The 127714-nt window shown below is 42.3% G+C and overlaps 1 protein-coding gene across 1 annotated transcript; it reads right to left on the bottom strand.

The window, feature by feature from the left end:
• Positions 1-7554: 7554 nt before the first annotated feature.
• LOC126239201 (phospholipase B1, membrane-associated-like) lies at positions 7555-85889 on the bottom strand. Its single transcript, XM_049947847.1, has 7 exons — positions 85584-85889; positions 77365-77593; positions 62389-62615; positions 43757-43919; positions 32140-32294; positions 24557-24722; positions 7555-8488 (listed from the first exon to the last, which is right to left on the bottom strand). Exons 1-7 carry the CDS (start codon positions 85887-85889, stop codon positions 8331-8333), a joined length of 1404 nt encoding a protein of 467 aa, XP_049803804.1. The 3' UTR covers positions 7555-8330.
• Between the last annotated feature and the right edge of the window lie 41825 nt (positions 85890-127714).

The following is a 127714-nucleotide window of genomic DNA, read 5'->3' on the forward strand; positions in this document are numbered from 1 at the left end:
TTGACATGTTAATGTATTTAAATATTAAGATTTTTTAAAAGATGTTTGTTTACAATTATGTATATACTGGTACAAAACTCTGGACTTGCATTGTATAAAGTGAAAAGCTTCACTACTTCCCACCTGCAATGGAAGTGAGGAAAAAGTGGATGTGGCACTCAATATGGGCCCCAAGTGAGAGAGCACAGTCAGTCGGCAGTTAACTACTGAACAGTCTGGTCTGAGCAGCAAGTGAGGGAACAGCGCAAGTGCCGAGGGTGGCATTCAGTACCTCGATTAATATGGAAAGGCTTCGGATGTGTGTCGGCTCTAAAATAGTGCTCTATTAATGAAAAAGTCTCTAACGTCGGTAGTATCGCCACTAAGAATAAATTAATAGAGCAAATTACATCCAGAAGAAAGACCAGGTAGCCACCATGTACTCGCCACCAATATTACGCCATCACTTCAACTAATCTAAGAGGTCAGATATATGTCAAAGTATGGACCAGTAGTTGTAAGTGTTGATTAATTTGCAATAATATTGCAAATTAAGTTAAACTGGTTGTCTATCCCTTGAATTGTTTCCTCTCACCATACCTCTTACGATCTATTCCACTTAATTACTAACATCCGAGTATCCGGTACGTGAAAATCGATTGAAAATAAGTGATTATTGGTGTTGCTTAATACTGAATGCAGCAAGATATATAGAAATACTGCGGGTTTCACTGAAATCAGGGGAGGTAGTTAGTACTGCATTTATGAGAATCTCCATATTGTTTGATTTGTTTTAATTCAAAGTATTTGTGCTTCAAGGATTAACTGCATTTAATTCTGTCAGTGAAGATTACTCGTTGTGCTAATGACAAAAGGAAGCACGTTGTTTTGAGGTTGGATAGAGTAAAATGCATTTAAAGTCATACTTAAGAACCTGTATAAAAGATCATCAACATTAACAGTTTTAAAAGTCCTGCAAGGTGAGTAAAATTAATTAAAGAATAATACTAAAATTTGCATCTCACAATTTGTCTCAGAATGTGTATTTAGTTTGCTTTATGGTAATGGACAGTTTTAGGGTCCCCACTTTAGTGTTGGCTAATATGAAGAAACATTCTTGAACAATGAGTTTACTAATTGCATTTTGAGGAAATTCTATGATTTTGGGTGCTTTGTGTAGCAAAAATTGGAAAGACAGTTTGAGGGACTCGTCTAAGGCTTTGCCTATGAAAGATAAAGTTACTATAATTGCTTTTATTCATAGAACAGAAATTACCTTACTTACTTGTGAGTGTAAAAATCCAATTGCAAGTGACTTTTAATTATATTTGTACTACATGAAAAGTAACTAGTGAAACATGACTATGGCCATGTCCATTTCGGTTAGTAGTGTAATTCATAACATTTGGCAATATAATAACTTACATATGACAAAATAATTACTGTTGAGAAGAGATAAAGTGTTAATTGTTCCTGTGGCAGCTGGCTCATATTGTTTATAACTGCTAGCATTGACTGCATCTCTCGCCTAGTTATCGGAGACTTCATTGCACTTCTGAGAAAGAAGTAATGAAAGCTTTCCGTTACTAAATTTCTGTAGAGATTTTTTGTAAATATGTTTCACATTACTAATTAGGCTTGCAACCGTATTTTATTTCATTTTAAGTAAACTTGGTTATTTAAAACACTTTCCAAATTTCAATCTTTAGCTTTCTGGTTTTCATCGCTAATCTTGTAATCCAGTGCTATCCGATTCCTTGTCTCTGATTCAGACATTGTGTTGCGTTTATTTGCATTTAAAGAGAGCTTCCTTTCATTAGATCACGTGTAAATTTCATAAAATCTTTCAATCTTTCTTTACGACCGCCAACGACAATACATTCCAATAAACATTCAATTCGTCAGCGAACAGTTTTATTGTGCTCTGATAAATGTAGTAAAGTGTTAAACAAATTATATTAACAAACTGCCTCTTGGCTTCTGTCTCGGGTTCTTCGGCCGACGTTCATCTAATGATTTTTCTGACGTTTCGCCAGCACGAGTGGCTGGAATTGTCAAAGCTTCACCCTCCATTGCCGGTGGTGAACTGGAGCCGAGCTCGCGGCCGCAGACTATATGTACCTGGCGCGCCAACGTCTGAGGGCTTCTCCGCGGTCATTTCCGGTGCGGTTCTCCTCTTGCTACCTGCGACGGTCGTTCGCTGCAGTACGGGAAGCCAGGATCCGTTTACCTTAAGGCTTTCCTCTTTCTTGTTGAAACTGTTCGCGTGTTTTTGTATTTCTACAGCTTCTCTGAACAAGCGCGTGTGATAGTGCTTCTCTACAGCCAGAACTTCCGTGTCGGCGAATATTATTACGTGGTCGGTCTCATTCAGTGCGTGCTCTGCCACGGCCGATTTCTCCACCTGCCCCAACCTGCAATGTCGCTTATGCTCTTTGATCCTGGTGTCAATTGATCGTCCAGTCATTCCGACATAAACTTTTCCGCATGTGCATGGTATACGGTATATTCCCGACATTGAAAGTGGGTCTCTTTTCTCCCTCGCCGATCTAAGACACTCTTTGATCTTCCTTGTCGATTTGAAAATCGTCTTTACGCCATGTTTGCGCAATATACGGCCGATTCTGTCCGTCACTCTGGGAATGTATGGCAGAAAGACCGTACCCGACATTTCTTTTTCTGGTTCCTTACTTCGCCAAGTGTTTGGCGCTGTTACACTTGTAATGTAATTTGTTGAAGGAAGATCAAAGAGTGTCTTAGATCGGCGAAGGAGAAAAGAGACCCACTTGCAATATCGGGAATATACCGTATACCATGCACATGCGGAAAAGTTTATGTCGGAATGACTGGACGATCAATTAACACCAGGATCAAAGAGCATAAGCGACATTGCAGGTTGGGGCAGGTGGAGAAATCGGCCGTGGCAGAGCACGCACTGAATGAGACCGACCACGTAATAATATTCGCCGACACGGAAGTTCTGACTGTAGAGAAGCACTATCACACGCGCTTGTTCAGAGAAGCTGTAGAAATACAAAAACACGCGAACAGTTTCAACAAGAAAGAGGAAAGCCTTAAGGTAAACGGATCCTGGCTTCCCGTACTGCAGCGAACGACCGTCGCAGGTAGCAAGAGGAGAACCGCACCGGAAATGACCGCGGAAAAGCCCTCGGACGTTGGCGCGCCAGGTACATATAGTCTACGGCCACGAGCTCGGCTCCAGTTCACTACCGGCAATGGAGGGTGAAGCTTTGACAATTCCAGCCACTCGTGCTGGCGAAACGTCAGAAAAATCATTAGATAAACGTCGGCCGAAGAACCCGAGACAGAAGTCAATAGGCAGTTTGTCAACAAGTGGCCACGAAAGCCTTAACAATTTTGTAATTATATTAAATTTTATATGCAGTATCATCGTGCATGCTGATGAAAAGGGTGGAAGCGTCATTTGGGTGCTGTTTTCTAATTAATAAAGACATAGCAAGTACTTGTGACTGTTATTGCGACGGACGTTTTGTATGTCATATTGCTGACGACAGTAGATTCGTTTGCCGACAGCAACAGCAGACTTATCAGTGTTCCTGTCAACCAGTTTTAAGTAGAAATACATCAATGCAGTAGACGTTGTCCAGGAGAAATGAATTTCAGTTAGATTTTCAACTTGATTTGCTACCTCTCAGAAATTTACGTTACTGGCCAGACTGTCAAAGAATTTTGTTTGCTGCATATTGATCTCGTTTCTGAGCCACTGACAGCTTCAATATTGGGTAATAAAAGTCAATTTTCCTTCTAGTCTTTCAGGTGTAGTCTTCACAGTTATTCTCAATTTTTCATGGATTTATGACAAATTTCATTAGCGAATATGTGAATGTTCTGTGTCGACGCAGTTGAAATTCCTAGATCCATTGAAGAAGTACCTACATGTCGTCCGTGGTTTAAAACTACATGTCATTCTTGCTGATCGCTTTCGTGCTATCAGGACTTCCTTTCTAGGTGATGAGTTATCCCAGAAAATCATTCCATAAGACATTACTGAGTGAAAATATGCAAAATATGTCAGGAGGATTATTCGCCTGCTTCCAAGGTAAGCAATTTTACAAAAGCAAAAGTTGCTGAACTTAACTGTTTGAGAAGCTCAGTGACAAGCTGTTTCCAGTTCAGGTTTTCATTAATATGTGCACCCAAAAATTTGGAGCATTCTACTCTCTTCACTGATTTCTGCTCATGGGCTACGTCACTTGCTGGTACGACTCTATTTGCTGTACAGAGTTGAATATAGTGTGTTTTTCAAAATTTAGGACTAGTCCATTTTCTCAGAAACTCTTCATTTTTATCTGGAAAATATCATTTACCATCTCGTCTGCTACTTTCTCTCTAGTTGGATTTAATATAACCCCACTATTTCCTGCAAAAAGTGCCAATTCTGCTTGTTGAATGTTAAGTGGAAAGTCATTCACATTTATAGGGAATAGGAGTAGACCCGAAATTTGACCCTCTGGGACTCCCTATGTGATTTCTCAGCAGTTACAAAAATTTTCTAACCTTACGACATTATTTTCACTCTGTTTGTAAGGTATGATTCAAATAAGGTGTGTGTAAAGCCATTTATTCAATAGAGCTTGATTTTTCTAAGAGAGTAATATGATATACACAATCAAACGCCTTGGAAATATCACAGAAAATACAAACTGGCGATATTTTTCTATGTGAGGCTTGTGCTTTTTGATGAGTGAACGTTTTAAGAGCATTGTCTGTCCAGCAACCCTTCTGGAATTCAAACTGTGATATACTCAGTAACTTGTTTTCACTTCAGGTGAGACTACCCTTGAGCATATTACTTTCTGGAATATTCAGGAAAAGATGTCTGTAAGAATTTGGGTGAAAGTACTCGAAGTTTTTGTCGCTACCTTTCCTTTGAAGACGTTTAACGGTTGCTTATTTTAAGCTGTCTGGAAAATTCCCTGTGCTCTTGACGCATTGCATGTATCACTGAGGGCATTAATTATTAAAGTGGAACTAAGTTTCAGCATTCTATCTGAAATTCCATCAACACCAGATGAGGTTTCGTTTTTTAGAATTTTTATGACACTGTTAATTTCAGTAAAGGGTGTTGGTGTTACTTATAGCTGCTTAAAGTTTTATGGAATGACGTTTTTAATATCTTATCTTGCTTCTTCTATTATATGTTATCTTGCTTCTTCTATTTCTGCATGCACTGAGTGGAAAGATGCCAATGTTGTGGTACGAAGGAAGAAAGCACTTTACGATTAGGCCAACAACGTCACACAACTCTGTTGTACTGCCTATACGTCGCTCCTGGGTGCGAGATGCAACTTCGTCAAGTGCGGCTTTCGATACATACGTAGCCCACCATTCGGCGTGTACCTGTATGTACCATGAGGTACAACTCGAGCTTGCAATGACGTTGTTCCATCAGTAAGGCTGATATTTATGTTCTCAGAAGTGAGATGAGATGTGTGTGCTTGTGGGGAGTTGTGGATTCTGTGCGTAATACCAAGGCAGGTCTGAGCCCCTTGGTCTAGAGATGACGTCTTTGACTACTAATCTCAACGTCGTGAATACTGAGTTTCATCCCAAAAATGACTTTAATTTTGAATAAGACTCATCATCAGCGAAAGTCGAAGACTTCCGGCATCAGAATTCACCGTCACTCTCCATTTCAAAGAGGCTGGAGAAGTCGACAGAGGTTCAGGCTACCCTCTTACATTTGGGATGAGAAACAACCAATAAGAAACAGCATTGCAACGACATAAACATGCAGAAGGCAGTGAATTAAAACAAGATCTGTATTCATGGAATAGCACTGCAGCATTGTGAAGCGTCGAACGTCTTGAGCCTAAATGCGATCATCTTCAAATTTGAAAAAAAAAAAAAGAATTACAAAGGCTCTATATAGACATAGCGAGTATCAGTGAAGTGAAGTGGCTATGAGGATTTTTGGTCAGATGAAAATAGGGTAATATCAACAACAGTAGAAAATTTATGACTAATAAGACGTCAGCGCATAGAGTGAGTCACTCTTCAGTGATAATGTATTCTTATTAGAATCTATCCCAAAGCAGCACCAACATCAATCGATTACACAAAAGTCAGTTATATATGTTGATGTTACAAGAAACAGAAGAAGACTATGAGGCTGTGATTCAGTATGTAAAGGAAGATGAAGAGCTAATGATCGTGGGACAATGGAACGCCATACTAGGGATAGGAACGGACGACAAATTTACGGGCGAATAGGAAATAGGTAGAAGGAATGATAGAGGAGAGAAACCCTTTGCGTTCTGCAATAAATTTCACCCAGTAACAGCGAACATGATTTTCAGTATAGAACAAAGGAGGAGTTCTCCTTATAATAGGTCTAGAGAGAGGGAAAAATACCAGCTGGATTACATCAAGGTGAAACAGAAATTTTCAAATAACACCGGATAGTAATGCGTTACCAAGAGCAGATAGATACTTAGATCATAATTTAGTGGTGATGAAAAGTAAGTGGTGCTTTAAGAGAATCATTAGGAAGAAACAATGTCTAAAGAAGCGAGATACTCAGTCACTTGGAATGGTCCTGTAGATATAGATAGCAAGTAAGTAACTCTGCAGCGTACAGCTCTTAGCTGGGCTACTGGTTGAATAAATGAAGCACAGCCTTTCTTCGCCGTAGCACTAGGAGAGGAGACTGCTGGGCCCATCGCCTAAGCGTCCTTTTACTCCAATGAAGGGTCACCAGTACTCAGGTTGACAGAAAGCATTGTGGATCTTCTGCCGTCTCGGACGGACTGGAAAGTGGAAAAGTTCCTGCCCCTATCCGGAAGTGAAAAAATGGTTCAAATGGCTGTAAGCACTGTGGGACTTAACATATGAGGTCATCAGTCCCCTAGGCTTAGAAACCTAACTAACCGTAGGACATCACACACATCCATGCCCGAGGCAGGATTGGAACCTGCGACCGTAGCAGCAGCGTGGTTCCCGACTGAAGCGTCTAGAACCGCTCGGCCACAGCGGCCGGCTATCCGGGAGTGAACCCTGTATCTCGAAGGCCGTATTCCAACGCTACGAGTATATACGCTAGACCATCACAGCCACTGATTATATAGATATTCCCAATAATGAATAGCGTAATAGTTTATCTCACTAGAAATGGACATCTTGAAGAATGGCAGTCACATAAGATGGACAGTCAAGAAGGTAACTGCCAAGAAACATTGGATAACAGAATAAATTCTTCTACTGATCGACGAAGGACGAGAGTAAAAAAAATTCTAGAAAGGACAGTAACACAGCGGTACAAGTCACATATAAATTAAAAAAGGAACAGCGTTTAAGCTAAAATGAAACTCGAGCAGAAAAGTGTAAAGAAATCCATTATAATATGATGGGTAAAATAACAAGTAAAATCTAACGTCATCCGCTCTGGACGTGTATGACGAACGTTATCTTAAGGCACATGAAATATTTCCCAGGTCAATTTCATTATTCCCATCCTGTATAAAATGTTACTATATAGTTCTATTATTTAGTAATGTGATTAATGAAATGAAGAGTTCAATTCATTAAGGCATACAAGATTATTTATAAACTCAACTATAAATAACTATACTAAAAACCATTACACACACCTCCACGCAAAAATCAATATTTCAAATTCAAAAATTACATTCCGCACTCATATGTATATTCGTGAGGTATAATTATTACCACCAAAACAACAATTTTAATAAAAATTCATTCGTACCTTTTTAACAAAAACGCGTCTGTTTTGAATCATACTACTTTGGCATGAGAAATGAGTCAATCTGTGTAACAGATAACATTAACTTCCAAGCTTGACGTTCCGGCAACAATGAATCTGATAGAATCAGGTTTCGATAAAGAGGAATAGAAAAGAACAGATCGTTAATTGTGGTTCAAATGGAGTACTTTACAACAAGTTTTAAGACCGAAGATTGTGAAAATATTACGGAATGACAGAGTAAAATAACGATCATTTCTGAAATGAGCTGACGCTTGCACGGACTGCCCAATATAGATCAGAAACTGTTAGCCTTTGTGTCGTTACATACATAGTGGATAATATGACTGCAATGATCATCTTTTGGTTTTCTATTCTTTACCTGCAGCTTTGATTGCAGAATAAATTATGCTGGTTTCCCGCTACTGTGTCAGCCACGTCTTTTGTCGACTAGAAGAATGTTGTGGTTAGCATCAACATGTGAAAGTGAATCCCACAAGATGTCTGCAGCTGGCAGTAGTAAGAGAAGCAGCCCTATACATCTCAGTTAAACCTCTCAGTGCTTGAGATTTTCCCTCCTTAAGTGATATATGGCCTTTGCAAGGTGCTACTGCCGCCCGGTATCAAAGAACTTGTCGGAGTTGTTGCGGGTGAAGAAGTAGGGCGCCTCCGCAGAGGGGCACAGGAAGCGCTGCATCAGAGGCCGCCAGCCCTCCGTCTTGTTGCCGACGGGCTCCAGCATGTTGTTCCAGAGCGCGTTGGCGACTGCAAACAAAGGATAAACACATCACTATCGGCAGTCCACATCCAAACAGTGTGAAAAATTGAAAGGCGCCAATCTACATCTACATGACTACTCTGCAATTCACATTTAAGTGCTTGGCAGAGGGTTCGTCGAACCACAATCATACTATCTCTCTACCATTCCACTCCCGAACAGCGCGCGGGAAAAACGAACACCTACACCTTTCTGTTCGAGCTCTGATTTCTCTTATTTTATTTTGATGATCATTCCTACCTATGTAGGTTGGGCTCAACAAAATATTTTCGCATTCGGAAGAGAAAGTTGGTGACTGAAATTTCGTAAATAGATCTCGCCGCGACGAAAAACGTCTTTGCTTTAATGACTTCCATTCCAACTCGCGTATCATATTTGCCACACTCTCTCCCCTATTACGTGATAATACAAAACGAGCTGCCCTTTTTTGCACCCTTTCGATGTCCTCCGTCAATCCCACCTGGTAAGGATCCCACACCACGCAGCAATATTCTAACAGAGGACGAACGAGTGTAGTGTAAGCTGTCTCTTTAGTGGACTTGTTGCATCTTCTAAGTGTCCTGCCAATGAAACGCAACCTTTGGCTTGCCTTCCCCACAATATTATCTATGTGATCTTTCCAACTGAAGTTGTTCGTGATTTTAACACCCAGGTACTTAGTTGAATTGACAGCCTTGAGAACTGTACTATTTATCGAGTAATCGAATTCCGACGGATTTCTTTTGGAACTCATGTGGAGCACCTCACACTTTTCGTTATTTAGCGTCAAATAAATGATTCAGATGGCTCTGAGCAGTATGCGACTTAACTTCTGAGGTCATTAGTCGCCTAGAACTTAGAACTAATTAAACCTAGCTAACCTAAGGACATCACACACGTCCAAGCCCGAGGCAGGATTCGAACCTGCGACCGTAGCAGCAGCGCGGTTCCGGACTGAAGCGCCTAGAAACGCACGGCCACTCCGGCCGTCATTTAACGTCAACTGCCACCTGCCACACCATACAGCAATCTTTTCTAAATCGCTTTGCAACTGATACTGGTCTTCGGATGACCTTACTAGACGGTAAATTACAGCATCATCTGCGAACAACCTAATACGTATCATGGTCTGAAAGTCCTGATACGGTCTGCCAAAAATAGGCAGCATGGATACCATGCACGAAGGGTTAATAGCCTCACGTGGCGGACGCCACACATTCACGTGGGCATCCTGGTGGTAGTTCAACACCAACAAATATTAAAAACTAAATTGTCATCCATAATTAATCATAAATGATTTTCTTCATACTCTTTACTGTCTTCAAATCGCTCTGATTTACGCTTGCCATCAGTGTGGTGTCGCCGGCTGGTGTGGCCGTGCGGTTCTAGGCGCTTCAGTCTGGAACCGCGTGACCGCTACGGTCGCAGGTTCGACTCCTGCCTCGGGCATGGATGTGTGTGATGTCCTTAGGTTAGTTAGGTTTAAATGGTTCTAAGTTCTAGGCGACTGATGACCTCAGAAGTTGAGTCGCATAGTGCTCAGAGCCATTTGAGCCATTTGAGTGTGGTGTCCACCGGGGTGATGCTACTGAGCTGTGACCGAACACCCTAAACCCACGGAAGGCAAACGAAAGTTTCACTGTGACTGCGTTGGACATCAGTGAAATTTTCAATATGAACACCAGCATTCAATTACTAAATATAACCTTAACGCTGTAGTATTCATTTCGGGGCAATTAATTCTTTTCATCGTAATTGTATTACGAAATTATTTTCCTTAAGGAAGTGTAGCTCTGTAATTAACATTGGAAGGTAAGACGACAATATATTGCACCGCCAGTGCCACTGGATGTCGCGGTGCTAGTTTTAAAATGATTGTACCGTTATGAGCCGGCTGGATGATCTAGAGACAATATTACGAATTCTGGTTGCTACTCCCAAAAATGCTGTTGTTTTACATTGAATCCAATATCAGGTACTGGATCGTTGACTATATAACACCTTTTCACATAAAACGCCACGTTACGGTAATAAAGCAAAGGTAAAAGATTAATCCTGTTCTCGTTTCATATTTGCCCATTTTTATTGCTAATTCAGCTTCATTCTGATTATAAATACTCTTATATTCGGCGGTCAGTATTCCTATGTAGCATTATGCTTCCCCACTCCACAACTCTTGGCCAACCAAAACGATAACGTCCTACAATGTTCCTTTATACACTACGTGCCCTCATATGGCGAGAGGTGGCAACGTAGGCGTAAGGTTGCAAGAGAGTACTGAGCACAGAATATTTGGACAGGATACACTCATCGGTCAACGCTGTTGGGACACTGTCCTCCCTCACCACGTGCACTTTTCCATGACTTCATTTTTATGGTTGCAAATGCGCGGCAGCGTCGAACCGCGTGGATTGATTAGCTTTTGGAACGAGAGGCTATTTGGCGGTCGGTTTGGCCTACCAGTTACACCGACTTTAATCCCTTCGGGTATATGTGGGATCCATTTGGGAGACGTATTTCAACAATTCCACGCGTACCAACGACCGTTCAGCAGGTTTCAACCACTGTGATCGAGGAATGGAACACCCTTTCACTGTACTTCTTACCAAACTTGTGACCAACATGGGACCATCTTGGAGAACTTGCATTGACATTTCTGGTGCTTACACACCCAACTGAGAATAACGTCCTGCTTTTTCTAATGTCCAGAGCAACTTATGCCATCGTAAATCGCGGAGACTTCGTTGTAATCATTCTTTCAATGAAAGTGTGATTTCTGTTCGTCTCAATACGTTTTTCATTCAGTTACCTTCTGTACTACACTCTGGCAGTATTTTCTACGTATACTCCAAGTTTCATCGAGGTTCGTTACTTGCCAGTGATTTATCATGCGATAATTACTTTCGTCCATAAGCTTTGCACACCACTTTATATGGCCTCAGGGTAATTACTCGCTTTACATAATTTCACTACATTCACATCACCCAAATGTACACCAAGATATATTATGTAGATGAAATGTAAACCACAACCAAATGAAGATGAGTGTTAAAACCTCAAAACATGTAGTACAGAGTTAATGAAGTCACTTGTTCCTGAGAGTGTAACTCAGTTAGTTCTTTACTCATTTTACGTAGTCACTACAGGCCTAACTCGAATGTCTATCAGTACCTAATGATGCGATTGTCCGTCCCCCCGGTAGTTGAGTGGTCAGCGCGACAGAATGTTAATTCTAAGGGCCCGGCTTCGATTCCCAGTGAGGTCGGAGATTTTATCCGCTCAGGGACTGGGTGTTGTGTTGTCCTAGTCATCATCATTTCATCCCCATCGACGCGCACGTCGCCGAAGTGGCGTCCAATCGAAAGACTTGTAGCCGGTGAACGGTCTACCCGACGGGAGGTCCTAGTCTCACGACATTTAGTTTATGCGATAGTCTACATGTCATTTCCTGCACTTATAGCGCTGAATGAACCTGCTTATGAATTAGTGGTGCCGGCCGCGTTGGTCTAGCGGTTCTAGGTGCTCAGTCCGGAACCGCGCGACTGCTACGGTTGCAGGTTCGAATCCTGCCTCGGGCATGGATGTGTGTGATGTCCTTAGGTTAGTTAGGTTTAAGTAGTTCTAAGTTCTAGGGGACTGATGACCACAGATGTTAAGTCCCATAGTGCTCAGAGCCATTTGAACAATTAGTGGTAGGCGCTAGTGTTTAAGTGCTTTCCTTAGGAAAATAGTCGTGGTGGATATGTTGTCGGAATAAGCAGTGTCGCATTAAGTGTCTGGCTGTGTAGGACTACAATCCTACGCACCTAACAGTTGCCGAACGAGACTGTCACCTTAAATGTCTGTCTTTCACTGTTCTCATCAACTGTACCGGCGCATCGTTATTATTGATTATTTATTGTAGTTTTACTTGAATACCACGTAACTCTTTTGGAAGGATAGGTCCCATCGTTATTATACTGTCTTTCATGAAACACTCATTAATCACGTAGTTTTTCCCATCATGTTTATCGCAATCTGCTTATTTGGCCCTATGGGATGGCACAAGTGTTCATCGCGAACATGACATACGAAAAATTTTTGGTTTGTCCATATCTATCTTTGTAAACTCAGTAAAAGATGGCGTTAACACAGTGAAAGATTACATTAACTTTACATTACGCCTGTTACTGCCTAGGAGATAGCAATTAAGAGAAAGAGCAGATAAATAGGGAAAGTGCCGCATATTGCAACAATGAAGGCCAGCTGTGGAGAACTTAAGAAGCTACTCATAACTGGACTCTGTGAATTGGCAGAGATAAACATAGGAGAGCTATTCGTCACATGAATAATTACTACTGAAAATATTCTCCTCTTTAACGTTACGTTTAAGAACCAAAGTTGAGCCATAATTGGATGTAGTGTGAGATTGGTATTTTTAACTAAAGATCAAAGAATGAATTGAAACATCCTCTTACGCCGTTGATTTTTTATATGTTTGAAGACTTCGTACATTAGTGAACTGAAATCGAAAGCAAAAGATTTTGAACAAATTTTACGTCTGAAAACATTTCTTCAAGAGAATTAAGCAATTTGACACATTGCAGATATTACGAATGCAGTATGCGATAATGGTTCAAATGGCTCTGAGCACTATGGGACTTAGCTGCTGTGGTCATCAGTCCCCTAGAACTTAGAACTACTTAAACCTAACTAACCTAAGGACATCACACACATCCATGCCCGAGGCAGGATTCAAACCTGCGACCGTAGCGGTCACGCGGTTCCAGACTGTAGCGCCTAGAACCGCACGGCCACTCCGGCCGGCTATGCGATAATAATCAAAATCGGATTGCTTATAACAATACAAGGTATTTGTACTAGGAGTACCGTTCACAGGTTAAATCCTTGCATTTACGTGTAAAAGGTAGGTACACGTACACAAATGTATCGAACTAGGTGATTTCTTGCCATCAGTCTTTCGACGGGCTTCATCCGGCCTCACGCGTGTCAACCTCTTCATCACGGAGTCGGATTTAGAACAAATGTCCTCGGTAAGAATTTCCGAACTGTTCTTTTCGACGCCAATTCTTCGGAGAACCTACACATTTATCATTTTATCAGCCTATTTCTTTGCTCGTTAGACTATTCCTTCCATTCAATAGAGCCTGTAATACTTTCTCACTTCCACTGCGGATAACAGCGTCATCAGCGGATAAAATCATTGATACCATTCGCACTGTTCTCTTTTTATTTTCGTCAAATAAGACATATTAAAATACGCAAGTCCAATTAGGATAAGCGTGAAAAAAATATCAAATCAAGTTTATAAGCAACGTCTATAAATATATAAGAGGAAAATTTGTCAAAACTCTCTAACAGCAGATGAACTACAGTAGAAGTAAAAGAAATGTAATTTTGACATAGCATTACTGGATCCGTAAAATGAAGTATGTTTTAAATTGATTAAAGGAAGTTCGACAGTACTGGAAAACCAGATCACAGCAGTCTGTTTGCGGGGCACGACACATGACAAATAAGTGGTTATCTTCGAAACTTCCGATATTGGAAGGTTTTTGTGATTTGGGGCTCGGCCAAATTACGACCAGAAATGAAAGTTATTAATTCAGTGGCAACAGAACAAAGAAACAGCACAGAAATAGATACTATTTCTCTCTGCCTTTATCAGGGTTTTTACAGAAAACACAGCATATTAGACTATGAAGATTACCAATGTCCGGAATGTACCTTAAACCGAGCAGAAAAGTGTTGAGTGATATGAAACTTTCTCACAGACCTTTTCCTGGACCAAGACTCAAACCCGGACCATCGCATTTTGCGGCCAATGGTCTCAACACTGAGTAATCACGGTCCACAAACCACCTAACAGCTTCCATCTATCACTAGCTCTGGATACCTCAGTTGGTAATAGTGTAGTAGTTAAGCTCACGGTTTAAGACATGATAGCTAATTTATAATTCAGAATTGAAGAATGATGAAAGCTGCCGAAATACAAATTTAGATAACTTTACAAACTCATCATTAATATGCAGTTCCTAATGAGTTGACATATTATCTACGTACATTTGAATAAATGTAACTTACGTTTTACCATTCTTGTTTCGACTCAGTTTATTAAATTATATTGGATGACCTGGACCTCTTCTGCTACTGTATTTACGTGTTAGAAACAGCTGCACTTTCTTGCTCAGTGTATGTTTTATTTGTTCTAATATGCGTTGGTGTTAATTGTAGGTGTCTGTGCTTTTCTGATTGTGAACCTGGTCTTCTGCGTCCAACACAATAAACACTCGTCAGCACAGCACACGAAGTGTACTCACACTTGTCCTCCATGTAATTATGTTTGCTAAGTGTGGGTAACTGAACTTGATGGTAATACTATAAGGAAAAGATTTGAGAGCAGTGGCATTAAGCCATTAAGGTACAATAAATTACACGAAAACTTAAGTTCTATAGGGAAGGAAGCTCCAAAATTCACACATGATACAAATGAGGAAGAACATGACAGTACTTCCGCATACTAAGTTAATCTTCTTGTTTGTCAAAGAAGTAAGTACTATTTTTTTCTGTCTTTATCAGGATTGTAATTTGGATATGTGATTGTTGATAAGAATTATCAGATGTAGTTATTATGTATTTTAGGACTTACATGCAATTTATTCATTTATTTTATTTAATAAAAATGCAGTCTATTGTGTACTGTATGTAAATAGAAGACATTAATCTTCTTTATAAGATCAACAACCGCTGCTTTAAGCAGGCAATTACATCGTCGCAGGAAGTATGGACTGACAGTGTTTTGCGTCACTTTTACTTGCATGGCGGTTTACAGTTTTTAGTATTACAGAACACTGATTGAATCTGACAACACTTCGTGTCAGTTCTGAGCAGATGATTAGAATAACACTCTTGGATTTCCACTCCTCATTACTTGGATGTTCTGTAGCGAAAAAATATGTTTCCATCTTTATAACGCAACGGTCATTAGAACGGCCTGAACGTTCGACGTTATTGTCATGAATCTGTAAAATGTGTAATTTAAACAAATATTTCTTTGCTATAATCGTACAAATATTTCAAAGACTCTATAACTCGGGTATTTATTTAAAGAAGATTCTCGGCGAACGTGTTATAGAACAACCAAGATAGTTCTATGGGCAAGACTCGTGTTAAGTCGCTCTGATTCAGAAAAGCGAGAAAAGCGACAGTGTTACTAAAATGAGCCCTCAAGGCAGCAAGCAACTCAGCTACTGCATGAAATCGTTGCTCTTTCCACATTAGTACACGCCTGGAAATGGAAAAAAGAACACATTGACACCGGTGTGTCAGACCCACCATACTTGCTCCGGACACTGCGAGAGGGCTGTACAAGCAATGATCACACGCACGGCACAGCGGACACACCAGGAACCGCGGTGTTGGCCGTCGAATGGCGCTAGCTGCGCAGCATTTGTGCACCGCCGCCGTCAGTGTCAGCCAGTTTGCCGTGGCATACGGAGCTCCATCGCAGTCTTTAACACTGGTAGCATGCCGCGACAGCGTGGACGTGAACCGTATGTGCAGTTGACGGACTTTGAGCGAGGGCGTATAGTGGGCATGCGGGAGGCCGGGTGGACGTACCGCCGAATTGCTCAACACGTGGGGCGTGATGTCTCCACAGTACATCGATGTTGTCGCCAGTGGTCGGCGGAAGGTGCACGTGCCCGTCGACCTGGGACCGGACCGCAGCGACGCACGGATGCACGCCTAGACCGTAGGATCCTACGCAGTGCCGTAGGGGACCGCACCGCCACTTCCCAGCAAATTAGGGACACTGTTGCTCCTGGGGTAACGGCGAGGACCATTCGCAACCGTCTCCATGAAGCTGGGCTACGGTCCCGCACACCGTTAGGCCGTCTTCCGCTCACGCCCCAACATCGTGCAGCCCGCCTCCAGTGGTGTCGCGACAGGCGTGAATGGAGGGACGAATGGAGACGTGTCGTCTTCAGCGATGAGAGTCGCTTCTGCCTTGGTGCCAATGATGGTCGTATGCGTGTTTGGCGCCGTGCAGGTGAGCGCCACAATCAGGACTGCATACGACCGAGGCACACAGGGCCAACACCCGGCATCATGGTGTGGGGAGCGATCTCCTACACTGGCCGTACACCACTGGTGATCGTCGAGGGGACACTGAATAGTGCACGGTACATCCAAACCGTCATCGAACCCATCGTTCTACCATTCCTAGACCGGCAAGGGAACTTGCTGTTCCAACAGGACAATGCACGTCCGCATGTATCCCGTGCCACCCAACGTGCTCTAGAAGGTGTAAGTCAACTACCCTGGCCAGCAAGATCTCCGGATCTGTCCCCCATTGAGCATGTTTGGCACTGGATGAAGCGTCGTCTCACGCGGTCTGCACGTCCAGCACGAACGCTGGTCCAACTGAGGCGCCAGGTGGAAATGGCATGGCAAGCCGTTCCACAGGACTACATCCAGCATCTCTACGATCGTCTCCATGGGAGAATAGCAGCCTGCATTGCTGCGAAAGGTGGATATACACTGTACTAGTGCCGACATTGTGCATGCTCTGTTGCCTGTGTCTATGTGCCTGTGGTTCTGTCAGTGTGATCATGTGATGTATCTGACCCCAGGAATATGTCAATAAAGTTTCCCCTTCCTGGGACAATGAATTCACGGTGTTCTTATTTCAATTTCCAGGAGTGTAGAATAGGGCCGAAAACGCCAGCTTCCCCTCACTCAAATGGTAAACGTTTGTTTGGGATTAAGTAGAACATATGTTAAGATGTCAGGGAGTGGCTTACAAGGGACTAGAGGGAGCAGTAGAGGAACAGAGATTTGGATATATCTAAGAAACAGTTAAGGACGCAGGCTGCAAGTGCTACTCAGAGATGTAAAATTTGGCACGAGAGAGAAATGTGTGGCGGGCTGCATCAAACCAGTCAGAAGACTGATGAATGGTTCAAATGGCTCTGAGCACTATGGGACTTAACATCTGTGGTCATCAGTCACCTAGACTTATAACTACTCAAACCTAACCAGCCGAAGGACATCACACATATCCATGCCCGAGGCAGAATTCGAACTTGCGACCGTAGCAGCAGCGCGGTTCCGAACTGAAGCGTCTACAATCGCCCGGCCATAGCGGCCGCAAGACGGATGACTTAAAAAAGTAGCACCACGTAATTGAATATTGCACACGTTGTCTGTAAACTATTCTGTATTATACTTAGAGAAGTCTTCAGTCTTAAAAGGACACTTATACCGTAAATTAATTTGGATTGTCTTCTGCAGACATATTCGTGAGCAATATTAAAAATAAGTTTCGTTAGCAAACTGCTATTTAAGTTTTAAATATTATCTCTGTAACTTCCTTGGCATACAACATACACAGCTCGTGTGGTCAGGACCAAGAGAGTTCGAGTCTCGGTCCGGCAGACAGTTTTAATCTGCCAGGAAGTTTCATATCAGCGCACACTCCGCTGTAGAGCGAAAATTTCAGTCTGATATTTTATTGTATAACATTATTTGTAACATATTCCTAGATATGTGAATGTGTAATACACTCACGTTCAGAAAAAAAGAACAGAATACTTTGAACGACTATAGACAGGAAGATCACATGTACATTAGTATGTTCTGCAGAAATGATCAGCATCTGACACATATCGGCCCGTGGGTTCAGGTCAACATGGATGGCCCTGCGCAAAACCACCTAGTAGTAGAATGTGCCTGCTGCTCTCGTTGTCACTATAAACCGAAGGTAATGGATCAGTGTGACTTGAGCAGATGTGGAGAATGCCTTGCAAACGTATGCGCGAACCGTGCTGTCAAATCAGTGAGTTTGAAAGAGGGCGCGCTATTTGCATGAGAGAATGTGGTGCACCCTTACTGGAAATTGCTGCTCAAGGGGACGAAGAGTTTCAGTAGTGCAACGGGTGTGCGCCGAATGGTTTAAAGGCCGTAGAACACGACGAGATGGGAACAGGTCGCACCATCCAGACCACCCTCATCCCCTCCCCGACAGGATCGACACGTCATGAGAGTGGCATTTCAGGACAGATCTGCGTCCTCCTCGGCTCTGGCGCAACAGTGGAACAGTCTAACACATTGTACACCATCGCAGGTGACAGTCCATCGCCTTGTATTTCGACATGGGTTACGTGCGCGTCGTTCACTACTCCGCCTACCGTTGACGAATGTGCAGAAACGATCTAGACGACAATGGTATGTGGAACGAAGTCACTGGGGACAGGAATGGCATGTTTTCGGACAAGTCCAGGTTCTGTTTCTGTGAAAATGATGGCCGCAGTTTGGTTCACCGCTGACAGGGGGAGCGGGGTCACAGTGACTGCGTTCGCACAAGAGATACAGTGCCAACTCAAGGCCTTATGGTGTGGGGTGGTATTGGGTACAATCACAACTAGAGCATATCCAGGACACTGTGACCCGTGTCACCCACGCGAATGACATCCTGCTACCCGTAGCCATACAATTCCTGCACAATACCCCACATGCCATTTTTCAGCAAGAAAATGCACGACCATGTGCTGATGCACGAACATGTGGCACCTTGGTGTCACAGGATATCAGCCTTTTGCCCTGGCCAGCCAGATCACTAGACGTGTCGCCAATTGAAAATTCGTGGAATTTGGTGAAACGATGGGTGCAGTACTGTGACTCAATAGCAACCACCACTGATGAACTTCGGAACCAGGTGAGTGCAGCATGGACGACTGTAGCATAGGACTTACCAGGGCCGACGGCGGACCCTGTGCCTGCTAGGCAACACGACACGTTCTGTCTACAGTCGTTCAAGGTGTTCTGTTTTTTTTTTTTCTGAACACGATTGTATAATAAGATTGTAATCATAATCTCATTAGTTCGAATCAAGGAAATTTTTAAAAGAGAATAACATCTTTTTTCATCTTGATTTACTATTCGCATTCGCTTGAAAATGTGGAAAACATTAAATTGAAATTTGGTACAAAAATAGAAAACATCAAAACGAAAATACAATATTTTTTTGTATATTTCTATAGACAACAGTATTTATTCATGGATATAGATGTATTTAACAAGAACGCTCTTCGCAGGTCCGTTCAGAATTTATTTTCGTGTGTCCTGTAATGAAAAAAATTTTTGACTTTTATTAAAAACTAATATTCAGTATTTGTCAATTAATATTTCCCATTTTTGATAAATGTGGAGTTTACATAAAACTAAATATTTCTACTAGAGACATTGACATCAGTGATTTCACCATTAGAAAACCTATTATAGCACGTACTGAGCTACTGACAAATACAATAATGAGCTAGAAATCTTCCGCACTTAAGAGCGCTCGTAAATCTTCTAATCTTCAAAGGTGATTCTTTGTTATTAGTTTTATTGTGAATTGTATAGTACTGGCTTTAATATCAGTGCAAATGCAGTATCTGAAGACATTCACATCATTCCAAACATTTTTGATCATATGCGGCAGTCCACTGAATGAAGTTGATAGGTATTCTGTAATGCTTGAGGCAGTCGTTTGGAACATACAATTAGTTTTGTTCGTTTACGTTTAGCGTCAGGTTCGGTAACAGTATTAATTTTTCAAACATGTTTTCCAGGTTTTACGGAATGTAGTAGATATCTTTTAGTTCCTTTTATTTGATGTTCATTTTTATGTTTCATGTCCTATATATTCAGGACAATTTTAAATGCGAACATTTTAGGTTAAGTTAGGGATATCAACTACATGCTTCGGAGGTTTCACCCGCCATCATCAGGTGAATTTATGTCAATTAGTAAGACAAATACGTGTTGGTTTTATAAATACAAAAATACAGAGCATAAAACACTATTACCCAAGAGAAGTTAAAGACAACAGCTGGGATCTTCAAACATGTATGAGCTGGCTCGACATACGTGTGACTAATAAAATGCACTACGTTTATCCTTGTCGGGGAATGTTCAACATAAACCAAAGAAACACCGTGGTTGTACGGAGGAGCATGACAGGATTTCTAATGTTCTCACTGTACATGCAGCTAAGATCAACAGTGTCACCCGGCTGTTCATTCACCACGCTGTTTTCTGCAGGAAAGTATCAACGTTGGACGATCCCAGTGAAATGCAGAAAGATGTAGACAAAATTTCCACTTGATTTAATGAATGGTTGTGCTTGGAGTCCTTATCAAATAGACATGACAGCTCAACAGCAGACACAAAACGATTTAAGAGATGCGCTGCTGGTATAGCCAACACGTAAATAATTTAACGAGTGGAAGAAAAACTACACTGTCCTCGAGACCCCTTATATTTCGCATAGTGACCTCGAGAATAAAATAAGAGAGACTAAGCAGCGTAGAGTCATGTAAACATTTGTCAGTATAAGAATGTAATACAACAGCAAACCGATAATACTGAAATGAAGCGAATACGTTGAAGTAGATGTAAAAACTCAAGTATTAACAACACAACATCAGCAGCAGCGCACAGGACTGCAGCGCTCTGGCAGTGTATGCTTAACGTAAACTGGGTACACTACTGATGCGCCTGCATGGTTTTACGTGGGGGAGGTTCAAATGGCTCTGAGCACTATGGGACTTAACATCTACGGTCATCAGTCCCCTAGAACTTAGAACTACTTAAACCTAACTAACCTAAGGACAGCACACAACACCCAGCCATCACGAGGCAGAGAAAATCCCTGACCCCGCCGGGAATCGAACCCGGGAACCCGGACGTGGGAAGCGAGAACGCTACCGCACGACCATGAGATGCGGGCTTTACGTGGGGGAGCTCAGAGCACTGTTGCCGGAATACACCTGAAGATAGCCAGAAGACTCTGCGCCGAAACGCCCCGGCAGCAAGTTACTTGACATCTGGCAGTTCGCCAGAAATTTCAAGGAAAGACGTAACAACAGTTACTCTCCAACACGACTTAAACTATCAGATCAAAAGTGTCTGGACACGCCTACGTACGGCAGAACGACATTAGATGACACGAGAGGCGGGCCAGTCTGTATAAAAAGGGGGCGGAGAGGACTGTGTTGTAAGTATACAGGGTTTGTATAAAAAAGTAATAAGACTGATTTTGTGTTGATGCGACTGTACTTCGCAGCGCACGCTCGCCCGTGGTGACTGGTGCTGGGGAGGGGGGGGGGGGGGCGCTGGGGGGAGGGGTGTCTGGCCGAAAAATCGCTGCATGCCAGTCGCCTGCAAGCTCTTGTCTCCTCTGGGCACGTCGCAAAGTCGTCGGCCGTGGCGCAACATGCAGCAAACGATCGAGCAACGTTACGCCATCATGTTTTGTGTGACACTAGGTAAATCGGATATAGAAACTTTGGTTATGTGTTGGCAAGCCTATGGCGATGATTGCTTGTCAAAAGCCCACGTTTTCAGGTGGGTGAAGAGCTTTAAAGAGGGGCGGAATAGCGTCGTGGACGAGAACCGCTCCGGACACCCGTCAAACAACAAAACTGACGAAAACATCGACCGTGTGCGCGCTTTATTGAACACGACCGTCGGATGAGTGTCAGGATGATAAGTGACGACCTCGGACTTGATAAAATGACAGTGCACAACATCATCACCAAAGAATTGTCGACGAGGAAGATCTGCGCCAAAATGGCCCCGAAGATTTTGTCAGACATTCAAAGGCATGCACGTGTGGACGCATGCCAAGACAATCTCCAGAGCCTTGAAACTGATCCGGAAGTTTTAGATAACGTTATCACTGGAGACGAAACCTGGGTGTTTCAGTACGACCCGGAGACAAAGCACATGAGTGTCAAACGGCACACCGCAGCGTCCCTACATCCAAGAAAGGCTCGCATGAGCAAATCGAAGGTGAAAGCTATGCTGCTTGTGTTTTTCGACGTCAGGGGCGTGGTTCATCATGAGTTTGTACCCAAAGGCCAATCTATCAACAGTGCTTTTCACTGCGAAGTGCTCAAGAGACTAAAAGCCAGGGTCCATCGCGTGAGGCACCCATCGTCGATGATTGGAAGCTGCATCATGACAACGCGCCGACTCACACATGCTTCATGGTGGCCAGCTACCTGGCCAAAAAAGCGATTCCAACGATTCTCCAGACCCCCTATAGTTAAGATGTGGCCCCGCCAAACTTTTTTTTCCTGAACTAAAAACTTCCCTGAAAGGACACCATCATGAGACCCTGGAGGAAGTCCAAGCCGCCACGAGGCCATCCTGGACTCAGCGTTTGCAGCAGCGTTTGTACCGTGGAAATCTCGCTTGTGGCGGGTTGTTGACTCTCAAGGGCTATACATTGAACAGTACTAAGTGGCTATAGCGACATCTACGATAAATTTTGATTCACAAGCTCAGTCTCATTACCTTTAAACAAACCCTGTAGAGGCAGTAGCAGCGTCAGGAGGACTCGGCGACTTCGAAAGCGGACTAGTCACTTCAGTAAGAAATTCGCCAGTGACATTTGAATCTTTCTAAAGCAGCCCAAGTCGACTTTTGTGATGGTGAAGAGGAAACGTGTGGGAGCAACCGCAACTAAACCAAGACCAGGCAGATCCCATGGGCTAATGGTTAGGGGTCGTCGAACACTGCGGAGAGTCATTGTAAAAAATTGTATGAAATCATGGGAATGAATTACCATTGAGTTCCAAACTGCTGCGAGCAGTCCAGCTATCACAGTGACTCTGAGTAGGAAGTTAAAAAGGATGGGTTACAAAGGTGGAGCACCTTCTTACAAATCACACTTTTCTGTTGTCATTGCAAAGCGTTGCTTGAGGTGGTCTGAAGAGTGATGGCACTGGCCAGAAGATGACTAAAAACAGGTGATCTGGAGTGATGAATCACGCTATACCCTGTTGCAATCCGATGGAAGGGTTTGGGTTTGGCGTAGACCTGGAGAACTTTACCTGCTATCAGGTGTGAGGGCGAAAGTGAAGTACGTAGGAGGCGGTGTTGCCTAGTGGGGACGTTTTTTATCTTTACGAAGTGGTCCCCTTATGTTGCTTAAGAAAACGCTAAATGTGGGATATGAAAACGTTTTACAGCGTTGTGCACTGGTTAACGTAGAGCAGTGGTTCCCAACCTGGGTGTAGCTACCCCTTGAGGGGTAAAATGGAAATGACAGTAGGGGGTCAGTGGCCAGGAGTTCCCAGGTGGGAAGTTCGGCTGCCATGTGCAAGTCTTACTGAGAGCGACGTCACATTGGGCGTCGACAATGGGGATGGAATGATGATGGGGATGGAATGATGATGAGGACAGCACAACACCCACTACCTGAGGGGAGAAAATCCCCCACACCAGCCAGGCCCCTGAGCATGGCATTCCAACGTGCTGACCACTCAGCTAATGGGGTGGACGAGGGGTAAAATGAAAATATCTGATGGATAAAAACAGAAGTGTTCAACTGAGTTTCGGTCACGAAACTAATAACCTTTTAAGCCATGTTATGACTAAATCGTGAGACTTTAATACTGATAGCATAGATTAACACAAGTACATTTTTAAATACTAGCATCAACGTGTGACACATTGTACTGGAGATTATAGCTGGCAGAACGAACTTATGAACACAATTTTACTCTCATAGACCATCCACCACATACACACTTCTTACTATGCGTCTACGACAGTGAAATAGGAGAGCTATACATCATGTGCGCGAGGGTTGCCCGGGAAGTAATGCACCGCTTCAGGAAAGGAGCAATACCTTTCTATGATAGCTTGTTGTTAACACTGGTATGATTCTTGAATTGATAGACCACAAAATATTTTGGAGACAATATTAACCCGTAAGTTCACATGGCTCTGAGTACTATGGGACTTAACATCTGAGGTCATCGGTCCCCTAGAACTTAGAACTACTTAAACGTAACTAACCTAAGGACATCACACACATCCATTCCCGAGGCAGGATTCGAACCTGCGACCGTAGTCGTTACGCGGTTCCAGACAAGTTCCTAGAACCACACGACCGCACGACCACACCGGCCGGATTAACCCGTAAGTACTAAGAGGTAAGATCCCATGTTAGTTCACGAGAGTTCAAGTGTACATATGAAAAGACTTTCTCCTTAAAGCTAGTACTCTTGGGTACTCACTGAGGGCGTGAGCTTTCTGGCTAAAGTGGAAGCAGTCAGGCGCGAAGTAGCTGAGGTCTGGCGCCGCGCCGAACCACGTGTTCACATCGGCGGGACTCTCCACGCCCAGGAAGAACGGCTGCAGCACCACCGCGAACTCTTCGCTCTCGAAGCGATCATCCAGCGCCTGTTCAGAACAGCACAATTGCTGAGTCTCGTGTGCCCGCTTCAACGCTCTCTCTCTCTGTCTCTTACACACAAACACACATACACTCTCTCTCTCTCTCTCTCTCTCTCTCACACACACACACACACACACACACACACACACACATGGTAGCACAAAATATTGTATTAAATATGGCACAGTTCTAACTAAATCCCATTACATGATTCACAAGCAGCATACTTTATAAATTTAACAGAAATGTATATTCAAATAAATCTTAAATTCAATACAATTTTCGTAGTCGTAAGTCGATAAATTTGTGTGATTCTTATACAATGAGTTAAGGAGTCGTTTTCTAAGGAATTTTTGCGCAATAAGTTCTTTGTAAATAATCAAAATACAAATAAATGATATTAGTTTTCATCGTGATTCTATCAATCAGCTGCTAAAACGAAATAATGCTTACTGTACAACCACTTTCAGCTTGAATCGACTATCGCCAGGCTACTTGTATCATGTACAAAATAAAATAAACAAATGCGCACATGGATATTAAAAAGCAACGAAAACAGCTTACATGAAATAGAGTACCGAAACATTGATACAAGTGTCGTTACATACAGATCAGACACAATTAAACAAGCTCGGGTTTTTGTATGAGTTGAAATGGCAAAAGGACAGTTTTATAAAAACTAAGTGTAATGAATATAACATTCGTTTGTCATAACTAGACCAAACGAAAGTTTTAGTTGGTAAGAAACATTCGGACTTATCCGTGAATAGTTAATTCGGTGCTGGAACGAGTAAAGGAATTAAGGAAGATTATGGTTTAATGTCACGTGGCAATGAAGTCATTACAGAGAGAGCACAAGGAAGGAGTAAAGAGGGTTGAGGAAGGAAATCTTCGGTGCCCTTTTATAGGACACATCGTGATATTTGCCTTAAGCTATTTGGATGGCTAGATGGGGAACTGAACCACCGTCCTTGAGAATGAGAGTCCAGAGTGACAACCACTGCACCCCTCTCTGTTTGGTAGTGGGAGGAAGTTTGGGGGGGAGGTAAAAATTTTTGAAGGAGACCAGAGTATGATTGTAGTCAGCAGCTTGGAATGGACGCAGGCTGCAGTAGCTACGCAGAGATGAAGTGGCTTGCACAGGACAGGGTAGCACGGAGTGTTGCATTATAGCTGTCACCCGACTAAAGACCACAACTACAACAGCAACGGCATTATTCAGGTACGTGCAGGTGACAAGCCTACAATTCATTTTTTTCAACGTTATAGCTCTGGCCATACAGTCGAGGCTGTTATTGATACTCAGATAAGTGGATAGAGCTAATACGTTGGGAACAACTGCAGGCTTGTTATAACACTGATATTATAATGACGTTTCAGGTGTTAAATACATAACATATACCTTTTATATGTCAATTCTTGGGACTTTCCGTCTTCAACTAAGAGTAATATGAAACCGGTGGAGCTAAATTATGTTTGCTGGATTCTCATGTAAGGAGACAATCATGAATTTGTTCTTCATTAATTTCGTGTACGCTTTTCTTTATTTTATTTTGCAAATTTATACCGCTAATCTGATGATGGTGAATTTCATACTGAACCCTGTTGCATAATAAAGATCATTTCGTCTACAGCTGAGTAATACCAACATGTCATTCAAAAATCACATAACAGGCTTTAACAACTGACGATTAGAGTTATTCAAATGTATTACACTTCTGTAATGCGGTGTGCTGAGCCCTCGATATCCAACAGCAGAATGTGACAGTGTTACCGCAAGCGAGGAAAGAGCACGAAATTATTGCTCTTTAACACAAGAAATTCCTGGTTTTTAAACTCGTGACCTTAGAACGCTCTAATTAGTTAACTGTGCCTAGAGAAAGAATTAGAACTTTCTAAAGCTCCTTTGTGACAACAAATTTCTGTTATTAATGTTGGAAACCCATCAGCAGCTCTTTCGTCTAGACCGAGCCAGGTGCTACAGAGCGGTAGTAATTTTCACGCTGTACAAATAAAAGTTTCCAATGAACGGGGATATAGAGGGTGGTGGTTGTAGATGAAGTTTTATAGTGCTACAGAAACCACTGATCCCACTCGATGTCAGTAGTCATATTCACGCAACAACGAAGAACAGTGGTATACCAAATAACGTTCTTAGCTCAGACAACTAACCACAGATCAGAAATGTTAAGTGGAACTTGGGGGATGGCGAGTACGTCGAGTGAGTCTGCACCTCCTGGCAGCCCCAGTGGGTCTGTGTGGTCATAGCTATGGTTTCCACAGACCTGTTCTGGAGCGCTGCCCACGTGGTACGTGGTGGGTGCACTATTGCCAGTGCTTTTTGCAGGTGCAGTGCTCTCAGTATCTCTGTTAGTTCTATAGTCTTGGACAGGAAACGCGTTTTAATTCAGTTCAGTTACTTTCATGGCGTTCGTGTGATTGTTCACCGTTTGTTATGACAACTTGGGGCACGTGCAGCCACATGTGTAGATACTCCTGTCTGTGGTGAATCTCTTGTACACAGTTCATGTAATATAACGATACAGTGCCAGTGTGTCGCTGAAGATGGAAGATGACCCCATATATGTCCGGAATAAAAGTAGTTAAGGGTCTCCGGAAAGGCTCAAAATCATGAAAAGTTCAATTTTTACTTTATTGCGTTTTCTGAATCTGCAGACTATTACCTTTTAATAGATATATAATTTATTCAATTCCGAAGACTACAACTATTTTTAAATTTTTTTTGAAATGTGTTCTACATGCGCGTGACCCACTGTGGCGCTGTTAAACTGCTGTCAAATGGTGTTATTATTAACGTCCGTGTTCATCAGGTACATTTTAGTGATGTGAGATAAAGTATGTGTTGTGGCTAACCTGTGATGGTTCAATATATATCGGTGGTGTGATTGTCGATTGTTTCATGTTTATTTACTCTGTCGTTATCTCGAAAATATTCGTAATTAATTCTGTTTCTTGAGTCTCTGTTTTGTTGAAGTATAATAATGAGTAAAAGTAAAGTTATTAGAAATCCTCTGAAGGCTTTTAAGAAAAGGAGAAATGTTGGAAAGCCAAAGGTATTTAGAAATATGGGAATGAAGATAGGTTCTAACATGGTACGAGCGATGCTTGCTTTAGACAAGGAACGCCTTCGGGCTGCAGACAGGGCTGTAAAGAGTCTAGAAATACAAGCAAGAGTAAACAGGAGGAGGAACAAGAGGAAGCTGGAGGAGGAGTTTGCAGAGGATGAAGATAATCCATCCTATGGACCTGGAATGCACTAAAAAGTTAATCCAATCTTTGTCGCTCGATTCCCAAAACTTTTATTTTCTCATACTAATTAAATGTTTTCTAAGGATCTTCCAAACATATTTGTTTCAAACTTTCAGTAAATGTTACACAGTACCTTCTGCATAATTTAACACAGCCTTTTTCCAAAAAACTGTATATTTTTGAATATATAAATAAAAAATTGCAAAAAAATGTTGTGAATTTTCATTACAATTGAAAAAAAATCATCTTTAATAACTGAACTAAAATTTTGTAAAATCCCTGTGTTAAGTTGTAGCCCATATTCCAATAAACAATCTGTAAAAATTTCAACTTCCTACCTCAAATACTTTGTGAGGAAAGATGTAATTTATAAGCGTTATTTTAACATTGCAAGTATAGGGCGTTCCGGAGCCCCTTAAATATAAAACATATGCAGCTGATTTTTGAACTTAGACAACAGAAATGTGAGCTGCAGGGCAACAAGCGTGTAAAACAAAGAAGTAATTGTGTAACTCCAGGACTTCTGCCAGAAAAGTCTGAGCGTCACCATTGGTGAACGTCTGATCTGAAAGTGATCGTTATATATGATCGAAACTACACATCGGTCTTACAACTTAAAATGCTCAGCTTCTGCAATCAGACTGGATGACTGCTTTCATAAGGCTTCTGTAGTGTTCTGCCTCGTCATGGTCATATCCTAACTTTCAATCTTTCTCTAATGTATTTGTCGTCAATGGGCGTAAAACGCTATTCTTCCTTCGATGACATTCATGACGGTTGGATGGAAACAACTTGACTTCAGTATTTTTTCAGCGTAAAAGGTGAGATAAACTTTGTTTGTACATTTTCGTCATTAGCAGGCCATTAGATATTAAGTCTTACGCTGTTCAATCGGACCGTTTCTCATTAGGTGTAAATGGTTGTCGTACTGGGAAATCACTATTGACCTTTGAAAACATGTCGTATCAAAGTGACTTAGTATGCCCGTAGTGATATGTCAGAGTGACCAGCTAACTTCAGATGGCACATCAGTAGTAACGAGAATACTACGATCTCTATGATTTTGGCCACTGGATACTTATCGCATTTGTGGCGTTACATACATACACACTGAGTGAAAAACGATATAAATAGATTGTGCGAGCAATTAGTATTTCAACATGAGCACCACGTCATATGAATTTCATGTAGGCTGCAAACGCAACGCATGGCCAGATAAGTGGGATTCATTTAAAAGAAGATAGCAGTGTACCATACTGTGATTGGTTTTAATAATCATTTTCTTCTCTTTATCAATTTCATGAGATGATTCAAACTTCGTGTTTGATTTTCTTTTTAATGATTACGCTTAACACACGCTTCACTGTATGTTCAATGCAATCCTTAATCATACTGACATAATAAGTATCGCAGGAGGTAGCTTCCTCGAATTACTGTCATCAAACATGATACGAGAATCATGTTCAAGTTCTTTTATTGTTCTTCAAACATAAAAACCTTCTGACGTTACTGAGATTTTTCAGTAGAAGTAGAAGTTCGAATTAGACCAATTCAGGTTACTAGTTTCACCCAAAACCGATTTCAGTCATTTAAAATATAGATAAAAGTACATCGATAACTCTCGATATATTTTGCCTTCACACAGTTCGATTTCAGAGCTGTCATCCTTTAATCAAATCCTATAATCAAAGTTAGTTATTGATATATATACCTGTGAAACTCTATGTTTATTTTGGCATTTTCGTAGTGATTTTGTTTTCGTACATTTTAGCTGTACTACCTTCATGTCAGTCAGGTGCAATCAACATAGTATAAACTTTATTTCAATATTGCTTGAAATTCGCGTTCATCTCAGTTTAAAATTTTGTGAACGATATGAACTTTAAAATTAAAGGTGTGGTCCAGAGCAAGCTTTGAACCTGGGACTTTGCATTTTTCGAGCAGTTGCTCTACTCATTGAGCTAGACAAGCATGAGACAGGACTAGCCCTCAGAGCTCCATTTCCAGCAGTAGCTGAATAGTTAGCGTGCGCCGCGCAGGATTAGCCGAGCGGTCTAGCGCACTGAGGTCATGGACTGTGCGGCTGGTCCCGGCGGAGGTTCGAGTCCTCCCTCGGGCATGGGTGTGTGTGTGTGTTTGTCCGTAGGATAATTTCGGTTAAGGTAGTATGTAAGCTTAGTGACTGATGACCTTATCAGTTAAGTCCCATAAGATTTCACACACATTTGAACATTTGGTTAGCGTGCCCGAAAGTTCAGCATGGCTGGCAGTCATGTGAAGTACTCGTCTTCGATTTCCAGTAATACCAGGCATTTTTCCTGGGTGGGAAGTGTGGGACAGGATAAATTCAATCTCGTGATTAAATTTGAGGATCTACTTGATCGAGTAGTAGCGGTTCAATGTCTGCTAACCCGATAACAGTCGAGAGAGCAGTGTGTTTGTCCCACGCCTTTCCACACCGCATCTCCATGTGGCAATTGGTTGAGGATTAAGCGGTGGTCGGTCGTACCCGACTACGCGATTCTATCGCTAGAACAGCGGAATTTTCCTCTCCTTTTTTGTCGTAAGTTTCAAACTTCATAGGAATTCTGCTGCATACGTGGAAGAAAGGCTATTGCAGAGAAACGACTTAGCTACAGCCTAGGGGAAGCTGTGATGAGGCGTCGTGAGTCATGCTTGAATAGCCTAGTCCATAAAGCACTTGCCAGTGTAAGGCAAAGACCCTAGGTTTGAATGCTAGTTCAGCACGCAATATGCAACGATGTTCCACATCAGTGAAAGTAAAGGGTAGTTTGAGTTAAAGTAAAATTAAAACTACGATAATTTAAATTAGAGTATGTTGCTGTTGTCGTGGTGTTCAGTCCTGACACTGGTTTGATGCAGCTCTCCATGCTGCTCTATCCTGTGCAAGCTTCTTCATCTCCCAGTACTTACAGCAACCTACATCTTTCTGAATCTGCTTAATGTATTCATCTCTTGGTCTCCCTCTACGATTTTTACCCTCCACGCTGCCCTCCAATGCTAAATTTGTGATCCCTTGCTGCCTCAGAACATGTCCTACCAACCGATCCCTTCTTCTAGTCAAGTAGTGCCACAGACTCCTCTTCTCCCCAATTCTATTCAATACCTCCTCATTAGTTATGTGATCTACCCATCTAATCTTCAGCATTCTTCTGTAGCACCACATTTCGAAAGCTTCTGTTCTCTTCTTGTCCAAACTATTTATCGTCCATGTTTCACTTCCATACATGGCTACACTCCATACAAATATTTTCAGAAACGACTTCCTGAGACTTAAATCTATACTCGATGTTAACAAATTTCTCTTCTTCAGAAACGCTTTCCTTGCCATAACCAGTCTACATTTTATATCCTCTCTACTTCTACCAGCATCAGTTATTTTGCTCCCCAAATAGCAAAACTCCTTTACTACTTTAAGTGTCTCATTTCCTAACCCAATTCCCTCAGCATCACCCAACTTAATTCGACTACATTCCATTATCCTCGTTTTGCTTTTGTTGATGTTCATCTTATATCCTCCTTTCAAGACACTATCCATTCCGTTCAACTGCTCTTCCAAGTCCTTTGCTGTCTCTGACAGAATTACAATGTCATCGGCGAAACTCAAAATTTTTATTTCTTCTGCATGGATTTTAATACCTACTCTGAATTTTTCTTTTGTTTCCTTTACTACTTGCTCAATATACATATTGAATAACATTGGGGATAGGCTACAACCCTGTCTCACTCCCTTCCCAACCACTGCTTCCCTTTCATGCCCCTCGACTCTTATAACTGCCATCTGGTTTCTGTACAAATTGTAAATAGCCTATCGCTCCCTGTATTTTACCACTGCCAACTTTAGAATTTGAAAGAGAGTATTCCAGTCAACATTGTCAAAAGCTTTCTCTAAGTCTAGAGATGCTAGAAATGTAGGTTTGTCTTTCCTTAATCTTTCTTCTAAACGACTTAGAGTATGAATGCTATAATTAGGACATGTGTCTTGGTTGTTGTCAAAACAAGCCACAATTACAACATCCTCAGCTGAAGGTAGGCAGTAACAGGCGGTGAGTGATCTGACAGCAGTAGATGGTGCAGCACACGCCGAACGGTGGAGACAGGAGAGGAACTTTGTGGGCTAGCGGGACGGACCAGTTGTCGCTCGGCGTCCCAGTAGCCCTGCAGCAGCGCCCCCACCGACGTCGCCTTGACGCGCTCGGCGCCACCGAACAGGCAGGAGCACAGCACCAGCTGCTTCACGTGGCACACCACCGGCACGTTCTGCATGTCGCGCAGCTGCAGCAGGTCTGCGGGCACCAAAGTGACGTACAGTCGTGAAAGTGGACCGGCTACACCACCGCGCGTAGGCTGTCAACAGTCGCAGTGAATCACACACCTCTACTACCGCTTTGTACTAGCAGTAAAATGATTAAATATGAAAGCCTTAGATACACTGGTACAATGAAACATTATGACAACTTGCTTAACACTGAATGTATCAAATGAATTCGCAATTGCGAATAAGGACTACCACCAGTTGTATAATGGAATGACAATAATGAAACTTTGTGCTGGACCTGGACTACAACCCGGATTACCCTCTTGTCGCGAGCGGTCGCTTTACCATGCATGCATGTCCGATGCGTCGTAATCAGCTCAACACAGGCACTACAAATCGTATTTATCTGCCGATACCTGGCAAGCGAATTTCAAGTACAACGTTTGACTTGTACGGGAATATACATGATGGATGTAGCAGTTCTGGTCATAGACGCTTGGTTCACGACTTATGGAAGTTTGGGTCTGGCCTTGAGTCGTGTATGGATAGTCAGATGGTATGGCGACCGCTCGCGCTAAGCGGAAAATCCAGTTTCGAGCCCCGGTCCGGCACAACTGTTCATTGTCGTCATTCCATTCTACAGCTGAAGGTACTTCTTATTCGCAATTGAGAATTCATTTGATGTGTTTCGAAACGGCTGTGCCTGTTCCTTTGGGCATGCATGCATGTCCAAACGAACTTTGCGTTGTATGAATAACACAGGCACTGCAATATCGTGCTTAACAGTGTGTTGTTCCGCATTTGTACTACAATACAGCAGGGGTTCTGCATTGCACAGATTCGACAAGATCTTCGTGGTCTTCTAGAGATGTGTGGTACCAGAATTCGTTACATGTGCCACGCAATTACGGCAAAATACTGGCCGGAGGTTTCTGACCGCCGAGCTGGCGTCTGATAGCGTCCGAGACGTGTTCTGTTGTTCAGATCAAGCTATTTTCGTGGCCAGGAGGCCTGAGAGACTTCATCATGTGTGAGTTCACTACCCTTCTATTCAAACCACTGTAGCAAATGTATGGCACTGTGAAATGGGCTATTGTCCTACTGGAAGATGCCACCGGCGTCGGGGTAGATGACGAGCATAAAGGGACGGAGGCAGCCTACAGCTGTCATCATGGTGACTTCGATTAGTATCAAAGGTCCCATGGAAGCCTTGGTGAATGTTCTGCATAACAAAATATAGCCCCTCCCCCCTATCTCCGCCCCACCCTTTCCATGACTAAGTGCGGCTCATGTTTAGAGCAGCGGTTTGCTCGGATTAGAGTGTATCCAGAGACTACAATCGCTCTGGAGTAACGAGAAATGGAACTCATCCGACCAAGCAACACTTTCCATTAAACCATGGTCCAGATGTCATGATTTCGAGTGCACTGCAGTCAGAAACGACGATGTCGTTCTGTCAAAATGGGACACGTAGGTACCGTATGCTGCACTGCTTTCAATAACTTGTACTGAATGGTACTTTCGGAAACAGTCGTGCTTGCAACAGCTTTGCATTCTGGCGTCAGATCTGCCACTAATCACCACCTAATCTGTTTTACAGATGGCACAAGCCTCCGACCTCTAAGTTTTGTAATGAGACGTGGACATCCAACATCTCGTCACCTACTCGTGGTTTCATCGTTCTTCAGGTACTCTGGATATATTTTCTCGATAGTAGCACAGGGATAGCCAGACAGCTTCGCCGTGTCCCACATGCTTGTTTCCAGGCCCTGAGCTATAAAAATTTGGACTTTGTCTCTTATATCAGTGTATTTTCCATTTTACGGCGTGTATTGCTACAAAGATTCCCCATTCGTCTTGGCTTTGCTTTTATACCGGGTTAACCACAAGTACCTCCGGTGACACAAGTACCTCCGTAGTTTCAGAGGATGACTGCGTGAAAACTACTATGAGGCATACAGGACATAGACGCTTATAAGTGGGCATAGTATCTCTGCATGTTTTAACTCACTATCGTCAAAAACAATAGAATCGATTGTGAAAGACGGATTAATGAATTACCTGAAAAAAGCACCCTTTCAAGTGAATCACAGCTTTGTTTCCGAAATGGTAGCCATAGTGGAGTTAAAAAAAAGTGGTACTTGATGCTCTTGACAAAGATGAGTGTATCACAGGCATACTTTGAGCACTAAGGCTTTTGATATTGTTGTCCAGAAAATTCTATTACATAACCTAGAAATATTAGGAATAAAAGGGAAGCTAATGACTGGTTCCGATCGTACCTAGCAAACAGGGTACAAAGAGCAGAGATAGCAACTACCTCAAGGTAGCACATTAGGAACAGTACTGTTCCTAATACTACGACTTTCCCAGTAGTGTCAGTCATGGGGGAAAATTATCTCCACTGATAACGGCAAATCATAGTCACTGATAAAACAACATAACCACTTTCAGAAAAAGCATATGAAATCCTGAAAGAAGTTTACAACTGGTCTATAAGCAGTAAAATGACACTGAACATTATGATGAATTTGAAGAGGGAAAATTTCACTTTTAAATAGTACATGATACATCTCTAGTCTGTGTAAGAAATGCAAAATTTCTGAGAACGAATGTTGATTCTCAGTTGAAACGGTGTGAACACACAAAGACACCTGTAGATAGAATGTCATCAGGATATTATGCCCTTAGAGTCACTAGTGCGTAACGGCCACTGTCTTTTAGTTACAATTCATATGTACTCTCAGTGCTTAGCTATGGCATTCTCATCCGGGGAGCAAATGCACAAAACATGACTTTTTCGAATTCCAGAAAGCGGCCTTACGAACATTAACCGAAAATAGTACTGGAGCTCACTGTAAGGATCGGTTCACAGCACTGGGGATTTTAACTGCACCGTGTGAGAATATTTACCAGTCAGCTGTACACATGAAAAATAGCATTAATAATTACTACAGAAAGAACTATGTACGTGACTATGAAACAAGATCTGGTACGAAGTTAATTTTATCCTGAAAGAACAAGACATAAAACAAAATTTTAAATCAAGAATAAAATTGTACAATTATTGCCAAAAGGAGATTAAAGAAATTCTTAAAGCAAACTTAGTTAAAAATTCCGTTAAAAAGTACCTGTTAAGCAATAACTTCTATAAATTGAAGGATTACTTAGATAACACAGAGTATGGATTTGGGAAAAAATGTAACACAAATAAATAATAATAACGTTATGATACTTATTGCCACATAAAGTATTTCATTTATTCTACATAATGCATGGATTACGTGCTAGCAAATGATGCATTTCTGCTGTTACCTTTTTGAAGTTAAAAAAACTGAAGAGAAATATTTTCGGACAAAATGTTTTATTGTTTTTAAAAGTCATTTCTTCTTTTGCTTGGGCATTTATTCCGCAGTGTTAGCATGGTCACAATCGGATTTGGCATGGTTAGTTTGCAGTGGTGCCGCCATCTCGTACCCCCCCCCCCCCCCTCCTCTAGTGTCAATCATGAAATAGTGCGAACGTGTTTCAAAAGTCTGCGAGTCGTGTAACTGAGGCGAGACATGGGGACGAACCCGGTAATCACCTAGTAGGATCTGGAAAACAGCCTAAAACCGCATCCAGGCTGGCCAGCACACCGGCCCTCGTCGTTAATCCGCCGGACGCGCCTACTCGTGTCCAGGAAGCAGAGCATTAGCGCTCTCGGCTAACCTGGCGGGTTTTATTGTTTTAAAAAATATTCGACATTTAAATTTCACTCTCCCAACAGTTAAAACCAATTCCAGAAACATTACATGGGTTTTTAACGATTCAGCAGCTCCTTGAGACGATTCAAATCGGTGTATACACGTTTTATGTTTGACATGAGGAAACAAAGATAAATCCTTAGGCAATAAGTCAGATGTTTATGGGCAATGAGAAATGAATTCCTTGTTTTTTTCGTCAGTTAATAATTGGCGTGCCATGTGACAGCTGGCAAAAACAGGCTAGGAGATCTGCCTGCCGGAGACTGATCTCTGATCGGTCTTCCGCCGCAAAGTTTTCGCGGTCTGAGATAATGAATGGCGTACTCTCAGTACCCCAAACGAACTCCGTGTTATCAAGGAGACAAGGAATGTGTGGCGGTCATCCATGCGGGCCACTCACAGGGACTCTATTCTCCTTTGCCGGCTCCGCATCGACCATACTTAGTTAACACATGGTCACCTCCTCCGTCGCGAGGACCCACGTCGGCGTCGCTGTGGCTCCCGTATTACTGTCGTCCACCTGTTGTTGTACTGCCCAATTTTAGCCGCTCTGCGGCGGATTTTTAACCTTCCCAACACCCTAACTACGGTGTTGGGGGACAATGCCTCAATGGCCGATTTGGTTTTACGTTTTATTCGTGAGGAGGGTTTTTATCGAACCGTCTAAGGATGGGCGTCTGGCCTTCTCTCCCAGGCCTCCACCCTCCCTCCCTTTTATCTCTTCGTCACTCTTTCTTTGCTTTTTGTTTTCCTTGGTGCTCGTCTTTTCCCTATGTGTGATCTTCTCGCCTTGTCGATTAGGGTGACGATTTTAGTGTGTTGCAGGGTGACTGGCTCATTCTTTTTTATCCTTGTGATTAGCCAGCCCAAGCCATCTGCTATATGATTTTAATACCTTTCTCTGCCTTTCCTTTTAATGTACCTTTCCCCATTTGGTTCCCTTCTTTCATCGCATGAAGAATGACGCGACGTTTTCAGTTTTTTTTTCGTAGTTTAATCGGTGACTTGCGGCAAATAAATAGCTATATAAAATTTGAGCCGTAATAAAGTTAGCTTTGAAAAGCACGCCGCAGCGTGTAGCGTGAAGCAGTCGCCCTCCGTTTTCTGGCGGTGGCGCCTTTGTCGCAATTGAAGGCTTCTGTGTCTCCCTCTAGCGGGAAAGGGGAAAAGTGGGCGGTTCGAGTGGGTTTCGTGACTGGCTGTACGGGCTCTCGTGGAGAGTTGGCGGTCGGCTCATCAAGAGGCGACTTCTCTGCGGGTGCTAGAGGGACAGCACGCAGACCGCGGCATCAGCTTAAGCGACGCGAGCAGCGGCTCCGTGGTATAGGGCGTTAACTGCTCGTCGCGAAAGGAATCTTTCTGAGCGAGGATCTGCAGAGGCCCTAATCTGCAGTTCGGCCGTATGCTGTCGACCGGCGAGTAGGTTCTGAAACTCGGCGCTCCTTCCTGCTTCCGTTGAAACTGCTGGCAGCAGGCGGCTCGGCAGAGCATTTGGAGGTGCTGTGTTGGTTCAGTCCTGGGAGTCGTAACGCACCGGAAGTTGAGTCACACACACAAAGAAAGAAAATATGTTATGTGGACATGTGTTCGGAAACGCTTAACAGATTTTATGAAGTTTAATGGAATTCAATTTACTTATTCTTGTTAATTATACTAGCCGTATTTTTGAGGGTTTCCCGCCATTCATTCTCGCCTGCCCACCTGCGGGAAGGTGGTAATATTAGAAAGGGTGGTCCGTTTGTCCCCTTTTGAGGACGAAAGGGGGGGGGGGGAGTCAGAGTAAATCTGTGGTTCGGATTGCTTCTTTCATCTCCCAGCTTACCTACGGGTTTATTCGACTGTTAGCCTCTGACATGTCTGTGAAAGTCTATGGCACCAATGACTGTACTGTTTAAAATGCAAGGCACTAAGACGTGATTCATTCTCTCGCCTGCCATAACTAGTATTACTAGACTCACGTGTAAAAGGTACTCTAAGAAAGAAGAAAAATTCCTTTTGCCTCGTGGTAGGGACCAGTCAATTGCATAACGAATTCCTGCTCATCTAGAAGCTGTAACCTACGTAAATTGGTGTTTATGTATATTTGGCTATAATCAAGCAAGGTTAATGTACGCCGTAGTGGATTTTTTTATATTGTTTGTAGTGAACAAAAAATGTTGTGTGTTTTTCCAATTCAATACCTTTTAAGGCTTTTAGTCAACGTGCTTATGTGTTTTATACATGTAATTGGTTATTAGTGTGTTTTCTTGCCATGCAAAAATTTGCCATTTCATTAGGGTAGAAATTGTTGCCTTGAAAGGAGAATGTTGTAAAAGTTCGCAAGTCCTACCTGGCGAGCGTGTGTGTTTGCCGTAAGTTAACTAGCAGAAATTTGTAAAATTTGTTTTTTTATATATTTTGAAATGGTAATGTTATTAACTGTGAATGTCCCCCCGTGTGGATGACTCATGCGTTTTGGTTTTTCTGTTTTGAGAACTTTTGTAAACAGGATTGTCTTTATATGTTGCAGACAAGTTAGATTCTGCGCCATTTAATGAATGGAGTGAAATTCACCTGTAATTTAGCTAAGCGTGAAAACATTATACAGCGTCGCGTTCTATACGTTAAATTGCTGGCCTGTACTTGCCTTTTACTGGCGTGAAATTTTGTACAATTTAATAATTTAACAGTCCTCTCCTATCGTAAATTGTGACTTATTTGTTAAATGATTGGTTTGTTTTGTTTTTTAAATATCGTAAAGTCTTGCACCAAATTTGAATAAAGAGTGTTACTGGAAATTGTGTGTAATTTCACAAGTTATTCCTGGGCACCCACTTCCAACTTAAATTTTGTGTACTGATTGAGATTAATAACCCTTGGTGAACCAGTAGTAATTTTACGGTTCGCAATTCAGTAATAATCGCTCTTCGATCCTCTAAAGTACGCTGATCCTACTCGCGTGTCTGCCAACGGACAGCCTTGTGCCCACAGGCTCTGATGGGCAGGGATGAGGAAACACCAAACACGAGCAGTGTGTCAGGTGGCACTAGCCAACGGCGTCCTACTGCACAGAGCCAGAGCACGCTGCAGGGGCAGCCAATTACCTCGTGCGTGCGCATAGGCCGTGCAACTGAGCTGCTTGGCAGGTAGCACCTACTAGCGGCGCCAGCCTAAGGGCGAGCTGATGGTCGCCCAGGACTGCCTATGCCCTGCGAGGCAGCGTTGTAACAGCCTGCAGTAGAGCAATGGTTGCGACATGCACACTGTAACTAAAGAAACAAGCAATCATTTTCCTGAATTGCTTCTCAGATTACCTTAGTAGGTTTGAGTCCGTAAGAATATACAGGGTGTTACAAAAAGGTACGGCCAAACTTTCAGGAAACATTCCTCACACACAAAGAAAGAAAATATGTTATGTGGACATGTGTTCGGAAACGCTTACTTTCCATGTTAGAGCTCATTTTATTACTTCTCTTCAAATCACATTAATCATGGAATGGAAACACACAGCAACAGAACGTACCAGCGTGACTTCAAACACTTTGTTACAGGAAATGTTCAAGATGTCCTCCGTTAGCAAGGATACATGCATCCACCCTCCGTCGCATGAAATCCCTGAGGCGCTGATGCAGCCCTGGAGAATGGCGTATTGTATCACAGCCGTCCACAATACGAGCACGAAGAGTCTGTACATTTGGTACCGAGGTTGCGTAGACAAGAGCTTTCAAATGCCCCCATAAATGAAAGTCAAGAGGGTTGAGGTCAGGAGAGCGTGGAGGCCATGGAATTGGTCCGCCTCTACCAATCCATCGGTCACCGAATCTGTTGATGAGAAGCGTACGAACACTTCGACTGAAATGTGCAGGAGCTCCATCTTGCATGAACCACATGTTGTGTCGTACTTGTAAAGGCACATGTTCTAGCAGCACAGGTAGAGTATCCCGTATGAAATCATGATAACGTGCTCCATTGAGCGTAGGTGGAAGAACATGGAGCCCAATCAAGACATCACCAACATTGCCTGCCCAAACGTTCACAGAAAATCTGTGTTGATGACGTGATTGCACAATTGCGTGCGGGTTCCCGTCAGCCCACACATGTTGATTGTGAAAATTTACAATTTGATCACGTTGGAATGAAGCCTCATCCGTAAAAAGAACATTTGCACTGAAATGAGGATTGACACTTTGTTGGATGAACCATTCGCAGAAGTGTACCCGTGGAGGCCAATCAGCTGCTGTTAGTGCCTGCACACGCTGTACATGGTACGGAAACAACTGTTTCTCCCGTAGTACTCTCCATACAATGACGTGGTCAACGTTACCTTGTACAACAGCAACTTCTCTGATGCTGACATTAGGGTTATCGTCAACTGCACGAAGAATTGCCTCGTCCATTGCAGGTGTCCTCGTCGTTCTAGGTCTTCCTCAGTCGCGAGTCATAGGCTGGAATGTTCCGTGCTCTCTAGGACGCCGATCAATTGCTTCGAACGTCTTCCTGTCGGGAAATCTGTCTCGATACAAACGCACCGCGCCACTGCTATTGCCCCGTGCTAATCCATACATCAAATGGGCATCTGCCAACTCCGCATTTGTAAACATTGCACTGACTGCAAAACCACGTTCGTGATGAACACTAGTCTTTGGATGCTACGCACTGATGTGCTTGATGCTAGTACTGTAGCGAATTGAGTCGCATGTCAACACAAGCACCGAAGTCAACATTACCTTCCTTCAATTGAGCCAACTGGCGGTGAATCGAGGAAGTACAGTACATTCTGACGAAACTAAAATGAGCTCTAACATGGAAATTAAGCGTTTCCGGACACATGTCCAAATAACATCTGTTATTCATTTGTGTGTGAGGAATGTTTGCTGAAAGTTTGGCCGTACCTTTTTGTAACATCCTGTATGAAAGTTTGGTACCCTCCTAGCACGTTGTCTACACATTTTCAGTTTTCTCGGTCAAATTTTTTGAGCATTTCCTTACACCAGTCGAAACAAACTGTATATTGAGCTTCAGCCAAATTGTACAGAGCCTGTCGGGTATAAGGGCAGATATTTTCATATATGGTACCTTAATATGTACATACACCAGTGTGTTGGTTGTTTCTTATCTGCGTCGCACAGTGTTTCCACAAACATGTCACAAACTTTACAAACTGATGTCTTCTGCACGGTCGTAACTGCACCGTTAAGTAAACTGCGCCTGTCCGTGTAGATTAACTGTTCTGCGTCCATGTGTCTGCGCTTCAACACCTGACTTGCTGGCCAGGGGAACGTAAGTATTAATGGCTTGCTCTTGCCATATAGAGGGTGCTCCATTGATCGTGACCGGGCCAAATATCTCACAAAATAGGCGTCAAACGAAAAAAGTACAAAGAACGAAACTCGTCTAGCTTGAAGGGGGAAACAAGATGGCGCTATGGTTGGCCAGCAAGATAGCATTGCCATAGGTCAATCGGATATCGACTGCGTTTTTTTTAATAGGAACCCCCATTTTTATTATATATTCGTGTAGTACGTGAAGAAATATGAATGTTTTAGTTGGACCACTTTTGTCGCTTTGTGATAGATGGCGCTGTAATAGTCACAAATATATGGCTCACAATTTTAGACGAACATTTGGTAACAGGAAGGTTTTTTAAATTAAAATACAGAACGTAGGTACGTTTGAACATTTTATTTCGGTTGCTCCAATGTGATACATGTACCTTTGTGAATTTATCATTTCTGAGAACGCATGCTGTTACAGAGTGATTACCTGTAAATACCACATCAATGCAATAAATGCTCAAAATGATGTCCGTCAACCTCAATGCATTTGGCAATACGTGTAACGACATTTCTCTCAACAACGAGTAGTTAGCCTTCCGTAATGTTCGCACATGCATTGACAATGCGTTGTCAGAAGTTGTCGGTGGATCACGATAGCAAATATCCTTCAACTTTCCCCACAGAAATAAATCCGGGAAGGTCAGATCTGCTGAAAATGTGTATGGTGCTTCGACGACCAATCCACCTGTCATGAAATATGCCATTCAATACCGCTTCAACGGCACGCGAGCTATGTGCCGGACATCCATCGTGTTGGAAGTACATCGCCATTCTGTCACGCAGTGAAACATCTTGTAGTAACATCGGTAGAACATTACGTAGGAAATCAGCATACAGTGCACCATTTAGATTGCCATCGATAAAATGGGGGCCAATTATCCTTCCTCCCATAATGCCGCACCATACATTAACCCGCCAAGGTCGCTGATGTTCCACTTGTCGCAGCCAACGTGGATTTTCCGTTGCCCAATAGTGCATATTATGCCGGTTTCAGTTACCGCTGTTGGTGAATGAATGACGCTTCGTCGCTAAATATAACGTGTGAAAAAATCTGTCATCGTCCCGTAATTTCTCTTGTGCCCAGTGGCAGAACTGTAAACGTCGTTCAAGGCGTCGCCATTCAATTCCTGGTGCATAGAAATATGGTACAGGTGCAATCGATGTTGCCCGCCGGGGTGGCCGAGCGATTCTAGGCGCTACAGTCTGGAACCGCGAGACTGCTACGGTCGCAGATTCGAATCCTGCCTCGAGCATGGATGTGCATGATGTCCTTAGGTTGGTTAGGTTTAAATAGTTCTAAGTTCTAGTGGACTGATGACCTCAGAAGTTAAGTCCCATAGTGCCCAGAGCCATTTGAACTATTTTGCAATCGATGTTTATGCAGCATTCTCAACACCGACGTTTTTGAGATTCCCGATTCTCGCGCAATTTGTCTGCTACTGATGTGCGGATTAGCCGCGACAGCAGCTAAAACACCTACCTGGGCATCATCATTTGTTGCAGCTCGTGGTTGACGTTTCACATGTGGCTGAACAGTTCCTGTTTCCTTAAATAACGTAACTATCTGGCGAACGGTCCGGACACTTCGATGATGTCATCCAGGATACCGAGCAGCACAGATAGCATACGCCCGTTGGGCATTTTGATCACAATAGCCATACATCAACACGATATCGACCTTTTCCGCAATTGGTAAACGGTCCATTTTAACACGGGTAATGTCTCACGAAGCATATACCGTCCGCACTGGCGGAGTGTTACGTGATACCACGTACTTATACCTTTGCGACTATTACAGCGCCGTCTATCACAAAGCGAAAATTGTGGTCCAACTAAAACATTAATATTTCTTTACGTACTACACGAATATGTAATAAAAAATGGGGTTTCCTATTTTTAAAAGAACGCAGTTGATATCCATTTGACCTATGGCAGTGCCATCTAGTGGGCCAAACATAGCGCCATCTGGTTTCCCCCCTCAAGCTAGACGAGTTTCGTTCTTTGTAGTTTTTTTCGTTTGATGCTTATTTCGTGAGATATGTGGCCCGGTCACTATCAATTGACGACCCTGTATACTTGGAGGCACTACCCAACCTAAGAACATGGGATTTGTCATATTTATATTTACTAATCTGAAAATGAAATACACACTGCTGTAATGTTGTTTAGGGCACTCTGCTCAGTCAACAATAAAAATGTCTGCACTTATACCCAGTACTCCTTGTATCTTTCACACAGATGAATGCCCATGCAGAATCGAATCTACTGAAGTTTTCCTCCTCAAGTCACGTTGGGCACAGTACTGGCAGTTCTTATTATGTTTGTTACAAATATATAAATACATTTTTTCCAACTTCTCTAAATTCGTTCAGTCGCAAGCGATCACACAGGCTAACAAGTGTGTGGAATGCAGTGACTGAGGCGCTTACTGGGGATGTGTATGATGTTGACGAGGGTGCGCGGCAGGTGGCGCTTGAGGTGGAGCAGGGCCGCCTCCAGCTGCTGCCGGTGCCCGTCGGCCGAGTCCTTGCCGTCGTCCACGTGGCAGTACTCGTTGCACAGGTCGTTGCCACCGATCAGGATGTTCACAAGCTGCCAAAGAGCGAAACATATCTTCCAAACCCAGACATAGCGACAGTTTACAAGTGACAACAATCGTTTAACACAGAATATGTTCCAGCAGTTCAGGCCTCATGTCCTGACATCTTCAACTTTTGTAGTCCTGTCTTCCACAGTTGCGTCTAATATTACGGTATATTGATAATTTTTACTTATGGTCCGTCTGACAGCAACTGAATAAAACACAATTTTAGTGCCATACGTGTTTCGCCTTTATTTCCTGCAAGGCATCATCAGTGGCCTGGAATATGTAAAATGTTTGCTATTTAATTTACATTTTTGTCACTGTACCTATAAGTTGTAAACAATTCTGGTGGTTGGTATTTCCTATTAAGTAGTAATGTTTTGAACTGTACTTACAGATTGCGTGGACAATTTCTTACATAATACGCTCCTGTTGCATTTTTGGCGTTGTTCTTCTTCTTATGAATGCCAATTTGCGTTTTTTTCCCCACATTCCACAGCACAGCACACTCAGGTTATATTGCCATTATTTGGTCGTCATTATTCCGTGAGCGGGAATGGGACCACATGCTTGCGTGTAGTAAAATGGAAGCTCATAGGTCGCTGCCACTTCGTTGAACGGGAGCTTTCATTTGACTGTACTATAAATTCCAAGTTGCTACCCTCTCCTGATGCATAAAGTAGTTTTGCTGTAATCAAAACAGTAAGTTGAGAACGTGATGTTTCGATTGCTTGTCGTTAATATGAATCTAATAGTTGTAGGTTTGAGTACCCACGTGGGTCCATCATGTGTTCAATTATCATATAACAGCTCATCCATCTACTTATTACAAATTTATACATACGGCAGACATCTTATTACATGTTGCGGGCTAGCCTCAAGACCCATGAACATTCTGATGTATCGACAGTCACATACTGACTTGTGGTCATGTGACATTAGCAATACGTAGTTCTTCTTTCCATGCTGTCATGTTAAAGGTGCTGATAACGTAGGTCAACTGGTACTGTTCAGCGATTGCTGTTTATCAGATCTAGTGCAAGGTAATCTCTCACACGGTCTTGATCTAATGTATAAATGATATTTATAAATTAAATTTTTGCTCTGATGTTGTACTTCAAGTCAACAGTTATAAAACTTGGGAGATATCCTCATTGCACAGTTGGATGCTATAATCAAAAAGCTAAAACATGTTCACTTTCGGAGCAATCTTTAAGGAATCATTGTTCAGGTGCTCAGATACTAACTATGGAAGCACTTTTCTCTCAGTTGTGCTGTATTATGAAACGGCGTGTGTATGTCATTATTTCTAATAAATTTTAAGTGTCTTACTGCGTTTCCAAATTATGATCTGGGTTTAAGATTTATAATCTTTGCATCACGTGGTTTCAGGACTTAATTATCACTACTTATGAGTCTCGTCATTGCTTTTTATCATAACATAATTTTGCTGACCCTGCCAGAATTAATCGTTCCTATGAAGTTGCTGGCCATTTACTAGCTACAGTTTTTTTTATTTACTGTGTTTCTTATCATATCTGCCCATATTTTTCAATACTGGGTATCCTGCCATTATCTTTTGCCGCTATGATTTTTTTCCCATTACTTATAAGGAACAAATTCTTAACTGTGATGTTTATTACTGTTTTAAGTCTTTCACTGCATGGTTGTGTTACTTTTGATGAGTACGTACAACTTCACATTTACAATCATGTTTTGAAATCAAATTACTGAGTATTTACATTTTATCTGTTCTTTTAGGTATGAGATTTATATGGTTAAATGTTTTGTGTTGATGAAGTAGAAATGAAGAGAAAAAATTGCTGCAAGTTGTTTAGAAAAATAGTGAAGACCATATGTAAATATTTATTGCTGTTATACTGATGATAAAGCAACACAAAGTGGGGATTTTGTGGAATGTGGTGGACTTGGGTTGTAATTAAAATTTTGTTCAACTTTATGCTGTGAAGACTTGTCATTTATTTTTAAAATACAGGGAAGTTCAGTTTGTAATGAGTATGAGATTTCTGTTTGTTTCTCCTTCATGTACCTAGCCAGTTGTGAGGTCTCCTTTCGCAGATTGATGTTGACTAATTATAACGACATTTTTTACCTGAGGAAAATGGAATTTATTTATTCATGATTCAAGCCTTAGTAAGAGGGGCCATGTGTAGAATTGTATGGGCGTCATGCAGAATTTAGTAGTGCTGTGAGTCAGTTTCTTTGACTTGAGGTGTAGGTTTGAGAAATCCATCTTCCCCCTCCCCACCCCATGAATTTTCTGTTAAAGGAATTGAGATACAGACTCAATTGAGGAGGCATTTCCAGTTGATTAAAAGATGTTAAAAACATTGAACTTACTGCAGTTTACCTGTATTTATTTACTTGTCTGGGAGATAAGTTTTCGGGACTTTAAAATTTTTTGTAAGCGAAACAGGATCTGCTGTTATGTGGAGGAGATAGATAGAGGCTTAAGACTATTTGGGGCTCTTGTGGATATTCACATAACACTATTGTGGAATAAATTGCAAAGTTTTTTAATATTTCATTGCTACAATAGTATTTTTTTTAATATTAAGTCATTTTCATATTTTGAATCCTTTGACTGAATTTCTGATATTGATTCTGGTCTATGGTAATGAGGAGAAATTTTGAGCAGTGATATTCCTTGTCTTAATAATTAGGCACTTTGTGAAGAATTGTTTGAGATTTCTTGGATAATTTTTTTCTGAGAATCTTTTATTGAATATACCCAGTTTGATATGTCAAACTTTGATGTGTGTCTTTGAAGCTGTTGATTGCTCCTTGGGGGTGCCATTAGTCAGTGTATGATGGAGAAGCCTACATTTAGCCAGAGTGAGACAACAAGGGTACATTTTGGGAAACACCAATAAAGAGGTGATAAATCTTAGTTGATGGAAATTTCTGATTGAGGTATTTTCCATACTGGTGCTATACCAGAATGTGCCAGTTGTTCTCACAGTGACTCAGTTAAGATGTCAGTTAATCAAGCCGGAAGTTTTTGTACCCAAAAAGTTAGTTTTGTGAATCAAAGGGCTAATATCATTATCTTGAGTGATGGAACATTTGAATCTGGTGTGGTTCTGTCAACTGAATCTACTAGTTATGGTACATCAGTAGGAGCCTCTGCAATCTCTGGAGATTATCCTGTTGAGACTGAACAGCAGAGTAACACTTCAGTTCCTACACTTACGATTCATCATTCTGCTTCATAATTTTTTGCTGCCATTCTTAAGGAAGTTAGAGACTAATACGAAAAGACTTGATGAAAAACTAGATGCAAGGAAAAAAATGAATTAGGAGCTGATGTGAAGTGACTTAATTAGAGAGTGGAGATTAGTCTGAAGATAAGCAAGGATAATAATAAGGAATTGGGTGAGAATTCGGGAGAAAAAGTACAAATTTATACAAGGGAATTAACAGAAAAATTAGAAGCTAATGTCATTACTTTGCAGAGACAGGTACATACTTCGGACAAAATATGTGAACGTTGCAGTGAAGATATTGCAAGGAAATGTAATGCTTTTACCGCACAGTTAGGGGTCAGTGGCATTCTTATGTTGATGAGAGGATTTCTAATGTTGAAAGTAAACCTGCCACTGTAGATTATGGTCAGAGTATATTTCAGGAGACTATTAATGAACATACTAAATAGCTGCAAGTAGAAGTACAAAATTTAAGGAAGAAATGTGCAAAGAATATAACAGGAATGTCAGAGTTTTGAGATGATACCTACTCAGGAAGTTGTTACTCAAATTCAAGAACAAATTTTATGTCATGCTGTATTACTACTGGGTTCATAAATGAATTTTCAGGAGTTGAAGGTTAGCTCTGAAAGTCATACATCAGAGAGTAGGGGAGAGATTAAACAAACAGTTATGAAGATTGATGATTTAGTACTACTGTTGCACAAATAGTCGTTAATCCTGAATGTTTCTCCAGGGGTGCTATACCAGTAGGTGTCGGTGTGTCTGAAAAGGTAATGTTAGGGTTTAAAGAATGTCAGATGCGAATTAGCATGAGACGAGGGGAATCAGGGTGAGAAATAGAGAGTGTCTAAGACTGAAGAAAAGTTAAGTGAAGTTTGTGTTGAATGTCACTGTTATGAAACCGGTCATGAACCTGCTGATGATGTGGATTCAGGTCATGAAGATGAATCAGATACCACGTCTCATTATCAGAAGAGAAGTGATCATTTCGTTCATGAAAATACACATCGTCAAGCCATTACAAGGGATTACTATTAAACAGTTTTAGGTTTCAGAAATACACCAAAGAATAATCATCTTCATGCTTGGTTTCAGTAGTTCGATTTTTGACTGCCTTCAACGTGGTCACTGTTCATAAGATTGAATTTGTCTGTTGTTATTTGGAAAGTGAGTCTGTTGTGCACATACATATGTTAATTGTTAGTTGTGAATCGTATGATTGGTTTAGGCACATCCTTTTGTCTGCATATTGGTCTGAGGCACCCCAAGACAGAGTCAAACATGGTATTCTGATGAGGCAAAATTTCGGTCATTATTGTTTCAGCAGTCCCGCTAGATTCTTTGAACATATGTTGCTGAAAAATCAATTTTTGTACAATCCTCATAGCACTGCTGAGTTCATTCACAGTGATCTTATGAAATTCTTTCACATTTATATCAAAATACACTTGTAGGTCGCGTTAAGGATGTTTTAGCAGTGTCCAAAGGTTACAAATAGAGTTGGAATATGACAGTAGTGGTGTAAAGAGTCATGGTAGGAATGACAATTAGTTTTATTATCGTAATCTGAGGCCGCAAAGAAGCTGGAATTATGATCCTGGATGATTTGATTCATGTCGATTGATATGGGGCATGTTATATGGAGGAATCCGGATGAGGAATCCCAATGCTGTGAAATAAATTTTTTGGATGAGGCAGATATGTTGGAATAGCAGACGTTTTAGTCATAATTGAGGAAATAGGAGAAAATATCGAGATGATCACGGAGAAAACAGAGATTCTGAAGCTCGCATTGTGTAATCCGCTCATCCATGGAACTGTCTCTGTGTGTGTGTGTGTGTGTGTGTGTGTGTGTGTGTGTGTAAAGCCCACAGCCAGGTGATAAACAACTGCTATCAGCAGTCAACTGAGGTCGTCCAGGGGTAACATCTTTGACAATTGATCAGAGTGTCCTGGGTCCTGGATTGGAACTTCAGCTTAAATTTTGAATAAAAATCCTAGCAATGGAAGGCTGAAGACTTCCGGCATGAGAAGTCTCCCTTGTTCTGCCAAAGGCCTTGTCAAAGAGGACGGAGAGGCGGATGGGGCATACTCTTTCCTTTGGGACTGCAAACTGCCCCTAAAAGGCGGAAGAATCAGTTACGATTAACAGCATGGACATGCAGAAGGCAGTGGAAACCAAGCATTAAATAAATGTATATCCAGAGGGGATCTAGCTTGCTGTCGAAAAGCATGATGATGGTTTCTGCATTGGCAAAAGATTCTGGACAAGCCTTCCATTCCAATCTCCACGAGGATATCGCTAAGGGCGGGGGAGGGGACTGACCATGAGAAAAAGATTGACTAAACAACGAAAGGGTAGGATTCTATGAGTCGAGGCGTGGAATGAAAGAAGTTTGAGCATGACAGGGAAGCCAGAAAATCTGAAAATTAAATGCTAAGGCTCAGTCTAGATATAGTAAGGGTCACTGAAGTGAAATGCAAAGAAGACAAGAATTTATGGTAAGAAGAGTATAGGGCAGAAAATGATGTAACAGCAGTAGAAAGCGTTATGAATTGGAAGGGAGGATACAGAATGAATTACTGTGAACAGTTAGGTGGTAAGTGTGTTCTCATCGGAATCGACAGCAAACCAATGATGACAACGACAGTTCAGGAATACTGTCGATGTCAAGCACAATATGAAGAGACAGGGAAAGTGTATCAGGATACCGAAAGTGTAAGTCAGTAAATAAAGGAAATGAAAATCTAACAGTCGTGGGCGATTGCAGTGAGGTTGTAGATGGAGGAGTAGAATAAAGTGCTACGGTAGACTATGAGCTTGTTTATAGGAATGGGAGAGGAGAAAGACTGACTGAGTTTCGCAGTAAGTTTCAGATAATAACAGCAAATACTCCGTTCAAGAAACACAAGTGGAGGAGTTGTAATTAGAACAGGTCGGGAGTATGGTTGCACAGAGATTCTGAAATCAGATGGTGGATTGTAAGAGGCAACCAGTTACGACTGATTAAGACTAGGCTGAAGTTTAAGAGACTAGTTAGGGGGAATCAGTGAGCAAAGAAGTGGGATATGGAAGTACTAAGGAATGAATAGATATAGTTGAAGCTCTATTAGGCTATAGATACGGCATTAGTGTATAGCTCAGCTGGAAATTCAGTGGAAAGTGGATGAACATCTCTAAAAAGGGCAGTTACAGAATTTGAAAAGAAAAACAGTAGGTGCAAGGACAGTAAGTGCGAAGAAACAGTGGGTAGCACAAGAAGTACTTCAGCTGATCGACGAAAGAAGGAAGTACAAAAATGTTCAGGGAAATTCAAGAACACACAAATGCAAATCACTTAGCAATGAAATAAATAATAAATGCAGAGGAGATAAGGCCAAATGGCTACATGAAAAATGTGTAGAGATCGAAAACAAGATGAGTGTCCGAAGGATTGACCCATCATACATAACAGTCAAAACAACTTTCTGTGAAATTAAAAGAAAGGGCGGAGAAATTAAGAGTGCAATGGGAATTCCATAGCTGAACGCAGAGGAGATGGCGGATAGGTGGAAATAGTACAGTGAAGGACTCGCTGAGGGGAGGATTCGTCTGATGATGTGATAAAAGAAGAAACAGGAGTCGACAGGAAAGAGACAGGGATCCAGTATTAGAGTTAGATTTTAAAAGAGCTTTGCAAGACTTATGATCAGATAAGAGAGTTGGGATTGATAACATTCCATCACAATTTCTGAAATAAAGGGAAAAGTGGCATCAGAACTATTATTCACGTTGGTGTGATAATCTGTCAGACAGGCGATATACCATCAAATTTTCGCAAAAAATTATCAACACAATTCAGATGATAACAAGAGCCGACAATTACGATAATTATCACGCAATCAACTTGATAGATCACCCATCAAATCTGCTCACAAGAATATAAGAATGGAAAAGAAATCTGGGATCTGTTCGATGACGATCACTTTGGCTGTAGGAAAGATAAAGGCACCAGAGAAGCAATTGCGACATTGCGGTTGATAACGGAATCAAGAGTAAGAACAAGCAAGACACTTTCATAGGATTTATCGATCTGGAAAAAGCGTTCGACAATGTAAACTAGTACAAGATGTTCAAAATTCTGACAAAAATAGGTGTAAGCTATAGGGAAAGAAGGGTAATATGCAATATGTACAAGAAGCAAGAGGGAAAAATATGATTGGAAGACCAAGAATGAAGTGATCGTATTAAAAAGGGTGGAAGATAAGGATGTAGTCTTTCGACCCCACTCTTCAATCTACACACAGAAGAAGCAATGACGGCAATAAAGGAAAGATTCAAGAATGGAATTAAAATTTAGGGTGAAAAGATGTAAACGATAATATTCGCTGATGACATTGCAAACCTCAGTGAAAGTGAAGGAAAATTACAGGAATGGAATGAAAAGCCTAATCATTAGACCCCAGTGAGTATAGATTATTGATTGAGAGTAAACCGAAGAAAGACGAAAGCAATGAGAATAGTGAGAAACTTCACATCAGAACTGGGGATCATGAAGTAGAGGAATTTAAGGAATTCTGCTACCCAGGCAGCAAAATAACCCACGACGGACAGAGAAAGAATGACATAAAAAGCGGACTAGACTGGCAAAATGGGCTTTTCTGGGTAAGAGAAGTCTGATAGTACCAGACACTGGTCTCAATTTGAGGAAGAAATTTCTGAGAATGTACGTTTGGAGAACAGTATTTATGTCAGCGAAACATGAACTGTGCGAGAATCGGAACGGAAGAGAATGGTGCTACAGAAGAATTTTGAGCATCAGGTGGCCTGATACGGTAAAAATGAAGAAGTTCTCCGCAGACATTGCGAGAAAAGGAATCTTCAGGAAACACTGAAAAGAAGAAGCGACAGAAATAAGACGTCTGTTAAGATATCAGGGAGTAACTTCTATGGTACTAGAGGGAGCTGTAGAATGTAAAAGCTATAGAGGAAAACAGGGACCAGAATACGTCCAGTAAATAATTGAAGATGTAGGTTGTAAGTGCTATTCTGGGATGAAAAGGTCAGCACAGATGCGGAATTCTTGGCGGACCGCATCAAACCAGTCAAAAGATAGATGACTAAAAAAAAAAAAAAGTCAATAGCTGTGAACAAGTGAATATGTGAGGGAACGTTTGCTTAGTGAGAGATATGAAAAAGCAAATGCTTTGGTTCACCTAGGGCTTCAGATTGATTTTAATGGGCTTATTTTGCCTCGTTTTAGGGATACTGGTAGCCAGGTGTCTGTATTGAGTGATTAGGTATTTTAAAAGTGTAAAGTTGTGGGTTTATGGCCTATTCTTCAATTACAGTGGACTATGGTGGAAAGGACAGTTACTGCAAAAAGTAAAGTGGTGAAGACAATTGGTTGCTGAATTTCTTCGCCTAGGTAATAGGTTATTCTGCGAGTTTTTTGAATGTTAAGCTACAATTCGGGTTGAATGTCAGTTCAATTGCATTTATCAGAGGTTTTAATAGAATGTTTCATCAAATTTGAGAAAGAAAGTGAACATCTACGTTGACGAGGTATTGATTGCAGTGATCAGTAGGGATGCACATAGGTGGAATAAACATGAGGAGGTTTTGGGTGGATTATTGAGTATTTTCAGACAGATGGAGCCATTATGACTCTGGGATAATAAGTGTCAGGGAGGAGTCAGGGCGGAGTTAGGTGAGATTTCTTGGATACATTGTGACTGCATTAGGAATTTTATATGATCCAAAGAAAATTGGGGTGACTGCACTTCCTCTTCCTAAAAAAAGGAAACTGATTTAAACATTCTTGAGATTAACTAACTTTTATAAAAAGAATTATGAAATTAAATATTTTGGCTATGCCATGACTATGTCAATTGACAGATAAGGAAACTACATGTAGCTGGGATGCCCAAGCACAGCTAGGACACTGAGAGAACTTCTGTCAGATGATTTATTTGGTCCACTTCCGTGAACTTTGTTGCTGTTTAGTTGTCATCCAAATTTGTATCACTCACACTATTAGGGAAAGCTACTGGTCAGGCAGTTATACAAAGATTTCTAAACCATGGTGCAAAACAGGCTGTTTTGTAGAGTCCCTCTTCTGTAACATTCGAATTACAGTAAAGATTTTAGTTTAAGATGAGACAATTCGAAGATGTAGACATGTGCTGACCTCTTCTAAGCATGTAGTATTGATGACATGATGAAGCATCACACCATTGTTTTTGTGAAGCGAGTGTTAACTATTTGGTTTCTGAACTTGAAGCTCTAGTTTTCGTTTGAAGTTTTGTGAAATTCGGACGCTTTTTCCTTGGACGGGTAACGAAATTCTATACAGGTCATCAAGCATTGGAATTTTTGATGAGTGCAGAGTTGACTCATGATCGTTTAGCCATATGGTCGTTTTATCTCCAACAGTCAAATCTGAGGATTCTGTATGTTCCTGGTGAAGATAACGTCTTTGCTCATGCTGTTTCAAGTTATCATCCAGGGTTGAATCTTGTGACTGAGGATTGTTTTGGGGAAAATAATTTCAGTGTTGTGTATTTGATCATTTCATTACGAGTGGACATTGATGATATTGCTAAGGAGCAGGATAAAGATCTATCATGGTATGAGGTAGAGGAGAAGAGGATAACTTAAAATTTGGTAAAATATGATATTTCGTCTGGAAAAAGAGGTAGAGATACTTTGCACTGGGACGTTTGCATTCCTGACGAACTAGTCAACAAATTGGTCTGGCCCACTCTCTTGACTTATGCACACTTTGAGACAAGGAAATATTTTCACAATCTTTAAGAGATGTTCTATTTTCTGAATATGGAGGTTTTGGCTATATGAAAGCGATGTCAAAAGGTAAAACTGCTGACATTGTCCAATCACGCGCCTTTATTTTCGATAATTCCATCGACACTGAGAGAACTTGCGGCAGATGATTTATTTGGTCCTCTTCCAAGAACTTTGTTACTGTTTAGTTGACTTCTAAATTTGTATCACTCACACTATTAGGGAGAGCTACTGGTCAGGCAGCTGTACAAACATTTCTAAATCAGTTTCTAAATAAGGTTGGTCATGTTGAAAAATTAATATCAGATGATGGTCCACAAGCCACATCAGTAGTTTTGGCATGAACTTTATATAATGGAAGGACAAAGACAATTTACATGTCATCATACCATGCAGCATCCAGTACCTCTGAGTGAGTCGTGAAAGTGCTTGGTAAACTGTGTAGACCCTAGTTCCAACGTTGTTATAGATCTTGAGATTAATATATGTATTTGTTTGACAAGGTCATGAATAAACTGCCAAATGATTTGAAATCTTAGCTACCACTTTTAGTATTGAACAATCAGCTTCAACGAGCAACATACAGGAAAATCCATCACTGCCAGCTTCCAAGGAAATGAGGCATGGTAATTTAATGAGGTTAGCATTGGGAAATATCAGGAAGACGTCAGGAGACATGCAAAAAAGTCACAAGAAAAGCGATAGTGTGTTACTGAGATCAAATAAAGAATTGGGCAAAGGGCACTCATTCATGTACAAGTGTTACTGCTGCGGACCTAGGACCACACAGAGTGTGCACCTAAACGCAATGGAAGTCTAAAACCTTTGGTGTAAGAAGGGTCAAGGAATAAGTAAAACACACACACACACACACATAGAATGATAATTTGTCTGAAATGAAATGATTTTGGAATCACAGTTATTGTTATATGTACTGTTGATTAATGCATCTTGATATTTGCAGATCAGTAAATCTATGTTGATGTTTTAAATTCATAATCTCAATAAGTGAAGGAAAAACTGTGGAAGACTTATGGGGGTGCGGAAGATGGAATTAGGAGGAAGGAAAGGATGTAAAGGAGGTAGAGTAGGATGTTAAGAGGAGGAACTTGGACAAGACTGTGAGGAAATTAAATGGTCATATAAGCTAAAATAATTACAAATGGGTGAGAAAGAAGACAGATGAATCTGACCATTATTAAAATGCTAATTTGTGTAACTTTTTTCATATGTTGTTCGGAACATACGTATATGTGTGGCATTTTAAGTGATTTTGTATGTAAAGTTTATGTTGTTCCAGTATTGAATGTATTACGAGTTCTGTATTTTTCAGTACTGTATTGCAGACGATATGCTTGTTCCACTCATGAAGGGTTCCAGAAGCAGAGGAAAGTTTCAGGACAGAAAGAATGATGAACCCAAAAATGTGTTTCAACTCAATTTTTCTTGTAGAGAGAGTCCTGCTGAAAAGAATTTTCTACCTTAACAAAAAGCGAAGAGTCTGTGCTATTCTTGCTAGAAACTTAAACATTTCATGATTATGTATTGTTTTATTAATACTGTCCAATGTTTTTACAGGCAATAACGGACGTAAGGCACCCAGCAAAGTGGCTTAGTTAAAGAGGCGAGGTTATATTGGCAATGATTGGTCACGTTTAATCCGCGAGCAGAGGTGGGGACGCGTGCTTGTAGACAGTAGAATCGAAGCTCATAGGATTCTGATACTACGTTGAGTGGAAGCTGATTACAGCGCTGTACATTATCTTTTCGCTTCGTCATGCTGTAAATCAAAGTTGTCAGCCTCTCCTGTAGTATCAAATAGTTGTTGCTTTGTTCAAAAATGTGAGATGAGGCCTTTATGTTGCGACTGATTGTCATGAATCTGAATCTTATAGGTTTTTGTACCCTTGAAGACTTGTAAAATCATGTCCTTATATTCATTTACAATATAATTGTTTATAAATATACTTGTTTCGTATCTATCTCGATATACACCTCATCATTCTCTGATATTAAGACACAGTATCGTGCCACGCTGCACAGCAAGCATCTGTTATATGTTGAGTTATCCTCACGATCCATGAACACTGTGATGAATTGACAGTCACACACACACTGGGTTGCAGCCATGAGACATTAGAAATAAGTAGTTCCTCTTTGCATGCTATCCGATTATTGGTGCTGATAAGGTAGGTGGACACGTTCTGTTTCAACGTTGCTGTTATCGAATGACGTGCAGCATAATCCCGCACACGATTGTGGTCTTATGTAAAAATGATTTTCATGAATTACATTTTGGTTGAGATAGCTCCAATAGCCTTGTAGTATTCAAACAGCACCAAGGAAGTCCGCCTTTCTCAGTTCTGCTGTATTATGAACTTGTGTTTGTGTTTGTGTGTGTGTGTGTGTGTGTGTGTGTGTGTGTGTGTGTGTGTGTGTCATGTGTGTGCGTGTGAGTGAGTGAGTGACTGAGTGACTATTTCTATAAAATTTTCTGAGTCAGACAGCGTTTCCAGATCATTTTCTGGCATGAGAGTTTTACTTTTTGTGTATCTTGGAGGTTACAGGTCTTAATTATCACTACTTATGGGGTAGTCATTACCCATACATGTCTTTCGAATGTATTAACTTACAAATACTGAAATTTTAAGGGAATTCAATTAGCCTTTCTTACTACTATTGTTGAGCTCATATACTCTCTTAATACATTTTCCAATTTCAGCGATTCTGTCACCCATGATTACTACATTTTAATTTCCCTTTGCATCCTGAATTATTCCCACACCTGCAATCTCTTCGTCTTTTGCTTCTTACGTTGGCAATTATACGTGACGTATTGTTGTGTCGATGGTTAACTGTCGATTTCAATGAGAATAAACCTATCACTGAACCATACGCACTGACTCATTCTCTGCGCTACCGCCCTATTCGTGACGTACCCTACTTCGTGGTAGGGAAGCATGAAAATTTGAAAAGATAAATGCAAAAACTCGGAATGGATATAGTGGGGGTCAGTGAAGTGAAATGGAAAGAAGACAAGGATTCCTGATCAGACAAATATGGGGTAACATCAACAGCTACAGAAAATGGTGTAACGGAGCAGGATTCGTCATGAATAGCGACTTAGGGCAAAGAGTGAGTTCCTGCATATAGTTCAGTTATAGGGTTGTTATCATCAGAATCGACAGCAAATCAACACTGAAAAAGAATAGTTCGGGTCACAACTAGAATGAGGAAAGGAAAAGAAAATATTTGAGGATATTGAATGTGTAGCAGTATGTAAAATGAGCTGAAAACATAATCGTGGGCAAATGGAAACCTTTACTAGGAGTGGAAACAGAAGATAGCGCCAAGAGTAATAAGCGTTAGTGAGCAGGAAAGAGCAGCTAATTGAATTCAGCAAGCAATTTTTGCGGGTAATAGTAAATGTATTATTGAGAAGTTACAAGAGAAGGAGGAATACTTGGAAAAGGTCTGGCGACAAGGGAACATTCCAGCTGGATTACGGCACTATGACACTGAGACATTTTGGATTGTAGGGTGTACCCAGAAACAGATATTGACTCTGATTACAATTTGATAATCGTATGAGGAAGGATCAATGTGGAAGGAAGTGGGATACTGGATTACTGATATACGATCGGTTTCTGAAGGTTTGTATGACTGTAGAGACTGCGTTAGTGATTACCCTGTAGGCAGTTCAGTTGAAGAGAAATCGATATCTCTAAAGAGGACAATAGGTCAAATTGAGCAGACTTAATAGGTGAAAGAAAGGTAATGCAGAGAAAGGTTGAATAAAAGAATACATACTTCACTTATCAAAGAAAGAAGGAAGTACAAAATGGTTTAGGAAAAAAAAGTGAAAAAATATAAGCCACTTACGAATGAAATAAAAAGGAAGCACAGAAAAATTCAGGTAAAATGACTGCAAGAAAAATATGAAGATGTCGAAAAGGAAACTGTCGTCGGAAGAACTAAGCCATCACGCAGAACAGTCAAAACAACGTTTGGTGAAACTGAAACCGAAGCCGTCTAAATTAAGACTACATGAACAATTATTCTACTGTTAAAGGCAGAGGAGAGAGCGAGTAGGTGGAAAGAATACATGGGAGACCCTTGCGAATGAGAGGAACAGTCTGATGACATGACAGAAGAATAAATGATCGTTGATTTGGAAGATATAGGTAAGCTAGTAATGGCGCTGGAGTTTGTCAGAGGTTTAGAAGACTTGCGATTAAACACGGCAGAATGCAATGACACCTTTAGAATTTCTAAAATCAACGACGAAAGTGTCAACGAAACGACTATTTAAGTCGGTATGTAAACAGACTGGAAACATAGCGCCAGATGATAGTAAATACGAGTATACCATCAACAAGATGGAAAGGGAAGGTAAAAGTTTGAGAGCTTTTGTACAATCAGTTTATGTGCTCATCCAGTCAGATTTGTGGCGAAATAATATACAGAAAAATTGAAAAGGTAATATGCCACACTAATACCTTACTTATCTGTCGGTGCTTTTATACCCGCATTGGAGTCGCACTACGTTGCAAATACGCTGCAGCAACTGCTTCAAACGGAAACTTTTTGATTGCCCCTTATGCGAGAGAAGAGGAGCCTCCACACAGAATACGTGAGGAGAAGAGCATGTAAAAACTTCGACGAGGAAATGAGACAGGCTGATTGATGTGTTGAGACATCAGTGAGTAACTTCTCTGTTACGTGAGAGAGTTGTAGCGGATAAAATCTGTAGGGGAGGACAGATATTGTAACACACTGTCGGAAAAAAGCAACATCCTCACGGATATTGTCCAGCTTCATCAGAGTGTTATACGTACTGAAGAGTTGTAGTGTTTGTTACTTATCTTTCATGGTCATTGGCGATGTGGCGGAGCTGAGAGGAACGTCTGTGCATCCTCTGCTTTAATTCTACAGGCAGTAACTATGCTGAGCTTAGAACGTTTACAGCGTTCATTTTAGGGTACAACCATGCCCCATCGTCTATTACATATTACTACTGAATAGTTTCAGGCATTCGAAAGAGGTCGAATTGTGGGCCTGTGGAAAGCTGAATGGTCGTATCGGCGGATTGCTGTACATGTTGCGCACAGTGTATCGGTGGTGTGTCACTGCTTTCAACAGTGGTCCGTGGAGCAATCCCACATCTGTACAACAGGTTCTGGAGTTCGTGTGGTACAGACACACGCCAGGATCGGTGCAACGTACGAACAGCGTTATCCGATCGAACAACATCCAACGACGGAATCTGCTCACATGTCGCCCCTCCTGTGTCATCATGGACCACTGGGAACAGTTTGGTGGCTTTAGGACGAAGAGCACATGTGAGTCTGGCCAGGCTATAACAGAAACAATGAAAGAGTTGAATGGAGAGAGAAATAGAACTGTGTTGTCTGCAGTGATGAGAATACGTTCTGTTTGCATGTGAGTGATGGACATACACATAACGGCGTGGACCTAGCGAGCTGCCTATTCCACAATGCATTCGACATGACACAGAGGTGTCATGCCAGTCTTCATGGCTGGTTGTGGGGGAGGGTCACCAGTTACCTCTCGTTGCCACTGTTGGTGTGTCTGCAGAGTGAATTAACCAGTGCCCGGTAGAATGCACAGGCGCTACTACTACGTTTTCGACACGGAGGTGATGTGCTTTTTCAGCATGAGAATGCACGTCAAAAATAGGGCTGCTGTGACGCAATTTGCTTTTCGTGGTGTACAACAACCGCCCTGGCCACCAAGGTTGCCAGCTCTCTCACCAGCTGAACAGGTATGGGACATTATTTATCCGTTTTCCAGGCCTCGGAAGAACCAATGCCAAATTGCAACAAAAGGCGAAAGATGCGTGGGAAGATCTATCGCATGGTACCGTTCGGCACGTTTATGATCGTTTGCGTGGGTTGCTGCCAAAGGGGGAAACACTGTGTAATGATGAGACGGTTTGTTAATCCTTTACTGTCACATGTGTTTCTCACTTGGTCTGAATTTATTATCAATACCCCTACAATTATGAGGCAACGGCCTTGCCGCAATGGATACACGGGTTCCCGTGAGATCACCGAAGTTAAGCGCTGTCGGGCGTGGCCGGCACTGGACGGGTGACCATCCAACCGCCATGCGCTGTTGCCATTTTTCGGGGTGCAGTCAGCCTCGTGATGCCAATTGAGGAGCTACTCGACCGAATAGTAGCAGCTCCAGTCAAAGAAAACCATCATAACGACCGGGAGAGCGGTGTGCTGACCACACGCCCCTCCCATCCGCATCCTCAGCTGAGGATGACACGAAGGTTGGATGGTCCCGATGGGCCACTTATAGTCTGAAGACAGAGTGCTACAATGATGAACTACCCGTCACTTCACTTGCGAATGAAACGACCTTGGCCTTGAGGCTGTTGCATTTTTTTTTCGCTGGCGGTTTATATGAAACAAATAATTGCGAAGATTTAGTGAAGCTGATAATTTAGGGGGATAGGCTGGCACAGGAACCTACCAGAAGACTGATGGGTTCAAAAAAAATGAATTGTGTGGCATCTGATTGATTTAGTTTAAAAAACTGAGAGCATAAAGTGCCTTAATGTACTTACGCACGTAATTTATCAGTGCTAAAACAATGTGACCTATTTTTCTCGTAGCACGAATTGAAACTGGTGTGGCAATAGTAATTCTCAACCTCCGACTCAGTGAGCAAAACCACTTATCGAAGCTGGACACCGAACATATGAACAGAAAGTGGAGCAGCTGTTGCACTCACTCTAGCGTATTAAAAGCTTCCTCTCGTATACATTACTATCAAACAAGACAGAAAATACAAGTATTCAGGACAGTACATCTACATATACATGATTACTCTACAATTCACATTTAAGTGCTTGGCAGAGGGTTCGTCGAACCACAATCATACTATCTCTCTACCATTCCACTCCCGAACAGCGCGCGGGAAAAACGAACACCTAAACCTTTCTGTTCGAGCTCTGATTTCTCTTATTTTATTTTGATGATCATTCTTACCTATGTAGGTTGGGCTCAACAAAATATTTTCGCATTCGGAAGAGAAAGTTAGTGACTGAAATTTTGTAAATAGATCTCGCCGCGACGAAAAACGTCTTTGCTTTAATGACTTCCATCCCAACTCGCATATCATATCTGCCACACTCTCTCCCCTATTACGTGATAATACAAAACGAGGTGCCCTTTTTTTCACCCTTTCGATGTCCTCCGTCAATCCCACGTGGTAAGGATCCCACACCACGCAGCAGTATTCTAACAGAGGACGAACGAGTGTAGTGTAAGCTGTCTCTTTAGTGGACTTGTTGCATCTTCTAAGTGTCCTGCCAATGAAACGCAACCTTTGGCTCGCCTTCCCCACAATATGATCTATGTGGTCTTTCCAACTGAAGTTGTTCGTAATTTTTACACCCAGGTACTTAGTTGAATTGACAGCCTTGAGAATTGTACTATTTATCGAGTAATCGAATTCCAACGGATTTCTTTTGGAACTCATGTGGATCACCTCACACTTTTCGTTATTTAGCGTCGACTGCCACCTGCCACACCATACAGCAATCTTTCTAAATCGCTTTGCAACTGATACTGGCCTTCGGATGACCTTACTAGACGGTAAATTACAGCATCATCTGCGAACAACCTAAGAGAACTGCTCAGATTGTCACCCAGGTCATTTATATAGATCAGGAAAAGCAGAGGTCCCAGGACGCTTCCCTGGGGAACACCTGATATCACTTCAATTTTACTCGATGATTTGCCGTCTATTACTACGAACTGCGACCTTCCTGACACGAAATCACGAATCCAGACGAACAACTGAGACGATACCCCATAGGCCCGCAGCTTGATTAGGAGTCGCTTGTGAGGAACGGTGTCAAAAGCTTTCCGGAAATCTAGAAATACGGAATCAGCTTGAGATCCCCTGTCGATAGCGGCCATTACTTGGTGCGAATAAAGAGCTAGCTGCGTTGCACAAGACCAATGTTTTTTCAAACCATGCTGATTACGTATCAATAGATCGTTCCCTACGAGGTGATTCATAATGTTTGAATACAATACATGCTCCAAAACCCTACTGCAAACCGACGTCAATGATATAGGTCTGTAGTTCGATGGATTACTCCTACTAGCCTTCTTAAACACTGGTGCGACCTGCGCAGTTTTCCAGTCTGTAGGTACAGATCTATCGGTGAGCGAGCGGTTGTATATGATTGCTAAGTAGGGAGCTATTGTATCAGTGTAATCTGAAAGAAAAAGATTCTCATATAACTGAAGACTTTTGTCGCCAGAAAATGTACTAAAGAGCGCATTCTAAGTAGTAGTATGAGGTCACCATGCAAACCACCACTGTAGACGTAGAACCTAAATCAGTTTTGTGTAGAGAAAAACATGGTGTTTACTAGCATTTATAGAGGGCTGCAGAGGTACTCAGTGCTGGAGGTACCTTCCAGTGCCTGGCCACATCGACGAAGGGGTCCCTGCGCAGCATGAGCACGAGCCGGCGCGCCTGGTGGACCAGCGAGTCGTCGAGCGCGCCGTTCTCGGCCAGGTTGAGCCCCGCCAGCGGGGTGCCCGTCTCGGCCGGCCGCAGCGCGAAGCCCCTCAGGCGCGGGTTGAACTCGCGAAGGATGTTGGCCAGCGTCAGGTAGCGCCTCCAAGTGCCGCGACCTCCTGAACACGACAGCAGCAGGTGTCAGAAAACCGTACAGAAATCTTCTCCCACAAGTATCTACAGATTGAGGCGTATTAAGAATTTTTATCATTTTGTTGTTGCTTGGGTTGTTGAAATAAAAATAGCACAAATCGCAATTTATTTACATTACTTCAGAAGGGTAAAAAGTTTCCGCTGTTGGTCACGGAAACGTAATGTCACTACGAAGTAGCTCCATTCACTGGTTCCTAATATGCTCTGCTATCTAGGCCTGGCGTTAATATTATTTTACTTTTTAGCGATTGTTACCTCTAGCATAACAAAAATTAACTGTGACTCGGACTGTTACGTACTATTTATAAAGGAAAATCAACACGAGAGTTACAAGAGGCAGCTAAATGAGTACGAGACAGACTGACAGAAAGGACGTTCGCAATCTAGTATTTCAAAAGCAATTAGTCAATTGAGTGACAAAACCGTCCATCCCTTCATGGAAAAATGTTTGCGGTAGCCTGCGGAACCGTGAGTGAACCCAGGCATCCATCTCTTCGAAGTAAATCGACAGCCACGAACGTCTTTCTTTAGGGCTCCAGTAATATGGCAATCGCGTAGGGAGAAATCGGGACTGTATTAAGATATGTAAGCGCTTATATTGAATCTTAAGGAGAGCAATCGAAAAAATCTTGGTAACTTAATACTCCACCCGCATTTTGCTCGGGTTGTTTCGAGCCATGAAGGAAGACATTCGTGTCAGTCTGGTTGTTTTTCTCCCTCTGCCTCGTTTTCATTTCACTGCCCCGTACATTATCCTTAAGTGCTAAGAGACGTTTGTAACCAGATACTGAAAGAAATTATATTGGCCCGTCCGTATAGCCGAGCGGCTTACTACGCCGCTTCCGAGAAGCCGGCAGACGCCATCCCCAGAACGAACCCGCCCAGCAGAGCCAATGTTGCGACCAGACTGGATGTGGTTTTTAGGCGGTTTCTCACATTCGAATTGGCGAACACCACGCTGGTAACCACGTCTCCCCATAGCTGTACTGCTAAAACGTTCATACTATTTTTTAATGTAATAACACTAGAGCACACGTGTGGGTACACAAATTCCGGTCCGATGTAGGAGGGGGAGGGAGAGGGGGGAAGGATTACGACAGGAAAGGCATCTGTCCGGCCACACTCTACCACTAACAAATCAAGATGCGCCCAATTCAGATAAACATGCCATTGTGACGGTCCACTCATATCGGCTCTATGCGCTCCTATTTCATTTCCTCTTGGTTATAAGGCTAAGGCGATTTGGAAAAATGTTGCTGAGTAACAGAATTAGGCTACAGACGGTGGGTAAAACATGTATTAATACACTGCGCAAAAAAGTATAGCCCTTTCTAAACCCCGTGATTGTCTTCCATTATGACGCAAAACTTTGCAATTTGGGTCAAAGATGCTTACAGCCTCACTCTATAATGGTGCAAAAGCGTCGCGCACTGTGACGTCACCCTCGATTTCGGCGATGCTTCAGTCAGCAAATTTCGAAAAAAAGGCCATAGCCCAGAAGGTCATGTGAGTTGTAATGTGTGTTAATGATGTCACATTGGCACTAAATTTCACCACAACTCTGCACAACACCATGGTGGACGAGTCGTGATATGGAAAGGTCGTCACATCTTCTCATACCCACATTTCACCCTTTCGTTTGACGCCTCTGCGACAAGGGCCAGAACCAAGGCGTCACTGAAACTGCTCCTTCCCTTGGGGCGTTGATTTCCACATATTTCGCGCTCCAAAACGACATTTCGCAGTGCAGTGAGCAACGCGCGGACGTTCTTGCCAACGTTCGACACTGCTGACAGCACCCCGGACTATTCATCCCCACTCTATGGACATCGTGGGACTGCAACCCCCATTTAGCGTGATCTGTCTCCGTTGGAGCGTACGAGGTGTGGCTAGAAAAAAACCGGACTAGTACTGGTGAAACAATAAAACGAATGTAATAAGGCTGAAAGTCGCGTGGCCTGTCACGTGACTCTCGCTCCGCCTACTGCTCGAGTTTCATCTGCCTCCTGCACTCAGTCTGCCCGTGGCGTCTGTTTTAAGTAGTTGACGTTTTGTCTGTGCGTCGGAAAATGTTGAGTGTACAGAAATAACAGAGTGTTAACATCAAATTTTGTTTCAAACTAGGAAAATCTGCAAGTGAAACGTTTGTAATGTTACAACAAGTGTACGGCGGTGATTGTTTATCGCGAACTCAAGTGTTTGAGTGGTTTAAACGATTTAAAGATGGCCGCGAAGACACCAGTGATGACACTCGCACTGGCAGACCATTGTCAGCAAAAACTGATGCAAACATTGAAAAAATCGGTAAACTTGTTCGACAAGATCGCCGTTTAACAATCAGAGCAGTGTCTGAGTTAACAGTAGTTGACAAGGAAAGTGTTAGGCAGATTCTTCATGAAAGTTTCAACATGAACAAAGTGTGTTCAAAAATGGTTCCAAAGTGTCTCACAATTGAACAGAAGGAACGCCGAAGAATGATTTGTTCTGACATCCTGGAAAACATTGAAAGTGATCCCACCTTCTTACAAAATGTTATTACTTGCGATGAATCGTGGTTTTTTACTTACGATCCCGAAACTAAACGCCAATCGATGCATTGGAAAATCCTGGTTCTCCACGACAAAAAAAAGCACGAATGTCAAAATCGAAATTCAAGGCAATGATGATTGTTTTTTTTGACATCAAAGGGATTGTGCACATTTATTGGGTACCAGAGGGACAAACAGTGAATCAGCATTACTACATTAGCGTCCTGGCTACCCTACGTGAGCGAGTACGGAGAAAACGGAACGATTTGTGGAGAAAAAAGTCATGGATCCTTCACGAAGACAATGCCCCAGCTCACAGTGCGTTGTCAGTGAAGACGTTTTTGGCAAAACACAACATTCCCATCTTAGATCAACCACCCTACTCACCTGATTTGGCCCCCTGTGACTTTTTTCTTTTCCCTAAAGTCAAGTCAGCTTTGAAAGGAACTAGATTTGAGACTGTTGAAGCAGTAAAAGAAAAAGCGACGGAAGTAATGTATGGACTTACCGAAAATGATCTGCAGCATTGCTATGAACAGTGGAAAATTCGTATGGAGCGGTGTAGAGACCGAGGAGGAGAGTACATTGAAGGAGATAACATGAAATTGTAAATAATTGTAAATAAATGTTTTTTCCAGCATCAGTCCGGTTTTTTTCTACCCGCACCTCGTAGTGCGAATGCAGTCTTTTCTCTGGTTTTCAGGGTGAAACCAAAAGAGATCGTTCAAAATCATTCGACAAAATTTGAATGTGATCCGAAACAGCAAAGGGACTTTATGTCCTTTAATTCCTCCCGTTTCGCTTCCCCCCCCCCTCCCCCCGTGGCGTGATCACGGTGGGGTGCAACATCGACATTTGCGTGAATAAAATGCAAAGGGTACCCAGCATTTCGGCAGCACCCTCGGCCCACCCACGTATCTTTCTTGAACACATTAAAAATTTTCTTGTCAGAAACGTCGACTTCATTCAGCTTAGTAGTGCGTCGCCACCGCTCTAGCGCCGGAGAAGGTAAGCCCTTCGACACCCCTTATGTGGTCTTGAAATGCAGGTAAGAGGGGGTGTGACGACCTTCCCGTCGCGTAACACATCCGCAATAATGTGTGCAGATTTGTGGATATTTGTTGTTAAACGACGCCGAGCCCGAAGGTGACGTCACAGCACTTGACGCCTATGCACCATATCAGAGGACAGTTATAGGAGTGTTTGAGTCAAATCGCAAACTTATACGTCCCAGTGGGAGACAATGACGGGGTTTCGAAAAAGGGATACTTTTTTGAGAACTGTATTTTTGCAAACCTATTTCAGTAAATTAACGCGCCTCCACGCAGTAATTCGAGTCGCTGAGGAAAAAAGTTCCTAGCTGCAGCAGCGTTCGCGGGGACAAAAGCATGACAATGGGTCTAAGGCCATGGAGCGTCCGTTAAAAGTTCTGAGTTAAACTCTGTCGCTGCAGTCACTGCTTCATATACTCAACGGACTGACGTAATAATATTCCGTATTGATATTAATTGAGCCAGACTAGTTTATTTGAATGAACTTCATTTTAATATTCACGGAAATATTTGAAGCAAAGCTACCGAAATAAAGTAGAATCAAAACGGAAGAAATGAGATTTCGAAGAGGAGTTAGGATCGGTATGAAGTTAGATAAACTCATAAACGAAAACGTAAGGGTAGTGCATGGGATATGTATTATAAACGACAAGATGAAGTGTAATCAACAAACCTGGCTAGAACATCTACAAAGCATGCGAGATTCAAAACTATCAAAACAAGCCTTAAATTTCAGACCTATAAGTACAAGATCAGTGGGAAGACCAAAAAAAGGTGGGTGTATACTTAGAAGACGTAACAGGCCCACGGCCAAGGCCATGATGAAGAGAGAAGAAGAAGACGAAGAAGAAGAAAGAGAAGCCAGTGAATTCCTAGGCAGTGCCTGTAACGTGGAATTTAAGAATATATGTTCAAGTTTGTACAATAACAGGACTTATTTGAGTGAAAACGTGGAAGTGTGGCGATTAATTTAATCAGAACTACTCATATATTATTATTCTGGTGCCCGGGGGGGGGGGGGCGTGAGGGCGGGAGAGGGAGAGTCTCTGCAGCAGACAGACGCAAGTTTCCAGCTAACTTCGGCAAATAAAACAAACGCTAAGTCATTAAGATCTGTGGATAAGGCCCGGAAAAAGAAGAAGATTGAAAGAAATCATAATGACAAAAAGAATATAAATTCTGCATTTAAACGAAAAAAAACCAAATAAACGAACAGAAAGAACCGTCTACAAGGCGTGTTATGAAAACAGTAGAAAAATGAACTAATATGCATGGTGTTAAAGGTATAAGTGCAGATATGTTTGGATGGTGTACCTTAATAGGTACACGCATCACTGTGCTGTTTGTTATCTCTCTGCATCTAACAGTCTTCCCACAAACACGTCACACAGTTTACTGCCTGATGTTCCCTCCACAGTCGTAACGTCACCAGTAAGTGGGCTACGTCTGTCAGTATAGACTACCAGTTTTGTGACTACATGTCCACACTTCAGTATCTCCAGTTACACGTGGCAAGGGCAAGTTATTAACATACATCTTCCCCTGGACAGCTGGTCAGATGTCGAAGTTCCTAAACTGACAGACGTAGTCCACTTACTGGCGCAGTTACGACTGTGCAGTAAACATCAGGTGGTATACTGTCTGACGTGTTTGTGGGAAGACAGTTCGATGCAGAGAAAAAACAACCAGCACGGATATGTGTACCTATTAAGGTAAAACATCTAAAAATACCTGCAAGTCTACGTCCAATGTTATTTACTATTCTTCCTGGTCATGTGAATAGTTTGTCCAAGGTCTTTGCAACACACACTTCGGGGTGATAGATAATGTCATGGGGAATAATTTTTATCAGAGACAAAGTGTTCCCTTACACTTGCTGGCGACACTAGGTGACTCTGTGTTATATAATGACCCTGAGAAGTGGCAGGGCGTAGGCACTCGGCGATGTGAGTATACCTCGTGTGTTGCCTTTAATCCAGTCTTCTGCTCATTATGGAAGGGAGTAGGCTTATTAAAAGTATAAGGTTCCAGATTCGCCACTAAAATATCTTTTTCTTCTTAGACACAATCATTCTTAAGGTTTTCTTCTTGAAAATCACTCTACGAGTTAACAGGTTTAGATATTATGTAGCAAAAGTAAACAGTTGACCCTGCTAGTTCGACGAATCTCGTCGTCCCAGGCAGACGAATACCGAAGGACGCCTAGCGTTGCGGGCAGGCGTCAGCTAACATTTTTTTCTCTAGCAAAAGTTGTTGCCCCTGATGTAATCCATCACTCCTAGACATTTCATCCAAAACGTTGAAACACCCTGTATACAGGATGCTCAGAAACAGCCTGGAAAGTTTGTAAGGGTGCTGTAGGGTAGGTTGTGCTGAGAAATAACTGTTAAGAAAAAATATTCGTACATTGCACCATTTCCGAATTAATTAGCATTGAAAGTCAGCCATTCAGGACGTTGCGCGCTTAAGTTCAAGCGGCCCGCCAGAGACCGTGTCTTCAAACGTTTCCTTCGTTTGGTTTCCGAAAACCAAACAAGAAAGCGATACAAATTTAGACACTGGACGGTAATACGGACTGACCCAGAACCAAAGGCTGAACAGTCTCATCAGTTGTGTTTTATGGATGAGAACGACTGACACTGTATTTGGAGCGGCACTTGAATTTGTTAACATCAGTGCTAATTAGCTCGGAAACTGATCGATGTTTTTTCTTAATAATTATTTTTAAGTGCAAAATATCTTGCATTTGCTTTTCAAGCACCGAGCGAGGTGGCGCAGTGGTTAGCACACTGGCCTCGCATTCGGGAGGACGATGGTTCAAACCAGCGTCCGGCCATTCTGATTTAGGTTCTCCGTTATTTCCCTAAATCGCTTCAGGCAAATGCCTGGATAGTTCCTTTGTAAGGTCACGGCCGACTTCCTTCCCTATCCCTCCCTAATCCGATGGGACCAATGACCTGTCTGTTTCGTCTCCTCCTCCAAATCAACCAACCAACAGATCAACTTTTACAATCTTTTGAGATTGTTTCTAAAATCCCTGTGTATTGGGGTTTTTCAAGCTCACTACTCGTACTTACGTGTGGGTTTCTCAGCATGAAGTACTTTAAAAAATCGCCTTTGCTAAAGAAATTATTTTTAAATAGTTCGCATCTTTTACAGGTGTACTGCTGACCATTAAAACCCCATCACCATGAAGGACAGTAATGACTTTTTTTTCTTTGTTCTGTACACAGTACAGTAGGAAGAGTCCATAATTCAATTTTGAGGTGATTTTTGGACAAACGGAGCGAAATTTAGTAGAGAGAGCAAAATGGCTGTAACCTGGCTGAGCATCATGTGAAATTGAGCTTGGATACTTCTTTCAGTGCTGTTTCAGATCTATGACATAACAGCTGGTGACTGATGGAGTGTCTAAGTGTTTATAATTGCTGGGAGACCTGCAGATCTGCCCATAGCAATACAACACTCTATATTGATGTTAGCCAGGGCAGCACGGGCAATATGTGCTCTCGTGATGTCTTCCTGAAAGACATCGTCATGGAGACCCATAGACAACGCACAGCCGCAGTCCTTGATAAGTGAGAAACGTAATGGCTGCTGTCCACATTACCGGCTACACAAAATGTATGTTATCTCGTTACGTGTCCAGTGGCACCTGTATCATTACGTGAGGTACTGGGCTCGTACGATGATGAAGAAACCGAACTCGCAACGTTCGTTCTTGAAGACTTCACGCACATATGTCCATCGTGACGCTGTACGCCGAACTGCAACATCTTAGCACTGTCCATACAAACAAGCAGAAAATCCCTTTTGCTGAGTCAAGGCATCAGAAGTGAGTACACTATGTTGCACGGCTCAGCGAACGATGTCTGTGTCCTCTTCGGAGCAAGACGCAGGGAACCATCAAGCTCCTTTGTAGCCTTAAGCCCTCCCCAAACCATTGACTACACATTCACATAATATGTGCTGTTAAAGCCACGTCAGTCCTGTACTCGACAAATGGGCGTTGGTGGCAGACAAAGATCCCACACTGCCGTCCTGGCTGTTTTGCCTTAGCCATCTGCCAGTCTATTATGAAGTACAAAGTGTTTATCTGTGTTGGCGGCTATTATCTGTGTTCAAACATTCTAGTGTTGTATTTGTGAAACACTGTGCCCGCATGCAGCCTATGTGTCTCGAATTCTATCAAGGGAATTGCCGAAACTAACGTCCCCACCCGGCAGTTAGAATCATCATCGACAGTGTTACGTGCCTTCTGTACAAGATTCTACACATGTATTTTGGTCTTTATCCTGGACATTGGCACGAAGTGTGTTGATCAGCTGTGTTTTAAAGTGGTGACCCTATTGAGACAACTGTAAATTTACTGAGCACATTATACTATCTTCAAATGATAATACAATACCAGTTGAGGTTTTATGTGGTTTACCGAAGACTTTTGTGTTGGAAATAATATTCTATCAAATAAGATAAGTTTTTATGGAATATATAGTGCAGCATAGGCATTGCCTAGTACTTATTTGAGAAACAGAATACAGAAAGTTGTCGTAGGTTATTCGAGTAATATAAAGAAAGGGGGACGTATTACGATGGGTGTCCCACAAGGTTCGATCATTGGACCGCTAGTGTTCTTGCTTTACGTTAATGATATTCCATTTTATTTGAAACACGAGGTAGAATTAGTCCTGTTTACACTCCATAGATGATACGCGCATTATGGTGAAGCCAAGCAACGAGGCGTCAATACTGAAGGTAGTATTAGGTCTACAACTTCCCTTCCGCCGTTTTCCAATAGATGACAGTAGCGGCAAGTGGTGGTGCTGCTGGTAGATCGTAAGTGTCATACAATAAGCTTAGGCATTTTTAAACAAACTCCACGAAAGTGTTAGTCGATTTATGATTGCATCATTAAGTTATTTTCGATTGAGTATGTCAACTTACGAGCCCAAATCTAGCGTCATTTGCACGAAGTTTTAATTTTCTTGTTTAACATGAGGAAATCTGCGCCTGAAGCTAATAAAATACTGGATAAAACCAATGGTGAAGCAACTATTATTAAAAGAAAGCGCAGAGGATTTTTAAACTGTTCACTAACGGTGATTCTGGCGTCGTATACAGGCATGGGAGAGAAGGTTTCCGAATCTACTGAAACCGACAGAAACACAGAAGATCGCTACCGAAAGCAATTTATGCGTTTCAGCCGAGCACTGAAAGACAAACGGCCACAATACAGCGACTGACACGAAAAGTTGATTTTGCAGTATGACAAAGCTCCACCCCGTCTCTCAAAACCCTCAAAACATACTTGAAAACTTTGAATGGAAAGCCCTACCCCATCCACCATACTGTCCAGACATTGCTATCTCTTACTACCACCTTTATCAATCGTTCACACACACGGCCTGACTGACCAGCACTTCCGGTCATATTAACAAGTGCAGAATTGAATCTATCCATGGACTCCTCAAGGATGCCCAGTTCTTCCGTCACTGGATTCGCATGCTACCCGAAATGTGAGAAAAAGTTGTGACCAGCGATGGCCAATACTTTGAATCGTGAAGTTCTTCTAGGTTTCTCACCATAAAATCTCGAACATCAAGAAAAAATAGGCAGATGCAAAGTTGTAGATCTAATACAGGATGTTTTGTGAATGTTACTGGATGGTTTTACACAAGTTGGCTGCGATTAAAACTTGAAAAATCATAGCTCGTCCAATTTTAGACTGTCGAAAGTATCCCACCTGCTATTAACCTAATATACTAACAAGAAACAAAGGGTTAGAAATTCCTAAATTCTTATGTGTGTTCATTGATGAAAACTTAAACTGGAAAAATCACATAGTAGACGGGCTAAAGTGTTTAGATTCGGATACTTCTGCAATAAGAAGAACAATTACCAACTTTGCGGATATATAACTCAATTAATATATTGCGTATATTTTCATTCATCGTGTCTTACGGAATGATGTTCTGGGATAACACTATGTTTATGGAATGTGTATTCATCGAACAAAAGAAAGTGATTATATTGTGTTAATATAGCATTAAATACTCATTATCTTGCAGGCATCTCCTTAAGCAGCTGGTAGTACTAAGCACAGTCTCTCATGACATTTGCTGTCAACAATCCAGATGAGCTAGAGAGTAATATAGATATTCACAAATACAACACCAAAAGGAAAATGATGTACACTTAAGTCAAGTTGACGTAAGGTGATTCCTCACAGCTTTCAACTACAAAGCGTAAACGGCTGCCGGCCGAAGTGGCCGTGCGGTTAAAGGCGCTGCAGTCTGGAACCGCAAGACCGCTACGGTCGCAGGTTCGAATCCTGCCTCGGGCATGGATGTGTGTGATGTCCTTAGGTTAGTTAGGTTTAACTAGTTCTAGGTTCTAGGGGACTAATGACCTCAGCAGTTGAGTCCCATAGTGCTCAGAGCCATTTGAACCATTTTCGTAAACGGCTGGTTGAGATAGGCACGCAAAGCTGCCGCGTCCTGCCCACTACAACTATCAGGCATCTTTTAACGCACTAGCACTAGTAGGAGAAGAGCGTAATACATCCACTGGCCGCTCTGCAATCTTTCTCACACAACGGTAAAGAATTTATTAGGTGAAAAAATGGTTTTCTCACATTTTATAGAGTAATTTGTCAGCTTGATAGTGAATTGCCTATCTTTTCGTTAATGCTATATTTATAATGATATTACGAAATTAAGTAAGCCACTGCACGAAATTCGAATAGTTTGCAATAAATAATAGGAGTCACTGTGAGTTTACATTTCTTGCATGTTAGATCATGCATTGCTGGATATGAAATGTAGCTAACATACTGATTTTTTCTTTAAACTTAGGAGACATGTCTATATACCTTCAGTCCCTATAAAATGAGTGTGGTGAACTCGCTTTTGACTCCAGGGGCATCCAATTCTGATTTAAAGAACTATTCATAACATGCACAGTATCTCATAAAGGCTCAAGATACCGAAAACAGCTGTAATGATATTTTATCACACGTAGCTGATTTCGATCTATAATCACACCATCATAGGATCCAAAAACCATCTCAGCTATGCATCTACGTAAGTATAGTATCGTTATCAGACGTACAGTGTTCCATCATTACTATTAGCTGTATGACATTGTGTGATTAACGGCTATGAGGGTATATGTTATACCTTATACAGCTAACGGTAATGATGGAATATTGTACATCTGGTAATGGTACTATAATCACGCATATGCACAGCTGAGATCAGTTTTGTACTCGAAGGTGCTGATCGTAGGCCGAAATCGATCGTCCGTAATTAAATATATCGTAACAGCTGTGTATTGTATAATGGAGTTCTTAATATTCGTTTAGGCTGTACAAAACCACCTCCATAAGATATATCGAAACAGATTACGGCTAATGCCAACACATAAAGACGAGAGTGTTCAGCCACATGGTTAACATGCGAAACTTTTGTATCTACTGCAGTATACAAGTACCTGAAGGCTTTTCCATAGAATTCTGTAATTTCTTATCGGTCATCGATAGCTGGTGAAATGAGAATTCGTGTTGGTTTACAATAGCAAAAGTGAAGAAATTACACATTTGTTTTTGTAAAACAATGAGGTCTTCATGTGTTCTTTAGTAGTTTTGTCATCAGCTTTTTTCAATAATCCACTGTTTTAGGGTTGTGTCAAATTTGTAACTGTGTCTGCATGATAGTGAGGTACTGAAATTTCCACCACAAATAGATCGTAGCGCTAAATACATCCGAGGTCTTGTACGCACCAGCGTTTGAGAACTCAAAACAACCTCCTCCTCCATCACAATGTTCCACTAAACATATCTGGTGCCGGCCGGTGTGGCCGTGCGGTTAAAGGCGCTTCAGTCCGGAACCGCGTGACCGCTGCGGTCGCAGGTTCGAATCCTGCCTAGGCAAGGATGTGTGTGATGTCCTTAGGTTAGTTAGGTTTAATTAGTTCTAAGTTCTAGGCCACTAATGACCTCAGCAGTTAAGTCGCATAGTGCTCAGAGCCATTTGAACCATTTGAGCCATATCTGGTGAAAAAAAAATCTACCGATCACACAAACTAGCGATTGCGAGCCGCGCGCCGTTCGCCATCTAACGAAACCCCCGCCCGCACCGAGAGCCATATCCGATATCGATATATGCTCAGTAATGTTCATTTCTGGTGAGTTTGGTGGCTAGCGGAAGTGTTTAAACTCAGAAGAGTGATCCTGGAGCCACTCTGTAGCAATTCTGGACGTGTGGGGTATCGCATCATCCTACTGGAATCACCGAAGTCCGTCGAAATGCACAAAGGACATGAATGGATGCATGCGACCAGACCGGATGCTTACGTACGTGTCACCTGTCAGAGTCGTCTCTAGACGAATTAGGGGTCCCTTATCACTCCAACTACAAGCACCCCACGCCGTTACGGAGCCTCCACCAGCTCGAAGAGTCCTCTGCTGACATGCAGGGTCCATGGATACATGAGGTTGTTTTCATACCTGTACAAGTCCATCCGCTCGATACAATCTGAAACGAGACTCGTCCCACCAGGCAATTGTTTTCAGTCATCAACAGTCCAATGTCTGTGTTGAAAGGCCTTGGCGAGGCGTAAAGTTTTCTGTCGTGCAGTCATCAAGTGCACACGAGTGTGCCTTCGGCTCCCAAAGCCCATATCGATGGTGTTTGTTGAATACTTCGCACGCTGGCACTTGTTGATGGCCCAGCATTGAAATCTGCAGAAATTTGCGGAACGGTTGCTCTTCCATCAAGTTGAACGAATCTCTTCAGTCATCATTGCTTCCATTCTTGCAGGATCTTTTTCCGGCCGCAGCGATGTCGGAGATTTGATGTTTTACCGGATTCCTGATATTCAAGGTAAACTCGTCAAATGGTCGTACGGGAAGATCCCCACTTCATCGCTACCTCGGATACGCTATTTCCCGTCGCTTGTGCGCCGACAATAAAACCACGTTCAAACTCTCTTAAATCTTGATAACCTGCCATTGTAGCAGCAGTAACCGATGTAACAATTGCTCCAGACACTTGTCGTCTTAGATAGGCGTTGCCGACCGCAGCGCCATTTCAACCTGTTTACATACACTATGCGATTAAAATTATCCGGACACCTGGCTGAAAATGACTTACAAGTTCGTGGCGCCCTCCATGGGTAATCCTGGCTCACCCTTAGCCCCGATGACGGCCTCCACCCTCGCAGGCATACGTTCAATCAGGTGCTGGAAGGTTTCTTGGCGAACGGCAGCCCATTCTTCACGGAGTGCTGCACTGAGGAGAGGTATCGACGTCGGTAGGTGAGCCCTGACACGAAGTCCTCGTTCCAAAACATCCGAAAAGCATTCAATGGGATTCAGATCAGGACTCTGTGCAGGTCAGTCCATTACAGAGACTCTGAGCAGGCCAGTCCATTACACGGATGTTATTGTTGTGTAACCACTCCGCCACAGGCCGTGCATTATGAACAGGTGCTCGATCGTGTTGAAAGATGCAATCGCCATCACCGAATTGCTCTTCAGTAGTGGGATGCAAGAAGGTGCTTAAAACATCAACGTAGGCCCGTGCTGTGATAGTGCCAGGCAAAACAACAAAGGGTGCAAGCCCACTTCATGAAAAACACGATCACACCATAAAACCACTACTTCCGAATTTTACTGTTGGCACTACACACGCTGGCAGATGACATTCACCCGTCATTCGCCATACCCACACCCTGTCATCGGAGCACCACATTGTGTGCCGTGATTCGTCACTCCACACAACGTTTTTCCACTGTTTAATCGACCAATGTTTACACTCCTTAGGTCAACCGAGGCGTCATTTGGCATATCCCACGTGATGTGTGGCTTATGAGCAGCCGATTGACCATAAAATCCAAGTTTTCTCACCTCCCGCCTAACTGTCATAGTGCTTGCAGTGGATCCTGATGTATTTTGGAATTCCTGTCTGGTGGTCTGGATAGATGTCTGCATATTACACATTACGACCCTCTTAAACTGTGGGCGGTTTATGTCAGTTAACAAAAGAGGTCGACCTGTACGCTTTTGTGCTGTACGTGTCCCTTCACGTTTCCACTTCACTATCCCATCGGAAAGAGTGGACCTAGGGATGTTGAGGAGTGTGTAAATCTTGCCTACAGATGTCTGACACAAGTGAGACCCAATGACCTGACCACGTTTGAAGTCCGTGAGTTCTGCGGAGCGCCCCATTCTGCTCTCTCACGATGTATAATGACCACTGAGGTCGTAGATATGGAGTACCTGGCAGAAGGTGGCAGCACAATGCACCTAATATGAGAAACGTATGTTTTTGGGGGTGTCCGGATGCTTTTCATCTCATAGTGTATTTCTGAATGTGCATGCCTATACCAGTCTTTTTGGCGCTTGAGTGTATATGCCTATGGATCACTTTCATAATCTACCCAGGATAAGCGTTTCCAAATGTCGATTGAAGATTTTTCTCCTCTACTACTTCTGTAAGACTGACTCCTCAAACAGAAATAATTAGTCACTTACACCGAAAAAAAATCTCTAAATGGCTAGCACTTTTTTTAAATATGTGTTCCATGTTCGTTCTGTTGACACTTTCCACTTTGCTGTCAATACGATATGTTGAGCATGTAACTAACAAGACCCGATCACTCCTCCGCTGTTTTGGGCAAATACTAGTAATGAGAAGTCTTCGACCCGCCAGGGTAGCCGAGCGCGCTAACGCGTTTTTAGGCAGTTTTCCACATCCCGCTAGGTGAATACCGGGCTGGTCCCCACGTTCCGCCTCAGTTACACGACTCGCCGACATCTGAACACGTTCGCACTGTTCCATGACTTACACTACACGCAGACAGCAATGGTTCACTCATTCTGTCCTGGGGGGGGGGGGGGGGGTAGTGGTGGCGGCAGGAAGGACATCCGGCCACCCCCTTGCCAAATCCGTTCCTAACAATGCCGACCATGCGTCAGTGCGGGACATGTCACCAGTGAAAGAAGAAAGAAGAAGACTAGTGATGAAGTCTTCGCCACCAAGATTGGAAGCGGCTACCTACGAACTGACTGCCACTGCAAAGATATACATTAGCGATCCCTGCTACGGAGGAGGTTCTTCCTCACTTTACAGTACCTCCCATGGCGGAGACGCCCCTGTAGTTGAGGCGCGTCTCGTCCTCGGTGTAGGCCATGGCGCCGTTGGCAGCGGTGATGCTGTCGCCCAGCGCGGCGATGACGGCGATGTCCTGCGGCCGCAGACTGTGCACGCTGCCCGGCACGTCTCCGCCGGAGGAGTTCCTCGCCGCCGCCACCTCCCGCCAGCAGGGGAAGCGCACCAGCTCCGGAATCTCGTCCTGCTCCCTCTGCAAAAGCGCACGCTGCTGTTACACTGAGTGGCCGGAAGTCACGGCAAGGGTCGTCCCACATGAAGACGTGCCGTGTATGACGAACGAACGTTACAGCTAGATGTGGCTTTTGTGGCGACTGGGCGGTTTGTTACAGACAGATCTTTACCATTAGTTGACAGCACCACAAGAGCTAATCGAAGCTGAATGTCGTATGATACTCGATGCAAGACGGGTCGTAGATTACAAAAAAGTTCGAGTTTCAGAGAGCAACAGCTTTGTAAAAGATTCGTCCCGGGAAGGGGGGATATAATTGTTAATCCCGCTTCTCGACACCAATTGTGAAAGAGTACGTGGTTTGGGTATGGGGAGAGAGAGTTCTGAGACCAATGTTAATGTATAAAATGGCAGGGAAGGGGGAAGAAGGTTGTTAAATATGCCTCGTGGCGGCAGTGTGCAGGAGGTCGAGCGGTCACGATTTGATATTGGGCATCCCGGGCTGCCGTTAAATGGCAAAACAGGAAATTAAGTACAATGAACAGGATATATTTCAATATACGGAGTACAAAGGGCGCGCCTAGGGTCGGAAGTTAGCAGGTTTAGGCCAGTCTAGGAGGTCGAACAATTAATTAAAATGGGCAACAGAAGGAGAAGCGGTTCATGTTGACTTACGTCGGTGGCCGGTCGTGAAAGCAGAGCTCTGCCTTCCAAAAAGATGTCTATTCTGCTCGAGGTCTAAATTAAAAGAGAGAGAAGCAAGTGTTTTTTGTGTGTTTTGCACCGCGGAACACTCCCGAGTCCACACACGAGATCGGTATCCCGCGCAACCTACTGGCTAAAATCAATGGCGTGAATTCACTAATAGTTTCAGCAGAGGGCTCAGGGCGTCTCCTGTCACCAGCTTTATCTGGACAGAACCGCCTCAGTTTCGAAAGGCAAGCAACCTGTGTCACGTAGACACGGCGTGAATTACTCTGGGAGAAAACTTGTAAAGATTCCACTGGGCCTTTGCAATAATTTTTTTAAAACTAATTCCCTACAATATTCCTTGACTGGCTGCCAGCTTCTATCTCCTGTCCGGAAGTTAAATGACGAGGAGATGTAATCGGAAAAGACAAGGATACACAGGAGATACAAGCTAGGTTACACGATGGTCATACATAGATTCTGGAATTAAAACGTTGGATTGTAAGCTCCACCCAGGGTCAGATACAGACTCAGATCACAATGCAGTAATGATGAGCAGTAGACTAAAGTTTAAGAAAATTGCCTGGAAGAATCACTGTGGAAAGAAGTGGGATACTGAATTAGTGATGAATAGTGAGGTACGTTTGAAGTTGCGTAAAACTGTAGACACTGCGAGAGCGAATATTACGTCAGGCAGTACAGTTGAAGGGGAATAGGAATCTGTAAAATGGGCAATCACAGCAACTGGACAAACAAATACATAATGCAAGAAATATAACAGCGAATAAATCATGGGTAACTAAATAAATCAACTGATCGACTCAAGAAGAAAGTACAAATATGTTCAGGGAAAGACAGGAATGTAATAGTGTAAGTCACTTAAATTTGAAAGGTGAAATTGCTGCACAAAAAATGCAAGGAAATCGAAACAGAAGTGATAGTCTAAATTACCGCTTCAGCATACAGAAAAGCGAAACCAGCATTCAGTGAAGTAAAAAGCAAATACTTCAATCTTAATCGTAAAAGCGGAGTTCTACTCTTAAACGCAGAGGAAAGAGTGGATAGGTGGAGAAACTACATTGAAAGTCCTTACTAGAGGGAGACATCATACGATTAGAGTCAGCATTCAACAGAGCTTCTGAAGGCTCGCAGAAACCATAAATAATTATCCTTCTGAATTTCTAAAATCACTGAGGAAACTGCAGCCAAAAGTCTGTTCAAGCTGCTTCCTAAAATCTGTGAATCTGGTAACATACCATCAGACGTCTGAAAGACTGTTATCTATGTAATCAGTAGGATAACAAGTGCAGATAAAAGCGAAAATTGTCGCACAATCAGTTTAACTTCTCATCGAAGTAGCTGAGAAGAATAAAATGAACTTGAATCGAAAAGAAAATTAAGCATCTGCTAGATGACGATAAGTCTACCTTCAAAATGTTCAAATGTGTGTAAAATCTTATGGGACTTAATTGCTAAGGTCAGCAGTCCCTAAGTTTACACACTACTTAACCTAAATTATCCTAAGGACAAACACACACACCCATGCCCAAGGGAGAACTCGAACCTCCGCCGGGACCAGCCGCACAGTCCATGACTGCAGCGCCCTTGACCGCTCGGCTACTCCCCCGCGGCTCTGGCTTCAAGAAATGTATACTAATGATAAAGAATAATATGAATGTAAGACCAAGTATGAAGTTCAAATGGTTCAAATGGCTCTGAGCAAATAGCTCTGAGCACTATGCGACTTAACTTCTGAGGTCATCAGTCGCCTAGAACTTAGAACTAATTAAACCTAACTAACCTAAGGACATCACACACATCCATGCCCAAGGCAGGATTCGAACCTGCGACCGTAGCGGTCACGCGGTTCCAGACTGAAGCGCCTAGAACCGCTCGGCCGACCCGGCCGGCTCAAGTATGAAGTACTTGAACTAAAAACTTAGAAAGACAGAGATGTAGTCTTTCAGCGTTAGTGTGCAAACCATACAACGAAGAAGTAATGGCTGAAACAAAAAAAAATGTTCAGAAGCAGAATTAAAATTCAGAGCGAAAAGATAACAATGCAAAGATTCATGGACGAATAAACGACTTTAAAAGCTGAGTGGCAAAGACAAAGAGGACATTGCTGGTCAAAAGAATTCTGCTAGTATCAAATATCGGCTTCAGTCTGAAGAAGAAACTTCTGTAAATGTAATTTTGGTACACAACATCGTATGAATGTTAATCATGAATTGTGGGCGAATTAGGAAACAACTGAAGCGTTTGAGATGTTACGGTATAGACGGATGTAAAATTAGTTATATGCGACAAGAAATGATGAAGTTACCTACAAAATCGATGAGGAGAGGAACATGTGGAAACAAGGTAAGAAGAAGGAGCAAGATGATGGAACATATGTTAAGACATCACAGAGTAACTTCCATGGTACTTGAGGCAGCTCTAGAGTGTAAAAATTGTTGGGGAAGACAGAGAATGGCAAACTCGTATATTCCAAAAATAATTGTGGATGTAGTTTGCAGCCGACCTTGGTGACCGAGCGGTTCTAGGCGCTTCAGTCCGGAACCGCGCGACTGCTACTGTCGCAGGTTCGAATTCTGCCTTGGGCATGGATGTGTGTGATGTCCTTAGGTTAGTTAGGTTTAAGTAGTTTTAAGTTCTAGGGGACTGATGACCTCAGATGTTAATCCCAATAGTGCTCAGAGCCATTTGAACCATTTTTTAATTTTGTAGTTTGCAGTTATTTCTCACAGACGAAGAGAATGACAGCGAACAAGTCGACGCGAGTCTCATCAAACGTAAAAAAAAAAAGACATAGTCCTTGAGGCGGTTGTGCGCTAGATGATGGGCAGTTTTCTTTAAGTTGCCCTGGTAAGGGGCAGCAGTATGGGTATGGAAAAATTTACTGAATGGCAGACCGAAAAAAGACCTAAATCACAAATAAAAATACATTTTTCGAAAGAACTAGCAAACAAAAGTTGGGATGAATAGTATATAGAAACCAATGTAAGTGTGAATTTCTCTGAATTATTGACATTATTTAAGTTGAACTTTGAGAAGACATTTTGAAATGTATCAAAGGCAGTGTGAATGTCTCACAAAAACAAATGGATAACAGCAGAGATTAAGAAGTTCTCCCAAAGCCTTAAGTAATTACGTTCCAAGAAAAAGGATAATAATCAGCCAGAGTTCGTAAAATTCTATCAACGGTATAAAAAGCTTTATAGAAAGATGCTAACTGCTGCAAAAAGTCATTTAATGCCAAAAATAATACAGACTGCAGAGAATAACTGAAAAACAGTCTGAGATGTTATAAGACAGCACACAGGTAGAGATAAACAAAGACATAATAATACATTGATAAGAGAGGGAATTTAAAGTATTAAATAATGGACACTAGCTAGCAAACTATATGAAAGAACAGTTTCCAAACATTACAGAAAATTACAACAAAAATTCCCAAAAACACCTGTAGGTAATTATACACTAAGTACAATGACATTACTACTGACCACACATTATGAAATCAGTAAAACAGTAAAAATGATAAAAATTAAAAGTTGTGGGTTTAAATGAAGTACCGATGTGTATACTGGAACAATGAATGTAGATTACACAAGATCCCTTACAAACATAATACAGGGTGATTCAAAAAGAATACCACAACTTTAGGAATTTAAAACTCTGCAACGACAAAAGGCAGAGCTAAGCACTATCTGTCGGCGAATTAAGGGAGCTATAAAGTTTCATTTAGTTGTACATTTGTTCGCTTGAGGCGCTGTTGACTAGGCGTCAGCGTCAGTTGATGCTAAGATGGCGACCGCTCAACAGAAAGCTTTTTGTGTTATTGAGTACGGCAGAAGTGAATCGACGACAGTTGTTCAGCGTGCATTTCGAACGAAGTATGGTGTTAAACCTTCTGATAGGTGGTGTATTAAACGTTGGTATAAACAGTTTACAGAGAATGGGTGTTTGTGCAAAGGGAAAAGATCTGGACGGCCGAGAACGAGTGATGAAAATGTAGCACGCATCCAGCAAGCATTTGTTCGCAGCCCAGGAAAGTCGACCCCCAGAGCTAGCAGAGAGCTGCAAATTCATATTTCAGCAGGATGGAGCGCCACCACATTGGCACTTATCTGTCCGTAACTACCTGAACGTCAACTACCCGAGGCGATGGATCGGCCGCCAGGCAGCCCGTGACAGAGCATTTCATCACTGGCCGCCAAGAAGCCCTGATCTTACCCCCTGCGATTTTTTCTTATGGGGGTATGTTAAGGATATGGTGTTTCGGCCACCTCTCCCAGCCACCATTGATGATTTGAAACGAGAAATAACAGCAGCTATCCAAACTGTTACGCCTGATATGCTACAGAGAGTGTGGAACGAGTTGGAGTATCGGGTTGATATCGCTTGAGTGTCTGGAGGGGGCCATATTGAACATCTCTGAACTTGTTTTTGAGTGAAAAAAAACCTTTTTAAATACTCTTTGTAATGATGTATAACAGAAGGTTATATTATGTTTCTTTCATTAAATACACACTTTTAAAGTTGTGGTATTCTTTTTGAATCACCCTGTATATGAATCCTCCACATCAGAGAAATTTCGGAGTATTTAAAACAGGAGACAGTTGTACCTCTGGCAAGAAAGTTAATACAGAAGACGCAGAAAAACACCGGCCCATTTCTCTTGTGTTACCATTTTTAAAAGTAGTAGACCCAGCAACGAAAAACATCGTAATGACTCACGTGAATAAATACAACCTATTAAGTGAATCACAGTTCGCTTTCTGAAGTGGTAGAAGCACAGAATCATTCATAGCAGATTTCAGAATAGTAGAACCTTAAGCTTCTGACAAGGCTGAGTGTGTCACACGGATCTTTTTACATTTTTCTAAATTTTTTATGTTGTTGACTGTAAGCTTCTACCAAATAAGTAGGGTAGCTAATGACTGGTTCCGATAATACCTCTGTAGACTGTGCAGCAAATGCAAAATTTCTAGAATTCTCAGTGGTGTGAAAGCACAAAGGTGCTTTCTTTTAGGTACATACTACCATCTGCACACTCAGTTCTTAGCTATGGCATCCTTTTCTCTGGAAGAAATGCATAAAACATGAATATAATTTTCAAACTGCAGATAAGTAGTTAACCGAAAATAGAAGTCGGGCAGATTTTAAAGATCTGTTAAAAACAGTGGGGATTTTAAATGCTCTATGTGACTACATTTACCAATCAGTTGTACACATTAAAAAAAATTGATAATTACTGCCCAGACAATTCTTCCGTCCACGACAACGGAACGAACTCTGGACTAAACTTATATTTGCCAAGAAAGAATAAACTTATATCACAAACAGCATTTTTACCAAGGAATAAAACTTGACAGTAAATTACCAAAAGATAGTAAAGAAATTACTAAAATAAACTTATTTAAAATGGGAGTTAAAAAGTACTGATAGGCAATACAGCCTATACCTTGAAGAATTACTTATGTGACGCAGAATAAATAATTGGTCAGAAATGTAACACAATTAAATAATAATAACGATATTAAAACATCCATCATTATAAATAACACCTTCACAGTATATTTTTCCTTCATTTTTTTCTTTCCTGTAAAATCTTACACCGCTGTAACTATGGAAATATTTGTATCTGTGAATTACTTTATTTTCGTTGAACTTAAATTGTAATAACAGGACATAACCTGCACCCTTGTAAAAGAGAACTATAGATAAATAAAACCACTACCACTACTGTTACTACTACTACCGCTACTACTACTACAGAGTACACATGGAACCAATGCATATAAGAAACATCTGAGCTTGCAACTCGGTTGTGTATTAACTTTTCGTACCAGTGGCTCACAGTCAAAAGATATTGTTGAAGTATATCATTGTCATCTTTGAAGGTGAACTACTTATTAATAAAATACACAATTTTATTTCGCTGGGTTGCCATTATCAAGTGGAGTACCGCGAAAATCGTGCTTCAGTACAAATTAAAAGTTAAAAATCGGAAGTGTATGTATGTTATCGTCATTTCTACATGTTGGATATTTAACTTTGTAGCTTCTTTTGCCGATTTCAATGTCCAGTGTGCTCTTTTTATGATTGTACGAATTACGCACAGTAATGTTATTTGCAGGAGACTTGAAAATGACACGTAGACCCGTCGAAACAGGAACCTGAGGAAATAAAAATATTTGAACACTCTAGCTTGGCTACTAAAATTCATATTCATCAATAAAGATCAGATCGCATCCAGCAACATGTGCAATTTGTAATTTAATATTTGTTTGCTACCAAAATCGCATGTGAATGGCTAGATACACAACTGATTAACTTATCGTAGTTGCAGTTTACAATCTATGACCACGAAAATATTAATTCATACAGGGTGACAATTACTAAGCTACACGAAATAAAACCGCCATAACTTCTGAATGGTTTGCGTTAGAACGTTCAAACTGCATGGTTGACCGCGGGGAATAATGGGAACTAGCATGCACATGCGCACGCGTCTTGATGTCGTCCATTTGCTCGTGAAAATGTCACGGTACAGCGTGCCTGAGAATATACCGCTTGTGAAGGCCTACTATGCGAACAATAACAGCACAGCTTCGGCTCAAAGGAAGTTTGCGACCAAGTTCAAGCTGAAGACAGCCGGTCCAAGAGTGTTAACAATCAAGAATTTGATTCGGAAGTCTGAGAGAACAGGTAGTGTTCATGATGGCAGTATAGGCAGTATCGGTCGTCCAAAAAGGGACAAAACAGCTGAAAACATCGAGAAGACACGCGCTGTCTTTCAAACCAACCTCAAGAAATCGATCAAACGAGCTGCACAACAGGTGGGAATCAACTGGGAGACACTGCAACACATAGTTGTTGAAGACCTATATCTCTTCCCATACAAAACTCAACCCCATTGGCCATTAAGCTCCAGGGCCATGGAACACCTGCTGTGTTTCGCCAACACTATTGTCCACAGAACTGACGACCAGGACTTTGATATGAATACGGTTTGATTTAACGACGAAACCAAGTTTCATTTGGATGGGTTCGTCAATAAGCAAAATTGGCGGATTTGTGGGACTGAGAATCCGCATTTCGTGATAGAGAAGCCTCTTGAGCCTCAACGGGTGACTCTGTGGTGTGCAATGTCCAGTCACAGAATAATTGGTGCGGTATTCCTTTATGGCATGGTGGACTACCGAACAGCATTTGAAGGTTTTGGAAATGGTTTCATCCCGATTATCCAAAGTGATGCTGATTTCGACAAGATGTGGTTCATGCAAGACCGAGGTGGACCCTACCTACGCACCTTGAGGCCGGGGTAGTAGCCGAGCCGGATGGGCAGCAGCAGCAGCTGCCGCGGCAGTTCCAGCACGGCGTCGGCCGCGTCCTGCGCGGCGTCGGCCAGCCACGAGAGGCGCGCCGTCGCCCACTGTGCGGCGGACTCCAGCGGCGTCGGCTGGCCGCTGGGCCGGGGCGTCGCCTCTCCTGCTGGCGCGCTGGCCGGGCTGTGGGCAGCCGTCGCGGCTTCTGAGCTGGCGGCCACTGGCGAAGCTGCTGACGCCAGGATTAACACAGAGGCTGCGAGGCACCTCCAGTCTGTTCGTACTGCCATGGTGGCGCACCTACGTAGGTTACAAAATTCATAAGACACTAAAATTTCGTAATTCGTTTGGCTATAAGGGATGTCCTAGCTTGTACAGTGTGTGGAGGACTTAAACATGAAAGTGGCCTTCGTGTGATGTCTCAATGCCAAGTAACATAACACGATGAAACTTCGAGCATACACACATCTACATTTACACTCCGCAAGCCACCCAATGGTGTGTGGCGGAGGGCACTTTACGTGCCGCTGTCATTACCTGCCGGTCGGTGTGACCGTGTGGTTCTAGGCGCTTCAGTCTAGAACCGCGTGACCGCTCCGGTCGCAGGTTCGAATCCTGACTCGGACATGGATGTGTGTGATGTCCTTAGGTTAGTTAGGTTTAAGTAGTTCTCAGTTCTAGGGGACTGATGACCACAGATGTTAAGTCCCATAGTGCTCAGAGCCATTTGAACCATTTTTTTTTTTTGTCAATACTTCCATTTCCTGTTCCAGTCGCGTATGATTCGAGGGAAGAACGACTGTCGGAAAGCCTCCGTGCGCGCTCGAATCTCTCTAATTTAACATTCGTGATCTCCTCTGGAGGTATAAGTAGGGTTGGTTGGTTGGTTCTGAGCACTATGGGACTCAACTGCTGAGGTCATTAGTCCCCTAGAACTTAGAACTAGTTAAACCTAACTAACCTAAGGACATCACAAACATCCATGCCCTAGGCAGGATTCGAACCTGCGACCGTAGCGGTCTTGCGGTTCCAGACTGCAGCGCCTTTAACCGCACGGCCACTTCGGCCGGCTATAAGTAGGGGGAAGCAATATATTCGATACCTCATCCAGAAACGCACCCTCTCGAAACCTGGACAGCCAGCTACACCGCGATGCAGAGCGCCTCTCTTGCAGAGTCTGCCACTTGAGTTTGCTAAACATCTCCGTAACGCTACCACGCTTACCAAATAACCCTGTGACGAAACGCGCCACTCTTCTTTGGATCTTCTCTATCACCTCTGTCAACCCGACCTGGTACGGATCCCATACTGATGAGCAATCCTCAAGTATAGGTCGAACGAGTGTTTTGTAAGCCACCTCCTTTGTTGATGGACTACATTTTCTAAGGACTCCCAATGAATGTCAACCTGGCACCCACCTTACCAACAATTGATTTTATATGATCATTCCACTTCAAATCGTTCCGCACGCATACTCCCAGATATTTCACAGAAGTAACTGCTACCTGTGTTTGTTCCGCTATCATATAATCATACAATAAAGGGTCCTTCTTTCTATGTATTCGCAATACCTTACATTTGTCTATGTTAAGGGTCAGTTGCCACTCCCTGCACCAACTGCCTATCCGCTGCAGACCTTCCTGCATTTCGCTGCAATTTTCTAATGCTGTAACGTCTCTGTATACTACAGCATCATCCGCGAAAAGCCGCATGGAACTTCCGACACTATCTATAGAAAGAACTGCTATAGTATAATACACAGCGACAGCTCTGCCAAAGCAGAGTTACTAAACACAGCCTTCCGAAATGCCTTCACAAAAGAAGACGAAGTAAATATTCCAGAATTCGAATCGAGAAAAGCTGCCAACATGAGTAACGTAGACGTAAATATTCTTGGAGTAGTGAAGCAACTTAAATCACTTAATAAAAGCAAGTCTTCTGGTCCAGACTGTATACCAATTAGGTTCCTTTCGAAGTATGCTGATGCATTAGCTCCATACTTAACAAGCATATACAACGGTTCGCTCGACGAAAGATCCGTACCCAAAGACTGGAAAGTTATACAGGTAACACCAATATTCAAGAAAGGTGGTGGGAGTAATCCACTAAAGTACAGGACCATATCTCTAACGTCGATATGCAGCAGCATTTTAGAACATATATTGTGTTCGAACATTATGAATTACCTTGAAGAAAACGGTCTATTGACACACAGTCAACACGGGTTCAGAAAACATCGTTCCTGTGCAACACAACTAGCTCTTTATTCACATGAAGTATTGAGTGCTACTGACAAGGGATTTCAGATCGATTTCGTATTTCTGGACTTCCGGAAGGCTTTTGACACTGTACCACACAAGCGGCTCGTAGTGAAATTGCGTGCATATGGAATATCGTCTCAGTTATGTGGCTGGATTTGTTATTTCCTGTCAGGTCGGTCACAGTTCGTAGTAATTGATGGAAAGTTATCGAGTAAAACAGAAGTGATTTCTGGCGTTCCCAGAGGTAGTTTTATTGGCTCTTTTCTGTTCCTTATCTATATAAACGATTTGGGAGACAATCTGAGCATCCGTCTTCGGTTGTTTGCAGATAACGCTGTCGTTTATCGACCAATAATCAGAAGATCAAAACAAATTTCAAAACAATTTAGAAAAGATATCTGAACGCTGCGAAAAGTGGCAGTTGACCCTAAATAACGTAAAGTGTGAGGTCATCCACACGAGTCCTAAAAGGAACTCGTTAAACTTCGGTTACACGATAAATCAGTCTAGTCTAAAAGCCATAAATTCAACTAAATACCTCGGTATTACAATTACGAACAACTTAAATTGGAAGGAACACATAGAAAACGTTGTGGGGAAGGCTAACCAAAGACTGCGTTTTATTGGCAGGACACTTAGAAAATGTAACAGACCTACTAAGGAGACTACCTACACTACGCTTCTCCGCCCTCTTTTAGAATACTGCTGCGCGGTGTGGGATCCTTACCAGACAGGACTGACGGAGTACACCGAAAAAGTTCAAGGAAAGGCAACACGTTTTGTGTTATCGCGAAATATGGGAGAGAGTGTCACAGAAATGATACAGGTTTTGGGCTGGACATCATTAAAAGAAAGGCATTTTTCGTTGCGACGGAATCTTCTCACGAAATTCGAATCACCATCTTTCTCCTCTGAATTCGAAAATATTTTGTTGACACCGACCTACATAGGAAGGAACGATCACCACGATAAAATAAGGGAAATCAGAGTTCGTGTGGAAAGATATAGTTGTTCATTGTTCCTGCGCGCTATACGAGATTGTAATAACAGAGAATTGTGAAGGTGGTTCGATGAACCCTCTGCCAGCCACTTAAATGTGATTTGCAGAGTATCCGTGTAGATGTAGATGTAGATGTAGATGTTGAAAATAACTGTCAGAAATACGTAGTGAGACTACCTGGATTGAGGCGGTTATTCAAAAAGAATAATTGTGCTGAAGTCAGCGACATTTATGGTAAGTCCCTCGGCATTACAAAATGGGGAACGTGGTTCTAAGTGTGGTATACGATCACCAGTGATAGAAAAGTGCGCTGTACAACGTGCTCCCATGCCGACCACAAGATTGATATGGTGTTCTTGTAGCAGGACGTTTCATTACTCCAGCAGGGCACTTGGCAACATGTGGATGGTTGTTGTACGCGCTACAGCACGCTTACCCAAACCATTCCACGTGTGCTAGATGCTATTTATGTCTGCAGAATGGGCACGTCCCTCCATTCGCTGAATATGTTTTAATTCCAAGAGGTCCTCCATCTATTCTGTTCGATACGTCGGACAGTCATCCAAAAACACTAAGTCAAGGTCTAACGCACAAGGAGCTGGAGTACAGTGTTACAATTATGTTAAGAGGTGAATGTACCATGTTCAAGTATAGCGTTAGTACACCCAGACGACATTATGCCTCCACACACCAAAACACCTCGACGAACAACACCATACTCAACAATGTTCCCGAGTGTGTTATGTATTCTCACCTCTCGCCAAATCAGTCTTTAAGGGGCTCCGGAAAGGCTCAAAATCATGAAAAGTTCAATTTTTACTTTTTTGCGTTTTCTGAATCTGCAGACTATTACCTTTTAATAGATATATAATTTATTCAATTCCGAAGACTACAACTATTTTTAATTTTTTTTTTTTTTTTGAAATGTGTTCTACATGGTCGTGACCCACTGTGGCGCTGTTAAACTGCTGTCAAATGGTGTTATTATTAACGTCCGTGTTCATCAGGTACATTTTAGTGATGTGAGATAAAGTATGTGTTGTGGCTAACCTGTGATGGTTCAATATATATCGCTGGTGTGATTGTCGATTGTTTCATGTTTATTTACTCTGTCGTTATCTCGAAAATATTCGTAATTAATTCTGTTTCTTGAGTATCTGTTTTGTTGAAGTATAATAATGAGTAAAAGTAAAGTTATTAGAAATTCTTTGAAGGCTTTTAAGAAAAGGAGAAATGTTGGAAAGCCAAAGGTATTTAGAAATATGGGAATGAAGATAGGTTCTAACATGGTACGAGCGATGCTTGCTTTAGACAAGGAACGCCTTCGGGCTGCAGACAGGGCTGTAAAGAGTCTAGAAATACAAGCAAGAGTAAACAGGAGGAGGAACAAGAGGAAGCTGGAGGAGGAGTTAGCAGAGGATGAAGATAATCCATCCTATGGACCTGGAATGCACTAAAAAGTTAATCCAATCTTTGTCGCTCGATTCCCAAAACTTTTATTTTCTCATACTAATTACATGTTTTCTAATGACCTTCCAAACATATTTGTTTCAAACTTTCAGTAAATGTTACACAGTACCTTCTGCATAATTTAAAACAGCCTTTTTCCAAAAAACTGTATATTTTTGAATATATAAATAAAAAATTGCAAAAAAATTTTGTGAATTTTCATTACAATTGAAAAAAAATCATCTTTAATAACTGAACTAAAATTTTGTAAAATCCCTGTGTTAAGTTGTAGCCCATATTCCAATAAATAATCTGTAAAAAGTTCAACTTCCTACCTCAAATACTTTGTGAGGAAAGATTTAATTTATAAGCGTTATTTTAACATTGCAAGTATAGGGCGTCCCGGAGCCCCTTAAGCTCTGAACATTAGTGTAGCTTTTTCGTCTTTCCAAGTAGTCACTGTCTGTGCCCTTGTTTGGTGACTTATACACTGGAGTAAAACTCATCTACAGGGTATTCGTAAATTCCTGTTACAAGCTTCTAGGACTAGTAAAGAGTAATGAGCACATAATATCTGAATAGGAACACATGTCCAGAAATGTCATCCAACGATGCTGCGTACCGTCAAAGTTAGAGGCACCGGTGCCTGCAAATGTATATGTATACAAGGTGATTCAGTGATTATGTTGCAAACTTTGAAGAATGAAAACTGTATCAATTTGAGGTAATGCTCCCTGGTTTGGAAAGGAACAAATCGAAAGTTACAAGCGAAAATCATTGTGATACCTTTGAATAAAAGATGTTCAAATGTTCGTGAATTCTGCTGAGGTCATCGGTCCCTAGACTGTGTGAGGTAATGGGCGAGTAGTGGCGCCCTGGAAACATTTTAAGTTCAGAGCTGGCGGCCACCGCTCGGGCCACTCGGCAAGCCGCGGCTCGTTAGCAACCGCGTGATGCTGCGCAACGGCCAGCCGGACCACGTGGTCCAGCCGACCGCGTTGCTGTGCCGATGGAGGAGACATGCCAGGAGTGCCAAATATGGCGGACTTTGTGAAACCATAGTGGCTGACATTTTGCTGTTCATGTGGAAATTAATAATAGCCAGAGGAATCATGATACCTTAAAAAGGAACATGTACATTACCATTATTTGCGTGACGATTCTGATGACGTAAACAGATTTTCAATATCTTCATTAGTTTAAAGTTTAGTATCTGACTGTAAGTTATACAAGTAACACCCAGCAACGAATTTCCAAAATCTAAACGGTTCATCCGATTTTGCTGATCGACGTGTCTTTAGAAATCTATTAGTATAAACCGAAATTGGTATAAATTACAGGAATGTATCTTGAATAGTACATGAGTTATTGGAGGTCAAAGTGGACCATTACTATCGATCACGTCAGACCATAAATACTCCACAGTTACGCTAGAAAACGGTAGCAGCATGCTTATAGATATATTTATTTATCTGTGTCTTTGTTTATATCCGATATATACTATTGATGAAGAAACTGGTTAAATATTTACTGTTTTTTAGAAAGCACAGAGACATTACGCTACTGGCCTACCTTCTGTTCTATCCCTTTGATATATGTGTATTTAATTTGTTTATGTATTTAATAATGTGCATTAGAGCATGTTTATGGGCCATCCGTAGGAATATTTATTTAATTTCAAGTTATTTACATGTGAATCCAGTATTTAGAATGTTTCATTATGTTTGTGAGTGTTGATTGGCTTGGAAAAAAATGGTTCAAATGGCTCTGAGCACTATGGGACTCAACTGCTGAGGTCATTAGTCCCCTAGAACTTAGAACTAGTTAAACCTAACTAACCTAAGGACATCACAAACATCCAAGCCCGAGGCAGGATTCGAACCTGCGACCGTAGCGGTCTTGCGGTTCCAGACTGCAGCGCCTTTAACCGCACGGCCACTTCGGCCGGCGATTGGCTTGAAGACAGGGCGGTAGCGCTCTAGCCTATCACAACGATCGTTCCAAAAAGGACACGTGGAGAGACTGTATGGAAGTGGGGGAGGAGCATCGTTTCGAGAGAGCACAGAGAAGTTCTGGACTGTATGGGAGAGGACACGGGAGAGTGCTGGACGTGAAGGCGCGGAAACGACTAGGAGAGTGGAGCAGTTTGCGCGTGTTTTGGGACATAGAAATATTCCGTAGTGCCGACTTGTGCGCTTGTGAGAATTCTGTGGCTTGTGCAGTGAAGACGTAGTATGCGTTTAGAAGTGAATATCTCACTATCTACAGGGTTATTACAAATGATTGAAGCGATTTCACAGCTCTACAATAACTTTATTATTTGAGATATTTTCACAATGCTTTGCACACACATACAAAAACTCAAAAAGTTTTTTTAGGCATTCACAAATGTTCGATATGTGCCCCTTTAGTGATTCGGCAGACATCAAGCCGATAATCAAGTTCCTCCCACACTCGGCGCAGCATGTCCCCATCAATGAGTTCGAAAGCATCGTTGATGCGAGCTCGCAGTTCTGGCACGTTTCTTGGTAGAGGAGGTTTAAACACTGAATCTTTCACATAACCCCACAGAAAGAAATCGAATGGGGTTAAGTCGGGAGAGCGTGGAGGCCATGACATGAATTGCTGATCATGATCTCCACCACGACCGATCCATCGGTTTTCCAATCTCCTGTTTAAGAAATGCCGAACATCATGATGGAAGTGCGGTGGAGCACCATCCTGTTGTAAGATGAAGTTGGCGCTGTCGGTCTCCAGTTGTGGCATGAGCCAATTTTCCAGCATGTCCAGATACACGTGTCCTGTAACGTTTTTTTCGCAAAAGAAAAAGGGGCCGTAAACTTTAAACCGTGAGATTGCACAAAACACGTTAACTTTTGGTGAATTGCGAATTTGCTGCACGAATGCGTGAGGATTCTCTACCGCCCCGATTCGCACATTGTGTCTGTTCACTTCACCATTAAGAAAAAATGTTGCTTCATCACTGAAAACAAGTTTCGCACTGAACGCACCCTCTTCCATGAGCTGTTGCAACCGCGCCGAAAATTCAAAGCGTTTGGCTTTGTCATCGGGTGTCAGGGCTTGTAGCAATTGTAAACGGTAAGGCTTCTGCTTTAGCCTTTTGTGAAATCTTAAGGGACTTAACTTTTAAGGTCATAAGTCCCTAAGCTTACACACTACTTAACCTAAATTATCCTAAGGGCAAACACACACACCCATGGTCGAGGGAGGACTCGAACCTCCGCCGGGACCAGCCACACATTAATGCAATAAATGCTCAAAATGATGTCCGTCAACATCATTGAATTTGGCAATACGTGTAACGACATTCCTCTCAACAGAGAGTAGTTCGCCTTCCGTAATGTTCGCACATGCATTGACAATGCGTAGACGCATGTTTTCAGGCGTTGTCGGTGGACCACGATAGCAAATATCCTTCAACCTTCCCCACAGAAAGAAATCCGGGGACGTCAGACCCGGTGAACGTGTAGGCCATGGCATGGTGCTTCGACGACCAATCCACCTGTCATGAAATATGCTATTCAATACCGCTTCAACCGCACCCGACCTATGTGCCGGACATCCATCATGATCTTAGTACATCGCCATTCTGTTAGGCAGTGAAACATCTTGTAGTAACATCGGTAGAACATTACGTAGGAAATCAGCATGCATTGCACCACTTAGATTGCCATCGATAAAATGGAGGCCAATTATCCTTCCTCCCATAATGCCGCACCATACATTAACCCGCCAAGGTCGCTGATGTTCCACTTTTCGCAGCCATCGTGGATTTTCCGTTGCCCAATAGTGCATATTATGGCGGTTTACGTTACCGCTGTTGGTGAATGACGCTTCGTTACTAAATAGAACGCTTGCAAAAAATCTGTCATCGTCCCGTAATTTCTCTTGCGCCCAGTGGCAGAACTGTACACGACGTTCAAAGTCGTCGCGGGTGCATCGAAATATAGTACGGGTGCAATCGATGTTGATGTAGCATTCTCAACACCGACGTTTTTGAGATTCCCGATTCTCGCGCAATTTGTCTGCTACTGATGTACGGATTAGCCGCGACAGCAGCTAAAACACCTTCTTGACCATCATCATTTGTTGCAGATGTTGGTTGACGTTTCACATTTGGTTGAACACTTTCTGTTTTCTTTAAATAACGTAACTATCCGGCGAACGGTCCGGACACTTGGCTGATGTCGTCCAGGATACCGAGCAGCATACGTAGCACACGCCCGTTGGGCATTTTGTTCACAATAGCCATACATCAACACGATATCCACCTTTTCCGCAATTGGAAAACGGTCCATTTTACCACGGGTAATATATCACGAAGCAAATACCGTCCGCACTGGCGGCATGTTATATGATACCACGTACTTACACGTTTGTGACTATTACAGCACCATCTATCAGAAAGCGAAAAAAGTGATCCAACTAAAACGTTCATATTTCTTTAGGTACTCTACGAATATGTAATAAAAATGGGGGTTCCTATTTAGAAAAACGCAGTTGATATCCGTTTGACCTACGGCAGCGCCATGTAGCGGGCCAACCATAACGCCATCTTGTTTCCCACTTCAAGCTAGACGAGTTTCGTTCTTTGTAGTTTTTTCGTTTGATGCTTATTTGGCCCGATCACTATCAATGGACCACCCTGTATAGAGATATTTGGACGAGCGACCCACTCGTCTTCTTCTTCAGGTCTGCGATTTGTGCGTAAGCAAAACCTCGACAGGTAGCAAGATAACGGGTGTATTTTTAGTTGGTCTGCACTTTTAAATTGTTTTATTGCTGCTTATATTAACATGAATTTTATATTTCTGGATTTTCTAGAGTTTAGTTGTGATGGTCACTCATTAGAGCCGAACCTCGTTAATTGACTGTATATGCCAAACGCAATCAAGACATTGGTGAGTAAAGGAAAATATTTTAAACAGTTCGCTTGCTGTTGTTAAATAATATCAAATTTCATTGATTAGGAAGTAATGGAGTTAGCCTTAGGAAGAATATACGTGAAGCAGAGACGCTAATAATCTCGTTACATTAAATTCTTAGACACAATTTACTCTCACCTATATAGTGAATCACTAGAAACGGAGCACCGGCTCAGTTGCGCAGTGGCAGGGGAAGAAATAGACCACATTAATCCAAAGAACCACTCAGGCGTTCGCCATCTGCGGTTTAAAAGAACCATGAAAAAACTGAATTAGAATATTTCCACTGGTGTAAACCGCAACAGCTGCGCCGAAATTAATCAGGACTAGTTTCACGACATCGTAGCTAGATCTTTAGGTACCATGTTGATTTTTCAATACATGATGCTCTTACCTGAGGATATAACCGTAATGTCATGAAACTAGTATTGATTAATAAATCATTTTGACGCAGCTGTTGCGGTGTGCATCACAAAAACGTATCACCACAGCTGTAGTTGGCCCTCAAACCGAGTGATTTGTGAACCAGAGTAGTTGGTTTGTTTATTTGGGGGAGTGGACTAGACAGCGAGATCATCGGGCCCATCGGATTATGGTAGAATGGGGAGGAAAGTCGGGCGTGCCCTTTCAAAGAAAACAACCCGCCTCGCGGAGTGGGCGCGTGGTTACGGGCGCCATGTCACTGATTACGCGGCCCCTCCCACCGGAGGTTCGAGTCCTCCCTCGGGCATGTGTGTGTGTGTTGTTATTTACGTAAGTTAGTTTAAGTAATGTGTAAGTGTGGTGACCGATGACCTCAGCAGGAATTCACACACATTTGAACATTTTTGGAACCATCCCGGCATTTGCCTGAAGGGAAATCAAGCAGAATAGTAGAACCAAGATTTCAAACTCGCTTCTCCTGACCGCGAGCCCAGTGTTCCGGCCAATCTGATACTTTGCTAACTTCCACCTGCCCTGTCTTGTAACGGGTACTGATCTACTGCCAGCGTACGTTGGACGTGACGGGCAGCCTTTTGTTTTAACGTAAATCTGTAGAGCAAACTGTGAATCGTGGAGGGAGTTTGATAATGTTTACAGCCTTGCAGGAGGCCTGGCGACGCGCCAGCGGTGATCCGTTCTGACCGCGGATGTAAGTTGTTGACATGAAGGACGCGGAAATAGATGTAAACAGTGCGGGAAAGCTGAATGAACACTTCACATCCAAAAGAGAGCGTTAGTGAGTACAGTATGGGAGTTTTCAGACTTCTAGTATTCCAAATCAAACAACCCCTTCAACCACACAAAATGTATTAAGCACAAACCCCGTTTCCGTCATAAAATATCTATCTTGAGTTGTACAGCTTCCTGCAGTTATTATTGCATCACCGTTTAGGTCTACACAATGGTGTGTAGCGTGACTGTAAACTTTGTCCTGGGGCAGCATAGGTGTAGATTAAACGGTCGCCAATAGCATTGTGCAGTAGATGGGCTCTCAAACAAGACGTGACACACTTTGTATCACCAAAAGTTCTTCTGGTTATAAATAAGACTGAGGGCAGTTAAAAGACGCAAATACTGTTACTTTTACTTTCATACCGTTGTTCGGATGAGCATGTTCATTAAAAGGTAATCATGGATGCGATTCCAGGGTCACTGTGGCCAAAGTACAAGAAGTACTAGCCGCGTGGGATTAGTCGTGCGGTCTAAGGCGCTGCAGTCATCTGCGGCTGGTCCCGGCGGAGGTTTGAGTCCTCCCTCAGGCATGTCTGTGTGTGTGTGTTTATCCTTAGGATAATTTAGGTTGAGTAGTCTGTAAGCTTAGAGACTGATGACCTTAGCAGTTAAGTCCCATAAGATTATCTGAATATTTTCTAAAGGGCACAAACCATTTGATCTGTGAAAGGGAGGCTCTGAAATAAAGGACGATTTCAGTCAGTCATGAAAAGGAGCATTAGTTCCAACATAATGTACACTGGGCGTATCTATATTCTGTATTCCTTTCCAGTATCTTACCGAACCGTCAACGCTTTCAACGATGCTATGTAAGACGAGTACGCAGTTTGCCTGTACCACTGCCTGTCCTCGTACCTCCGTCAAAAATATAGACGAAACACTCGTACAACAACCCTTTTCGTTCTACACTAAAAATTTATACGTAACAGATAATACACATACTTAACAAATGAAGTGTCTAAATGGAAGCGCAGGAAAATTAAAGCTTCTGTTGATGTTTGAACTATTTCCCTCGTTTTCACTTAACCAATAAAGCCACGAAATTGTATTTGCCTCCTTCCAAGCCTATGCCCCTGCTCCTTCTTGGTCCACGGTGAAGGATTAGACATCTGTATGTCTGTCCCAATATTTCCAAACTTTTTTCTCTACGTTCAGCTTATATACAGGTTGCTATCGGATTTATTGTTTGAGTAATCAGACATAATAAATCACGTAAAACAGTTTTCCTATTTCTGTTTCTATTGTCGCACTTGCTTAATTAGCTTATGAGTTGCAAATCAGTAAAAATATGATTTAAGTAATTTTTTTATATTCGATTCCGCAGACGCTATGAATTTACTAAACGTTGAAGCTACATTCCAACCATGGCTGTGTACTTTTTTCTTAAAATTAAAAATATATCTGTATTAACATGTACTATAGGCCTGCATCACTTTTGAAATCACTATCAAGTGGAGTCTGCATACAGAAACGCATTACTAACATGTCTGCATTGACCACGTTTGCATTGTACATACAACACTTATCTCACAGTTCTCCTGCTTTGTATTAGCTAATACTGCATCATGACTCCGTAGTTGAATAATCTCCCATTTACTTTATTCATTTCAGTTGGCTACCGGTTTTCATAGTCTATTAAGATTACAAAGTTCGTTCCGGAGTTCACTTCGCAGACTTCCAAGAAGTTGTCCAGTTCTCTCTGCTGCCATCTCAGGCCTTTGTAACACTTAAGCAAACCACCTTCCTCTACAACTTCTGTTCTTGCTGATTCCGTTTCACTCTTGTTCCTATCTCTGAAATTTTTCAATGTTTTATTTGACATAGACATAATTCTACTCTTGCCATAAAAAATTGTCTCAGCCACATATAATGGTACACTACCACATTCTCGTGGAGGCAGGCCCTGACCCATCAATCAACTGCATTCGTTATTTCCAGCAGCCAAAATATTTCCTGTGCGTCATTTTTGATGAGATTGACGTTTACCTTTCGGTGAAGCTCAACGACACTTTTACTTGGATAATAGAATTTATGAAAATTTTCACAGATCAAGGACACAGTTCGCATCTCAAGACAAACTACTTGGAGCTGTCTTCCTTCTTTTTCAGGAAATGTACCACGTACGCAATAACTACAGAACGCTAAGCATACAACTTACTTACAAAGAACTATAATTTAACAGAAAGTTGACAACTTTGCTTTTAAATTCACCTCTGAATGTTCTGTATGGTGAAACAGTCCTTAGGACGACCAGTCGTACTTCTGTTTCTTCGTATTTTTTATGCAGAAATTTCAGCTTGGGTCCCCAGCACTTTCTACTGATTTCTTTCCTAAGTGACACAGCTTGGCTTACTTCTGTCTCTACCTGAACATATTTGTGCTTACTTATTCCTCCAGTCTTTTTTTTTTTTTTTTTTTTTTGTCTACTGACTGGTTTGATGCGGCCCGCCACGAATTCCTTTCCTGTGCTATCCTCTTCATCTCAGAGCAGCACTTGCAACCTACGTCCTCAATTATTTGCTGGATGTATTCCAATCTCTGTCTTCCTCTACAGTTTTTGCCCTCTACAGCTCCCTCTAGTACCATGGAAGTCATTCCCATCTCTGTCTTCCTCTACAGTTTTTGCCCTCTACAGCTCCCTCTAGTACCATGGAAGTCATTCCCTCATGTCTTAGCAGATGTCCTATCATCCTCCAGTCATATGAATTAGAAATACATTTGGCTGAGATAGCTGTGCAGATGATTTCATTCGAAGAAATAGAAATATACACCCATATTCACAACAAATACATCTTCATCTGGAAATGCCATGTAGGGTTAAGAAACGAAGGGTGCACATAAAATTTCATCCAATTTCCATAATAGTTTACTGATAGGGGAACTATTTACCCTCCTGACGTAGTTAACTCAGCTAAAAAAAGTTGTTGCAAAAGAAATAAAATGTAAAGCTCCAGGATCTATTTTAAGAACAAGAATCGCTGAAATAGTATACGTCGTAGTTGTAGGAGTACTCCATTATTGTCCCTTCTGTTCTTTGACACAGCCAACCAAATCACTAACTGACACGTCGTCACATGTAAACACACGTGTCAACCATCTTGCCTTTAGTTTAACTTATGTTCAACATATCACATATCAATTATGCAGGACTCCTATGTTGTAATGTGGAAATCAGAAACTTCCCTTAAGTAAGTAAAATGTAAAGACCTGGTATGTAAAGTAAAAACCTTTGTGAACAACAAAAGCCGAACATTTCTTTACATTATGGGACAAAAATGTGAAAATCTGTACAACAAAACCTCACTGCGATGATAAGCTCAGGCACACACTGAATACTGCGTAATAAATCTTCCAAAAATTGTGGCTGGCTGCAGTTTTTCTTGAGTGATAGCCACTTTTATATGCTGACGACCTTACACCCATTTCAAACGAAATGTCCTGCATTTACCACCTGTCCATGAGCCGAATGTCAAATTCTACGAATATAACCAGGATATTTTGGCGCAAAACATTAACACCGTGGTTGTTTCAGGCTAACAACTAACTTGAACTAAAGTTTTCGTCAACAGTAAAATAACAGTACTAGTAAAACATTTCAGGTAACTTGGCAGTAATATAACGTACGTTTAAGATAAAGAAACAAGAATTTGTGTGAATGAGTCTAGTAATATTGGAGAGACAATTAGCAGATATCTCAAACATTAATTTCTCAGAAATATACATACAAAATTTTTTGGGAATGGTGCTCTACTAATGCTATAACGTGTAAGTAAATCAAAGGTAGTAAAGAAGTAAGAAATCTTGTATCAGTAATACAGACAGTAAGTGTCAAGGGATGTGAATCAGAAATGTTGATATTAGAAAGAAAATAAACATATGCAATGAAGAAGATAAATTTGAAAAAGCGTAAGAGAAAGTGGATTAATTGTCTACAAAGAGTGAATCGTGAAAGTTTACCATTAAGAGAATGGAATACAGACCGAAAGGAAAAAGGGATCCCGTAAGACTGACGAAAAATGAGAGCTGCGACGGGTATCAAACAGCCTATATCAGGTAGTAAAGAAGCAGAAGACATATTTGTTAAATTCTGTCCCAGCAACAGTTTGCCACAGATATCTGGAGCAACAAAATACCACTTGCAACGAACCATATAAATGTTGGCTTGGTTCATGCTTTCATACAGTAGATCCACCTCAATGGAACAGCTCTTCACTCAATATGGAGCTCGATCAACTCCTTCGGGCGGCTACTTTGTCAGGCATGGGTTTGGTTCCTGTTGATACTATTGGTAGGCGGGACGTCCCAAGGCATGGCCGGCATCTTAGTAGGAAAGGAAAGGTAAATTGGCCGGGATGCTAGCAAAAACTTCAAAAGGGGAGCACTGCAAATTATGGGAGTATCTCTTCTTTAGGCTAAGGTAAATTTCCAATGGTTCAGCACTGAATGAAATTAATCTTAATGATAAACTGAGACAGGCAGATACTAGAAATGTTAAAATATCACAAGACTCTCGTAAAAGTACAGTTAAAAATAATATTAGTATATTTCAAAAGAATATCAGGGGCTTAAAAAGCAAAGTAGATGAGCTTCTTATTTGTTTAGGAGATTTAGAAACTGAGGGTAGAATAGATGTACTACGGTTGTCTGAACATAATATAATCACAGATATGCAAAAGATAAATGTAGGTGGAGGTAATATTCCAGGGCATGTAAGTAGAAACACTATGGAGAGAGGAGGATTTGCCACATATGTTAAAAATTATCGTAGTTTGAAAAATTTAGGAACTAAAACATTCCGTGCAGAGTGACATATAGAGGCATGTTCCAGTGAGCTTAAAGTAAATAATCGTATTTTTATAGTTGAAGATGTGTATAAGTCGCTGTTGGGAAATTTCCAACTATTTCTGAAAAACTTGGGTTCTTTATTGTGCTATCTGTCGGACAGAGGGAAGCGAATGAATTTTTGTGGGGATTTCACTGTAGATTTTTGAAAGAGTCTGATAGAAAGAATGACCCTGAAGTATTACACAGAGCTTTAAATTAGATATCAAATTTTTTTATCTTCCTACTTGGTCAGTTCAGGAAAGCAGAACACTTAAAATTTTTCTACAGACCAAAATACGTTTAATCAAATAAAAAATTTTCTGTTAAGATTGGTCTTTTGGATCTTGATGCACAGCTAGTTACAGCATATAACATAGCTCCATACACTAAAACAAAACAGTTCTCCAAAATAGTGCTTCCAAGTAACGATTTAACAGTTGCAGATTTTAGGGAAAGCTTCTAACATTTAGACTGAGATGAGTTGTACAGGGAATCTGTTGCTAATAGGAAATTTGACGTATTTTATACCTTTGTGAGTATATTTGAAAACTCTTTCCCTAAGAAAACAGTAAATCATAATTGTAAGAAACCATCTAAAAAGCTGTGGCTTTCTAAAGGGATAAAAATCTCTTGTAAACAGAAAAGGGAAATTTGTCTTACAGCTAGAAGGAACAATGACCCAAAAACAGTAAAACATTATAAAAACTACTGCAGTGTATTAAGAAAAGTTATTAAAAAGTCCAGAGTATGTGTATTATGTCTGAGATTAGCACCTCTGATAACAAAATTAAAATAATTTGGAATACAGGCAACCGAGAGCACAGGCAGACTATATTTCCATCAAAATCAATGAAAAACTTTTTAACAAAAGGTCAGAAGCAGAATATATTTTAACAATGATTTTTTTAAGTGTAGTAGAGAAGACCAGGTCCAGCTGTTCATTAGAAAATTCATAGGTGCGTATGGAAGATACAATTCCTATGCAATTTGATAAAATTGAAATTCAAACCACATCTCCTACTGAAACTAGGAAAATAATGAATTCACTCAAAAGTAAAAGCTGGCTTAGCCGTGCTGTGGCTCGCGTTGGTGCCGTGTGTAGGTTTCTGCCAGACCCTATCGTTTAGTTGTCTTCTTCTCGTGTTCAGTAGCACCACTCTGTTTCGTAAGCGTTGCTTGTCCGCTAGTGGCAGCTGCGGCGCTTATCGATATGTAGTTCTGCTGCCCTATCTTTGGGGCGACCTCGTGCTCTTCCGTGTGGTGTGAGTGTGGAGTTCGGTTGGGGACGCAGAACCAGCGATGTGTGTGATGTCCTTAGGTTAGTTAGGTTTAAGTAGTTCTAAGTATAGGGGACTGATGACCTCAGATGTTAAGTCCCATAGTGCTCAGAGCCATTTGAACCATTTTTGGATGCAACCAGCTGGAAACAGTGGCACATGTCAGCACTAACGACACCTGTCGCTGGAGTTCTGAGACTATCCTCGGTTCCTTTCGGCGGAAGGCTGTTTTGGTGAAGGCAACTACCATCGCATTTGCGGCGCAGGCCAAGCCGAATATTTGGAGCATCGTACCCAATGTCGATCGTGGACCTCTGGTTTGGAGCAGAGCGCAGTGACTAACCCAGAGACTGGGGCGACTTTCAGACGGTTTTTCTCGACCTCCTATCGTGTGGAAACCTGTAGGGTTCCCCTTAATAGATCAGGCGTGCACTACATGCAGGAGGCCGGCCGGAGTGGCCGAGCGGTTCTAGGCGCTTCAGTCTGGAACCGCGCGACCGCTACGGTCGTAGGTTCGAATCCTGCCTCGGGCATGGATGTCTGTGATGTCCTTAGGTTAGTTAGGTTTAAGTAGTGCTAAGTCCAGGGGACTGATGACCTCAGATGTTAAGTCCCATAGTGCTCAGAGCCATTTGAACCATTTTTGGATGCAACCAGCTGGAAACAGTGGCACATGTCAGCACTAACGACACCTGTCGCTGGAGTTCTGAGACTATCCTCGGTTCCTTTCGGCGGAAGGCTGTTTTGGTGAAGGCAACTACCATCGCATTTGCGGCGCAGGCCAAGCCGAATATTTGGAGCATCGTACCCAATGTCGATCGTGGACCTCTGGTTTGGAGCAGAGCGCAGTGACTAACCCAGAGACTGGGGCGACTTTCAGACGGTTTTTCTCGACCTCCTATCGTGTGGAAAAGTTTAGCGTTCCCCTTAATAGATCAGGCGTGCACTACATGCAGGAGGCCGGCCGGAGTGGCCGAGCGGTTCTAGGCGCTTCAGTCTGGAACCGCGCGACCGCTACGGTCGCAGGTTCGAATCCTGCCTCGGGCATGGATGTGTGTGATGTCCTTAGGTTAGTTAGGTTTAAGTAGTTCTAAGTTCTAGGGGACTGATGACCTCAGATGTTAAGTCCCATAGTGCTCAGAGCCATTTGACCCATTTTTGAACTACATGCAGGAAGCGGTTACTAGGGTAACAGGATACGTGCGGTGAGCACATGGGGTCAAGAAGCACAATGAGATAAGGTACATTTTTGTCAACCGATCCGAGTAAAAACCTGCAGAGCTTTTTGTCTGGTGTAAATCAGTAACTGGTTCTAAATGATCTATGCACTCACTCAGTAACCATACTTACACCGAAACAGAAGATAACAGAAGGCCGTAATACTCAATTAGGTCTTCCGAAATTATGACACCGCGAAAGCTCGTAACACAGTCTCTCCTTTCAATCACCGTACGAACGTCGAAATGGTAATTATTGAGATAACCGATAGCGGAATAGAAAAGAAAATATTATTAAGTAGTAGTGGAAAGACAGCAAGACCAGATGAGATACCTATAAGACTCTACAGAGGTTATGTAAAAGAAACTGCTCGCCTTTTAGCAGCAGTTTATCGCAGATCGCTGAAGCAACTAACGGGCTCTATCGAGTGGAAAAAAGCGCAAGTCGATCCCTTTTTCAAGAAATGCCGCAGGACAGATGTACATAATTACAGGACTATATTGTTGAGGTCAGTCTGTTGTAGAACTTTGGAACACTTTTTTAAGTGATTCCCTCATGTCTTAACAGATGTCCTATCATCCTGTCCCTTCTCTTTATCAGTGGTTTCCACATGTTTCTTTCTTCTCCGATTCTGCGCTGAACCTCTTCATTCCTTACCTTATCAGTCCACCTAATTTTCAACGTTAGTCTGTAACACCACATCTCAAATGCTTCGATTCTCTTCTTTTCCATTTTTCCCACAGTCCATGTTTCACTACCATACAATAGGTCTACTCCAGACGTACATTCATAGAAATTTCTTCCTCAAATTAAGGCCGATATTTGATATTAGTAGACTTCTCTTGGCGAGGAATGCCTTTTTTGCCATTGCTAGTCTGCTTTTGTGTCCTCCTTGCTCCGTTCGTCATTGGTTATTTTATTGCCTAGTTATCAGAGTTCCCTAACTTCATCTACTTCGACTTGTTTTCCATTGTTCTCATTTCTGCTACCTCTCATTACTTTCGTCTTTCTTCAATTTACTCTCAATGCGTGTTCCGTATTCATTAAATTTTTCATTCCGTTCAGCAGATCATGTAATTCTCCTTACTTTCGCTTATGATAGCAATTTTTATTTCCATCATTTCTTCTTCGATGTACAGATTGAACAGTAGTGGCGCAAAACTACAGCCCTGTCTTATCAAGTAGGACTGATAAAACAGGTAGAGAAAATCCAGCGAAGAATGGTGCCTTTCGTCACGGGGTCGTTTGGTCGGTGCGAGAGCGTTATAGAGATGGTCAACAAACTTCAGCGGTAGACGGTACAAGAGTTAAAAGAGAGGCGTTGTGCATGATGGAGAGATTCATCATTGAATTGCGAGAGAACATTTTCCGGTAAGGTTTCTGCCACACATATCTCGCGAAACGACCATTGCGCCATTCCCCTGTGGAACAGTGAAGGGGGCATCAGGTAGTGGTGCCGGACATCGGTAACTGGCATGTGGAGTATGATGTAGATGTAAATGCAGAAATGAAATTTTTAAGGACTGTTAAAGGATATACGAGGATGTGTAGGATAAGAAATGAAGAGCTTAGGAGAAACTGAATAAGGAATCTGCACACAAAAAATAAATAAATAATAGACAAAGATGGCCCGATCACTTACAAAGACTGGAAAATACCAGAATTGCCAAAGCAGGGGAAGAAGAGACCAAGAACAACACAGGCCACGCTGGAAACAACTGTGAACCTGAAACAGGGAAGGACGCCTAATCCATGAAGTGCAAAATAAGAAGAAGAAGAAGATGATGATGATGATAAAACGTTCACAGCAGAGTTGCGTTTTTAGCGCGAGAACATCACTGAAGTGCTGAAAAAGCTTGAGCGACAGCTCATACAAGAAATCTCACATCCCTCACGGAAATATCTGCTGTTAAGATTCCAAGAGCTCGCGTTCCGAGACGACTCGGGAAACGTACTACTTTCTCTCACACAAGACTTGTGTAATGACCACGACGATAAAATCACATAAATTGGGCCTGTCATTATAAGTAATTACAACATTCGTTTACTTTCCGCAAAAGTTGTGTACCATCTGATAAGCACGTAATGACTTGCAAAGTGCAAATAGATTTCTAAAGGCATTTGGGATCAGTTTTTAACGTCCCATCAACAACAAGGTCATTAGAGATGGGGCTAAACTTGAAGTGGAGGAGAGGATGGGCGAGCAGACATGCCGTTCTAAAAGAAACCATTCCAGCATGTGCCTACAATGATTTAGGGATATCAAACGAAATCTAAACCTTTGACGTCCGAAAGGGGATTTAAGCCGCCAACTTTCCGACTACCAATATCTTAATCTCCCTAATTAATTTTCATGCAGTTTAACGTGAAACCTCGGCTCTTCCAAATATAAAATAATTTACTATTTAAACTCAATTTCGTCCATACAAATGAAAAAGGATGTACCTTTGTATGTGTGTATCTTCCAAACCCCCTTCCAAAGCACTGGACAGGTTTTAACCAAACTTGATACACATATCGTTTGCTGTCTGTAAAAAATCGCTGTGACGGTAAGAACCAACCGTCCATCAAGGGGGTGGGCGGTAAAAAGCCGTAGAGCCCAGCCGAGAGAATATCCATGCATTAGTTATCTAGTATTTGAGAATGTGAGCACTTGCGATAAACTTTACGGAACTTTTTCTCGCAGAACCATGACCTCCACAAAATGATGAAAGGCTGTCGCTGACTACGTTTTATCTGTTGGTGCAGTAAGACTGTCACAAGAAGCATGGCGTTTTAATTTATTACTTATTTACTACAGAGTGCATTTGTGCCACATTTTTCAAACAATATTCGCACCATCAGCCTCCTGTTGGTGAGTGTGGTAACGTGGAGAGAGAAGAGAGGCCGAGGTGATGGAGAGAAATAGGGGAGACAGTAATGGACAGAATCAGCTTAACAGCTCACGCCTGTAAGCGGTTGACAAAAATAGTGTACAGAAGAATGGTAAAGAAAACTGACAATCTGGTAGATGACCATCAGTTTGCCTTTTGAAAAATTGAGGACGTTCCCATTGGTAATCGAAGCAAGACTAAAGAACAATCGAGTAACGTCCAAAACACTTGTCGACCTATAAAAAGCTTTCGACAGTATGCAATGGAACAAGGTGTTCTACATTCTGAGATAAATAGGGGCAAGCTATAGGGAAAGACGGATAAGATACAACATGTACCAGAAAGAAGGGGGAACAGTAATAATGAAAAATTAAGAACAAAGTGCTTGAATTAAAAAAGGTTTCAGAGAGAGGTGTGGTATTGCGGCCCTACTGCTCAGTCCAAACGTAGAATAAGTAATAACGGGAAGAAAGGTTCAAAAGTGGGATTAAAATTCAGGGTGAAAGGCTACCAAAGATAAATTGCGCTGATAACAAGGCTAACCTAAGTGAAAATGAATTTCAGGACCTGTTAAATTTAATAAATAGGTTAATGAGTACGGAACTGGTTGAGAGCAAACCTTTTCTGTCCTACTCTGAGTATACACAACACTGTTTACGATTACTTGCCACACGGTAACGCAGAGACTGGTTGATAAAAAAAGGTTCCAGAGCTCAATGACCGAGCAGTTCACAAAGTGAACGGTTGTCCGAAAACAAGTACGGAACGTAACAAAGTCATCTTGAGCGTATACAAAATGTCCAGGGAGCTGCCAGAATCAGAAACGTAATACAAACAAGGTCAAAACACTACCGATTAATGGGGCTTACTTCATGCTAGTGAACTAGAGAGACTGGCAAGTGTTAGGTCGCGATATTTGAAGGCAGTCCCGCATGAGTGGACGGCTCCAAGTACATGCTTGCTGCAGCGCAGTCTCTCGCTGGAGCAAGCTGTGGCTGCAACATGTACAGCTCGTGTGGGATACGACGGCCGATGCCCAGTGACCAGTTTTCAACAAAAGCGCTGGACGAGTTCATTCGTTTGTTCGGTAGGAGAGCCCGATAAGTGTTTTCCACCTTACGGTCGGTCAGCGATGACATAATCGAGGTGCGCACTCTGCAGTCTTTCTCAAAAGATTATACAGCAACTATTCGGAAAAAAAATTCACTTTTGCTTTACTTATAGGTTTATATATTATTTTCATTATGATGTTCCCATCATTTCGTTAATGATCATAATTGTTGTGATATTCACGTGAAAGTAGGGCACTGCGCGAGATTAGGAAAAGTGCGCAATGAAAAATAGAGGTCGCTATGATTTTGCGTTTGCTGCATATTACATAATATCGTGTTGCGTATGAAATTTAGCTAAAATATTGAATTTTTCTGTAGACCTGAGGTAGAGGTATCCAATCTCGAGAAAATTGATGTGATGTAGGACACTCATTTGCGATCGTGCCACGCCAGCAATAAAGCCAGAGTGAAATATTCACCACGTTCTTCGTATTTCATAAACAGTTTCAGATATCGAAATGAGATTTTGGCAACTAATAGCATGTGAAGAGGAGAATATTTTACCATAACGTTACTATGTAAAACTTCATTATCTACCGTTTTATTCCAAAAACTACAGACTTTTCCGGTGAAAGAATTTAATTTTTAAGGGCCTCGATAGCTAGTGAAACGAGAAATGCTATGGGTTTTGGAACAAAATATGTAAAGACATTACAAGTTCTTTCTACCAAGGATGAGCTTTTTCATAAGCTTCTGACTTTACTTCTCCTCAGTTCCTCACTTAACAAACCTAATAAACCACTGTTTCAGAATTCTCTTGCAATTGTGGCTTCACAACATGTTAGTGAAGTGAGGCAGTGTAAACTCCGCTGTGTTTTGGCAAAAGAAGCAACCAGAGAAATGCGTAGGTTTTACTCAGAATTCACCACTCATGACGCTTCTCTGAAATTTGCAAATGGTTAACAAATCAGGCGAAAATAAATCGATTTATTTTCGGCGGAATTCTGTTTGGATACTAACGAAAGCAGAAGTGACAGTAGAGCGTTTTGAATGCTCACCATGCAAGTGTGAGCATAGGCTTCAGTTTAGAGCGGAACATCCCATATAGCGCTCTGAGCGATCCCCCACCACTGCCGCTGTCCCCGAGCTTCCCCTGCCCACTGCGCATCTAGCGGCCACGGTATTTTGCACACACTATAGCCCGAGTATGGTCGACATCTTCTCCATATCGAAACTCAAGCCTGACGTGGAGTCCGAATCACTGTCGAGTGCTAGAAAATCGAAAAAGGCGAAAGTAATTATGAGCAGAATAAATGATACTGGCAATAAGCCAATATCGAAACTGAGGGCCACGATGTAGGCGAAGATAAGCAATTCCCCTATCTTGGAAGCCAAATAACACATAATAGCCTAAGAAAGAAGAACAGAAAAAGCAGAGCCGCCTAGTCAAAGAGGGCATTAATGGCTAAATCCATCAGCATCAGCCATCAGTCTTAATCTGAGGAAGAAGTTTCTGATAATGTAAGACAGGTGCACAGTTTGGATGGTAGTGAATCATGGATCGTATGAAAATTGTAGAAGAAGAGAATCGAAGCATTTGACATGTGATGCTGTGGAAGGATGTGTTGAAAACTCAGTGGACTGATACGATAAGGAATGAGGAGGCTGTCCGAGAAATCGGCCAAGAAAGGAATTTACGGAAAACAGCGACAAGAAAAATGACAGGAGATAGAACAAGTGTTAGGACATCAGGGAATAACGGCTACAGTACTAAAGGGAGCAGAAGGTACAAAATTTTAGGGGAAGACAAATTGGAATTAATTCAAGAAATAATGGACGAGGTAGACACCAGAGAGGAATACGTGGATGCCCGCTTCGAACCAGTCAGAGGACTAATAACTCCAAAGAAAATGGGTGTGAAAGATGGGCAATATTGAAGACAAACAGAAAACGTCTGAAAGCGGCGGGAATATGGCTTTGGAGAAGACTGACGAGGCGTAATTGAACAAAACGGAAATCCCCTGAAGACTTTCAGAAATAGGTAAGTGAGCAGAGAAATCTCATAGCAAGTATCCAAGAAAGGAAAACAAAAGTTTTTGGGCATTTACTTAGACACAGTAACTTTTCAACATATTAGGAACAAGGTGATACCAGGAAAGAAAATAATCGAAGATCTATTGATGGTACCAAAACGACAAAACTATAAAAAAATTAAGAGGTCTGCATAAAATAGAGAAGAGAGGTTTCAGAGATGGGTCTTAGCCTTTAGAAGTTGATTATCAACTGATTTTCTTGCATAAAGCCGCGATTGTAGACGATAGGACATATTTTACACATTGATTGTTCCGTTTTTACTGTGTCGGCGCTTGATAACCATTGGAACGCCAACCAGAGTGTAAAACAGTCACAAGTGTGATGAACACATCGAAGAAGTGATAAAAAAAACACAACCTTTCATTCGCAACTTTATAGGCACTTCTCAAAGGATGGCGTACTTTAACTGAGAACTAAGGACGCTGTATAGAGTCTGCAAACAATTGTATTATTTTATAGAAAAGGAATCAAGAAAAATATGTTTCCGTGTGTTTGCAGAGAGAAAAAGACTGATTGGAAACAGATACTGAAGTGGCTAATTTACTTGTCAACAAAATTTTACCATCAGAAATGGAGAGCTTGTCATAGAGGAATCACCATGGTATTCCCTCTTGAAGGACAACATTTTTCTCGTTACTACGCCAAAATCGCAATAACAGCCTTAGCGTCATTTTCAAGTGACCAATTTCATGTCTGCGTAAGTGAAAAAGTTTATCACTCTCTCATATATACATAATCATTTAATACCGCTGTGTCATCGAAATCTGCACTCTGAGATAGCATCCGATGAGTTATTCCGTAACTTTTCGTAACTGTGAAAGTGTTACCTGGACAGAAATTCCTTTCACAGTATCAAAAAAATTGGATCTAGTGGCCGCAGGATCAACACTACAGGAATGAAGGCACAGAGAAACGTCTGCAGAAAATGTGTTGTATGTGTGCTGAGCCAAATATGATCCGAGCGAGCGTTCTCTTAGATCAGCTCTACGCCAGCTTTGAAGATACCGCACCTCTCGTCCCGGGAGGTCTGTCACTGCTTCCAGAATCTGAATATCTGTGGGAGAAGGCAGCCCAGTTTCCCTGTGGCAAGGCGCCGTATCTTCCTAGTAGAGTAAACTCTTAGAAATTGTACCGCTTTTTAAGCTGTAGTAGTAACATATCTAGCAAACTATCTGCTTGGTGGCCAAAATGAGTGTTAGGTTGTACCAATCTGTTGTCGAGGACACAGTTTTCGCCTAAAGTAGTTCAAATTTATTTTGTGCTTTGGAGGAAGCAAATATTTGCTTGTGAAGCAAGCATGTAACTATAATTACTCAGTGATAATTTAGGGTAAAAATTTAAAAACACTCTAGCATCAGTTCAGTAAATAGTTTAATAAATAGGGCGTCGTCTTATAAATTGTACCGCCCCCTTTCACATACACTCCTGGAAATGGAAAAAAGAACACATTGACACCGGTGTGTCAGACCCACCATACTTGCTCCGGACATTGCGAGAGGGCTGTACAAGCAATGATCACACGCACGGCACAGCGGACACACCAGGAACCGCGGTGTTGGCCGTCGAATGGCGCTAGCTGCGCAGCATTTGTGCACCGCCGCCGTCAGTGTCAGCCAGTTTGCCGTGGCATACGGAGCTCCATCGCAGTCTTTAACACTGGTAGCATGCCGCGACAGCGTGGACGTGAACCGTATGTGCAGTTGACGGACTTTGAGCGAGGGCGTATAGTGGGCATGCGGGAGGCCGGGTGGACGTACCGCCGAATTGCTCAACACGTGGGGCGTGAGGTCTCCACAGTACATCGATGTTGTCGCCAGTGGTCGGCGGAAGGTGCACGTGCCCGTCGACCTGGGACCGGACCGCAGCGACGCACGGATGCACGCCAAGACCGTAGGATCCTACGCAGTGCTGTAGGGGACCGCACCGCCACTTCCCAGCAAATTAGGGACACTGTTGCTCCTGGGGTATCGGCGAGGACCATTCGCAACCGTCTCCATGAAGCTGGGCTACGGTCCCGCACACCGTTAGGCCGTCTTCCGCTCACGCCCCAACATCGTGCAGCCCGCCTCCAGTGGTGTCGCGACAGGCGTGAATGGAGGGACGAATGGAGACGTGTCGTCTTCAGCGATGAGAGTCGCTTCTGCCTTGGTGCCAATGATGGTCGTATGCGTGTTTGGCGCCGTGCAGGTGAGCGCCACAATCAGGACTGCATACGACCGAGGCACACAGGGCCAACACCCGGCATCATGGTGTGGGGAGCGATCTCCTACACTGGCCGTACACCACTGGTGATCGTCGAGGGGACACTGAATAGTGCACGGTACATCCAAACCGTCATCGAACCCATCGTTCTACCATTCCTAGACCGGCAAGGGAACTTGCTGTTCCAACAGGACAATGCACGTCCGCATGTATCCCGTGCCACCCAACGTGCTCTAGAGGGTGTAAGTCAACTACCCTGGCCAGCAAGATCTCCGGATCTGTCCCCCATTGAGCATGTTTGGGACTGGATGAAGCGTCGTCTCACGCGGTCTGCACGTCCAGCACGAACGCTGGTCCAACTGAGGCGCCAGGTGGAAATGGCATGGCAAGCCGTTCCACAGGACTACATCCAGCATCTCTACGATCGTCTCCATGGGAGAATAGCAGCCTGCATTGCTGCGAAAGGTGGATATACACTGTACTAGTGCCGACATTGTGCATGCTCTGTTGCCTGTGTCTATGTGCCTGTGGTTCTTTCAGTGTGATCATGTGATGTATCTGACCCCAGGAATGTGTCAATAAAGTTTCCCCTTCCTGGGACAATGAATTCACGGTGTTCTTATTTCAATTTCCAGGAGTGTATGATATACTTAACCGTACCTCATTGGTGTAACGTATCTTAGTTTTGACCTCATGTACTCTATAACACTTCATTATTGGTTACAAATGTAGCTTTTTGTTACTTTTTTCTTTCAAGCAGAAATTTATTCATGTTTCAAACGAGTAAATTTATTTTCGAAACTTTCGGCATATGTTTCTCATAGAGTGGGCTAGGCGTTATTACAGTATCCAGTCAGATTAATGTGATCGCCTGTTAGAAGCCCAAAGAACCACTTTACGCAGCGCGAGACGTGCAGAAAAACAATGACCTTCCGGAAGTTACTGACATGGTTGGGAAGCCATGCCGAATCCAATGTCTAGACCAGCTGTACTAGGTTTCTCGGTTGACGGTCCATGGCGCAAGCAGCCCGATCATCCAACCGTCGACTGGGTTTATAAAAAAAATGGTTCAAATGGCTCTGAGCACTATGGGACTCAACTGCTGTGGTCATAAGTCCCCTAGAACTTAGAACTACTTAGACCTAACTAACCTAAGGACAGCACACAACACCCAGCCATCACGAGGCAGAGAAAATCCCTGACCCCGCCGGAAATCGAACCCGGGAACCCGGGCGTGGGAAGCGAGAACGCTACCGCACGACCACGAGATGCGGGCGACTGGGTTTATATCCGGTGATGTTGGTGGCCAGGAGAATACGGTAAGATCATCCTGGGGCTCTTCGAAGCGCACAAGAACACTAGGAGCGTCACCCATGTCATCTATGGCCCGTGGTGCACCTCAGTTGCTCCGGCTCAGGGTTCAGCTACCGCCATTTTGCCATGTTTGGTATTCTCTAGCCGCGGCGGCATCGAGTAATACCAGTCTGTGGCTGGACGGCTGGAAAGGTGGCGGTGTGTATGCCTGTAATTCAGTGGTATGCAAACATGTTACGTGGAAGAAAAGCATTGCTTTTCATAATTGCAGTGATGATATATTGAGGAGGCAAGGAGTAATTAGTCGCCCTCTTCGACGAGACGTATAAGACATTCACCAAGGTGCCACAAAATTCGCGACGTCTGTCAACTATGCATCGGCCTGATAATTTACGAAGAAGTTTGTTGCAAAGTGCAGTGCACCTATGATTTTTATATCATATCTTAACTTTAAAAGTAATTCCGATGAAAATGGAGTTCCTCTTCTAACATTTCTTCTCAGAACCTGTTGTGAGAAAAGAAGTAACTGTTGTGAGGTGCTGTTTAACAGGGGTGTCCATTCCTTAGTTCACATAGTGTATTTTTTTTCTAGGAATATCAGTAAAAGCTACTGCAATGAAACAGAAATCCTTTGCCCACTGCACAGTACCTTTCTCCGTAGCAGCAGTGTTTTGTTATACATGACTAGTAGTGTAAAGTGAATGCGTGTGTGCATGAATTTATTATTATTATTATTATTATTATTACTTGCCATGTAATTATATTTTTCCACGTTGTTATGTTTTGTAGTACAAGTTTCCATTTATCACGTCAGCAAGAATCAATTTTTCTTTTTCTTTAAAAAATTCATATTTCAGAATTCTGCACACACATAAAAGTATGATTCTTCCTTTGGTGTATTCTTGCGGCATTTTCATTTTATAATACAGCATTGGGTAGTCCGGCTCTCTCGAGGTTCCAACATTGAGCTAAACACAATCATTAAATAGTTAATTACGACGGTTGCGTTATACGTTATTCGAGAGTGGAGCGAAAGAGAAATATAGAGGCGGACCGAAATATACAGCAATAAATACTGAATTACTCGACACAGAAGGCGGAATTATTTATTATTTCGTGATTCTATCTTTCAGAAACAGAGATATTACATAAATGATAAGCGTACTTGCGTATTGTTCAGTTTCCTGCAACAACGTTATGTTTTCTAATAGGCCCAACTATTCAAAAATGGCTCTGAGCACTATGGGACTCAACATCTTAGGTCATAAGTCCCCTAGAACTTAGAACTACTTAAACCTAACTAACCTAAGGACATCACACACACCCATGCCCGAGGCAGGATTCGAACCTGCGACCGTAGCAGTCCCGCGGTTCCGGACTGCAGCGCCAGAACCGCTAGACCACCGCGGCCGGCGGCCCAACTATTCACACGCACTCTATGATACAGCATTAAACGCAGTAAACGGTGGAAATGTTGACGTTTGTACCTTCAGAACTCCTCATTCGTGTGTGCTGTCATTCAGTACACAAGGAACTTCAGCTACAAGTGGCCATAGTCCACAGGACGGAGAGGAAAGGAGACCACCCTAGGGGAGAGAACAATCGTCATGCACATGCATGAACGAAATAAGACACGTCAAGGCACTGGAGAAGCTGTTCACAGAAATCCGTCCACTGTGTAGGGTTCATATAACACTATAAAACGAAGAATACCTTAGTGAATCACCGTACGACAAGTGCTACGCCAAAATTTACTTTGAAGGACGATAGACAAATGCTGAGAATGGTGCAACACAGCCCCTGAATAACAGTTACAGAAATTCGAGCACTTCTGGAAGAACATCTTGGGAAGGTCGTTAATGAAAGAATAGTATTCGGTACAATTCCGAAAGACAAGGAAGAAAACCGTATGTACATAAAGTAAAGGAGGACAAGTGTTTAGTATTTTCCCGTGAGTAAATAAGGAAGAAAAATGAGTTTTGGGATCGCGTATCATGGTCATATGAAAGCAAGGGCAACATACGCCGAAGTGATGGCCGATTAAAGGTGTGGAACCAGAAGAAGACTGTGTGGGATCCAGAAAATATGGAAGTTAAGGTCAAACATGGGGGCGGCAGCGTAGTGGTATGCTAGTTTATGGAGTCAACATGTGCGGGTGAGCTAGCTATTTTTGATGGCAATATGGAAAAGAATATAGTACAAGAACATTTCAACAGAAGCGCTCAAAAAACTAAATTTTGAAAATAACTACAATTTCCAACAAGACAACTAAGCATACCTTAGAAGCTGCTAGGTTATGGATGGTCTAAGCGCACTGAGTTCTGTCAATGCGCCATCTCATTCATCCGACCGGAACCCGATCGAGAACATCTGGTATGAAACGGATCAGGAAACATGACAACACAAGTAAAACATGATTGCTAGACATTATACCGCAGGAATGCAGTAATACCGATCGGACGTAACCAGCAGGCACGCATATTCTGTGCCAAGGCGTCTGGCAGCAATTATTTGTAGGAAAGGCATGACATACAAATACTAGAATGTTTCGAGTGTTTGAATACTCACGTCCAACTGTTGGAAAAACATTTTCTGATTTTCATTACGAAATTGTAGTCATGTTCAATTTAAGTAAATACAAACGAAATGCAGATGTGTTAGAAGCAGAGAAGAATATTATTTATTTTACTGTGTATGTTTTGGTAGTTAAAAGTTCTCTTCTAGTTGTCCACAGGTCACATTTGAGTACTTCCGTCCTCTAGTCTGAAAGGGCCAATGACTTAACTGTGATTACTTTTGAATACATTGTTACAAAGGGATGTGAATTAGCAATATGCAGTCTTAATGCATATTAGCAAACCCACTACAGATAAAACTGAAACACAAAATTGGGGAATCAAATATATACTAAAAGTCTGGCATTTACAAAATACTATGTAATGACTGTGAGAAACAGCATATTGGCCAAACTGGCCGTAACTTCCTAACACGTTTTAAGGTACATACTAGTGTTACTGCAAGTACCAAATCAATATTTGGTCAACATCTTGATGGATACAAGCATTCTGACGGCTGCATTTCTAACAATTTGATAATATTACATACTGTGCCAAAAGGTTTACTGCTAAATACTTTAGAAGAAATTGAAATCTATTCACTTCGCTAAAGTAATCCGTTATCTGTTTTAAACGGACAACTTGAATTCAAAGAAAAACATTTCTTTGAGCTTTTCGACGATCTGCTTTAGAATGTTCACTCTTCTGTCCTTCGTTTTTAAAATTATTAAGACCTTTAGGAAATTTTTATCTTTTCTTTGTAACTTTATTTCGCCAAACATATTGCTAATTCACATCCATTCATTTTTGACACTACGGTTCATAGTATCATAATTTTAAATTCCTTCCATTTCCATTATTTTTATTTGTTTATAAGACTAGCATGCAACATAAGACATAACAATGCCTTTTAAAAATTGTCACATGTAAAAAAAAAGGAATCTACATATGAACTTCATAGACAATATTTCATAAATATGCACAACTACTGTGCCCTCTCGATTTTTTTCCCTTAGTATTGACTTGTAAGAATTATTATATAATCTATGTACATGGAAGTCTCTTATTACACCAGTAAATCGTATCTGTGCAGCATGTACTATACATGTCAGTTAACGATTATTGCAGCCTACTCATTGAAAATCCTTTCAATAAAGACATGTTGCTGCTCAATAGTACATCGTCTGACGTGACAGTCTTGCCATTCCACTTTCGCAAGAACTTCGTTAGAAAGAAGCCTGCTGCCACATCTTTGCACTGGCGTTTATCCACACCATGGCAACCACTAGTCTGATTATCGACTTTACAACAACTTCAGTGGAAAGAAGCCTGCTGCCACATCTTTGGAACGGCGTCCAACTTCACCATGGCAACCGGTGGTTCCAAATGTTTCACTAACAGGCCTTGATAGGTCAACCCATATACTGTCAAAATGAAGTTGATTTATCCTACATGCTTAAATATTTTCAACGCTTCTTAATTGACAATAGCTGTTAAATAAGCTAAGTTAAGTGTGTGTTTATTTTCCTTTCTTGACAATGTTCTTTTAACTGAGAAATTTTACATTGTTATTCGACCCATAACCCATTGGTTAGTAATGACATCATTCCGTCAGAGGTGGGCGGAGCCTCCATTATATATATAGTAAGACGTGCACTGCTTTCTCTAGTAGTGATTCTCCAGCAGAAGGAGGTCCTTACTCATTGGTAATTCATCGTTTTATAACTTTATAACTTTATGTATTTTCTTGAATGTATGTAGCCCTCTAATTAAAGCTTTGTATACGACTTGTAGGTCTGAAGATGACCACCGTAGTGGTCGAAACCGGTCACCGTAATAAATAAATTGTGGTCAAGACTTAACTGTGAACCGCGGAGTAATCACGTAGATGCAGATGTGAGCCCGCTAGGTCGTTTACAAGTTGACGCTCGCCCTATAACAGAGGTGTACCACCAGAGGGAGGCGACCGGCGGACCTCACGAGTACAGCAGTGGTGCAGACACTCACCTGGCGGTCTGGCAACGCTCTCGCCGGCTCCCGCGGATGCTCTGCGCCGACCGGCCGCTCCTGGCGTGCAACTGCGTCCTACTTCTCGCACCCGGTCCCGTGTTTTCACCTTTCTCCTTCGCCGGCGAATGTGCTGTTTTTCTCGCCACTCTCTTATCCTCTGTTACTGCATCTCCGGCGTTCAAACGAGAGCCGCCTACTAATCGCAGTAGTGCCGTACACAAGAGAGCTTTTCCTTTCGGAAACAAATGTTGCAGATTTCAAACTTAAGATCGCCGTCAAACGCATACGACAGTCTATAACAACACTCGTTAATGATATTTCATACATGTTTCATTACATGCAACCTAACTACGACATATATGCTGAGGATAACCAGACGTTTCTAAGAACCAGCAACAGCCCGAAGTACACTCATGCTCAAAAATTAAGGATAATTGCAGAATCTGGTGCCCCACAACGTGGCACTACACAAAACTAGCGCTGATACCATAGGCACATAGGGAACACACACGACACAGATCTGTAAGTTCACGGTATTGGTGATAAGTTGACAAAACCGTCCCTAAACACATGTGCTACAAAACGCCACTGTTTCCTGCGCATGTACCCCAACATCAATATGGGACATGATCACCATGCACACGTACACAGGCCGCACAACGGGTTGGCATACTCTGGATCAGGTGGTCGAGCAGCTGCTGGGGTATAGCCTCCCATTCTTGCAACAGTGCCTGTCGGAGTTCCTGAAGTGTCCTAGGGGTTTGAAGACGTGCAGCGATACGTCGACCGAGAGCATCCCAGACGTGCTAGATGGGGTTTACGTCTGGAGAATAGGCAGGCCACTCCATTAGCCTGATATCTTCTGTTTTAAGGTACTCCTCCACGATGGCAGCTCGGTGGGGCCGTGCGTTTTCATCCATCAAGTGGAAGGTGGGACCCACTACACCCCTGAAAAGGCGAACATACTGCTGCAAAATGACGTCCCGATACACCTGACGTGTTACAATTCCTCTGTCAGAGACATGTACTGGTTTACGTGCACCAATCATAATCCCAACCCACACTATCAAACCGCGACCTCCATACAGGCCCCTTTCAAGGACACTAAGGGATTGGTATCTGGTTCCTAGTTCACGCCAGATGAAAACGCGGCTCTTAAAGTCATCAGTGTGTGTTCTTTGAGCCATTTTCAACACACAGTCACCATCAGCACGTCTGAAAACATCTGCACACTTATTCGCTGCACCGCACTCTGACATGCGCCAACACACCTCTTCGTATGTGGACTGCTGCCAGAACCACTGTGCGACGACCGCAGGTCAAATGCACCGCATGGACATACCCCGAGGTGATTTAAACCAGAAAACCGCCCACCAGAGCGTTGTTTCACCATGTATCATCATTATCTTTAATTTATGAACACGAGTGTATATTATGCTGCTGTTTGAGGAAGGAGCGACGACTTTTTCCCTGTATTCTGATGAACTCAAAACTAAGTCTTAATCTAAACGCTTAGAAGTTACATGCCATCCTCCTGTCATACCGAAAGTTGACTAAGTGATATGTTAGTCGTATACACTTGACCTATCAAAAAGAGTAAAAAATCGTGGACGTCTAAATTGAGAAAAAGAAATGGCTACTGCAGGAAGAAAATCTTTCTCTTGCCTACATGCAACTCAAAAGTTGATGGAAACGTTCTTCTTCTACTACTACACTTTATGGATTAGGCAGAGAGCCTTTTCAGTCTTCACAAACTGTCTGTCCATCTCTCCTCACGTCATTCAACACCTCCTCTTACTGTTGGTTTGTAAGCTAACGTCGCTTTGAGAAGCCGTTTACAGTCCAGTATTTGTGTGTGTCCGTACCGGATGTTGCTGTATTTGGTTATACTACTCTCAACCAGATCACCTTTCAGTTCTTACAGCGTTTCCTTATAGTGTGTTCTTCTGTAGCTTTTTGTTATTTTTAGAAATTTCACTTATGCACTTCGTATTCTACCTGATGTTTTTATCGTAGCTACCCTGCACTCACTCCCATCGCGAAGAGGTGGGAGAGACATACAGTTTTGTATAATTTTACTCTAGTTTCTTGTTAGGTTTCATTCGTGAATGAATTATGAATTATTGCACGTACATTTCCAAATTTATCCAGTTTTACATCTAGATCTTTCTTACTGTCTTGTGTGTGTTGTGTCAAATTTAGGATAATGTCATTCATATGAATATTAAAAACACTGTGTGTTATTAGTAACCCTTGTTGTACTTCTTCTTTTACTAGAATTACTTTTGTTTCACCTATATTTGTTATAATTTTTCATTTATGTGTAATCTTCTTACGACCTTTAGCAGTTTGATTTCCATTATCTTTCAGATTTTGTTTCTGTTCACATTGTCAACTGCAGTAACCAAATCTATAAATGCTAGGTGTCTTTGTACGTTCTCCTCTTTTCTCTATTACTTCTCAGCATTTGATCATTCTTTTCTATATCCAGTCTGTTCTTCAGAAACGAAAATTTCCGAAAGCGTTGTTAAGTCAGTTATTTATTATTTTACCATGAAACTGAAATTTTTTGAACATAAATATTACTTCTGCTGGTTTGCACGACTCAGGTATTTCACTTGTCTGCCAGCAATGGTTGAATGTGTTTATCAACCTTTTCTTTAGCATCATACTACCACATTTTTAAAACTCTGCGCTTATTTTATCCGTCCCAGTTGCTTTTCCATTTACAGTTTCTTTTAGGGACAAAAATAGTTGAACCTCAAACTAAAATTAGGCCTGTCTTCAGTTCCGCCAATTCATTCCTATTGTGATGAAGTTCAGCACGATATAAAAAATGAAAATTGTAGACGATTTGACCTAGCTATGAATAATGGCATAAGGTAAGCATGTGGTAACATTCGCTTGTTTCACTACGTCAGTTTTCCTGTATTCAGTTAGGCTTATGTTCTTTTCACTTTATCAGCTTCTCAGTTGTTAGTGTGCTCCGTACCTCACACCACATATTAAATGCCTGTCATAATTCCATAACTTCAGTACTAGATATATGTCTTTGCACAACACTTTCTCCACCTTCTTTCTCATTTCATACATACGACTGTGCGACACTTGTTGCACAGGTTACGTTTTTCTTAGATCCATCATCCTGCACATCTATTCTTTCCGACGTTAGGGACTAGTAAAGGAATCACGTGGAACCATGTCTGGTGAAATGGATGCTTGAGGAGTTTTTTAGAAAAGAAATTCGTGCATTTTCACTACACTCTCTGATAAGAAGTATCCAGACGCCTATTACTGGACATTAATAAGAGGTGGGCAACATAGTGATGTTGGACGCTGGGGTCTCAATGTCGACGTTCCAACACATCCCAGAGGTGCACCATTGGGTTCTGGTCGCGACGATGGGCGGAACCGTCCACGATCACACATGGCGCTTTGTGACACGGGGCATTCTCATGCTGATACAAATATCCGTTGCCAGCGAACTGATCTTCTAATATACGCATACACGAAGGGGTAAAATTTGTTCATATCCTTCCTTTATTAAGCGAAATAACTGGATACGCCCTAACCACAAAAAAAAAAATTCATACCGCAACATCACCTCCTCAATACTCCGCTGTTGGCATTACTCCTGACAGCAGGTAACATCCTCCAGGCATTCATGAGTCCGAGACACTTTCTTCGGATTCGCACAGTTGTAGTGCGAACATCCAAATCACTCGTTTTCAGTAGTCCACTGGCAAGAGGTTTCACTTTCTGCACCACCTAAAGCATCGCTTCGAATTGACCACAGAAATGCGTGTTTTATGAGGAGTTACTTAACAATTACACCCAATTCTTTACAACTCCCTACGCACAGTCATTGTGCTACCTGTGTCGCTGGTATAACTTTGGAACTTGCAATTATTTTCTTCCACTGACTTCATTCGATTTTTATAACGATCCCCCGCAATGCTAGACAGTCCCACTCCATCAGTACACGAGGTCTGCTTGATCCTGGTTTAGATGTGGTTCCTCCTTTCGATTTCCACTTTACAGTCGTACCCCCAACATCGACTATGGTAGCATTAGAAAGGTTGAAATCTCCGTGATGGATTTGTTATGCAGATGACATCCAATGTCTGGTGATAGTTCAGAGTGACTCAGCTCTCCCGACCGACTCGTTCTGCTTTTACGACTTCTCTAGTCACAACACAATATTGCCAGCCAGCTTTTATATTGGCGGGTCTGCCTCCCGTCACATTTAGTGGTCCGTTCCAACACTAGTTGTGATAAAAGTAAACACCAGGCGAAGATTTATTGGAAGGATACTTTTAATATACACTCTCAGGGAAAAAAAGATGCACCACGAAGGAATTATTCGAATCAGACGGGAATCAGCAGATGCGATGTACCTCTACAGACATGCAAATGATTACAATTTCAGAAAAATTGAATTTTTTTCAAAAGAAAGACTTTCACAAATTGAGAAAGTTAGTAACGTGGATGTACATCTATGGCCCTTTAAAACCAGTTATTCGGGTTGACATTGATAGATAGCGTCGTTGGATGCTCTCCTGAGGGATATAGTACCAAATTGTGTCCAACTGGCGCATTAGATATTCAAAATCCCGGGAGCATTGACCATAATGATCACAAAATTCTCAGCTAGGGGAGATCCCATGGCCTTGCTGGCCGATGTAGGGTTTTGCAAGCACTAAGACAGGCTTTTGGAAAAAAATATGACATTTTATTTGCAGACACTGTGACTGACTTACGGCCAGGTGTGAATATATATATACAGGGTGGTCCATTGATAGTGACTGGGCCAAATATCTCACGAAATAAGAATCAAACGAAAAAACAACAAAGAACGAAACTCGTCTAGCTTGAAGGGGGAAAACAGATGGCGCTATGGTTGGCCCGCTAGACGGCGCTGCCATAGGTTAAACGGATATCAACTGCGTTTTTTCAATAGGAACCCCCATTTTTATTACATATTCGTGTAGTACGTAAAGAAATATGAATGTTTTAGTTGAACCACTTTTTTCGCTTTGTGATAGACGGCGCTGTAATAGTCACAAACGTATAAGTACGTGGTATCACGTAACAGTCCGCCAGTGCGGACGGTATTTACTTCGTGATACATTACCCGTGTTAAGATGGACCGTTTACCAATTGCGGAAAAGGTCGATATCGCGTTGATATACAGCTATTGTGATCAAAATGCCCAACGGGCGTGTGCTAAGTATGCTGCTCGGTATCCTGGACGACATCAACGAAGTGTCCGGACCGTTCGCCGGATAATTACGTTATTTAAGGAAACCGGAAGTGTTCAGCCACATGTGAAACGTCAACCACGACCTGCAACAAATAACGACGCCCAAGTGGGTGTTTTAGCTGCTGTCGCGGCTAATCCACACATCAGTAGCAGACAAACTGCGCGAGAATCGGGAATCTCAAAAACGTCGGTGTTGAGAATGCTACATCTACATAGATTGCACCCGTACCATATTTCTATGCACAAGGAGTTGCATGGCAACAACTTTGAACGTCCTGTACAGTTCTGCCACTGGACACAAGAGAAATTACGGGAGAGTGACAGATTTTTTGCACGCGTTCTATTTAGCGACGTGACGTCATTCACCAACAGCGGTAACGTAAACCGCCATAATATGCACTACTGGGCAACGGAAAATCCACGATAGCTGCGAGAAGTGGAACATCAGCGACCTTGGCGGGTTAATGTACGGCGCGGCATTATGGGAGGAAGAATAATTGGCCCCCATTTTATCGATGGCAACTAAATGGTACAATGTATGCTGATTTCCTACGTAGTGTTCTACCGAGGTTACTACAAGATCTTTCACTGCATGACAGAATGGCGATGTACTTCCAACATGATGGATGTCCGGCACATAGATCGCATGCGGTTGAAGCGGTATTGAATAGCATATTTCATGACAGGTGGATTGGTCGTCGAAGCACCATACCATGGCCCGCACGTTCACGGTATCTGACGTCCGCGGATTTCTTTCTGTGGTGAAAGTTGAAGGATATTTACTATCGTGATCCACCGACAACGCCTGACAACATGCGTCAGCGCATTGTCAATGCATGTGTGAACATTACGGAAGGCGAACTACTGGCTGTTGAGAGGAATGTCGTTACACGTATTGCCAAATGCATTTAGGTTGACGGACATCATTTTGAGCATTTATTGCATTAATGTGGCATTTACAGGTAATCACGCTGTAGCAGTATGCGTTCTCTGAAATGATGAGTTGACAAAGGTACATGTATCACATTGGAACAACCGAAATAAAACGTTCAAACGTACCTACGTTCTGTATTGTAATTTAAAAAACCTACCTGTTACCAACTGTTCGTCTAAAATTGTGAGCCATATGTTTGAGACTATTAGATCGCCATCTATCACAAAGCGACAAAAGTGGTCCAACTAAAACATTCATATTTCTTTACGTACTAACGAATATGTAATAATAAATGCGGGTTCCTATTTAAAAAAAAAAAAACGCAGTTGATATCCGTTTGACCTATGGCAGCACCATCTAGCGGGCGAACCATAACAAATAAAGAAAAGATGTTATGTGGACGTGTGTCCGGAAAAGCTTAATTTCCATGTTAGAGCTCATTTTAGTTTCGTCCACCTATGCTCAATGGAGCAGGTTATTATGATTTCATACGGGATACTGTACCTGTGCTGCTAGAACATGTGCCTTTACAAGTACGACACAACATGTGGTTCATGCAAGACGGAGCTCCTGCACATTTCAGTCGAAGTGTTCGTACGCTTCTCAACAACAGATTCGGTGACCGATGGATTGGTAGAGGCGGACCAATTCCATGGCCTCCACGCTCTCCTGACCTCAACCCTCTTGACTTTCAATTATGGGGGCATTTGAAAGCTCTCGTCTACGCAACTCCGGTACCAAATGTAGAGAGTCTTCGGGCTCGTATTGTGGACGGCTGTGATACAATACGCCATTCTCCAGGGCTGCATCAGCGCATCAGGGATTCCATGCGACGGAGGGTGGATGCATGTATCCTCGCTAACGGAGGACGTTTTGAATATTTCCTGTAACAAAGTGTTTGAAGTCACGCTGGTACGTTCTGTTGCTGTGTGTTTTTACATTCCATGATTAATGTGATTTGAAGAGAAGTAATAAAATGAGCTCTAACATGGAAAGTAAGCGTTTCCGGACCCTGTCCACATAACATATTTTCTTTCTTTGTGTGTGAGGAATGTTTCCTGAAAGTTTGGCGGTACCTTTTTGTAACACCCTGTATATAGGGATACAACGATTCGACATGGAGCAGTAGAAAGGATCGAACCTGAACTAAAGGCTGATCAGTCTCGTGTGCTAACATGTACGGTGAGAGACCATCTGACCGTAATTGGATCTGGTGGGCCACTTAAATTTGAGTGCGCAATGGACTTCTCAATCACATGGTTGTGATACAATCATAATAGGTTTCCACCTTCAAAGGCTGTCTTCAGGTGCTATGGGCAGCATTTGAAGAAGAAGTGTACAGTTGACAACGCATGAGCACTTGTTCATCAGATGCCCCCAGTAGCATCTAAGGATAGCCTTTGAAGACAGAAAGCGTGTCATGATTGATTGAGCCAAAAATAAATAATATCTTATGAGGAGAGAGCAGCAAAACTCTCACCGTGTGCAGGTGGACAGTATTTTGTGAAATGTAAGCCCAAAACGGCTTGCCATTAAGGACAAGAAGACAGGGCGTTGAATACCGGCGAAGTACAGCTGTGCCGCAAGGGTGCTGCGGACGACAAACAATAGGGTCCTGCTGTGAAAATAAATGGCACTCCAATCACTCTTGGTTGTCGGGCGGTATGGCAGGTTAAGATCCCGACGCTGTCCGGGACGTCTCCATATACGTCTTCGGCCTGGAATCTCATGGACTGGAGTAGAATTGTCTTCAGTTATGCGTCCGACTTCGAATAAAGCCAACGATGTGTCTGGAGACGCCCCAGACAGCGCTGTGACAGCAACCTGTCCATCGCCCGGCAAGGGGTCGACAACCGTGAGAGATAGTCTCGGGTGTCATTTCTTTTCGTAGTAGGACCCCTTTGATTTTCATCCGTCACATCCTTACAGCACAGCGGTACGTCATCGCCTCGTCTTGTTGCCCTTCATCCTGGGCTTATATTTCAGCGCGATAATGCCCGCCCTCGTACTGCGACAGTTTCTACTGCTTATCTTCCCGCTTGCCAAACCTTACCTTGTCCGGCAAGGTCGGCGAATCTCTCGCCAACAGAGAAGTTTTGAAGCATTATGGGCTGCAGCCTCCAACCAGCTCGAGAGTGTAACGATAAAATGCTCCAGTTGGGCAGAATTTGCGCTATATCCCTCAGATGGACGTCTGCAACTCTATCAATCAATGCCATGCCAAATAATTGCTTGCATAAGGCCCAGAGATGGACCAACGCGTGACTGACTTGCTCAATTTGTAAAACAATTCCTCTTGACTAAATCGTCCAATATTCCTGAAATTGTACATCACATTCACGGATTTCCGTCCCATTCGGATAATTCCTGCCTGGTTTGTTCTTTTATTAACTTATTGAATTAAGTGTATAAATGAGTTACGAAAGATGTTTGTTATACAGGTTGGTCAGAAACAATCTGAAAAGTTTGTAAGGCTGTTGCATGGCAGGTCGCGCTGAGAAATAACTGTTACCAAAGAAATTGATACGTTGCTCCGTGTCAGAATTAATTAGGACTGAAGTTAGCTGTCAAGCCGTTGCATCTCCAAATTCAGGCGGCCCGGCAGAGTCGGTGTCGTCAATCTAAAACCTAACCAGAGTGCGATACAACGATTCGACATGGGGCAGTAGAAAGGATCGAACCTGAGCTAAAGGCTGAGCAGTCTCTTGCGCTAACATGTACGCTGAGAGACAATCTGACCGTATCTGGATCTGGTGAGCCATTCGAATTTGCGCGCGCAATGGACTGATCAGCCAATGTTATTACAATGAAATGAACACCATAAGCTTCTTACAGACGTTGACATACGCCAACGGGGACAGATGGAAATGTGTGCCCCGACCGGGACTCCAACCCGGGATCTCCTGCTTACATGGCACACGCTCTATCCATCTGAGCCACCGAGGACACATAGGGTAGAGCGACTGCAAGGATTTATCTCTGGCACGCCTCCTGCAAAACCCACATTCTCAACGTATCGTCCCGCGCTACATTCGTAGTGCTCCCGCCCATTATACTCATTACTCGCGGCGCGTTGCCGATTCCCGTAAGAGTTCGGGCACTGTTTGTGCATTCGCACAGAAGAAGAAGATGGTCAAATGGCCGCTGAGCCTTAACTGTATATATACTAAGATGGTATCTGTTCTTTCGGACATGTCCGAAAGAGCAGATACCATCTTAGTATATATAAATTAATTGTTAACTAACTCGAAAACGGCGCAACATATCGAACTTTTTCCTCGGTTATTTCTCAGCACAGGCTTGCCTGCAACGCTCTCACAAGCTTTTCAGACTGTTTCTGAACATCCTGAATACGACTATCAACTATATTTTTCAGTATTGTTCTTCTGTCAGCGATTATTTCCAACTGAGCTTACTAGAGGAAGATACAGGTGTCTGAAGAAACAGCTGCACTTTACGACACGTGATTGTTTTGATAAATTGTTGCTGTCAAAGTTATGATTATTATCAATTACGCTTAGTGAGCGGATAAGTGGAAAGAACACAATGAAAGCCTCTATGAGGGGGAAGATTTGTCTGATGGGACAGAAGAAAAAACAGGAGTCGATTTAGAAGAGATAGGGGATCC

This window comes from Schistocerca nitens, chromosome 1 (genome assembly GCF_023898315.1).
Source record: "Schistocerca nitens isolate TAMUIC-IGC-003100 chromosome 1, iqSchNite1.1, whole genome shotgun sequence".
NCBI lineage: Eukaryota > Metazoa > Arthropoda > Insecta > Orthoptera > Acrididae > Schistocerca > Schistocerca nitens.

What these genes read in the sequence shown, in the direction of transcription:
- LOC126239201 (XM_049947847.1), bottom strand. Translation starts at nt 85,889, where the DNA reads ATGGCAGTACGAACAGACTGGAGGTGCCTCGCAGCCTCTGTGTTAATC. An exon ending in GCTACTACCCCGGCCTCAAG is followed by an intron (nt 77,594 to 85,583) that starts GTGCGTAGGTAG and finishes GCGCTTTTGCAG; the next exon opens with AGGGAGCAGGACGAGATTCC. An exon ending in GGGACGCCGAGCGACAACTG is followed by an intron (nt 24,723 to 32,139) that starts GTCCGTCCCGCT and finishes TGTTCTGAACAG; the next exon opens with GCGCTGGATGATCGCTTCGA.